The sequence below is a fragment of the Lissotriton vulgaris genome, chromosome 11, assembly GCF_964263255.1.
Source record: "Lissotriton vulgaris chromosome 11, aLisVul1.2, whole genome shotgun sequence".
In the NCBI taxonomy this organism is placed as follows: domain Eukaryota; kingdom Metazoa; phylum Chordata; class Amphibia; order Caudata; family Salamandridae; genus Lissotriton; species Lissotriton vulgaris.
Window position 1 is genome coordinate 110,898,166 of NC_141699.1, and position 144,179 is coordinate 111,042,344.

At 46.4% G+C, this 144,179-nt stretch overlaps 1 protein-coding gene across 3 annotated transcripts; it reads left to right on the forward strand.

Moving 5' to 3' along the window:
- The first annotated feature begins 11,081 nt into the window (after positions 1 to 11,081).
- Positions 11,082 to 114,631, forward strand: EIF4ENIF1 (eukaryotic translation initiation factor 4E nuclear import factor 1). Of its 3 annotated transcripts, none has more exons than XM_086942825.1 (19): positions 11,082 to 11,314; positions 14,351 to 14,466; positions 49,065 to 49,138; positions 49,682 to 49,812; positions 50,310 to 50,596; positions 50,942 to 51,143; positions 51,549 to 51,721; positions 57,190 to 57,325; positions 72,400 to 72,582; positions 94,926 to 95,158; positions 96,104 to 96,172; positions 96,599 to 96,779; positions 97,366 to 97,445; positions 97,849 to 97,991; positions 104,222 to 104,303; positions 104,663 to 104,777; positions 105,581 to 105,919; positions 106,201 to 106,368; positions 113,188 to 114,631. In XM_086942825.1, exons 2-19 carry the CDS (start codon positions 14,377 to 14,379, stop codon positions 113,376 to 113,378), a joined length of 2,877 nt encoding a protein of 958 aa, XP_086798951.1. In that variant the 5' UTR covers positions 11,082 to 11,314; positions 14,351 to 14,376; the 3' UTR covers positions 113,379 to 114,631. The 3 variants fall into 3 exon arrangements, with proteins under 3 accessions (XP_086798951.1, XP_086798953.1, XP_086798952.1); XM_086942826.1 differs by having other exon boundaries at positions 11,112 to 11,314; positions 14,356 to 14,466; XM_086942827.1 differs by lacking the exons at positions 57,190 to 57,325; positions 72,400 to 72,582; positions 94,926 to 95,158.
- Positions 114,632 to 144,179: the final 29,548 nt, after the last annotated feature.

The following is a 144,179-nucleotide window of genomic DNA, read 5'->3' on the forward strand; positions in this document are numbered from 1 at the left end:
CTTTAGCTGCTTCTGCGAGCTCCATAATCTTTGTTAGTGCTCAGGTTAGATATAAGAGCTTGTCCTGACAAGCTCACTTGGAATGGTCAATACCCCTCTTGGTATCTTTAATCAATTTCCCCTGGAAAGTAACCATGGTGGCATCCAGTTCAGGAGTGTGAGTCACTTTAACATCAATACTCAGCCTGGGGCATTCCATTTGTAAGCGGTTCCTCACCTCCTTATCCAAAGGTTGACTAAACCTTTGCTTTAAATAGAACGCCACTTTAGGAGAAGGCTCCCACTCCGAGGAATGGGATGATTAGTATCTTTAGGGTCAAACAAGTCTTTGTGTTGACCCTGGTCATCGGATGGATTGCTATGTTGTCTCTTTCTTTTATTATTAGCCCCTCCAGAAGGAAGGCACTACCTTAATCTCTTAGATCCCTAGTCAGAATCGTCTGAAATAAGGGAGTCCGTATGTCCCCTGTCTTCTGGCTGTTCACAGTCTGAGGTGGGAAAGAGATTTAGAAGTCGAGAAGAGTCAACTTGGACATGCAATCTCCCCAGAATCAAGATCCAACTAGGACATGTGGATCAGGTGACGCAATTTAGATAAGGGATCAACCTTGCCAATAAGACTTTCTGATCCCAGGCCCCCAATGGGGGCGTGGCATGCACCAGTGGAAAGCATCTGGAGTGGCCCCCTCTGCGAACCCTTGGGAAAATTAGCAGGAGTGCCTAGCAACTGTTTAAGGGATCTGGCCCATGCAGAATCAAAAGTGCGTGAAACCGCCTGATCAATCATATGGACCATCTATGGGTCCATTGCATGGGACTATAGGTCCATGTCATGGCGGACATACCCATGATCTTCATCAGACACAAACATAATGTCACACCAAATAGATCTTTGCATATTAAAGTAATAAGATGTAGTGATTATGTAATCTGTGTTGTTTGGAATGTTTATACACGTCATGCTTTGAATGTATTGCCTTGCTTAGAATGTATTGCTTTGATTGTAGGGAGCCTTCTGAAGTCAGGGGTTCGTTGGGCATGGTCAGTTGCTTGACGGACTCCGGGCTGATGAGGCGCTCCTCCTGTGGTTGAAACCTGCAGAATAAACGTACTTGTTTATCTACTCTGCATTCTTTGGATTATTAAGACCATTTGGTATTCTACATATTGGCGACGAGGATGGGATTTGTTTTCAACCACCGACCCACGTGACAGAAAGGATTTAATTTTTGGACTTTTATCATCGGATATGGTGATCGGCACATTTTTCTTGCGATGTCTACTTTGTTTCTTCCTGCAAAAAGGCTATAGTGGACTCGATTTGGATGTGCTTTAATTTTTAAACGTACGATTTTAACCAAAGACTGTTTAAACCTGAGCACCTTTGGATCTGTGCATAATCCCTGAAGTTGTTTGTGGTGTTTGCTACAACATGGTGTAAACGTCTGCACGTCTTGAAAGTGTTTTTGCTGAAACTGGGAACTCGCGGAGGTGATCTTTAACAGGTGTTGGATTTGCTTACCGTTTGTTTAGCAATCAGCTCGCACCTGCTTTTTCAGAAGTAAACAGCTCCGTGGGATTCGACTTCGGAACCTCGACTTCAGGAGTTCTCTTTGGCTTTGTCGGCGGTCTGAGGTGCATTGTGGGAGCGTCCAGCGTATGACATCAGACGCTGACACGTACTTCGGTAGCCATCTTGGTGTAACTGCGAAGTGTCTGTCAGTCAAGGAACTGTTTTGGGAAACCGTTTGGCGTATAACACCCGGCTCTTCGACGATCGCTTTGCTGTATCACAGGGACATATCTACAACTATGGTACTGTTGGTGCGATCCAATTACCGGTGATTTGCACACCTTTTACTTTATTTCTACTGCTAAGGTACTGTTGGTGCGATCCAATTACCGGTGACTCGCACACCTTTTACTTTATTTCTACTGTTATGGTACTGTTGGTGTGATCTAATTACCGGTGATTCGCATTAAGCATGGGCGGAAAATCCGTTTCACTCGCGGATTTTGCGGATTTTTGGTAAATTTGCAATCCGCGAGATTCGCGAATCTCCCGCAAAATCCGCAAATCCGCGAGCAGCGGATTTTATGGCTTGCTCGCACTGTTCGCGTGAGTTCGCGGCTTCCCAGTACAACTTCGCGCCCCGCGAATAAGCGCTAAATTGCAGAAATACGATCTTAGCAAAACTGAAACTACTTACCAGGTTCAAAAGTTCAGGCTCATCATTAGTAGCCATTTCCTGTAGTGCTTCCTGAGGGGCCCCGCCAGAGTTCAGTTGCCTACTTGCAACTATTATGTGACCCTGCTCTGAACCTCAGAATAGTTACACATATGCCACAAAGGTCCTGAATTACAGCTAAGGGAGACAAGCAGGAGCCAGGCTGGAAGTTCAAATCCATTAATCAGCCCCTAATTCATTATTGTCAGTTGGGGCAGGGCAGGTGTTGTAACTAATTTTGCAACAATGAAAGCACTTAGCAAGTGCAAAAGATCACTAATCAGGAAGCACTAAGGAAGCAGGTGCCAGCTAAAAAAATATTCTGTGACACATTAATCAGCCCCAAATTAATTCAGGTCACTTGAGGCAGGGGAGGTGTGCTTTGCTTTGCCACAATAATGTACACTGACTGGACAACCAGAGGGTGCTGTGATGAAACAGAGGGTGGCATGGGTGGGCCAGAGGGTGGCATGAGTAGTCAGAGAGTGGCAGTGATGACAGAGAGTGGCAGTGATGAAGAAGAGTGTCCCAAACAGGCTGGACACGTAGAAACAACAAGTTCGCAAAACTTGCGACCCGACAGGTAAGTTCGCGTTTGCGAAATTGTACAAAACCCTCGCGAACTGGCAGAAACCCGCGCGAACACAAAAAAAAAAAATCCGCAAATTTGCGAGAATTCACGGAATTTGCGAATTGCGAGTTCGCAAATCCGCAAAATTCGCGAACGCGAGATTCACAAAATTCGCCCATGCTTAATTCGCACACCTTTTACTTTATTTTTGAATTTTCCTTGGCAAAGGGAATATTCAATTATTTTGAGTATTTTTTGAATATTGTGTTATTTAAGTTAAAATGTCTGCGGTCAGAGAGGTCACCCAACCTCCTCCTTTTCTGGAGAAACCGGGAAAACCTACTTTATTATGGTCAGAGTGGTTTGGTTTATTTGAAAACCATATTATAGCTATTGATGCTACTGACTATTCTCCTCCTAGGAAGTTTGCTTTGTTATTTGGCAGTTTGGGTTTGGCTGCTCAACGTATTTTTAACAGTTTAGTACCTATTCCTCCTCCTTCAGGACAATCTGGGGATAGACAATGGAATGTATATGTGGAAGCAATTGCGAGACTTAAAAAACAGTTTGAGGAGTTACCTAATATTATGTTAGAGAGACATAAATTTTATAAAAGGAAACAAAAAGAAGATGAAAAAATTGATGAGTATATTTCTGCGTTGAGCGTTTTAGCAATTACTTGTGATTTCAGTCCCCTACTTGATAACTATATACTTGACCAATTTGTTTTTAATTGTGCTTCCCCTAAGGTTAAAGAGAGGATTCTCAGTTGTAAAAATCTGTCTTTGTCTGAAGTTGTAGATCTAAGTCTTAGTATTGAGAGATCTATAATTTCTACAAAGGCAATGATGGTGGATTCCTCTCCTAAAGTGAATTTCGTCTCTGAAGAAATGGGGGAGGAGGGTCTGTATGCTGTTGGTGGAAAGGAAAAATGGGTGAACAAGCCAAACCAAAATCAAACCAAACAAAACTACCGTTTTAGATGTGGATCTAAATTTCACATAGGGAATTTTAAAGGTTGTCCAGCCATTAATAAACGCTGCACCATTTGTAAGAAGGTCGGCCATTTTCAAAAGGTTTGTAGGTTTCAAAAGAAACCAGTTAAGGTTAACTATGTGGACATGGAAGATTGTTGTGAGAATTTCGACAATCTTTTATTAATGGTGGAAGCTGAGGAGGGTACAGTCTTGATTAAGGGTCCTTTATGCGATGCTTCTATTGATGACATTGATGTGCATGTAATGGCAGATTCTGGGTCGCCTATCACGATCCTTCGGGATACTACCTTTTATGAGAAGTGGGGAAGAAATGTAAAATTGACTCAAACGGATGTAAACCCAAAAGCATTCAGGGAGAAAGATATCGATATGTTGGGCTTTTTCATGGGAAATTTACAAGTTCTTGGAAGGTCAATTATTACTAAGATCTACGTGGCAATAAAAGGGAAAGATATTGTGGGGTGGAAGGACCTGGCAAAGATGGGCTTGAACCTTGTTCCAGGTGATGAGAAACCTATTAAGGTGCGTGAGTTTCCTGTTTGTTTTGTTGAAGGTGCGAAAATAGATCGTTTGGATCTGTTAAATGAATTTAAGAATGTTTTCAGCAATAGAATTGGTTTGATGAAAGGTGCTGAACACAAGATTAGACTAATTCCGGGGCCAACTCCAGTATTTCATAAGGTACGTCCAGTTCCTTTGAGTGTCAGGGCGGAACTAAAAAAATGTTTGAGGATTTATGTAAGGATAAAATTATCGAGCCCTCTGAGTCCTCCCAATGGGTCGCCCCCATCGTCGTAGCCTGAAAAAAGAATAATGAGATCAGATTATGTGCGGATCTCAGGGGTCTTAATAAAAATATAAAGGTGGACTGTCATCCCCTTCCCAAGATCCATGAGTTGTTGGCGAATCTAGGTGGGGCCAAATGGTTTTCACTTTTGGATTTAAAGGCCGCTTACCATCAGATCCCCTTGGCAAAGGAATCGCAAGAGCTGACTACCTTCGTTACCCCATTCGGCGCTTTTAAATGTTTGAGACTCCCGCTTGGGTTAGCGTCGGCTGCCAGCGTTTTTCAAAGATTGATGGACTCTTTGTTTAAAGATCTGGCAGGGGTTGCTAAAACAATGGATGAACATAACATTTTATTGAGGAAGGTTTTGTCCATTCTAGGAAGGAGAGGAATGACTGTGAGGGAGGACAAGTGTAAACTGGGGGTGTCAGAATTGGAGTACTTGGGCCATACGATTTCAGAGTCTGGTATCAAACCAAAATTCTCTGTAGTAAGAGCTCTTAAAGAAGCCAAACCTCCAGGGGATAAAGATTCTTTGCGCTCATTTTTAGGTCTAGCAGAGTACTATGCTAGGTTTGTGGGAAATTATGCTCAAGAGGTGGAACCTCTTCGTTTGTTGCTTAAAAAAGGTCAGAAATTCATTTGGACCAAAGATTTGGATGAGTCCTTTATTAAGGTTAAGGAGTTGATTGTTTCGGCACAGGCTCTTCATGCGTTTAGAGACGACTGTACTTGTATTATCTCGGTGGATGCGAGTATGAAAGGTTTGGGCGCAGTGTTAAGTCAGCAAGTAGATGGTAAAGAACAAACTGTGGCTTTTGCTTCAAGAACTTTGAAAGAATTTGAGAAGCACTATAGTACAATTGAGAGAGAGGCGTTGGCCTGCGTGTGGGCGGCTCAAAAATTTCAAATGTACATCTGGGGTCGTAGATTTGTAATGTTATCGGACCATAAACCTCTTTCTTTTATTTTTTGCAAGGTGACTGGGACCAATAGTCTGTCTCCTAGGTTGACTAGGCTAGTTTCTAAACTTCAGGAGTTTAATTTTGAATTAAGACATATTGCCGGTGGTACAAACTTCAGGGCAGATTGTTTATCCAGGATGTTGATGGATAAAGACGACAAAGATGATTTGGTGGAAGAGGATGTGGAATTTGTGTCTGTGGTGGATGCCATTGAGGAATGGAACTCTGCTATTTCAGAAGAGGACTGGAAGGAAGCTTGTTTGAAGGATGTCGTTTTGTCTCAAGCTTTGGAATATTCTTCTAAGGTATGGCCTGATATGAGGAATTTATCTGGTGATTTGAAGAATTTTTCTCAGGTAGCTGAGGAGCTTTCTGTGAAGGATGGCATTTTGTTAAGGGGAGATAAATTTGCTCCACTGAGCGGATTGAGGGACGTAATTGTAAAGCTAGCACACAAAGGTCACTTGGGTGTAACAAAAACGAGCATGAGAATTAAATCTCATTACTGGTGGCCTGGCGTTGATGCGCAGGTGAGGGCTTTAGTGAATAGCTGTGAGGAGTGTTTATTGTCAGATAAGCATTGGAAAACGAATGATTCTCTGTTGTAGCCTACTCAATTTCTGGGAGTTGCATGGGAGAAAGTAGGTCTGGATTTTTCAGGGAAGGGAAGAGATATCTTATTTTGGCCATAGACTACTTTTTGAAGTGGATGTATTACAGATTCGTGGAGGCTCCGAATTCAGATAATACTATTTCTATTTTGGAAAGGGTGTTTTTGCTGGAAGGGGCGCCTCAGGTTTTGGTAACGGATAATGGAACACATTTGTGTCGGACAAAATGCGCAAGTTTTTGCTAGTGCATGATATCAAACAGTTTAAAGTGGAGCTTTATTCCCTGTCTTCCAATGGTTTGGTGGAACGTGGGAACAAGATTTTGAAAGAAGGTATTCAAACTGCGATAGCTTCAGGTTTAGATGTGGGTAAGTTTCTAGAAAAGAAAATTTGGAATTATAATACCTCGCCAGATTGCACAACTCAGGTTTCTCTCTTTGAATTGTTAAGGGGCAGGAAGGTGCATTCTTCTTTATTTCCTTCTTGGCTGAGTAAGAAGGATTCTAATCTGAGTAAGGGGGGTCATGATGATCTGAAAGCTACAGTTAGGCAGAAGCAAATGATGATGAGGGATAATTTTGATAGAGTCAAAAATGTGAAGGATCTACAAATAGCTGTTGGGGACTGGGTTATGATTTAAAAACCCTTCAGGGTTGCTAAAGGAAATTCAATTTTTACAAGTCCTGTTCAGGTTCTTAAAGTTAGTAAAAATGCTGCCTTTTTGGGGGAGAAGGGTTGGTGGAATGTAAGGCAATTGGTAAAATTGTCTGAAGATCAAGCTGCTCTAATCTGTAAGAAGAAAAGTTTGTTAACTCAGGGAGGGTGTGATTGGATGCATTGGTTACAACAGGATGTTAGATTGGATTCTCACACTCCGGCTAATGGAGATTCTTCTTCTTCCTTGTGCAGTGCTGAGAGGGCTGCCATTCCTTCCAGCAGTCGTAGTGGCCGGATCAGGAAAGTTCCCACAAGATACAATGAATTTATTTCTTATTGAGTTTTATGTTTTCTTTGCTTGTTTTTGTAAAGGGGGAAGGTGATGTAGTGATTATGTAATCTGTGTTGTTTGGAATGTTTATACACGTCATGCTTTGAATGCATTGCCTTGCTTAGAATGTATTGCTTTGATTGTAGGGAGCCTTCTGAAGTCAGGGGTTCGTTGGGCATGGTCATTTGCTTGACGGACTCCGGGCTGATGAGGCGCTCCTCCTGTGGTTGAAACCTGCAGAATAAACTTACTTGTTTATCTACTCTGCATTCTTTGGATTATTAAGACCATTTGGTCTTCTACATAAGAATACATTAAGCTACCTATCACACCAAATACATGTTTGCATATTAAGTAATAAAAATACATTAAGATACCTATCTCAGCTGCAGTGAGCAGCAATGAACAAGCATTTACAATGCAATGGTTTCGCCTTTCAAAAAGTTAGAGCTATTGACATTGTAAATGACAAAATTTGTATTTATGTGTTGGTTTTGAAAACAGATAAATGGCATTTTCATTTACATTGCCATTAGCTTAATCTCTGCAGTCACTCTGCAGTCCCTAGCACTCCCTAGCACTCCATAGCACTCCCTAGTCACTCTGCACTCCCTAGCACTCCCTCGTCACTCTGCACTCCCTAGCACTCTGCACTCCCTAGTCACTCTGCACTCCTGCACTCCCTGGCACTCCCTAGCACTCCCTAGCACACCCTAGCACTCTGCAGTCACTCTGCAGTCCCTAGCACTCCCTAGTCACTCTGCACTCCCTAGCTCTCCCTAGTCACTCTGCACTCCCTAGCACTCCCTAGTCACTCTGCACTCCCTAGCACTCTGCACTCCCTAGCTCTCCCTAGCACTCTGAGCCGTTCATCCTTCAGAGGTCGAGATAATCAATACAGTTAAAATTGGTAAATATTAATGCACATGATTTACAGCGCAAGCGCCTAATTTGCGCCGGGATTAACACGTCCTTCGGTTGTTGCTGTCTTTTGCTACCGAGGACTGTCCGGGGGGTGGGTGTGGGGGGGGGGGACATTCCTGACCGATTCTCAACATGTATTTGGAGGCGCTAATTGGAAACGGTGAAACCGTAACTGTAAGCCAAAATCCACACAGCCCAGGCACCTCTGGTCACTAAACCGGACTCCTGTCCGACGCCAAGACATGTCCCCTCCGATCTCTCGCAGGCTTCCCAGACCAGCAGCGGTTGTCCCCAAGTTACATCGCCGCATACAGCTCACAAGAACATCTGAGCCGTTTATCCTTCAGAGGTGGAGATAATCAATACCGTTAAACTGGGTAAATATTAATGCCCATGGTTTACAGCACTTAGAAACTGACAAACTGTGATAACTGGTGCTGTTTGTATCATAGTGTGTGCATTGGTTTTGAAACCAGAGTATGTGAAATCACGTGTCTAACCTCCACACCCTACTTACGGTATAAAAAAAACTGCTTCCTGTCAGTCACGCAGTTTCTACGCGCTGCGGTCGCTACTAATACTAATTTCAGGTCTTACTATGTTTATTTCAACTGGGCCTGACTGGCAGGGGTTCGAGCCCTGAGTGTCCGTTATCTCTCACTGGATTGTCCCTCCTCCCCTCCCATCCAGACACATGAATTTGTGTCTCTTTTCTCTTCGTGCGTCATTTAAGTGTATTGTACAGTGCCGAGTTAACCGGTCTCCAGGCGCTGGTCACGATATAGTGAAAAACAAACAATCAAAAAAGATGTCCGGTCTCCATTTGCAGTTCATGCCAGATTAAAAACCATACAGCGCCCAGACAACCGGTCTCCAGGCACAGTTTGTGCTGTAAACAAAAATAAGTGTTCACCATGCGCAGTTCATGCTCGAAAAAATAAAATCATGCAGCGCCCGGAAGGCCGATGACCTGGCGCAGTTCACACTAGAGTAAAAAGCAGTGATGAGTACATCTTGTTCAGTGTGTGTCAGAGGGGCGCGTCCCGAGGGGTACCAAGTCCAGTGGTGGGTGAAAGTCCATGCTGCTGATGGTCCTGTCCCAGGAAGGGCTGCGTCCCTTTACTAATCCAGGGCTGAAGGCAGGTTTGTGAGTGCTGAGGGAAGGTGAGACCTGTTTTATCACAGGTTAATGAGGGGGAGGAGCGACCCGCCGCCTAGTCCCAATCTACTCGCCCTCAATGCCCCCGGCCTTTTGATGTCTGCACAGGACAAAGGCCCATTCAGGGCTGGGATGAGGCGCATTAAAAAAATTAACACAGCATTGTCACACAGGAAACTCCACGGGGGCAGGGTGCCGCGGCCTAGCCAGCAGACACTTTCAAATTCACAGAGGCCGGGCACAGCCGGGCATGGGCAAGAGGAGCTCGGGCGCAGCCTGGCACGCAGTGTAAATGGGCAAGTGGTACACCAGAGCTACCCGGGCACAGCAGAGGGCACATCCAATATTGGCAAGTGAAGCACTACACTAACACGTATTAGTATAACGTAAATATTGCACGAAATCTCTGTGAAAGAGAGTTAAATCTCTAAAATGAAAACACTGAAGCTGTCTCCTGAGAACTGCTACAAACACGCCCTTCCGCCCCGACATCAGTGTGACCGCATCAACGCTCAGCAAAGTGTTTTTTTCAATCCGTACTCCTCCTGAAAGGGATGTAATGTAGCGCTGGAAGGAACCACAGCGCTACATAACACAAGCGCTCGCTAGCCTATGCAATGCAAAGACGTCTACAGTAACGTGCGACTTTCTCAGCAGACTGTGGTATTTGCCCGGCACTATCACTCTCAGCAGCTGAGAGCCCCATCTTCACTGCGGGAGTGCTGGAGGGTATCGTAGCAGCGGGGATTTGTGTTAGAGGGCTGAACGCATGCAGGGAGAGACGGGCTGGGGGCTGCTTCTGAGGTTACCTCATAAATAAGTGGAAGCACACAATATGTAGGCAGACCTATTTGGTGACGCATGTTCTGATTCCTACAGTTGCATCTTGCAAGCACGCTTTTATCTAACTTCCAACAACTCGGAACGGCCACACGGACAGCGGGAGGGTGGGCGGGAACGGGAACAAGAAGGCAAGAAAAATAAAACAGCACTCACCTGGACATCTTCTGGCGGCAAATGATCAAAACATGGCGTCCAAAAAAAAAAAATAACATCCGCCCACCGCTGCATGACGTGGGCAAAAGCCTAAAATTCTCGGGAGCGCTCACGAATCTGCTCCGGCATTGACAGACAGATCTCTGTTCCAATGACTAGCCTCCATTTATGGAGCTAGCCAATGGAACAGAGGGGCGGGACAACACACACACATACTGTACACATAAGATTTCGCCTGTGCCGAAAAGCTGCGCGGTGCGCAGCTTTCGACAGGTGAAACCTAAAAAAAGGACGCGAGAGTTTGACAGGATCATTTATATATATAAATGATCCTGTCAAACTCTGTGATAGGACATTCGGTATCACATGTTTTTAGTAATTTGTTATACATACCTACTGGGTATTGTACTTCATGTATAAATAGGCTGCTATTAATAAACAGTGAAGAAAGTTAAGCAGGATCTGAGCCTGGTCCTGCCATAGAATTGCTAGTGTGCACTCACTTTCCAGCATCAAGTAAGAGGGAATGGTGGACTTGGACTCTATTAAACATCATGATGATGACTTAGGTGTTAACTACACTTGTAGCCCAGCCCCCAGGGCGCGCTGGGTGTTGTAGTTTCATTGTTCTTTACAATTCTTATATTTTCTTTTACTTTACTATTTAGCTGCTATACAATCAAACAGCGAGAAATACGGCATAATACTTGCCCCTGTATCTTTCATAAAATGTGATTTTTCCTGAAATATCTCTTAGAAAAACTACGTTATCCGCTTTCGGAGTACGTGTTGTTAGTCTGTTTTTCATGCCTTTCCTTACGCAGACATTTAAGGTATTCGTGCGTCATCTCGTTCTCCGTACGTGCGTGGAAAAAGAGGGGGTTATTAGGGGAGGTGGAGGAAGAAAGCCCCGGTTACGGTGGCCGAGAGGAGACCTGAAGCAGGAATAAAGAAAGAATACGCCGAGTGTGGCGGAGCGCGCGACTGTTTGTGAGCTTACGGATAGCGTGAGAGGACACCTAGCAAGCGCGTGGCGGGGCGCGGGCCTTCCCGGTGCGGGGAAGCCGGGGCTCCCGGGCTGGTACCGGTACGTGGGAGGAAGGCAGTGTATTTAAGCCGGTGCGAAACTTCGGCAGGGCCCGTGAGGCGGTGACTGTAAGCGGTGGCTGTGTGTTACTGAACTTCTGTGTCCCAGGGTTTGTTATTCTGGTCTTTTATCTCTGTCCCATGCCCACTAGCGTCTCCTTACCCCTAGGACACCTGTGTCTGTCCACCTGCCCTGTTCGCTTCCTGTGCTTCCTCCCTTGGACATGTTCTAAGAAGGATCACTTATTAACTTCTCCTTACAACTTTTCTTGTGTCGACCTTTCTACTAATTATTTGCTCAGTCTCGGTGAACCAAGACTACAGTTCCCATAATGCACTAGTGTATTTGGTGAAGTCACATGAAATTAACATGGCTGCTCGGTAGACACCGAATCATCTAGTCGCTCACGACCCTCTTTTGGTGTTCCCAATACAGTGGTTTTCTCTAATTTATACGTATCTTGATGTATTCGCTTAGTAGCGCAGCAGGCTCTCCATCCGGATCTGTCACTTCGTCCATGTTTCCAAGGCGACTCTGCTGCTTGATAACTTTTGCTGCCAGTGCCTCGTTGCCAATTTCTTAACGCTTGTATATTTGTGTCTACTGGAAGTTTTTTCTTTTTGTTGTCTTGGACTAGTGGTACGTTTAACCACAGGCTTAATTCTCAGCTGCTTGATTATCTCCCCACGGTATCTTTTAGACCTTTAGTTTCACTTTTAAGGAAAACGACTGTTTAAATTCACCGCCGACATTACTGTTAACACCAGTATTTTTTTTGTTGCTTTGCTTCGTAGTGCTAGATATGCCATAACTTGTGTTTGTTAAAGATCTGCGAGTGCTTGTGCTTAAAGTGTATCTGAGTTGTTTCTTTCTGTCACTTGGTATTCTTTCACTACCACTTGACAGTACCTAATCTACAGACCCTTATTTCCTCGCTGAGTGCTCCCTTCTGCTAACCTCTGAAAGACTTAAGCTGCTACCCCACGTGACAGCTTCCGGGCCTCCGAGGTGCGTTTAACTGCTTTCACGACTTGAGCCTTACACCCATGACTCGTCTAGCTGCTTGTTTATGAGGAGTATTTTGGCGATGCAAATACTTGACTACGATAACTTATTTTGCCTCGCATGGCTTCCCCTAACAAAGCCGCGATGATGCTTCATGCTTCCTCCAGGTTGGACTCTCGCGTATCTGTTTTAAAACCTCTTAGCAGTTGGGCCCATTACCTCCCTGACCCAGTGTTTCTCAACTCATTTGTGAATAATGGTTGTGCTCTTTGACACATCCAGTAAAATTCCCCTGTAACTCCTGTCCAATTTGCAAAGCTGTGTGTAGAATAGCAATTTGCCGCCTGAGGTTAAAGGTACACATGCAGTTTCATGCTTCATCCCAGTTTTTGACACACTTTACTGAAAATTCTGCTTGGCAACTCCTGCTGGAATAGTTGCTCCCTCCTATTTTGTTTTAGAGTCGCACCCTTGGATAAAGCATCATACGTTAACGCATTATGCTGATTATACACACACACATCCATCTCGACCTTGTGGTGGCATTTGGAGAATGTAATATGGTAGCGTTTACTCGTTCTAAATTTAAGAAGAAATAGTTCTGCTTGAGCAGCCGAAAGAGACATTCTACTCCTCCGCGGCGTTGTACTTCGCTATAGTTTCTCTTACCCATTAAGTGAATTCAGCCTTTAGAGCACATTCGGTTTCCTCAGTACTGATACAAGGCCCCACACGGTTCTCATACTGCAAGTTGCTCCCTGCTACCTGCATGATCAGTTTGCCCCCTCCTTATGAGCTCTCCACTAGCTAACTAGTTTGAATATAACAAGATAATGCTCAGTGCTTTTAAACTGCCCCATGCTGCCTAACCATGGCCTCTAAGCCATCTGGGCAAATGAGGATAGATTCCTCTTGCTAGCCTGTCAAGTTCCTTATTTGGTGGCAGGTGTGTAAACATGTACTCTTTTGAATACATTTTATTTGCCAGAGACGGGAAGAAAGAAAATCCTCAAAAGTGCCTGTGCCCTGAAGAAGCATTGCCATTGTTCTTGCAGCCTTTGGCCATCTCGCACCAGGCTAAGCACTGATGATCCCGAAATCGGTTTGCTCTCATGTATCTGTGGGCACCTCTCGCCTACCGGCAAGTGAGATGCCGAAGTCTGATGTCATATCCGGAACGAGACTTCATCATATTTCGATTCCAAGGAATTGGCTAATGCTCCTGTGTGCGTTTCCCGAAAGACACTGCCAATGCTGGATGGGGCCTCCAAATTATGTATTCCTTGGACTGCAAGACACCGAAGCTATCCCAAGCATATATAAAAAATCATAACAGAACCTTCGAAGTAAAGGAAGCCACATCAATTCGGTTGAACGTGCTCCAGTTAAACAACCTAACTAGAAGCTACTGGAAACATGTTAACAGTCTCGGAACGCATGTATTGCGCCATGTTAGCCTTTTGAATCTGTTTACAATTACATTTTTCGGCCTCATCCCAGGGTTGCCAGTCTCCTTATGTGATGTAAGCTTGCCTGTTATGGTATTGCTGCATTCTAGAATGCACCATCGGCTTACCTTCTAAAACAGCATTACTTTCACTGGGTTTTGACTGCCATTGTTAACCTTTAAAAGCCTCACTTAGCCCAGGAGTATAGTCTGTAAGCCTGTACACCTGACTGCCTGCACCTTTTTGGTAAATGTGTTTTAACCAATGTCCTAGAAGGAGCTTATGGATAATGTAGCACAATATCCATGCTTTTAATGTGGTGGCATCCCACGAGTTCTGTCCTTAAGTTCTTATAAACTTGCTTGATTGGTTGGGCTGTATTTTGAACACAGCCTGGCAAAACTTGTGCAGTATTTGTTTACTAAATGAATATTTTACTTTAAATATTTAACTAAATTAACCTGGAACTCTTGTAATCTTGCTGCCCCTCCCAAACCGTTTGAATGCTAGTTGTATAGCATGGCGTTTACTCTACCTCTTTCTATCCCTTAAGTGTTTTGACTCATACTTTACTTACCTGCAGGGTAGGATTTCATAGGCCTTTTCATCATGGATGGCACCCAGGAGGAAGGGGAGAGTGGGACAAACCTTTCAGATGGCAAAGTTGCAGGCACTTCAGGTCCTCATCGCTACTCCAAGGTAAGCTCAGTTTGTGTGAACATAATCCCCTGCAAAGTTGCAGTATCAGTGGGCATCCAGATTTTCTCCATTGCAGTCCTGTTTCTCGTTGGTGTGTTTTACATGCTTGTACAAGTTGATGGATGGGATATAGTCTCCACGTTTTTATCTTGCTATGACTATCAGTAGTGCAATGCCTTGTAATGATGGCATCCAACTATTACATCCGTGTCAGGGTTTAAGCATGTATCAAGAGCAAGCCTTAGACTGTGGTGTTCATTAAAGAATATTGCATTTGTTTGAAATGTCACTTTCCAAACTTACATGCCTTGAAAAATCAAAATGTTACTAGATCTGCTGGTCAATGGGTTTAAATCTAGTCGACCTATCTGTTATTCTCTTGACCCATAAACTGGTTTCAAATGATGTGATCATAGGAATTTAATTTGAGCCGCCGTTTCATTTATCACATATGAGATCACCTTCAAAGGTGCGGTTCAGCATGTCTGCTGTACAAAAATCTTTTGTTTGATTTAATAGACTAAACTTTTTTTCCATATATAATTCAAATCTAGCCACATATAGGATGGGATGCACATGACCCCTGACTTGCCTCTTAGTTCATTAAGACCATTTTCATGAGGGCGGGGGCAGGAGTGTTTCTGAAATGGTTAAAAACTAACTTTTAATAAATACATACCTAGAGCACGAAGTGGTAGCACAGCCATTTGTAATTGGCAAATTTGACATTGAAATGGCCACACACTTTCTCACTGACATTCAGCTTTACTGATAAAACTATATAGTGTACCAACAATGTTTGGGAATGGTTTCTGCAAATGTCTCATTTGCACATCACCAAGTAAAGTTTTCGGCTTTGTTTTGTTCCTATTTAACTCTTTGTTTGCATCACACTTCTTAATTACAAAAAAGTGCTTCTGTAATTCCTGATATATTTTGGAATATTTGTAACTTAATTTACAGACTGTTTATTTAAATGTTATGTTAGAGAAAATTAACTGACCTCTTCAGACAACCCTCTTGGCAAAAACCTCTAGTAAGGGAGAAAAATAAACCTTATTCTCCAAACAGCAATTAGTTAAAAGAAACTGACATTTGACCTTTCCTTGAACAGACAGCAAATGTGCCCAGATAAAAACAAGATTTTAGGCATCTTTAATGCTCATTTACTTTCTGAATGAACAGCACACCTGTCTCTTTCCTGCCTAAATTTACTCGTCCGGTGTGACTAGAAGGTGCTAAAAATAGCTTGACTGGATAATATTTTACTCACAATTACGAGTGGGTAGTAGGTTTTTCGACGCCTGACTTAATTATGTGTACCTCCTCATACAAAGTGAGGCACACCAATCGGGGGTTGAATTTATTTCTCCTGATGCCCACAACACATTATTTGGGGTTTGGGCAGTTTACACTCGGTGTGCTTTTGATAAAGAGGAATGACTTGCGAAGGCAAGATTTGGATCCCAAGGCAATAGCTGTTGAACTGTATTTGATTAATTAAAAGCCTTTAATATTAGATTAAGTGCTTTAAAGTAATGGTGGTCTGTAAGCTCAACTTGCTTTACTGACTATGGTTTCAGTATAAAGGTTTACGTATGTTTGCAAAATTTACTTATTTGTGGTGACTGTTTATAGAGCTCCCAGAATTCTTATATGCAAATACACAGTCCAATCAAAAGATTATTTATATCCTTAGAGCAAACTATGTACTCATAATATTTGCATGCTGAAGAAAAGTTGCTGACCGTTCTGCTGAATTGTGCAATTTGAGTTCAAACTCCAATGTACCCCAGAAATATTTGCAAGTTGGAAAAAAATGGACAGGTTATAGGTAGTTTTACTATACTACTGTGCAGCCGCATAAAACCATAAGCATTATGTAAAAAACATTTTGGGGAAAGCAGGTGTCTTTAAAAACAAAAAAGCACTAGTGCACCTGCAGTTTTACTGCCTATTATGGATCCAGGTTCATGAATTCTGGGACCTAGTAGTTAACAGAAGTAGGACTGGAAACCGGGGAGGTGCAGGTTTACATATAGCAAATGTTTGAAAATTCAACTTTACATGTGCAAATATATGCATATATTTGCTAAAGGAAAACAATCCAGAGCACATGCCAGTTCATTTGGTAACTTGTAGTTCTATTTTCTCAATGTGAGAATCTTCTTCTCATATGTCTGCCTTGTGTTCGCGTTTATTTTTTAAATTGTTTTTTCAAATTTCTTTTGGGGGTGATCGGGGGGGGGGGGGTCTCCTGCTCCCCATCCCATACTGGAAAAAGCTCTGTACATGTCCAGATTAAAATCGATTATATCCAGTATGGGAATGGTTTGGAGAAGTTGCTGGAGACCCCTGAGAATGTCTGTTTGTTTTGGTGGGTGTGCACAAATTCAGTGGCGATTTCAGCTCTTGAATGAGTTTCGGGTGACTTCCAGGGCATTGTCTTGACTGTTTAGTTTTAACCCCTTCCATGCGGCCGCGATTCCCCTGGTGTGCTGTAAACAGCACGAACAGGGGCGTGCCGTGACGAACCCCAGCCGTCATCAGCACACGAGCACCGTAGTGCATGACGGCTGGGGTTCGTCATCAGCATGGAAGGGGTTAAAGTAGTGCTGTATATTCTATTGACTTTAACCCATTTTAGAGTCTACTGTTGGCGATTTGTGAATGCTCATTCCAGTGAGGTCCTCATTTCCCCTCTACCACACTCTCCCATTTTGAGGTAGTCCACCTACATTCAAATCGGTTTGTGTAGAAGAATATGGTGTGGTGATGTGATGTCCTTGATCTGGTGACCTTACCATCAAGGCATTGTTGTGTAGGATATCTGCTAAGCTATTTAAATCGGGAAAGGGGTGCATCGGTTTGTGCTGACCAACCTGTGAAATAGTAAACTTTTAGTTGCATCTACATCAGTATCTTGCCAGTCTGCTTGGGCTCTCGATTTGTCATAATATTTGGACTTAACATTGTGCTGAGAAGCGTTTTGGTTTAGGCAATGACCTGGTCACACACACAGCTGTTAGTATTAATGTTCAACACTGCAATGCTTGGAAAAGCATCAACATTTTGTTTCATGGAGGAGTGAATTGTATTTTAGTACAGCCACTAACCTGTAAACCTTTAACCAAAGATAGCATTCAAATTACACGTTTTAGCGGTGGACTGTTCAGTTTCCCAGCAGTGTCGGAAAGGACTGGTTTACTGTGCATGGATTTGGAACCAGAATGCTGTACAAACAGTAGCATCGGTCACACGTTCAATATCTGGTGATATAGTTTTGATAAAATCTATGTTCTCGAATGTTTGATCCCTACCCCCACCTTGATATAATCACAAGTTTCTTGTCCTGGGTTGCAATTGTAAAGCACCAACTGGTCCAGCGGTATATACATGAATGGACATGCTGCAAGCAACCATGCATGAGACAAAATTTCCCTTTTGGGTTGTAAACTCTTCTCACCAGCCGAGGTTTGAGAACTAACAGTCTTGCCTTGGCAACACCAATAAAGTGTCAAGTGTGAATTTAACTTCAGGTGCCAGCCAACGGATCTGTGTGATGCAAACCAGGTGATCTCTTGACCTCCTCGGAAGAAAGCTATTTCGCAGAATTTCAACTTGCGATGGCAAAAGAAATTAGAACAATGGCAGACCAGGAGTACAATAAGTGAGGCTCTGCTAGATTGCAGTAAACACAGCCACCACTTTTTATGCAAAGCTCACGACTGGAGGTACCCTGGACAGACTGATGTGAATAGTTAATAAACGACAGTCTGTGGCATCTCAGAAGTAAGATGGTGTTGGTTTTGTACCTTGGGGGCTCATTCCAATTACTGTAGGAGGCTATGGAGGACAACATTGTCAAAAGAGAATGTATTTCGAGGCATTGATGTCTCTAGAAGAATATGTTCATCTTGAATGAATGGTCACTTCTGAGAACTTGCAGTGCAAACCACCAGTTTGTGATGATGCTGAGAAGGCTGGCTTGTAAATTCGAAGAAATTAGTGGGGTTTATTATCTCAGTTAATTGTGCACGATCATATTAGAAATAAAGGACTTACTGTGGTTGATGGTGAACAGGACCTAAACCGTGGTGGCTTGCTCCAGATTTCTTGTGCATGAATAGAGTATCGAGAGAAAATAATATAACATTTGCTAGCATTCGCAGCAAGATTTTAATTCTATTGACACAGGCGAGGATTATGCTTCTTTCTTTTACTGCTAAATCACAGCAGTCACATTTTAACAATAAACACAAGCTACATATCCCATGAAACTCTGCTCACACCCACCAAGTCAGTAGTTCATATAACATTAGGCACCACTATTTTAAGAGCCTCTTTCTTTGCTCTGAGCAGTATGTCAATTGAAACTAACACACAACCGATGGCTTCCGCAGGACCGTTTCAGTGGTCAACCCTCATAGAAGAGCTTGCTCATCAACAAACCGGAGCACAAAATGCCAACACGAATGTTGTCAAAAGGTCACTGATTTCTGATCCGCATCTGGGAAGAAGACCAATCCGTAATATCCAAATATCAACTACTATATACGGGTGGGCACACTAAGAGAAAATCTAGTGACATGATGATTAATGGCTAATACACTCGGCCTAATCCTCTCCTCATGTCCTTATTAGGCCTGGGTGTAGTTCGCGGAGTTCCGCTAAGCGACAACTCGCCAGGGGTTTATTTTCTGCGCTCGCCAACTAGACGTTTAAGAGCGTGAGCGAGTTAAAAAAAAAAAAAAAACATTTTGGGGGAGCTTCGCGGTGTGTGGAAAATTCTGCAAGCAGAGTTCACTGCCCAGGCCTTAACAGAATTAAATTCCAGGCTCCAGTTATACTAGTTTAACGCTTATCGAAAACCACAGAAGTAATATCGCCTTCAGGTTTATGGCAAAATTGTTTAAAAGTAGACTTAGGCAAACCGTCAACTGACCTCTTAATATCCTGAATGGTTGAATTTATCATAACCGATTTAGAAGCCATAGCTCCTCTAACAGAATGAGTCCCAAAAACTAAGTTTAATACTTTTCATTCATCTCTTAATAGTGGCAGAGGATGCTGGTTTTAATGGCTTTTGCAAAGCAATTAACAAATGTGTAATACTAACAAGTCACAATGTAGGAGTACTCTTAAGCTTTCAAACATTGAACCACACAATTTGTTGTTAGGAAAAGCATTTATATTCTGTACAGAAAACGTTTTTGTTCTACCAGTCATGGTAAATGAAACCCCTTCCGGAGTAAACTCTACCTGCTAAATCCAGAACTCTCTCTCATCCGAAGTTCTTAAAGTGGATAATTGTTAGAGCATTTTTTAAAAAAACTTTATTCGTGGCTGTGACCATTATTACAAGGTGCATTTAATCATTTCACATTCTACATTCTATCAGTCTTTTCCATTTTCTGTAACTCAACTTTGGCATATCAATCCTCGTATCCATCTGTTCGTCACATCTTATAATTCTTCCAAGTAACCTTTATTATTTGCATTTAAATTACAATATCGCCTGTATATGAACTGTCCCTCAACCCCTTTCCCTCCCCCTCCCTGTCTCCTGGCTATTTCTGTGTACATGTTCTGTAAGTTGGATATATTAGCTTTAAGTCTTTGCTAGAGTGATTCAATCGCTAGGCATAGTTACCGGTGAATCCATTCTAGGTAGCCGTGCGTGCTGGCATTCCACATAGCATATGTACGGTCAGATGGTATTTCCTTGTGGCATTTCTGGGTCTATATCTTCCAACTCTATTAACATTCGTTCCCAGTCCTGCGCAATAGGGTATTTACGTAGTCCTTTCTCTTCCTCCCTACGCAGCGCCGCAGTTTCCGCTTTGCCCCATTTCACCATGTCGGATTGCCATACTTCTACATTAGGGGGTCTCGGCGACTTCCATCTCATAGTGAGAGCTCTGACTGCCAACAAGAGGGCCAAATCTACAAATTTCAGTTGTGCCTTACAGGTCTTGGATCTCTTCCTGTGACCTATCGGGCAGGGTAGTGCACCCTCAGGGATCTGCAGGGCTGTTACAGTGTATAGTGTGTTTCTGATCGTCACCCAGTAGTTGCGTAATCTCGGGCATGTCCACAACATGTGGAGGATATTTGCGTCATCCTCTTGACATCTAGGGCAGTTGTGGGGGGTGGCAGGAAACATCCTGTGGAGCCTTTGGGGGGTGAGATATGCTCTATGCAAAACCATGGCCTGTATAAATTTGAATTTAACGTTCCTGGACACCCTCCTATGGTGACCCAGGATGATCTTCCATTCCCCGTCTGTTATGGCCTCCCCTGTGTCTGTAGCCCAAGCCTCCCTGAGTGTGGTGAGGGGCAAAGCTGCATGTTCTCTAATGCCCACATAAAGCCACTTTACGAGGTGTCCACCCGTCCCATATAGTGGATGAGATGAACCAATTCGTGTTGGTCTGGCTTGGTGCATTGTGGAGCCCAGGTGCGTCTTATATAGTGGGTCAATGAGGCGTGCAGGAAGTATATTCGCTGCGGGGCACCTGTGGATTGTGCGAAGGTGGCATGATCTAGTAGGGTGTCGTCCCCAAACAAGTCTTCCACTCTGTCCACCCAGGCATCCGTCCAGGGTTGTAATCTGCGTCGTGTCAGGTTCCCCTGTGGAGTTGGGAGTCCAAGTAGGGGGATGTTGTCTGCGCAAGGAGTGGTTCCTGCAGTGTACGTCAGTGCTTTCCGCCAACATCTCAGAGCTACGTGTAGTAGGGGGTTGCAGTCTCTGGGAATCTTGGCAGCGGGCAGTGAAAGGGAATGAAGGTCTCCGCGTGCCAGTTTGTCTGCTGTGAAAGCAATCTCGTGGAGGTTTCTACCCGCCACCCAGCGTGTCAGCCATTGGAGTTGGCTAGCATAATAGTAGCTTCGTAGGTCTGGTACACCTAGGCCTCCCTGTCTGGTGTTCAGCATTAACTTCTTGAGGCTTATTCGCCGTCTCCCCGACCCAAAGATGAGATTGATTATTAACGTGTTTAGTGTGGTAAATATTTGTTGTGGAAGTAGGACTGGCAAGTTTACAAAGTAGTACAGTATCCGGGGAAGGAGGACCATCTTCGAGATCACCACCCGGCCCATTACAGATAGGGGCAGGGACGTCCAAAAGGTCACGCTACTTCGAAGGCCGTTAATTGCTCTCCGTACATTACCCTCAATCTGGTCTTCTGGACTCTGGTATACGTTAATACCGAGGTATTTAAATGTAGTTGGAGCTACCTGGATCTGGTATGTAACAAACTGTATATGGGTAGGCCGCTGTCCGTCCCGGAAAAAGCCCAGTGATTTTCCGGGGTTTATGGCCAAGCCAGAGATTTTTTCAAATCGTGTAAAGATGGTCGCTAGGTGTCTATGGTCATCCTGCAGATTTCGGAGGAACACCATTATATCGTCGGCATATATGGAGATCAAATTATGGGTATCTCCTACTAAAATGCCTGCCTCCGCTGCCCTAGTTCGGAGTTCAATCGGTAGGGGTTCTAGGGTGAGTACGAACAGTAACCGCGACAGCGGGCACCCCTGTCGGGTGCCCCTGTGGACGTCATAACTGTCCGAAGTGTGCCTGCTTGTGCGTGCTCTAGCCGTTGGATTGTAGTATAGTAGACAAATCCATTTTATCAGGGCGTTTGGAAAGCCGAAGCGTCTCAGGGCTTCAAACATAAAGTGCCATGTCAGGGAATCTAATGCTTGTCGGAGGTTCAGGGCTATGCAGCCAACGTGCGGTAGTTCCTGTGGGGTGGTCGTCATGAGGGCGTGGAGTCGTCTCGTATTCTGAGAAGTACTCCTCTTCAGGAGGAAGCCACATTGATCAGTGTGGATCAGACCAGGGAGATTAGCTTGTATTCATAAGGCGATAGCTTTGCTAAGGATTTTATACTCCGAGGAGAGCATGGATAGGGGTCTATAGTTGCTCATGTCAAGGGCGTCTCTGCGTGCTTCGGAATGGAAATGACTAAGGCCTGCATATCCAAGACTGGTGCCAATGTGTCAGAGTAAGTTTAGTAAAACTCCCCAGGCAGTCCATCCATACCCGGAGTCTTACCCCGGTTCAGTGTGTGAATGGCTATTTTAATTTCTTGTTGCGTTATGGGTTTGGCTAGGACCATCTGAATCTCCTGGGTCAAGGTTGGAATTGTCAATTCGTCTAGGAAGTCTATCATGGCATCCCTAGTATCTGCAGGGGGAGGAGCGTAGAGTCTCTCTAGGTGGGTCTTGAATACAGTGATCTCTAGCTGGGTGTTTACCTGCCTGTTTCATCCCGGACGCTTGTAATTACTGGGGTATCTCGGATCAGACGAGCTAGCAGTGCCCCAGACCTATCCGCCTCCGCCTGCTGTCGTCTCAAATAGTCATAAGTGTTAGAGCATAACCATTTAGCCAAAAACTTTTTAAGGTCTCGCGTGGCATACTGCGCAGTAGAGCTGGTGAGATTTTGTTTTTAGGAGAACTTCACTAGCGAGGGTTAAGCCCCACCCCTCTTCTTCATTGGCTGGCCTCCTAAACGGTGGCCAGTCATTGGAGAAGAGGTCCTAGTGACGTTCTCCTTTTTTTAGGTTTCGCAGCAGTGTTCGCGCAGGCGAAATCTTTTGAGTTTCAGTATGGGGCTTTAACCCGCCTTTCTGTTCCATTGGCTAGCTCCATAAATGGAGGCTAGCCATTGGAACAGAGATGCATCAGTCATTGTCCAAGCAGATTCATGGGCGTTCCGGCGAATTTTTTTTTTGTTATTTTTGTTATTTTTAAATTTTTTTCTCTCGGCCCCTTTAACAACTTCATTGCGGCGGTGGGCGGATGTATTTTTTTTTGGGGGGGGGGCGGCATGTTGTGTTCAGTTCATCATGGCTTTTGCGGGAGTGGGCTGCACGGTTTGTTGCCGGGATGTCTGCGAGTAGGTAAGCAGCCTTTTCTTCTGTACGTCTTTCCGTTTTTGTCTGTGTATTGTTGTCCGTGGATTCTTTGTCTTGTCGTTTCCATGTACCGTACTGCTTGTCTGTCTTTTGTCTTGTACCGTTGTGCGTGGCTGCTGTCTCGTCTGTGTATTGTCCATGGCTTCGTTCATGATGATTTTGGCTGCCACTTTTTCAGGGGGCGGGCGGGTCGCGAGTTCCTGGCGTTGCTTGTTCAGTGTGTGTGAATGTGCCTATTTTTCTCTGGTGACCTTCGAAATAGGATTTCAGCTAAAGTGATTAAAAGAATACATTTGCAGTCGTGTATCTAAAAGGGTCCTAGTACAGTTCACTAGTGAGTGAATGTAGTGTGGATGACGTTGGATTAGGAAGTATAAAACTGTCTGCCCTGGCGCGATTCCTGCCAGCAATATTCACATCCTGTTTTTCCAACACTTTCCCCGCAGCAGCTAATTCTGTAGTTTAGAATTTAAAATGGCCCCCTCTGTTGTAAACAAAACACCCCGAATCGGCATTCCTGCTTTTCACTGTCACTCGTTTCTTCCGCCCACGCTTATTTCCGGTAGTTACCGCAATGTTGCACTGTTTGTCTCCTCGATATGGAAACTGGTGATTTGGACTTATTTTCTTTCATATTATTTTGGGCGGAGGGGGGTGTATTTGGAATTTTAAACTGTGCTGTCTGTAACTTTTCAGTTACTTCAGAGCGCAACATGGCTGCAGCCATTGGGAATGCAGGAGAACGGCAGAGCAGCTGCCCCTCAGAATCTGATTGTTTTAGCCACTCTGCCCTTTTTAGAGCTTCCAAAGTAGATGTGGCCATTATGAGACCCAACTCCCTGTAGTAACTTTTAAAGTGAAGTGTAGCAAGCCTTCGTGTCCGACCGTTGCTGATTGCTTGTGCAGGATATCATTATCTTGGTCTCAGGTTTTCCCCAAAAATTAAATCTTAATAAATAAAAAATATATAAACATATGTTCAAGTGTGAGTCACATTTTGTTCCTACTCACCACAGCACACAGCATGGTTCAGTGGGTCAGCCCACTTCATTCATAAACGGTCTTGCACCGTGGGTGAAACCAGTTGTCCTGATCACGTGTGCACAGCTTCCTGAAACAACATGCACGTGAGTACCAGAGATATAACGTTGCTGGGCTCATGAGCCATTCCTTTATTTTATCTTTACTATACCTTCACCATTATTTTTACATACTGAAAATGTTTGCAAAAACAATGTATTGCACACCAGACGAGGCTAGAACTCAGTGAGTGAGATTTCAGAAATCTGAACAACCCAACTTCACCCTACATATCTTGGCAGAACGCCTTATTGCCCCTGCCCTCCCAGGATAAACTTGATGGTGCACACTTCCCTAAGCCTCGCAAGGACAAAGGTAAAAATTCCAGGGGAATTTACACATGTTGGCAAGAATGTATAGACACGCCATTGTGACAGTGATGCATTCACCACACTCGCCTCGCTGCTAAACATGGCACTGACACACCACAGAGAGAGAGAGGGAGAGAGAGAAAAACCAGACCTTACGAGGGCACTATTCGCACATTACTCAGGCGCCGTGACACACGGGCACACCCCAACATGATGCCATCTGCATGAAACGCCAGCATGGCGGGGGAGATCGTGGCCTTACTGCTGGCCCTGTTGGGCAGGGTGCTGGCCTGCTCCATGCTGCCCACCACCTACTGGAAGTGTGTGGCTCTGTGTGTGTGGCTTTGCGTGTGGCTCTGTAGGTATGTATGTGTGTGGGACTCTGTGTGTGTGTGTGTGTGTCATTTGCGAGAGATTAAGCTATTGGCATTGTAAATGACAGTGCCATTTATTTATATATTTTCAAAACCAACACCTAAATAAAAATGTAATTTACAATGCCAATAGCTCTACCTTTTTCTAAGGCGAACCGTTGCATTGTAAATGCTTGTTTCTCTTAGCCCCATCCTTTTCAGATTGGGTTCCTTGACTTACTGGTGGCGTAAAAGGTTTCTTATCTTTATGGGGCCATCTGTTTTGACCCATAAAAGTAAGAAACCTTTTACACCACCAGTAAGTCATGCCGAGCCAGTCTGAAAAGGATGGGGCTAAGAGTGCCCACCCCGCCAGCACACTTTCCCCAGCATCGAGCATTTGAATGCAAAGTGCCCACGCATTTAATCCATGTAATGCCCTCCTGCACGCCTGGGAAGATCTATTGGAATCAAAGGGGCTTCGAAAGCCCCCGCCAGGCTTTCAGTTATTGTCTCCTGCAGCCAAAAAAGCTGTGCGAGATTCTCAAAGCGTCATAGCCTTCCTCTTGCGCGTCACATATGCCACGCTCTCAGCGTTCCAAGAGGTTCGAATCAAATCTACTGTTGCCTGTCATTTTTAATGCTATTTACATACGCGTCACTTCTTAAGAAATCGATCAGTCTGTGCTTTATCACTCTTCAAACGAAAGACTCTCTTAAGATATGTAAAAACTTTGCATCTCTACCACAACCGCAATTGACACAACGTTTACAGTATTACCCTGGCATTGGGAGAAAATGGGCGGGAGGAAATGGCTGGCTTTGTTAATGCTCCGCAGAGCTCATCTGCCACGTCGAAACAAAAAGTAGACTAAGTTATAAACAGTTCACCGTACTAACAAAACCGGAAGCATTGTTTGATCCCTCTAGTTAAAAGTTAGTGGGCTTGTAAGTAAACCCTGAAGCACAAAGCAAAGACCTCATGACAAAACAAATTTTAAGTTCATTGCATAATTTCGAATACATGGTTTTGCACACTAATAGCCAACTTGCATTACAATTTAAAGTATAGAAAGTCTTTCTAGACTTTGCCCCTCTGAGTAAATGCATCGAAAATGCAAGCTACTTTCAAAGTATTTGGCTTTTATCAAATGTTGTTGATATTCTGAAAGATAAGTGCATCTATTTCAAGATGGCCACATTATTAATTGGCGCTGGCCAGCTGACGTAGCGGCAGCTCGCCAAGCCCTGTCACTGAGCTTTCACCCTCAGAACAGTCTGTGGGGGTGAAATTGAAAACCTACTTTGCAGCAGCCAATGGAATGTCGGTATGTTAGTAAGGCAGGAGGCAGTTGCTTGTTTCTGCCGGTAGGGGCACAACAATGCACTTTGAGGTAGGCACAGGGTAGTGCTGAGGGAAGAGGCGCTGACTCGGTCTACTCTGCTGCCTCCTCCGGGTCGTATCATCCATTCAGTGCACCTGAGGAGCCGGTGGAGTGCAGAGACCCGATGCGGAGCATGACTAGAGGAGCTGACAGCGGAGCAAGCCATGGGGAGGTAAGTCCTGATCTGTGCGTTTGACTGATGCACAACTCTGATGGATACATTGTGCATCAAAGAGCTGCGAGGAAAGGCATCAGGAACTTGAAAGCGATCGAGGATGTAAGGCTACAAGGAGAGCCTTTGTGCTCGCTTACCTCTGAGGAGGCGGTGTGCACCAAATTGCAGTAAGGTGGATGTGTGAATTCAAGGCTGTGAGCAGACTTGTGCACCCAGGGCTGCGAGGAGACTGTGCACCCAGGACTGGGAGGCGAATACGTGCATCCATGGCTCTGAGGAGATAGAGTGGTGAGGAGGCTATGTTTTTCCAAAGCTGTGAACTGTATGCCTCCACAGCTGCGAAGGGACTGTTTGCACCCATGCCTGTGAGGGAGCGGTTTGCACCCATGCCTGTGAGGAAGCAGTATGCACCCAAGTCTCTGAGGGAACTGTATGCATCCATGTCTCTGAGGGGACTGTGTGCACCTATGACTATGATGGGACTCTGTGTGCACTCGTGGGACTGTGTGCAACCGTTTCTCTTAGAGGACTGTGTGCACCCATGGCTGTGAGGGGACAGTGTGCACCCACAATAGTTCTGAGGAGCCTTTGTGCACCCATACCTCTCAGGAGCTTGTGTGCACCCATATCTCTCCGGAGCTTTTGTGCACCTGTGGCTGTGAAGATATTGTGTGCACCCATAACAGTGACGAGGCTGAGTATCCCCATGGTAATTAGGAGGCGAACCAAGGCTGTGAGGGGGACTGTGTACATCCAAGGTTTTCAAAAGACTGTGCAACCCCAAGTTTTTGAAGAAATTGTATGCACCGAAACCTGGAGACCCATTGTATGAGCTCAAGGCCGAGGAGAGACTTCGCAGCCATGATTAAGTCTTTTAACCCCTTCGAGGCTAATGACGAGCTGGGCTCGTCATGGCGCTTACCTGCCGTGCGCTGATGACAAGGCCAGCTCGTCATAAAACAATGAAAATCAATCATCTGCAGCGCAGGACGGGAAAACGCCTAGCAGCCATGGGGTTAAGCAGACTCACCCAAGCCAGGGAGAAGGCTAATTGCCGAGTGCAGATACCTTTTTGCATTTATCGCACTTTGCCTTTCCTTGGCTGTAATTAAATTGGTGCAAGAACGCAAAGGGATTGTTTTCACTTTCATTACTACACGGACACCGCTCCAGCATTGACCCCCTCCTGATATAGGGTGGTGTGGGTGCATTGACTCTCACGTGTTTGGTTGTGCGAGGAAGCAGTGTGTGCACAATTTGGCCGGCAGTCTGAGCATGCTTTTATGTCGCCTGCTTAAGGCCGCGAGAACACCGCATTCACCGAGTGAAGGTGCACATTTAGCAGCCGCTGTGTAGGATTCTAAGGTCACATTGTGCATGTATTGATATAGGGTCTGGTAAGGGCACACTGTGCAAAAGGATACCTGGGTTTTTATGGTAGCTTTGTTTGCATCTACTTATTATAGAATGCAAGAACTAAGGATGACAAGAGGGTGACACATGTATTAAAATATCTATAAATGTGTGGAGAATATGTACCACAATGTTCAGTGACTTTTTGCTGCCACATAGTTAATGCATGCTAGGATAGCAACGAGTAAAAAAAAAGCATGTTGGAGGCCAACGTCTGCATTCAACAGAACTTAAGTTACTGGTGTGATGTGACATGGCACGGATGCACTCCGGTTGGAGAGAATGGTACGAAGAGCTTTGCAAGTGCATGTATGCCGAACCCCACTCTACGCCGGTATGTCTTGTCCTAATAAATCCACGCCGCCGTGGGCGATCCCTGGGCTGCGTTACTCCTCCCTGGTCGCACCGCAAGGAATGCAGCCCGGGCCACCAATCACTGCAAGGACCTGACTGGAGAAAGGGAGATCTCCAGACAGACAACGCCAAGAGGGCAGAAGTGTGTGTGGCTCTGTGTGCAAATGCAATAGGTCTCGCATTTGCGAGAGATTAAGCTATTGGCATTGTAAATGACAATGCCATTTATTTATCTGTTTTCAAAACCAACACTTAATAAACATTTTATCATTTACAATGCCAAAAGCCCTAACTTCTGCAAAGGAGAGACCGTTTCATTGTAAATGCTTCTAGCTAGATGAGCCTTATCTGGCCTTTTATCAGTCTGCACTAGTGAACATCCCAAAGGAATGAGTATTTAGCCTTAGAAGGGTTAGCCACTCAAATAGATTTGAAAAGTTTACAAATGATGGGGTGCATTCCTACCGGCTTACCATCAACTTACTTGTGACCTGCTGAAATAGCCGAACGAAAATGTACAGACCTGGAAGATAAACCATCCGAAGCCTTTTGACACGAGAAATTTACAATGTGCCAATTCTGCTTCCACGGGATCCACGTGCTGTTCCAGGCACCAACCAGTCCAGCTTTACCATCCTGAGTAATACCTCTTCCTATTGGAGGGTGCCCACGCATGTTTGAATTCTGTAGCTGCCTCAAAGGCCTGGCAGACTCCACTGTTGCCTGAAAGCCTCCAGACCATTGGGGACAACTGCCCTGACGTTACCAGCGGGTGCAGTTCTCCCAGCGAGCCCTGGAGCATTGTCTACGACCAAGGCATGAGAGGTTAATATCACGTCTTCTCCAAAAGAATCTGAAACCAAGGCTGTGCCTTTCACTGCGGTGTGACCAGCACCGTACTTGCTGTTTGGCGGGTGATCAGTCACTACTCTATGTAGCAGTGCGAATGGAGGGCGGGAAAGACCTAATTAAGCATCCCTGACCAATCCTGAGAGCACACATCCGTGTCCTTCGCCAACAGATATGGCCTCCAGCTGCAGAAAGTCTCCAATTGCTGGTTCAGTCTGGAGGCAAAAAGATCTATTGTGCAGGTACCCCAAATTGATTGTATCACCTGAAACTGATGTGCATGGAGCTGCCAATGTTGTAATCTGTCAGCTACCTGGAGTTTCAATCTGCTACCGCATTGGACTGACTTGAAATGTACTCTTATCACTGTAATTTGGTGACTCTGGCAATAATGTAAAAAGTCCTTAGTTATCTCCAGTAAGTGACCTCCCTCCCAATTTCTTGATGTACCTCACTGACCATATGTTGTCCATCCTGAGATAGATGCAACCAATCTATTTTCTTGGGAGAAAATGTCCTGATTGCAGACTGACTTGTCAATTCCAGACAGTTGGGGTAACTCTTGGGGAGATCACATGCCACCCCTGCAGACATCTCCGAAACACACTCCCCAGCCCAACGGCTGAATCAGACTGTTATTGCCTCTGGTTGGGACCCAAAGATGGCTCTGCCTCCACGTTTCCCTATCACCAGTGGAGTTATTCTCTAAATTCCTCCGTAAGGGGAATCTGATCTGTGTAAGACAACTTTTTGCAGGTGGTGGCTTTTCAATCTTTAGAGTGCCCAGTAATGAATGGGTCCTGGGAAAATGGCCTGAATTGAGGACGCCAGTAGGCCAACCAGGCCAGCAATCGTTCAGAGAAGCTACTTGTCATGAAAGGACAGATTTCAATTCCTTTTTCACTTGGCACAACTTACCTTTGGGGAGCTTCAGTTGTGCAGACTGGGAATCGCAAACCCCAGAAAATGTATTGTCTGAGACGGGCAAAGACTCTACTTGGTTTTGTTTATGACAAACAACACATCCTGCAAAAGAGGCATTGTCGTCTACAAGTGAAGGATGGCCACTGACTGGGACTGCACCATGACGAGTGTCCAAGTATACTATCATGCAGAGTCCTTGCTCCATAAGGTGGGCTGTCTGCTTCATCACCTTGGTGAAAACAAGGTGCAGATGAGAGCCCGAAATAAAGGACAAAATATTCCAGCCACCCGTCCCTCCATCGGAACTAAAGAAATTGTTGGTGAGGAGGAAAGATTAGAATGGTCAGATATGCATCCTTGAGGTCCAGACCGACTATCCAATCCCCCTTTCGTACAAGTCTGTTAGAAGATGGATTCACTCCATCTTGAAATATTGAAGTGATGTAACTGAACTCTTGTAGATTCAAAACCAACCGGTGTTCACCCCCCTCCCCGTTCCCCCCCCCCATCCCCCTTCATTTTCTGAGGCGTTGCTGCAGAACACCAGGGCACTGTCGCAGTACACCACCGCACACGTCTGCAGCAGGTCTTTTATCTGTGTTTATAAAAGTTGACTTTTGTAGTGGAAACATTTAGCTGCTAGGGTATTGACATTGACAAGGGGCTTGATAGAACTCTAGGTGAAAACCTTTAACTATTTGCAACACCCATGCATCTTGAGTAATGGCTCTCCAATTGTGAAGAAAGAATTGAACGTGACCCAATGGTATTTCAGAGGTCTCCGACTTCCCTGAAGAATTTTGGGATTGGAATCCTGCTTGTGGGGTGCCCCTGTTGCTATGCCATTGTGAATATCTGTCTGCTAGGGTAGAATATGCCACCTTTGGTAGTGTCTTGCCACTTTCTGACAAACTGTATGCACCTCTGGAAAGGCATTGATAATGGAAGTGGCCTCTGCCTCGTTTAATTAGCCGAGATTGAAAACCCATTTTTATATTTGATTGGGCTTTAACCAGCGATGTGAAAGTGACTTATTTAGAAACCTCTTATACAAATCTGATGCCAAAGACGTGCCCCTCTGTCAATGGACTTGCTTCTGCTGAAGTGAGTTCAGTGAACTTGGAGTCCATGCTCATTAATAGTGTCTTGCGCCTTTCTGTTGACACATCGCAATTTGCATTGCTCAGCAAGTATATAGCTTGCTAGGTCCAACCCGCTAATATATCTGGATCCACTGGTGAACCAGTTCCTTTTGCCACAAAGGCCATTTCTAGTACTTTTGCTAAGGGCCCAGTAAGGTCTAACATTTTGTCTCTGCAACCCCTCCAAGCACGGTCTATGCCCTTCTTTGGATCCTTGGAGATTTTCTTTAAAGTCAGCATTCTCTGGTCTAGGTCCGGGTCTCAGCAAACTTGTTGGATGTCGGGCCTGGGGCATTCAGCCTGAAGATGGTTGCATACCTCCCTTGTCCAAGCCCTTACGTAGGTTTTCGTGCATGTAATCCGATCCTGCTGTAGTGGGTCCCAATCAGATGATCTTGGGTATTAAGTGGAGAAAGTTTCCACTAAAGGCCGTGACCTGGCATAGGTGGTTTTTTAGCCTTCTTGCGCTTAGTGAGTTGTGATCAGATGAGTCTGTGTCGGTATCTGTGTAATTATCACCCTTTTGCTTTGATTGCGCACCTGAGGAGGTTGTGGTGATAGAGTACCAGGGTGTTGCTCTGACGTCCACTTGCCTGACATGGAGCGCCTCCACTTAAAGACCAACCTGAACGCCACCTTTCGTGGTACTCTAGTATGCAGACCTCCTAAACCCCTTCGGTGAAGCCATAACAGACTTAATCACTTGCCACACTTTTACCTCAACGGACTAAATCCTCCTCGGCGACATCTATTTCCTTCTAGACACCCTTGAAGACAACACCTCACCACCATTGGACTCAAACAACTGGGGACAACACCTGCCCACTTGGCAGGACAAACGCTCCACCCCATCTTCTCTGAAAGCAACATCTGCCTCAGCAACACCTCAAAGCCACTCTGGACCGACCACCACTGAATCCACTTCTTCACCAAACCCACTGTACGCCACCACGCCCACTGCAATCCTTGCAGAAGCTGGAACAAGGTCACTGAAGACCTGCTTTCCACCTCCCTCAGCCAGAAACCACCACCAAGTCATAGCGAGTCCTCCTGAGGCGGAAGCCGGGAGCGGACCTCTTGAAATTTTAATGATTACTATTTGAAACTGCTTGTTTGAGTCTGTGTATTTGTTTTTTAAAACTTCTCACTTACCAGCTGACTTCGGTTCCCCGCGCAGCCGACTTAACGCTGCGACGGGAGGTTACTGATCACTTCCACTCCTTCATGCCACTTTGGCGAGCGCAGAGGCCATGCCCCCTCGCAGAGGCCACGCCCCTTTCCCCCCGCCCCCTATAAATCATGTGCCACCACCGAACGCGCAGCGGATGAGCGCGGCGTGACGATTGCGCGCCAAAGGCGCGCTTAAGGCAAGCCCGTCCGCGACCAAACGCGGGCCACCCCACTATCCCTGATCACTACAATATTCATCGGCGCAACTACTCTTTTCATGGCCTTTGGCCCATCGAAGCCTCTCTGACCACCCACATTAATAACCTGGGACTCACAGCCGCTGCCACTCCTCCCACTCCTCACGCCCGATCCACCCACCTCCTCTTTCCCCCTTCCCCAGTCCCGACCCTCCTGCCGGGCCTAGACAGGCCCCTCTTTCCATCTACTACCTTAATACGCACTCCGCAGTCAAACACTGCCACGAACTTTCTGTCTTACTCGATCTCCATAAACTAGATCTCTTATTCCTTACGGAGACCTGGTTCCGTGACAGTTCCCTCCCCACTCTCTTAGCTTTTCTCCCCGCTACCTACTACGCTCTCCGAGCTGACCGGCCAACCGGTAAATCCGGCGGGGGTGTCTCCCTGATTGCCCGAAAGGATCTTCCATTTCAACCTCTCAGCTTTCCCCCGATAGGCACATCCGACTTCTTAGTCGCTCATTCACTATTCTATAATGTATCTCTCACTTGCCTACTTATGTACCGTTCCCCCCCCAACCCTCCCAAACCTTTCTTGACTGGTTTCAAGAACTTGTGGCCACCCTAGCAGTCAACAATTCATCCGTCTTGGTGCTAGGCGACTTCAACTTTTGGTCCTCCGACCCAGCTGAATGCTCCACTTCCAAAGAATTTTCCGAAACTTTACGTTCCCTTAACTTCACCTCGCATGTCAACTCCTCTACTCACACTCAAGGCCATATCCTTGACAAGATCTGGTCTCTGAACTGCCCCCTTGTCAATTTCGCCTTGTCCCTGGTCTGATCACTCATTTATCTAATTTTTCTCAACTTGGACCGCCCACCAAGCCCTCGCACCCCAAAAACATCTGGGTCCGCTCTTGGGGTCTGGTAGATGTGGCCTCTCTAGCCTCCTCTCTCTCATCCTCCAGCCCTGACCTTTCCGGTCTGCCCTCTTCAGAACAAGCCAAATCCATCAATTCCTGGCTACATTCAGCCTGCGATTCCATCGCCCCACTTAAGCGGGTCTCTTCTAGACGGACGAACGACTCCAACCACTGGTTCAATGACTAACTGAAGGCACTAAAACTCTCAGTCCGCCACGCAGAACGAGCTTGGAGACTTACTGCCCCATCCTCAAAACGCAGTACACCTCCTGTGAAGTTGGCCTGATATTCAGTGTTCACTATTCTAGTGATCACTATGTATCAGTCCAAACAACCCTTATGGTGATTGGTAGTAAGTCAACCAAAAGACTAGCTATCCTAGTAGCATGGACAAGAGCAGTCTTCGGGCTCGGGCGTGTTAAGCCAGCTGTTATACCATCACATATACCCCTTGAACACCAAGTGAAAGGACACCACACAAGTGTTATGAAAATAAACAGTGTATTTAGATCACAACAGCCCTGTACTCTTTATGAGGACAGGGTACTAAGCACACAACAAAACTCTTACGAAAATACTTTAAGTTGCACAATTTACACAAATGCCCGAGGGGCACGAAAAACCATATACTATGAAAGTGGAATGCGAAATTACTAGCAGGTAAGTACTGGACTAATAGGCTTTGGAATCGCTAGGACTACGTTACTGAACCTTCAGATTACTAGTAGGAGGCCTAGGGGACTCTGGTGCAGAGTGTGCACTCTCTCTCTCTCTCTCTCGCGATGCGGGACAAAGTCTATGGAGGCTAGTAAAAGCAAAGTTAGTGTTCTCGGGCGAACCCGATAAGGTAGGTTGAAAACAAAAGTGGATCCGGACCCTTGGATAGTGAGGCTATGCTGGGGCACCGAAATGCCGAAGTTACCTAGCCCAGAGGCTGCGGCTGCATAGGTCTGAAAAGACGTCGGGAATCCTCGTTGACGAACCAGGATACAAGGGAGAATTCTTAAGAAGTAGAGTTCCTTTCGTAGAAAGTAGTTTCTTGATTCAAAGATCTAATCTGGAAGGGTCCCCGCTCCTGCCTTTATCCTAAAGAAAGGGGTGGGTACGCGACTAGGTCCTGCCCTAGGGGTGGGACCAGGAAGGGGGTGGTTACACCCCTCTCCCATGCCGGACTTTCCCCAGGCCAGGGGCTGGTGTGCCCCTGGAACTGGTTCTAGCCGGCAGATGCGTAGTGAGCACCGGGGTGCCACTTGCAGTCACCTTCCTGTAAAGCCCTGCCTACCCAGGATACACAAAACCCTGTCTGGGATGGTGCTAGCACCGCCCCTGACAGAAAACCCTTTGTCCAAGCTCCCCTCGCTGGAAGGACTCCCAGCTGCAGGGGGTCAGACTCGTGTCTGTGGTGGCAGCATCCATTTCTTGATGCTGAGGCTTGAGTTAACTTTAACCGGGGTTTACAGTTACGTACATGTCGTGTCCCTCTAGAAGGGTGGAATGCTAACCCCGTTGCCAGAATTGGCGAGGGGTTAGTATTCCAATTCGTATGACACCTTACTCGACATGTTTTGATAAAGCGATACCAAAGATAGCATTTAACCGCGAGGATTATAATGCGCTTAAGAGTATATGGTATGCGTTATCATGCAACAGCTATTAGGACTTGGTTCCGCAAGCTGCAGACGGGCTCAGCTCATGCCAGAGCACCATCTCACACGATTCCAAGCACTCTGCCTTCAGGATTGTCAAGGCCTGCCATAGGAGTGACTGATAGGAATCTGTGTGTCCATTTTAGGGTTAGATATAGGTATACTATATCTAAAGCAAAAGGTGATTACACCACTGTAGTCGGTGACGTGGGGAGGGTACAGACAGTGAGGGTTAAACGCGGGGTAATGAATACAAGAGGAGGGGGGGTTACGAGGGAACACAGACGGGGTTTGCTATACACTATTTACACGCACGCCGTCTCCCCACCCACACCGCCATATGGTCCTGTACCTGGGATAGCCACGCTCCTCCCCCGGGAGAGTGGCACGGCGGCTCACAGGGTCGTTGGCCTCCTGGCTCTCCGTGGGGTTCGTCTCTTTCGGCCTGCTCTTCGGAATTCCTTCGGTGTCCTTCTTTCCCGACTTCTCTGCTTCTCTTCAACCGCTCTCCGACGCCGCTCCTCGCCTTCTCCTCTTCCGGGGTGATGTCACACGCTTCTGTCCGTACTTCCTGCTCTTTATCCAATCTGGCCTCACAGACGAATACAGGAGGAGGGGCCACCTCCTCCTCAGAGTACGCCCAATTAAAGGCGCCGCGCTCTTCTTCCACGTCGTCCAGTCCTGTATCCCAGGGATCAGTCTGTAAGGAAGGAGGTATGACAGGATCAGTAATGGGAGACCACCATTCCTCGGTAGCGCTCCGCCTCGCACCTTTACATTCCTCCCCCCCCTGGCTTCTCCCGATCGGGGAGAACCGGCATGCGAGACGGAGTCAGCGTTCCCATTGTCCTTCCCCTTCCGATGCACCACCGTAAAGGCAAAGGGCTGAAGAAAGAGGAACCACCGAAGAACCCGCGCATTCTGAGTCCTGTTCCTCTGCATCCACTGCAGTGGCGCATGATCGGAATACAATGTGAATGCCCTCCCCTCCAGATAATAACGAAGTTTGTCCACGGCCCAGCGAATAGCTAAACACTCCTTTTCGACCGTGGGATACTTCCTTTCCCTGGGGTGGAGTTTGCGGCTGACGTACAACACTGGATGTTCGTCATTGTCCTCCCCAATCTGTGACAGTACAGCCCCGATTCCTGTCTCTGAGGCATCAGTGGCAAGGAGAAAGGGACGCCTGAAATCGGGAGGAATAAGCACAGGGCTGGTGGTAATGGCTCTTTTCAAGTGAAGAAAGGCGTTCCAGGCATCCAGGGGAGGGGGTTGCGGCAGAGCATTTCTGACATTTTTCTGTAACAAATTGGTCAGGGGGGAGGCGATGTCAGCGAAGTTCTGAATGAACCTTCGATAGTAGCCCATGAGGCCCAGGAATGCCCTTAGTTCCCGTTTCGTGGACGGAAATGGGGTCTCGGTTATGGCTTTGATCTTTTCTTCTTGGGGAGCGATTACCCCATCCCCCAACATAGCCGAGATATTTCACTTTTGGGAAGGCTGCCCGGGCATTAACGTGGAGATGGGCCTTTTCTAGAGAGGACAGTACGTTAATTAGATGTTCTAAGTGTTCTTTCCATGTTTGGCTAAAGATGACAATGTCATCAAGGTATACCGAACTGTAAGCGGTATGAGGTGCCAAAACAGTGTTCATAAGCCGCTGGAACGTGGCAGGAGCCCCGTGGAGTCCGAAAGGGAGGACGTTGAATTCATACAGACCGTCCTCGGTGGAAAAGGCAGTTTTGTGACGGTCCTCCCTCAGGGGCACCTGCCAGTAGCCTTTTGTCAGATCCAGCGTGGTTATGTATTTGGCATCTCCTATCCGCTCAATGAGTTCGTCCACCCTGGGTATAGGGAACGCATCAAAGGTGGACACTGCATTCAATGCCCTGAAGTCCATGCAAAAACGCGTGGACCCATCGGGCTTGGGCACCATGACTATGGGTGACGACCAGTTGCTTTTTGACGGTCTAATAACCCCCAGTTCCAACATACTCGCAACCTCCTTTCTTACGTCTGCCCGTTTAGCAGCAGGAATGCGATAGGGCCTCTGTTTTACTAAGCACCCTTTAGCCGTATGTATCTCGTGCTCTGCCAAGAGGGTGCACTCAGGGGTGTCCGAGAATAACTGAGAAAAAGGGCGGAGTCTTTCGAGCAATGCCTGTTTCTCCGCGTCTGAGGTCTGGATTGATAGGCAAATGGCACAAGGTTGTCCCAGTATTGTTTTCGGGCAGCACAAAGTTAGATGATTGGGGGACAGATCCTAGCCATTTTTTTAGGAGATTGATATGGTACGTTTGATTACGTGTGGGTGACAGCTGTACCTTATACGTCGTATTGCCATATTTCTCTAGGACTTGGTATGGTCCCTTCCACTCGCTCTTGAATTTTTGCGTGGAAGAAGGGAGCAGTACCAGCGCCCAGTCTCCTTTGTTAAGTGACCTCCACTTTTTCCCTTTATCATAACATCGCTTTTGGTGATGTTGGGCCGTCTTTAGGTTAGAATAAGCAAGGTCTCTCAATTTGCCTAGTCTGGACCGCAACTGCTGGGTATAGTCCAGTAGAGACCGTTGTTCCTGAGCCTCCTCTCTTTTCCCAGACGTCTCTAGTTATTTCAAGGAGTGACCTTGGTTGCCGGCCATACAATAGTTCAAACGGGGAGTATCCCATGCTGCTCTGAACTTGGGCCCTTACTACGTACAAGGCCAATGGGAGCATTTTGTCCCAGTCTTTATGTTCGGCACTCAGGAGTTTCCTAAGAGTGGATTTTAGGGTCCTATTGTATCGCTCCACTAAACCATCCGTTTGTGGGTGGTAAGCGGAAGTGCAGATATGTTGGAGGTCCAGAGTCTTGCAAACCTCCTTCATCATCCGTGAGACAAAAGGAGTCCCCTGGTCTGTTAGGATTTCCCGGGGAAATCCGACTCTTGAGAACAATTCCACCAGCTTCTCTGCCACGTTCTTGGTGGTCGGGGTGTGTAGAGGAAACGCCTCAGGGAAGCGGGTGGCATAGTCCACTATCACTAAAGCATAAGTGTGGCCCCGAGAAGTGCGGGGCAAGGGTCCTATGAGGTCCATCCCCACACGTTCCCAGGGATTACCTATCACGGGTAAGGGCTGCAGAGGCACCGCTGATGGTTTAGTCAGGTTTCTCCTCTGACACACCTCGCATTGTTGGCAGTAGGCTTCGGTTTCTTTGTAGATTCCGGGCCAAAAGAACTATCTCAGTATGTTTTGCGTGGTCTTTTCAGCCCCACTGTGTCCCGCGGTCAAATGCGTATGTGCATAGAACAGTATTTGTTCACGGAACTCTTTTGGTACTACCAGTTGCCCTTGGTCTCCCTCTTTCCCTTCTCGATAGAGTAGCTCGTTTACGATCTTGAACCTGGGGAATCTCTGAACAGAGTTGGTGGTTTGTTCCACGTGGGCTGCTTCCCATGCATTCAAAAGGGTCGGATCGTTGGCTTGTGCGAATTTGAACCCTTTGTCTATGACCCAGGGTTCAACTGACAAGAGGGCCTCCACCGGTCGACTGGCTAATTCCAGTTTAAATAAGGCCAGGAATTGGGGGTTATCCACCCCGAGGATCAATTCCTCGGGAAGTGACGCAACCACTCCTACTCTCACGGAGCATGGTTCCCTTCCTATCGGGCTTATCGTGATGCGTGCAAGGGGATACGTCTTCACGTCCCCATGGACACACCGGATGTGTACTACGCCCTCCCGCCCTATTTGGGAAGGTGCCAACAGTTTCTCCCGTATGACGGATTGTCTGCACCCCGAGTCGAGGCGCCTTTACGGGGGCTTGGTTCACTAGTACCCTTACATAATAGGAAGGTCTCATTTCGGCGGAGTACATCACGGCTTTGGGTATGTACCCAACTTCCATGGGTTCATCTGCTGGTTTCTTCCTGGGGCACAATCTTGCAATATGGCCCCACTCCCCACATTCAAAACACTGGGGACCCCTCATTGGTGTAACATCCGGACGGTATGGCCTTGGTTTGAGAGGTTCATAGAGGGGTTTCTTTTTTTCCGATTTAGGGGGCGGTACCGGAGTCTTTGAAGGTTTTTCGGTCTCCCATGGAGCGGGTCTAGGAGCTGCTCTGGTATAATTCGCCGCCATTTCAATAGCCTGAGCTGGGGTCAATCCGGGGTGCTGTCTTAACCAGCGCTGTGTTCCATATGGTAGAGCTTCCATGAATTGTTCGAGTATGATACTCGTCATAACATCCTCCTTGCTCCTGTTTTCGGGACGCAGCCATTTTTCTGCCGCCATTTTCAGGCGTAAGTACAGTGTCTTGGGGTTTTCCCCAGTGACCCCCTTCTCCTTCCGAAACCTGAGTCTGTATGCTTCGGGGTCCATCCCGAGATGGTCTAGTATCACCTCCTTGATGGCAGCATATGTGGAGGTACCGGCATGATTTGCGACCTGGTAGGCCGTCTGTGCTTCACCCGTCAGCAAGGGCGCCAGAAAAAAGGGCCATTTTTCCTCTGGCCACCCACACGCCCTTGCAGCCCGCTCGAAATTGACCAGGAAGGCATCCTGGCTTCCTGGAAAGACGAGTGAAAACGCTTTGGACCGGACAAAAGAAGAATTTAAAGCAGCCAAAGCAATGGTTCTGCGAACTATGCAAGGAGGAGCTCCGCCTTAAATCGCCTGAACGCTCTGCAGCCAGAGATCGGGTTTTAAGAGATACGCGTCAGACCTATAAATAAGACATATATCGATCTCTAGTACAACAACTCAGCGGTTATTCACGTTCTTAAACACGAGGAGTGTGATTCTATGTTCCAAGTCCCAGTCATTGTAACATTTAGTTTAACACCGGATCCATAATTAACAAGCCTTTGCACCAACAATTAGAAGGAAACAATATCTGATAAAATAGGAAGTACTACTTAAATATATCCTGAAGTCAATACTTGCAACTTGACAGGAATTTCTTCCCAGAATAACAGATATTCAACTATGCAGGGGCCATAAAAACTATTGTTTGTGTTTGAGTATTCTGCAAGACAGGTCCTGAGGAAGGCGGTCCACACTGCCGAAACGCGTCGACCTTGCGTATTAATTTGCATTTCCACCTGCGATCCCTCAGACGCAGAATCAAGAATGAATGTAGTATGTATGTTAAGTAAGGGATGTATGTACTTGTGAGAGTGTTGATTGTTTTGTATACCGTTTCCCCTGCAGTAAATAGTTTTTTTACTGATGATACTAGTAAATGATGTGTTTTATACTATGTGTTTTTTGATAAAATATATTAACTGATGTGATAAAACGACAAATGAAAAAAATCTCTACTAAGAAATATAACTAAAAAAGAAAAAATAATAAAATGAAGTTTTAAAAAAAACCCTTCCTTGTTGTTTGCCCTTATGTATGAAAATAATAGAATTAAAGTATTGGATATATACCGCTAAAGTTTTAGAGGTCAAGGGGGAATATATTCTGTTAGGGCATCCGGGTCCTCTCCTACTACATACTTCTGTAAGGAGACTCCGGCTGGATGAGGTCCGGCCGGTCTTCGATCCACCGAGACAGCAGTTCCCGGTGTCTGCACCACTTTCTGCAAACTATCCAGCTGTTGCGTCATGGTGCTACGGAACAGGGCTCGGTCTGCGTCTGCTGTGCTGATTTGTTGGCTGACCGCCCATTCCAATTTCTGCTGACCATCGACTAGAGTCTGTATGATTTGTTCCATGGTCGGTTCTTCGGAGGGAGTAGATCCCACTTCTGACACCACTGCGACCGGGTGTAGGGGTGAGGGGTTAACCGTAGGACCGAGAATAGGCTCTGGGACAGGACTGACAGGCAAACCCGCTATTGAAGCAGAAACTGAATGGACAACAGGTCTTGGGAGTAAGGAGGGTTTTATTGGTATAGTACGTTTAGGGTTTGGTTGCAAAGTTCTCCTGGTCCTAAACGTTAGTCTCTCCCTAGCAAATTGGCTGGGATCCGTCTTTGAACCGTGGTGTTCTCCTTCTCGGGGGTCTTTGGTCTTCCGGTCTTGTCCTCAAGGTCTGGTCAATCAGGTGTCTCGGTGTTCCGGAGCCCATGTAAAGGAAGACCAACAGAGAGGGAGCCGTTAGTTCCACAGTCTTTAGGGGGCTTGCACCTTGGGGCCGTGTGCAGTGAGGAGGGTCACCAGTGTTGAACTTATTACTATGTAGTCGGTGACGTGGGGAGGGTACAGACAGTGAGGGTTAAACGCGGGGTAATGGAATACAAGAGGAGGGGGGTTACGAGGAAACACAGACGGGGTTTGCTATACACTATTTACACGCACGCCGTCTCCCCACCCACACCGCCATACGGTCCCGGACCTGGGATAGCCACGCTCCTCCCCCGGGAGAGTGGCACGGCGGCTCACAGGGTCGTTGGCCTCCTGGCTCTCCGTGGGGTTCGTCTCTTTCGGCCTGCTCTTCGGAATTCCTTCGGTGTCCTCCTTTCCCGACTTCTCCGCTTCTCTTCAACCGCTCTCCGACGCCGCTCCTCGCCTTCTTCTCCTCCGGGGTGAAGTCACACGCTTCTGTCCGTACTTCCTGCTCTTTATCCAATCTGGCCTCGCAGACGAATACAGGAGGAGGGGCCACCTCCTCCTCAGAGTACGCCCAATTAAAGGCGCCGTGCTCTTCTTCCACGTCGTCCAGTCCTGTATCCCAGGGATCAGTCTGTAAGGAAGGAGGTATGACAGGATCAGTAATGGGAGACCACAATTCCTCGGTAGCGCTCCGCCTCGCACCTTTACAACCACCTTGCCCCAGCTGTCGTGCAGCCAGTTGTGTCAAATTTAGATGGCCAGCCAGGGGTGTCATAATACATGCTTCAGCCCCTGGTGGGCCCTGGGTACACCTATGCCCTGAGTTACAGGGTCTGATAAGGTGGCCCAGTACCAATTGGAAATGTACCTAAGGTACATGGAATCCATTTTAGAGAGAGAGCAGTAGGCCTGGGGGTCTTGATTGGCAGGGTCCCAGGCCAACTAAGTCGGAAAACCAGCAAAACACCAGGCAAAAAGTTGGGGGCAACCATAGTCTGGTATCCACCTTCCTACACCTCCCTCTTGCAGCAATACAAAAAATCTATTCTGTCCACCAAAAAGGACTACTTTTCCTCTAAAATTCTAGTCGCGGAGAATAAACTCAGAAATTTTCTCTATTAATAAACTTGCTTAGTCCGACAGAACCACTCTCAAACCCTCAACCTCTTTGCGACTCCCTGAACTCTTATTTTTTTTAGATAAAATTGCAACAATCAGAGCTAACATCCTCCCCCCCCCCCCCCCCCTCTTCCTCCTTCCTCAACCCTCCCTGCCCCCCCATAGAGGCTTGTCTCGACTCATTCCCTCTCCTAACAGAAGAATCCTTTCTCGCCCTTCTCCCTCTAGTTAAATCTGGGTCCCCATTTGACCCATGCCCTGCCCATATTCTGTCACATTTTCACGAACTGTCCGCTACCCCCGCTCACTTTTCTCAACTGCTCCCTGTCCCAGGGTGTGGTTACCCCTGCTCTCAAATCCGCTATAATCCTCCCCATTCTAAAAGAAACCAGGCACAGATCTCTGTCCCCGCCAACTACCGCCCCATCTCTTTGCTCCCCTTTCCTAGGGAAAGTCCTGGAGCGACATGTCACCAAAGTACTCACCACCTACGTGGAAGCAAACGGAGTCCTGGCTCCCCGCCAAGCCGGCTTTCGCCCGGCTCATTCCACCGAGTCGGTTGTGCTTGAATGGACACTAACATCCCCCAGGCCTTGGTGCTACTCTATCTCTCCGCCGCCTTTGACACGGACCATTCCATCTTACTCTCCCGTGTCGGGGCGGCAGGGATCGGCGGCACTGCCTTGGTCTGGCTGTCCTCCTTTTTAAGCGATCGCACCCAAGCGGTTACCTGGGCGCTTTCTCGGCTGAACCGCGGAAGGTGGTATGTGGGGTCTCTCAAGGCTCCTCTCTCTCCCCTCTACTATTCAACCTGTACATAGCCCCCCTTATCTTTGCTCTTCAACAAATGGAGGTCTCCGTATATAACTATGCGGATGACCTCCAGCTCATATTTTCTCTTTCTCACTCCCCTGACTCTAACTCTAATTTCAAATCTACAATGCTCTTCATCCGGACTGGATGAATCACAACCACCTGAAACTAAACCCAGATAAAACCGAGCTGGTTTTGACAGGTGGTTGCTCCAGTCCCTGGTCCCCCCTCTTCTGGCCTTCTTCCCTTGGACCCTCCCCACCCCCTTCTGTTAAAGCCCTCGGCATCAAAATTAATGACCAACTCACTCTGCACTCCCAGGTGAGTTCGGTGGTTTCCTCCTCTTTTCTATCCCTCCGCACTATCCACAAGGTTTCCCGCTTCTTCTCCTTCACGGCCCTGAAACTTATCGTACTTGCCATGGTCGTCTTCCGCTTGGATTATGCCAATGCCCTTTACCACGGCATGCGGGCTTACAAAGTACGACTACTTCAGCTGGTCCAGAACCAAGCGGCTCGTTTGGTTTACAACCTTACGAAATCCCATCATGTCACTCCCCTCTTAAAATCCTTGCACTGGCTCCCCATTCGCGAACGCTCCCAATTCAAGGTGGGCTGCCTCACCTTCCAGGCCCAGCTAGGCTCATCTCCCGCTTTTATCTCCTCGGAGATCAAACCTTATGCCCCCTCCAGGGAACTTCGCTCCTCTTCTCAACATCTACTGACTGTTCCCCGTTTTCGCCGAAAAAAATGGGGAGGCTTGAAATTCTCTACTCTTGCCCCATTTTTTTGGAACTCCCTTCCTATCCAACTTAGATGCTCTACCCAATACTCTTTTCAGAAAGGCTTTAAAAACCTTTCTGAATGAATTCAGATTCTCAAAGGCCTTACCCCTATAATTTTCCTCCAGCCCCCCCCCCCCCCGGTGATTCTCACTTCTCAGGGACTCTGCATACTGTAGCGCCATGGAACCGTCGAGTGTACGTGCGCTTTATAAAGAATTTAAAACTCAAACTAGCATCCACTGACACAAACACCTTAACATGTAACCTCCAACCTTCAAGAGCCCAGGCGCATCTGTAAACTGATCAAAGATGGTGTAGCAGCGCAAGATCACAGCTAATTGAGTCACTGCACACCACTGTCATCAGAACAAATCGGTCATCGAGGAACGCATCAGCGCACACAACAGCAAAGAACTCTTCGCCGTGGTAAAAAAATTCGCTAAACCCAGCAAATAGATAGCAGACACTTCCCCAGTCTCAAGACCTCTGCGACAACTTTGTCACCTTCTTCCAGCGCAAGATCAATGAGATCTATGACCGCTTCGCAACCAAAGAACCACACGCACCTGGTCGCTCCAAACTCAGCAGACCATGACTGCATACCATGACTACCCTCACCTTACGACACCCTCCGGATCATGAAGAGCATACTCTGCAGCCCCCTCGGATCCCTGCCCTCCCTACATCAACAGAGCCTGCACCTCAATCTCATCCAAACTCTGCTACACTTTCAACTGCTGCATTGAGTCTGCAACCTTCACGAAGACTGGAAGCATGCAGAAATCAACCCCTTGCTGAAGAAACAGTCTGCCGGCCTGACAGACCTCAAAAACTACAGACATCCCTCTGCTCCCCTTCCCAGCCAAAGTTATGGAGAAAGCCATAAATGCCTGACTCTGAGTTCATCGAGACTAACATCCTGGACCTCTCCCAATCATGCGTCCGAGGCAACCACAGCACTGAGACCGCTCTCCTCACTGCGACCGACATCTGCACCCTCCTCGACTAAGTGAAGTCTGCTTCCCTCATCCTCCTGGACCTCTCTGCCACATTCAGCACATCTCCCACCGCACCCTCTGCACAAGACTCCACAACACCAGCATCTGTGACCAAGCCCTAGAATAGATCCACTCCTTCCACACTGGCCAAACGCAGCGAGTCCGACTTCCACCATTCAGCTCAGAACATTTATAGATAAGTGTTGAGGTGCCTCAGATCCTCCCTGAACCCCAAACACCAACATCTACATGGCCCCGCTTGCAGCCATCGTCTGAAGCCACAGACTCAACATAGTGGCCTATGCTGATGACACCCAGCTGGTTCTCTCCCTCAGACGAACCCACAGCAGACAAGATCAACTTCCACAACTGGATAAAGGCAGTCGCCAGTGGGATAAGTGACAGCTGCCTCTAGCTGAACTTGTAAAAGACTGACCTGCTCCTTACCCTTCTTCCTGGGATGACTTCTAGTGACCCACAGCGCTCAACTCCCACCAGACATCTTCCTCCCCCCCCCCCCCACCCCCCTTCTCTCTCTCTGGCCACCGTCCCACGGATCAACAAAACCACAGCTGGAGAAATTCTTCTATTTCGCTGCAAAGACCTGGTACCTGTGCACCTCAGGCAATTGTCGTCGCTGCTGCAATTCAGGAAGCACCCCCCTCCCATTAGTGCTTTGAGACCCTCACGGGTGAGTAGTTGTGCTTTATAAGATTACTGATTGAGTAGCCATGATCACTCAAGGGAGCTTAAGGATGCTTGGCCAGTGCACCTGCATGAGGCCTCTCGCAGGACTTGGCTTTTGCCTTTTGGGGTACATCTAATGAACCGGCCTTAGGGTCTATAGTCGTAGGATTATGAAAGCCATGTTTAGCAAAAATCTTTAGCTGCGTAGTAATGGGTTTAAGCACCGCTGCCAGGGCCTGGTTAACAGTAATAGGGACCACCGTCTCGCTTGCCCTATTGACTGACTGCCGGATACAGGCGTCCAGAGCGTCAAACTGTGAATCTTCTAAATATGGCCCCTGAGGTCATTCCTCATAATAAGATTCCTCTTGTTCCTCAAAGGGGGCCCCATTGCGCCATTGTTAAAGGTTAGACTCACTGAATTTGTTTAAAATTGCACCAAATAAATCCCTAGAGATCAGTCTGGGTGAGCCAACCCCACGTGAACTCACAAAAATATGGAAGCTCCTCCGCAACGCTGTAATCCATTTCAGCCCCAGATAAAGCGGGCATATACAGCCTAATTTTTTCTGAGCGTGCACACTGCTCACCAGGGCAACTCTATTTTGTCAGCTGGAGCCGGATTCACCTTCCCGCTGTGATTGACTACAAAAAAACTCAAGGCAAGCGTTAAAAGAACGCTGCGGCGGGGAGAACGTGCATGGAAGAGTGACTGTGCGTAGCTGAAAATTAGCGAAGTTGATATCCCAGTTGGGCATTGCATGTCCCCAGGCACAGACGTTCCATCTGGCCTGATTAGAGAATGTGCTGGCTGTGTGGGTGGATGGACTTGGGCGCGACTGGCTGTGTGTGTGTGTGTGTGTGTGTGGTTGGACTTGGGCGAGGCTGGCTGTGTGTGGACCCTCTGGCGTTTTATTACCCAGCATCTCCTGCTAACCTCAAATTTAGCTAAAGTTGCTTTCCTCATTTGTGTGGGAAAGTTGTGATATCACTGTCTGCACGAATTTCCCACATCCAGCGTTTCCCCTTGGTCTCCTGATAAAAATGATACCGCACATGTGTGTGCGCCCAAAGCAGTAGGCTTTAAATAAAAAAAAAACTGAGGGGGAACCAAAGTGGGTCCAAAAGGGCATTTTCTTTTCTAATACAAGTTTTTAGGCTGACTCTTCTTTTGGCTGAATCTGCTTTTGGCAACCTACAAGTGAGGCATAATTTTTATCGTGACAATGGGGGGCGCGCTGGGAAATTTGTATGGGCGCAGTGATCTTGCGACTTTCCCAAACACATGTGACTTTTTTAGGTTGGCAGGATATTCTGGGTAAGAAAATGTTGGCGGAACCATGCAAGCTACACCTTCCTGGACTCCCCCGATCAAAGAAGTTCAAATCAATGTATCTGATGACCGGAATAGGTAGATTTACAAATATTACATGCAATGTTAGAGGACCTAGAACACCCATAGTGTGCCATGTCCCCTATTTTTTTTCTTCACTTTTTTGCCCATGCAGTCGGCACGAGTTTGGGGCTGGGTCCTATAGGATGCATAATATATGCGGCAGCTTTCAGGGGGCCCTCTTTAGTACCTACGCCCTAGGTACCAGGGGTAACACTCACTAGGGACTTGGAGGCCAGGAGACCTGGTCGGGTGGGGCTCAATTGACCAGTGGACCTGTTTTGGGGAAAGAACATTGGCACTGGGGACCTGGTTAGTAGGGACCCCGGGCACTGCAGTCAAAGTTACATCAAAAACCAGGCAAAAAAGTGGGAGGACTGCAACAAAATCCCAGTTTCCTACACAGTGCACTTGCAGGCCTGACAACTTTGCATAGGTGAAAATGTTTGAGTACAATTCACTTGAGTTTACAGTGGAAGGAGTGGACATTGGTGCAGGTATCGCGGTGTACTCCCAACAAGTTTGTGAATTCCATTTTTGCATTGGCAAATTTGTCAATGTTCAGTGACGATTCAGAGCAAGTGCACATTCACTTAACTTTTGTTTCTCGTTTGTCCCACGGAGGAACTCCTTTCCCTACACTGCGACTTTCCGCACCCATCCCCTTGTTCTGGGTAGATGGAGGAAGGGTAAATTTCCCACTCTGTTAAGATCTACTCCTACCCTTGTAAAGACTATATTTATGGTGTTTTTCAACGGTCTCAAGATGTGCGAAGGAGTCTAATACCCTTGAATGTAAGTTCATGGGTATACACAAAGTTAATGACAGTCCAACCCATGTGAGGCAATTTTGCTCCACTTGTCATGCAACTAAATCCGATTGCAAAAAAAACTTTTGCGCTTGTTGGCTAACCTTGCATATATGAATGGCCCATAGCATTTTCACTCTGATCAGTGACTGCCAGTTGTGAAATCTAAAACACACATGTCTGGTCAAGCACTTAATATATGCTCCCAGTTATGGCAAACGTGGAAACTGCAGCACAGTGATGGTGTTTTCCCCATAGAATAGCAAAATGTCAAACTGAGAATGTCCGACGCTGGGTTATCGGTTATCCCTGCACTGAGAACTCACAAACTGTGTACTTACACTAACATTTAAAAAAATAGAGCCATTAAAAAGTAAATTGACAAAGCAAATCACGAAACTTGCTTAAAGTAAAGAGCAATGACACAAGGAGTGCCATGCTGAAACCTAACCAGCTTTATAATCCGATCTATCTACTGCTTCATAAAGCAAGCCTGTGAATATGTATTGTGTAAATAGAATCCTTGTTTATTCAGAGGTCCTGTATAAAGTCAGAAATGTGTAATAATGAAAGCCTTTCTAAAAATCTGAACCCTGAACTAATATACCTTGTAAAGTCATAGATTCTATAATCTGAGCTCTGAATGCTGCCATAACTTGTCACCACATTGAAAGTCACAAAATGGGACAGCTGAAGCAGAAATATTTTCTTCCCGGTGTATTCTGTGGTTGCTGGTCAACTACAATCTACTCTGTTAATTAACCTATTGAAATATATGGCAAATTGCTGGTCTTTAACTTTTTGTTTTAATAGATCTGTTGAACAGCTTAGTTGCTGACCTTGGGATCTGGAGTAACTTTAGCAAGAATTGTTATTTTGAGATAATCCTGTCTGCCCATTTGCAAAAATTTGAAATGTGACTATTAATGCACAGCACTATTTGTAGACCACCTTGACTGGTCTTGTGGCCCACAGTGATGTACAGCACCCACATTTTATGCACACGAATGCTTTGTTTAGAGACCGTGGCTCCTCTGGCCATGTTAGTAGACAGCTACAGCTCTTGCATCACTAACCACTTTTTTTTTGTTGCAGGAGGAGTTGTTAGATATTAAAGAACGTCCTCACTCTAGGCAAAGACCCTCCTGTCTTTTAGATAAATATGACAGGTATGCCTTTTTTTAACTGCTACTGAATGTTCCACAAAGTGCGTCACTCTTGCACCATAGCAAATATACAGCAATTGATTTATGATCAACTTCAGTCACTGATTTTTTTTTTTTTTTTTTTTTTTTTTTTAGTCAAATGAGTGTAGTATCTGTAAGGTATATCCATTTCGAATCAGATGCAGGTTGCAATAGCTGTTTTTTGGATGTCTACCAATAATCAATGGAGTTTTAACCAAACTGGCCTGTTCTATAAGTTGGCTCACTCCAGCTAATGAAAAGGTGTCTTGGCTAAATCAATGTTAATGGTTGAGCCAAGACTACATTTAATAAGGAATGTGTTTCACTCCACCTACCTGATCACATAGTTGCTGCCCCCCGAAGGTGCCTTGGTGCTTTCCACTTGGCCATGGAGTTCCTTGTTCTGATGTCTTAATTTTTTTTGGTATTGGCATGGGGTATGTAGGTGAAAAACCTGGAATGCTAAAGTGCAAGTGAAGTGTACAACTTTATTTTGAATCCTAAAGATTCTTGTTTGATTTGCAGTGATGGTGTGTGGGACCCTGAGAAGTGGCATGCTTCTCTGTACCCGAACTCTGGACGAAGTTCACCAGTTGTTGACCCTTTAAAAAAAGATTTGGAGTCTGATCGTACATCGCTAAAGCGCAGAATAACTGGTAAGTAATTGCATTACTGTTCTACTGTGCAACAAGCGTTGTGGCGAGTGGCAAAAAGGAGGCTTGTTGATGCCCGGTCATAAGACTGGTGTAGGTGCCATTCTTGTTTTAACACTAGTTATATATACTTTTCAAATTACTTTTATCCCAAGTCTAATTTAGTGCAGTTCCAAAGCAAAAGAATTTTTGGTTGACTTCATTTTCAGCTTGTGATCAATCAGTACTGCAGACAAATGTCCTGATTAAGTCAGTTTAGGCTTTTTCCTGGTTGATAAATTGAGAATTCAAAGTATAACATGGGTGTGGTAGAGGACACAGTATGTAGCACTGGGCCGGATTTGACTTGCCTTATTACGTTGAATGGAAGTGAGAGGTTTCAGATACTAAATGACTAAAGCCAGAGCTGGTTTACATATAGCTGCCGTTTCAATCTAAATGATATATTTTGCAGCAGATATTGGCTGTTTTACCAAGAAGTGTTATTACTGTCCCTATAGATCCAAGAGAGCGGCTGAAGGAGGAAGAGTTGGATGTGGTCCTGAGTCCCCAGCGGCGAAGTTTTGGTGGGGGCTGCCATGTTACAGCAGTGGTTGGCTCCCGGAGAGCTGGGAGTCCCCTAGAGAACAAGGAGAACGAGAATCTTCGCATTTTGGGTGGACGTAGGATCGGCAGTGGCAGAATAGTCTCTGTGAGAGGCTTTGATCGTGATCCCCGAAGTGTAGAGAAAGACGTGAGGGATTCAAGAGAGGGTCGGGAAAGGGATTACAAGGACAAGCGTTTCAGGGTAAGTTTGGCAATGTGGACTTCTACCTCTCTCCTGTTGGTACTGTGGTGAGGCATTCAACTTGTGTGGCTAACAGAGTAAGTTTTAGCCTTGGTGACAGAAGCTGTGGATGAGAATTATTTATTTTTTTGATCTGTTTCACATCTGACATCTGGTTAATTTGTTAGAATTGTGCTTGATTTAGTTAATTTTTTAGCACTTATCTTGAAGGCTTATAGTTTTGTGAGGAGTGAGGGTGTTTGGAAGGGGGGTGGGGGGAGATCATGGTTAGCAAAACATCACTCCATGAGCCACTGTATATACTGTCCCAAGTTTGTGTTCACTTAACTCAAATTTTCTTTCTAGCGTGAGTATGGAGATAGTAAGCGCGTTTTTGGTGAACGAAGGCGAAATGATTCTTACACAGAGGAGGAGCCTGAATGGTATTCTGCTGGCCCAACAAGCCAATCTGAAACAATTGAGCTGATTGGCTTTGATGACAAGGTTCTGGAAGAGGATCCAAAGGGACGTAAGCGTACTCGTCGACGGACCACTTCATTGAAGGAAGGTGAGGAAGCAAGTTAAGTAAATAGGGTTCTGCACACAGTTTAAAGCAAGGTTGCTTTAGCTGTTTTCAGTTCAGTATTTGTGCTAAGTATTGCCTCCATCTTCTAGCTACAAGTAATATTTGAAATGTAATTTTACAGTACCCTGGGATCTCGGGTTGATCAGAACATCTACAAAACACTTAATCTTTGTTCCCATCACTTATGTAGTAGACCATATTCCTATTCAGTGCTTTTGCAGTTGGGTTGTGATTTCTGATAAAGGGTGGAATTATTAATTTTGGTTAAATTAGGAGTACAGGTTTGTAGCATAATAGTCGGGTTTGTTGTAGTTGTATGGTTTAGAGGTTCTTGGTGGGGGAGTGTATATCCTAGTCTGTACTAAGCTTTAATTTTTTTTTTTTAAGGGTTTGAGTGCAATGGTTTGGCAGAAGTGGATGAAGTGGAGCCATGTGTTCCTCAAGAGCCAACAGCTGACCAAGAAGTTCCACATGAAGTGGTGTTACCAGAACCAGCTCCTGGGGAGTTCGACTTCAACGAGTTCTTTAATCTTGATAAAAGTGTGCCCGGACTGGCTTCGGTAAGTGAGGTGGGCAGATCAGCACCAGGAGCTTAGGGAAGCACCAATTTTTCCTTGACTTGTATAAAAGTGCTCTTTGTATATTCCATTAATCTCAACATTTTGGGGATTTAGAGTTTTTGCTGGCTTACAGCTGTTTGCTACTTCAAAAAGTTGTTGCTTCCCTGCTCCCATTTGGGTTTGTTGGTTCTCACTTTCTGCTGCTTTGCTTTAAAACCACCATGGGACACTTCACTAGGGATGCTGTGTTCACTCCTCTTTTACAGAGCGCACGTTGCACGATCTTGCATGATTAATTTTACAGTTCCTTACCAAGCCTTTTTGCTGGAGGGCTCAGGTCTTTATACTTTTGCATTTATATGGGGTTACACAACTTTTGCCACTTGATTAGGCCAATATGGTTTCTGCTCTGTATTTGAGGAAGTTTGTGAACTAGAAGCAAAGGCAACGAAGGTGCAGTAGCTTTAATCGTACATAAGATGCTGATGTGTGTTGCAGATAAGTGTTTACTGGACAGTGTAGTTGTTGGAACAGAAAGTGCCTGCATCTCTTGCTGTAAAGTTTTATGATGGCTATCAGATCTCCATTTATTCTGTAGTTCATAACTGGAAATTCGAACTTGCCTCTGACCTGACTGGGGTAAGAGGAATCTAAAGGTTTTTTTTCACCCATGTCTGAAAGGCATAAATGTGTGCATTCTTGGGTTGCTTCTGATCTTTTTTTTCCTAACTGTCCAGCAGGAAGTTTCCTCTAGTCTTCCAAAGTAATTGAAAAAATAACACCCACTGAGATGTACATCGAAAAAGTGGTATTTACATTTTTAGGTCTTACCTATGCAGCGCGAAAGCGAGGCTTTGGAGTGCCCTTGGAATCACTCCAGGCTTCTGTGGAAACTCATGCATGTTCTGCACTGTTTCCAATGGGCCCTTGTGCATGTACAGCGGTTACCATGCGGGAGCGAGCGGCGGCACCATCTGTTTGCAATTATCACGCTTGTGCTTTCGAAACATATGGCGCCGCTGCTCCCTCCCGAAAGGTAAATGCTGTGCGAGTCTCGTCCCCATCTGAAACCATGTCCACAACTCTGATCTAGAGAAGACCAAATCCTCACATGCACTGAAACTAAAACTGTTTATGCAAGGCGAGACCTAATAATTAAAAAGAGTGGAGGGCCTGAGGGACAATTTCAAGACTCGCACAGATTAAATCCCCCTTCTCCTATTTATCAACAACTAAATCTGTGGTCTATTGGATTCTTGAGTGCTAAAGAAAAGTGTAAAAAGACTGGATCAAGATATAGAAGAGAAAGTAATCTTGAAGAGTGACTTAAAGAGTAAGAAATCCACTTCAGGATAATTGGTATCCCATCATTACATAGTGTAATACCAGAGGCATATATAGACCTGTTCTACCCTTTGGTATTGTATAACACGCTTTTACAGAAATTTAAATGCCATGCACAGCTGCACACTACGGCATTCAGTGGCAGCTGGTGTTCTTTGAGTGGCGGAGTGTTATATCTACGAGGAGTGCACCCCATTTTTTCCCCCTCAAACTTTCCTCCCTTACATTTACTCTACCCCTCATGCTCTCTAACTTGCATGCTCGTTCATACTCACTCGCTCTTACTAAACACTAACCTACTCGTACTTGCTAGTCACTTAGATTAGACAATATTACCCTTTCACACTCTGTGCCCTGGTGCAGCTGCTCCTGTTGCACCATTGATAGCTACACCTTTGACTAAGTTCCGCTCTGTCTCGTAACCCCTCACTCCTTCATACTCACTGACTTGTAATCTCAAACTCTGATTCTCACTCACTTTCAGTCTTTGACACACACACGTTCACTCAGTTACCTTCACTGTCAGTCACTCACTAATGCACACATGAACAGAGAAATACCCCCTACCACCCCTTACCTTGCTTCCCTCGCAGTAGAGCAGAAATCTGGCGCTGAACATTGGAACCAGCAAGCCATGGATCCCAAAGAGGAGCAGCAACAATGGTGTTTTTGAAAAAAAGACCCACCTTGTCCCTCTCCCAGCTTCTTGATAGGGCCATGCTTTCAGTTATTAGAAGTTGGGACATTGCTGGGATCCTGCCCCTGTGGCTCCTCAGTGACATCCGATGCACTATGCTTTCACAGCCCTTTTTTTAGTAGATATACTGTGCTGCCTACAGCATGCGCATTATGTCCGCTAATGGATTAGGTCTTTCAGGGGATTATTGCTGAACTGTCCCTCAGAACTGCACAATTCAGACATCCACTTAATGTGTTTCAACAGCACTGTGTAGCTGGATTGTACCGAGCCCCCTCCTCCTGTCGCCAGGAGCCAGAGATGTGGCTGCCCTACACTCGGCCAGTGATCATAAACTCAAAATTAGTTTTTATGTTCACTGTTGCATAAATGTGCAGTGCTAGGACTTGGGAGAGGCAAGGTGGAGAATGTGGGGCCTCACAAGAGGTAGGGAGCAGTAGGGAGCTGTGCTCTGGAGCCCCTGACAAGGAGCTGTCACAGATGGCAATACGTCTGCCTTTTAAAACCACGTTCAAGAAATAGGACACGGTAAACAGTTTAAACACTAGTGTCATGCTTCAAAGGTTTAACATTACCACTTGGTTGAATGTAATTCCACTACAAGAGCAGGAAGATTACTTGGTCACATCGAACCTCATGGATGCGCCCCTCCCGAGCATTGAAGAGTTCTCCAGCTTGTAGTGGCAGGAGAGAATAGTTTTTGTTGCTTCTATTTGGTGCAAACAGGTATATAATGCCTAACGCTGGCAGTGGCTCGTTTAAGTCGCCAAAGCGTTCCCGTGTATTCATAGCCAGATTATCTGGTAAAGGAGAATTTATTTATGCAGTTCTTTACCTGTCTGGTCCAGTTTAACAGGTGGTTATATCTGTTGTAATTAGCAGTAAATGAATCTCCTATTCTATCCCAAAGAAAAACGTAATGAAAGTTGGATTCTAGCAGAAATGTGGGCATACCATCAAGTGCTAGCATTTCAATATCTGATCTGCCTGATTCAGAATTGTACATGAATATCGAAGTTGCTGAGTGATTGAAATTGTGCGTTCACAAGATTTTACACTTGCTTGCCTGTGTTACTGAAATGTTAATAAACCAGTTGCCACAACCTTTGGGAATGTAATACCCTTACTACCAGTCCCCTTGTGACATGTTCCACTTACGGGGTTGGGTGCATTTGAACAAACTTTTAGGTTATCTGCAAATGAAACCTTGAAAGGTAAAACTCTGGAACTAAGTATATTTGGCTTTGAAGGCCTTTCTAAACCAGTGTGAATCGTGGTACAGTACAAACTATCTCTCAAACTAGAGGTGGATGGGAGCTGCTTGCTGTCCAAGACAGCCCAAGTGCATAACCATCTTGTATCAAAATAACATGACTGATGCAGTCGGACCAATAAGCTGTATAATAGATTTTTACAAGTTGGTCACACCTATCCTAGAATGGGCATTTTGCGTGAATTCTTGGTGCAAAACTGTTTACTTCCAGGAAGCAGTAGAAAAGGGTACAAACATTGCTTGGTATAAAACATATCGGGGGATACATTTCTGTAAAATACCCTGTGCATTCGTTAGGTTGCAAGCTCAGTTGTACATCACTTGAGGTACAGTATTCAGCATACATGAAGGGTCATAAAGCAGTTTTTAAAAAATTGTAAAACCACAAATGACTTTTTTGGGGGGAGGGGAGTGCAAAAGCTGTGTCCCATAATACCTGAACCGAATTAAAAACTGAACGTTTTAAATGAATGACTAAATTGAGTGTGTACAAAGCAACACTAAAGCATTTAACTCAAGTTCTGTTGCATTTTTGTGAACTTGTAGGGGAGTAATTTATACTTAAACTGATTGTACTGTAAGCACATAAGGTTAAGTTGGTATTGTGAACACTACCAGACTTTTTTAAAAATGTTGTTTCTGATCTTGCTTTAAAAAAACCCAAACATTTTTTAACCATTTGACAATAGCAGAAAGGTCATTGGACCCTCATGACGCTGAAAGGGTGGTTATGTATTGCATTGCACAGAAAATTTAAGCTACCCAAACTTTTAGTTCTTACACATCCAAGGTAATGGATGCAGCGATTGCTGAATGGATTGACTTTACAATACGGTTTCCTTTTTGGTTTGGTTAACTTGAATGGTGAGACACTGCTTGTTGAAAAATGAAACTCTGTATGTAAAATGTTTAGCTCACTTACACTTGTGCTGCAGCATCTCGTAATCTGAGTATAAATTTGAAACCCTGGCGTATAGATGTCTTTCACTTAATCCTCAAGTGTGGTGGACCGTGTTTCATTCGTTTTTGTGCTAAACCATCTCAATCTAAGGGAAAGGATGCTGCTGTAAACAGCTTCTTTGACAGGGTAGGCTCATAAGCTGTACAGCGATTAGTTACGGGCTTGTAACGCTTTGCAGTTGAATGATTACAAATTCATAAATTAGCCTCTGCATTCAAATGGATTTGAGCATGTATATACATTATTTTTTTGAGCTTGTCTACATTTTTGGTGCATGACCTACTCGTACACAACAGGATAAAATAATCTAAAGATGGCCATGTACCGGTGTCGCTGTGCTTCATGTCACTGGGGATACTGCTGACTTTGCCTAGTGCAGTTCATAAATAACCGTTCATTTATTTACACAACTAAACCGAAAGGCTGACCTTTTGTATGAAGCAAAACGGGGGTGGGTTGGGGGAGAGGGGGACAGTTTCCACTTTAAATTACCCTTTTAACATCTGAACTATCCCTTTGTCTTTACTTTACAGCCATTTTTAAATTGCACTAGTAGTTTAGTGATAAAGTAGTCTTGTTATAACTGTCTTAAATGCTGAGTATAAGCAATGTGGGTTATCCAACTAGATAAACCCTGCTACTTTGTCAGTTTATTTTTGGGGTGTCACTGGGGGGCTCTTAAATTTTACTAGTCAAGCAGAGTGTAAAACACATGGGCCTTACAAGAATTATTTTGATGTATTCTGTCCATTATCCCTGAAATGTACTTAAGTTGAAGACGCCCATTATTTGGTGCTAACTTAGTATGCTTAAGTAACATGCCCTGATAAAACTGTCTATTCTAAGACTCTGGATTAGTGATGAAACTCAGTGATTCTCAACAGTTAATCCCTTGCATGCACATGGTTGTAGGTGTTTAGTCTTCCGTTGCATCTCATGACTTGCTGCTTGCGCTCTGGGTGCTTCAGTTCAATCTGCTTCTGGTGGAAATAAGTAACGAATTGTGAGACAGAAGTGTCTGAACCTGAGCTCAGTGTTGATATTCAAACCTGCACCGTCCCTGGATTATTTTTGGAAGTTACTAAACAAGTAAGTTTCCTGCCTATTTATATCCATCCGACTTGTTGCTTCTGGCTGGGTGTTTAAAACCTGTACACTCCACACATACGCTTCTCTCTTTCTCCAAACTATAGATGATAGAAGATGTTCTAGGTGAAGGCTCCGTCTCTTCCAGTAGGTTTAGCAGATGGTTCTCCAATCCTAGCCGGTCTGGAAGCCGCTCCAGCAGCCAGAGATCCACACCACATGAAGAGCTGGAGAGGCTGGCAGGTATGAATAACCTTCCATTAGTTGAATATATTTGTCCCAACGTTCCACTACCACTTCTGGCTGTCTCCTGCTTATTTGATATTGACTTTACGTGGTAGGCTTGATGCTGTTTGTTTTTGTAGCATGGATGCTCATGACATGGTCTGCGTTTATTATAAGCTTGACCATGATGCTCACACTGGAACAAATAGCCCCAGAAATTATTTACTGAATGTAGTAGCTAGCTACCACAAACCATTTGTTGGTGCAAACCTACTACAAACTTGAATTTTGGCTGCTTAGGGTCGAACTCACTGGCAAATGGAAGGACTGGAGTGTTCCTTCGTACACAAACAGCATGTTTCTTGTTCTCAGTTTGGCTAGAGTTATCAAACCATGTTTGAAAAAAATTTACTTTCTGTAACTGCTCTTAGTACACCTCAACATTATGGACTGGAAACTCTACCAGTTTACTTGTTATTTTTGGCTAAACCTTTTTGCCTGCAGATCTACCTCTTAACATGAATAGCTGCTTGTGTGCAGTACTAACCTTCATAGCATATGTGTTGTAGTTACTACAAAGTAGCAGTTTGTAGATCAGGTAGGAGATATATTAACATTTAGTCACCTCATTCGCTGAAACTGCTTAAACTGGCATAACGGAACAACTAATTGGAGTAGAGTTTTCATAGTCCCAAGGGGAAGGAGAGTATGGACCAGGACCACGTGGCACATTAGAAACATAAATACATTCTAAATTGAGGATGTGGCCTAACCACTAGAGCGGTTGACCTAGAACCTGGGGAACTGGGTTCGAGTCTCGGCAGGGAAGATAAACGTCCTGCAATTCTGGACAAATCACTTAATCTCACCGTGCCTAACAAAGCTAATGTTTCCGTCGAACGCAATTGGTGCTCATGAAAAATGCTCTTCTACCTTAGAGTAGAGTTTGCACTATTTAAACCTCCCAATTTGTTTTTAAACTTTATTTACATAATGTTACTTGATATTGACCTCATATTTACAAGTGCAGGAATAAGGCACAACTTACAAATAACCATGGATAACCACAACACACTACCTTCCTAGAAATGATTTTTGGAAAACTATCTTTCTACCACCCAGGTGGATGGTATTGCCAAGACCTGTGGACCAACTCTGACTGATCCTGATGAGTTGACTAGGAAACTTCAGGCACGGAATCACTTTCTATAGTGGAACTATTACTTTGGAAATTTTCCACACTTCCATCCTCTAGCATCACCACAGTGGTACGGACTTTAGTCGCCCTCAGGGATTTAGATAACTTATTGACCCCATTTTTCCTCACATCGGGGGCTCTTACCACAACCCTATCTCCCACCTTCATTTTTCCACTCGGTGTTTGCTGTCCTAGCTCCTTTTAATCATTTTGATGACACTTGCTGAACCAATCTCTTTTCCACTTCTCCCATCCAATTAGGAAACCAGTGCCAGGAAGTCTACCATTAAGCATTAAAAAAAAAGGGGAGAACCTCTTAACCCCTTCGCTGCGATGTTAATTTTACTGCGGTGCAGGGTCTGGATGCAGCGCCGTGGTTCTCATGACTGCTCCTGGCCGTCATGAGTCACAGGTGTGTGCTCATAACGGTCAGCCATCTGAACTCTGCCCGCACAGGCTGGGAATTAATTGTGTGGGCAGAGCGGCAATGTTCGGACAGCTCCTGGCCGTCATGAGCACACAACCACCTTGACTCATGACGCCGGGAGCGGTCATGAGCACGGAACCAGTTAACAGAATTTGGGGCTGTATGATCAGACTACAGCAGCTTCTTTACAGCAATATCTGCAGTTACCCCAGAGACTTGTGCTGACCGAATACATTCTTTTAACATTCATTTACCCTGTTCACAAGCTTTGGGGCAATAAAAGGTGGTTTTAAGTTCTACAATGGATACATTCTTTAAATCTTTCATGTTTTCCAAAGTGAACTGGACCGTTATCTGTTAAAATGGAATGTGTTATCCCCTCTGTTATAAAGGCATCCGATAAATCGATTGTCTGGAGTTGTAATGCGATTTACCACTTGAACAACACTCCAGTACGAGTAAAAAAACAAACTTGCCTGACCACATGGAACTGTTAAAGGGACCCATATGTCTGTCCTCGGCTTGTCCCACAGTGTAGATGGTACACTTATCAGAGACCGATGCTTTTCTTAGGTGTTTACATTTATTAAGCAAATACCACAATGTTTCTATTGCAGAAAGCAACAGGGGGCTGGCTCTAATCAGTAAGGCTGAGCCAAGAAGTTAACCAACGAAAAAGGAATGCCAGTACTGATATATGTGATTTAGCAAGACCAAATCCCCACCAGAAACCCGAGCAATAAATCCGGAATGGGAATTACTACTTAATAGTATTTTTATTCACATTCTTTGCGACATTAAACTCAACATTTAATTCATAGTACAAAAAAGGTAAAATTTACAGTGGACACAGGGGAAAATGAGATATTAACCAACCATTCACGAATTCAATCAAAATACAGGCATATCACAAACAACCATTTCATATATACGTGTAGGAGGGAAACAAAAAAGTTAGAAAAACAATGCAATAGAGAAACAAATACCACGGTCTACAGGTTTTTTCAAAAGCATTTAAACTAAATGTTTTCGAAGTACATTCCTATATATCTACAAAGTCAAAAAATGATTAGAATCACTATTCAGTGGTAATGTACAACATTCAGCACTGGGTTTGGCTAATTCAATCCCCAGATGCTATAGTAGACCAGTAGGATGGGGCCTACGTGTTTCGAATCCCGCTTGGATCGTAGGGGATTCTCTTCAGGGCCATTGGGTTCCTATGAAACAATCAAATGGGAAAAGGGAGAGAAAAACCAAAGGAAAAAAGAAGCGCAAGTGGCAAATTTTGGACCAGTTATATACTATCCATTTCTTCAGTTGATAACATACAGAATGCTGCTGAGTGACACTAACCAGTCAACTGCTTACCACGGTGTAAAACAATGGACTACAAATTCATTCATACATTTAAAGGCGTACCCTGAAGAATGGCTATCCTCACTATAATAAGGTGGATTGTCCCAAGGGAAAGTACATTCGGCTTATATAGAATCTATTTTTGTCGAATGACTGCAAACGCTTGCGGCTCCATGTTTGCTCACCTATACTTGGAACACAGACATGTGTCCCAATGACAGTTGGCTGCAGGTGCAATGTTTACTCACCTCTGTTTAGGAGACGGGCGTGTGTCCTAGTAACAATAATCCCTGTGTCTGAACGCTGGAGCATAGTCGGCTGCCTACAACGTAATAAGAAAGTTCAAACTCCTTGATTAAGCGACGCCTTTATCTAGACACTAAAGAAAAGGATGACATACCCTTAACTTCTATATCAGATGAATAGAGAAGCTTTAAATGTCGCAAATGTGAATAAAAATACTGTTAAGTAGTAATTCCCATTCCTGATTTATTGCTCTGGTTTCTGGTGGGGATTTGGTCTTGCTAAATCACATATATCCGTACTGGCATTCCTTTTTCGTTGGTTAACAATGTTTTTATTGGCCTTCCCCCATTTGCACCAAGGTATCTCCTAATCCCTTTAGCTTTAGCATCTGTGTATAGCATTGTTTTACGCATGCTGTTAATTTTCTAATGTCGTGCTTCAACTGTGGCTTGTTTAATATCTTCAAAAACTACCTTGCATGCACCACCCTACTCGGTGAGTCCACTCTTTTATAAGGGCCTCAAGGGTGCGGTGTAATCTGTAAAATTCTCCACAAAATTAGGCTTACATTCCACGAGACCCGTGAATGATGTTAGTTCACTTTTGGAAGTGGGAGGAAACTCCTTTGACCGCCACCTCGAAGTTTAGGTTTTATACCATCCTCCGACATATGTTGTCCCAAGTAATTTACAGGATCCACACATAACATGCACTTGTCAAGATTGATGTTTAGGCCAGCCTCTTTAAGAGGTATGAGCGTTCTTCAGTGTAGCATTGTGATCATGCAAAGAGTCACCATATTTCAACAAATTATCCTGGAAGTAAAGCACATTTTTTGTATCCTTCAATGGTTGGTGCATCACACTCTAAAATAAGTCTGCATCAGATGCCGGACCGGAGGCTCTCTGCATAACCTGAGCACCAAAAGGTGTGATGAATGAAGTTGGAGATTTCGATTCTGGGTGAAGTTCTTTGATATGCTGAAGAGCGGCCAGTCACATTGAAATGCATTCCCAATCATACTGATCTTATCTTTGATAGGAGAAACCGGTCTACCCTAATGTTGTAGTTCAGATCCCTTGGGTCCACACAAGCATACCCCTCTACCACCTGACCTCTGGGCAACCACAATATGAGCTAACCAAAGTGCGCTTTCAATTCGGTCAATAACCCGGACTCCTTAACTTGTCTTACTTATTTTATTTAATTGTTTGCGTTTCAAATTAGGAATAGCCCAGATTTTATGCACCTGCGGTACACCAGTACCGTAGTCTCCTTTAAGCTTGTGTTGAATTTTATTTTTTATGGAGCCTAATTTTTCAGTGAATGCCTCTGAATTCTGCCACTCTGATCCTCTTGTTCTATTACCATGACTGGTTGACTAGTATTGGGGTCTAGCTTGATGCCCGAATCCTTTGTTTCCAACCCAGCAAGTTAGAACCCCTCTCAATGTAAATCTTGCCTGATTTTAAATATATTTAAAGGTAACACACATATTGGATATTCCTAGCAAGAGTATAGGATCTGGATTACACCCCGCCCCCAGTTTTATATTTACAAAAAGTGTGTAACCCTTTCACAATTTTACATGAAACATTTTATGATCCATAGTAGTACAAGTATATGGTGATAACAAACTAACCATGGGGGACCAAGTGAATCAGGTGACTTCAGCATGTTTCATGGTCCTCAGAATAATTAAAAAGAAAGTTCTTCCTGTGAGCGAGCAACCTAAGGATGGTGGTCACTGCACTAATTATGTCCCGCCTGGACTATTGCAACAGTCTCTATCTCAATGTTCAGAAACCGCATATGAACAAGCTGTAATTGGTCCAGAACGCGGCAGCAAAAATGTTGACGGGAACACCCAGGTTTGCCTCGCTCAAAGGAGAACTTAAACTACATTGGCTGCCAGTTCCACCTAGATCACGCTTCAAGGCACTGTGTATTCAAGGCGGTTAATGGGATTGTCCCAGAGTTTCTTAAAACCAGACTTGCATGGTACATCCCAAGCAGAACCCTGCGTTCCTCTGGCTCCCAATTAGTCCAAACCTCCACCTTTAAGAAAACTAATTGGGGAGGCAGAAGCTTTTTCCACTGTGCCTCCAAAGCATGGAATGAACTCCCGTTCCATCTCAGAAATGCTCCAGACCTCACTTCTTTTCGCAAGGGTTTAAAAACCTGGGCCTTCTCTCACTAAACAGCTCGATGCTTCCCAGTTTACCAGTACTCTCCGCCAGGACACTCCAGGGTAGCAGTGCGCTTTATAAGTACAAATAACGTGCAAGGCGGACACAAGCCTGTAAATGGCGTCAATCCATCCAAAAGCATCTCATAGGTTGACTAGCCATTTCCTGCTTCCACATAATCTGACTTGGCCTGAGAATTTCCACAAATAATTGACTTTGCAGGACATAAGGGTTTATTTGCTAAATGATTGTAATTACCACTGGTAATACTCCTTTCCCCCTTTGGCTCCATTTTTTTTTTTTTATTGCGCACCTTGACTTTTCTCGGGTAAATTAGCCTACTTATTACTTTCTTCACTACTACTGTGATTCTTAACCACATGTATAGTTGCAGACACTGCATTGCTTCATTTCAGTTCAAGAAGTCTTTATTCGATTAATTCATCATAAAAGACATAAATACAAAAAACACAGTAACATATGTAAAATCAGTATTAAATCATTGGCATCGAATAACTTCTTGCAGAAGTATACAAAAGTTAAAAAGATACAGATATTGGTTACCACAGTAATATAGGATAAAACAGTCTCAGCTAATTTAAATTAATAAACCTACTTCTAATAATCCAGGCCCAGCCTAGGAACTTTGCTACCCCCACCACAATGATCGGATCCAGATTAGTTTTTAACAGTCTCAGGGCCTCAGCAGACGAGCGTGTGCCTAGTTGACTACAGACTGGTTTGAGCCACTTAGATCTGGGGGCAGAGTATTGGGGGCACACAAACAAAATGTGAAACTTTCCCCAGACCCTTGACATTTTGCACAAAACCCCTGTCTAGCTTTTCCCCACTTAGTGGTGAAATCCCCAATAGGGAGTGTGCCACATCTGAATTGGAAAAAAAGTTTTCGGTCCAGGGGTTTGGTAATGATCTCCCAATAGTTTTCTAACCTGGGAAGATCTTTGTGCACCAAAAATAAACCTGTAAGACTTCTTGGGCTTGTTTTTATAAAGGTATTGAGCATCACCCAGGCCCAATAACACTCTTTGAGCTTATTTTTAGATGGAAATGTGGCTGTCTCAGGCGACAACCACCGCTCAGAGAGGCCCAAAGATAGAAGAGTAGCCTTAAGATCTCTAAACTATCCTATTTTTAGGGCTCCCGGAGAGTTTTTTAACTCAAGGCAGGCTTCAGCATAGTGGTGTAGGTCAGGGGTTGTCCACAGACGCCGCCAGAATGAAATCGGTCGAAATCGTGCACAATCGACCACCGAGTGACACCCCAGATCGTATAGCAGGGGGATTAAAGGTGTCGATTGTGGCAGACCAATTGCCATCCTTAGAAATTTGTTTTGAGAATGTTTCAAGGAGTCCAGGTTGCTACCTCCCCATAACTCAGCACCATATAGCACTGCTGACAAAACCTTCCCACCATAGATCTTCATCAGCGGGGACATGGGTTTGGTAAAGGAGCTTTTATGTTCCTTGATCAAAGCTCCACCCAACTGTTGATGTTTCAGGGTCAGGAGCTCGATCTGATGAGACCAATTAAGTGTGTCGCTAAATGAAACACCCAAATAGGTAAAGTGCTTGGTCTGCTCTAAGGGGGTATTCCCCATAAGTACCCTAGCCTTGACCTGCTTGTGACCCCTCATGACCATGAATTTGGTCTTGGCAACGTTCACCTCCAGCTCATGCTCGCTACAGAAACTCTCAAACCTCGACAGTGCAAGCTGTAGTCCCTGCCTGGTTCTTGAAATCAGGAGTGTCGTCAGCGAACATGAGCAGAGGGATTTTCATGCCAGCCAAACTTGGCGCGTCTGTGGGGCAGCCCTCAAAGTACTTGGTGACTCTGTTTATATATAGGGAGAACAGAGTTGGAGCCAGAACACATCCCTGTCTGACACCTTTCAGCACAGGAAATTTTTTGGTCACCTCACCAGGTTTTCCCCATCGTACATAGGCGTAAGTCTCAGCATGAAGGTTAACAATGATGCGAACTAGAGAGGGAGGCATACCCATTTCCAGAAGACTGTTCCAAAGCCCAACCCTTGGTACAAGATCAAACGCAGACCTAAGGTCTACGAAGGCCGCATAGAGGTTACCTTTGCCCAGAGTGACCGTCTTCCAGTGTAGTAGCATAAACCGAAAGGCCTGATCCAGGGTACTAACATGGGGTCTAAACCCTGCTTGGAGAGGGGTAAGAATATTAAATTCCTCAATCCAGGCCTGAACCCGGGATAGGACAAGACGTGACACTATCTTTTGAACCGCGTCAATAAGGCTGATCGGCCGGTAATTAGAAGGAACCGACCGATCACCCTTCTTGAAGATGGGCAAAATCTCAGCACCCGCCCAAGAAACAGGCACCTTTGCTCCACTGGCCAGCGTGTTTGCCAGGAACAGTAAATAGGGTACCCATAGGTCTTGATCCTGTTGGAACATATCCGCAGGAATACAATCCGGGCCGGGAGCTTTGCCCCTGGGAATGGAGTTCAGAACTTTTTCAACCTTTTTGGCTGAGAACACAAGGTTGTCAAAGGACAGCGGCCAACCAATGGGAGTTTCCCATTCACTGAGGCACCTGAACTGATCCTCGAAATGGGACACCCATTTTTCTTGGTCGACAAAAGCAGGGCTAGGTCTATCATCCAAGGACTTACCCCATTTAAGGAGGTGCCAAAAGTGCGTAAGATTCCTAGAGCCGCATGCCTCAACTAGGAGAGCCCAGCGTTCTTCATCCCAGGCGGCTTTGGCCCGCCTCTTGGCTATATTGTAGGCCTTCCTGGAGGATTTAATAAGAGCTGTGTTTCTAGATTTTAGAGCTTTGAACAGGTTTGAATGAGATGTACCACACTCGTCATTAAACCAGTTCGCTAGCTTCCTCGGTTTCCCAATGCCCTTTTTAGCAACTATTTTAATGAATAAGGTCTTAAGAGATGTGAATAAGCTGGCATGAATATCAGAGATTTTAAGAGATATTTGGTTCAGGTCATCACATTGCTCTATTAATCTTAGGGAATCTGAGACCAGGGATCTTATTTTAGTGCGAGCATCCATGTCTACAGCAACCTTTGGCCACCGGACCCTCCTCAAGTCATTAGTTAATACCATGGCCTCTTGTACAACATTAGGGAGGTGCACAGAGGGCTTGGAAAAACTAAGATCCTTGAGTTCCGCAAGGAGATGTTCGTGGTCACTTTCAGGCCGAGGTCTAATTTCCATATCCGAAACTAGGGGCCACATAGATACATCAACTAAGATGTAGTCGATGCGACTACTAAATCTTCCATTAAAGAATGTTGGGTTGCCCAATCTGTCCGATCTAGTGCGACCGTTTAGGGCACGCAGTCCCCAATTCAGGCATAGGCCTTTAATAAAAGTGGCACTTTGAGACCATTTAGTGATCGGAGATAGCTCTAGTTGTGGAATACCCCAAGTCGAGTCCTCAGCCACCGTTAACATCCCATCATCCACACTTAGTGGTTCGAAACAGGTATTAAAATCACCCGTAACCACCACATGACCCTTTTGTTGTGCGGAGCCAAGGAATTCATCTAAGAGTATTAGGGTAGTTGAAACACGACCACCCGGAGTTCCTCTGGCATACACATTAAACAACAGTATAACCAGTCCACTATTAAGCTTCAGGCTAACAATGAGGATATCAGGGCAGTCAATGTGGATTTCTTTAACAGACTCCTGGTGATTGGCGCACCCAAACAGTAAGACCCCCCATAGCCCTGCCTCTTTGCCCTCTAACTGCAGGTTTGTTAAAGCTCAGATAGCCTGGGAAATATACCGGATGAGTTGACCAAGTCTCCTGGAAGGACCAGACATCACCTTGACTGATGAAGTCAGCCCAATCAGGTATACATATACAGGAATCTATACCCGCAACATTCCAGCAACCCAGTGAGGTACCCTTAAGGCGGGCTTGTGCACCCGAAGCAGTAACATCAGCGGGGGAGGATCTGCAGGATTGTTGGGAACCTACAGTGGAAACAGCGACCTCAGCAGGAACCCCAACATTAGGCATCCTACAAACCCCATCACGCAGTGCCTGTGCTGGGAGTGGGCCTGTAGCTGAAGCCACACAGGAGGGCAGAATGTCATGAGACGGGGGGGGAGGTAACCCGCCCAGTTGGTAGGGCAGGGACACCTTCCTCACAACCAACAACAGGAACTTTAACACTTACAGTCATACATGGGAGGATACACGAAACCAATCCTACCGGAGATATAAGCTGGGCGTCTGTGCTGTTCCCCCTAGTTTGTCAATCGTTCGACGACAGCCCAGAAAGTGGATCATATAAGTTTCTTAGTGGAATATTCCACAAATCCTTGGGATGGGGGGGCCTGTTGAGATTGGAAAAAGCTGGAAATAAGCTGGAAGGCTGCAGAGCCTGTCTAAAAACTGGTGTGGGGGGGATCAAGGGATACGGAGGATTATTAAGAAAAGGCATTCCCATGGGTACAGAAGGACCAGAAGGCTGAATATATGGCTTAGCCCAGCCCGGTGTTTGGGGAGGGCAGTTGTAGGTGGATTCGATGTATGAGCGATATAAAGCTTCCGGGTTGAAGTGGGGAACATGGAAGCTTGACGTAAAGTTGGCCCATTTGGGTGGGTTTTTGGCTTTACTAGCTCCACCTAGCTGACTTTTGTGAGGATTAGTCAGGGTTTCGGGGTAAAAGTATCCTAAATTCCTTGTGGAAATCCCACCCTCATTGTTCCCCACATACCAGTCAGTGAGGTGGGATACTACCCTATGGTCTCTAAAGTTGATAATAATAATATCCCCTTCAATGTCCTTAGGGCGCACCCCAACCCACTGACATCTTCTAACCGTGACAATGTCCCCGTTAAGGTTCGGAGGGAGGGGTCTATTTGTTTTTAACCAGAAGATGACTTTATTTTTTAAACTATCGTCATTTTCCCTGTCCCCTTCCTGTAAAGGTGGCACACCTGTCATAACAATAACAAAGTTTAGGGAATCAGGCGGCAGGTCAACAAATCTTTTCGAGGGTAAAGATTTCTTCTGTTTACAATTTGTGTCAGCAGGTTTGCCCAACCCGTTCTTTTTTGCTGGTACTACCCTCTTGGCCAATGGTTTGGTAATTACAACACTGGGGGTAGCTGCCGCAGGAAGTTGTGATGATGTAGAGTTTGCAACCACTAACGGTGCTTTGCTAGATATGGAAACAGATTTAGAAGAGTTAGAGGTGAGTGTTTTGGTGGAAGTGGACGAAGACAGACTTGTGGCTTTGGATGATACACCTGCAGTATGGGATAAGCTTGCAGGGATACTGGGGGGGTTTTTGATCTTAACCAAGCCTGAGGTATGAGACGATTCAAAGGACGCCACAAGGCGGTCCAATTTTTCCCCCATAACCCTTACACGTTCCAACAGGGGAAGCATGTATGATTTGATGAGTTTCCCCATAATGTCAACAGTCGCTTCATTCACCCCTGTAGACACTGACGCAGAAGGAACTACGACAGGGGCTGCATGCTCATCGGTAATAGTGGGGTGGGACTCTGCTGTGGGGGGAGGACCCAGCACACTATTTGTGGTAGGTTTCGGTGGAGGCGGGATGTGGTGACTACGTCCTTTCCTTTTAACCCCCCCTTTACGCCTCTTCTTCCTTGGAGGGGAGTGAACCACCCCTAAAACTATGTTGGGCGATCGACCTGGTAATAGGCCATTCGCCTCCGGCACAGTCTCTCCTGGGACTAAATTACCCAGAGTCAAGGTGGACCGCATAGGGGAAGGATCTACATCCTTACTATGTGACTCAGGGATATTTATTTCTATTATGCTGGAGTGGTTTATAGGAGGGCAGATCAACTGGTCTCCACTGGTAGCGCCACTACACGGCGGAGAAATATCGGGGAACCTAAATATGCTAGGGGTAAGATTGAGATCAGTCGTGTCAGCGTCAATAACGCTCAGACCATGGGCTGGGAGATCCTTGATAGAATTAAGGACAGGCAGTAGAATACTCTTTAACTGCTCAATTGAGCGTCTACGCTCAGCTCTCCTTTCCGCCAGTATCAGGTCCATATCGACCTCCTTGGCGGATTTCTTGAATTTATCAAGGGGGCCCAAGACAGAGACACTTACACCTGGTAGAGCGGAATGGCTCATGTTAACAGTGGAATAACAGAGTTAGGGGATTAAAAAACAACACAGATACAGAGCTAACAATCCCGAAAAACAAGAGCAGAGACGCTGCTTACTGCAAGTAATATAGAAATGTCCTGGCCCAGCCCGGCCTCCTGCGGCCCCGGACGGCCACAGACGGTCCCGCCCTTCTCCCGGGCTTCTCCCGGCGCCCTCCCGCGCTGCGGGGATGACACACCTCTTTTGTTGCTGGCTGATAGGACTCTAGGGGCGGAGCCGGCAGGGAGAGCAGCCCAGGTGACCACGGGCGCGCGGGGGCTCCTGGAACTTGGAGTCCCCCGCTGTGGCTCGCAGCCCTGCCGGACAGAAAGATAGCACACCTGAATGCCTTACAGGCCGCTCCTTGCCGCGAAGCGGGTCCGGCGAGGGGTAGCGGCGGGAGCAGGCAACAGGCAACGCAGGCAGCAACGACCGCCCTCAGCTCCCTCCTGGACAATGGAGCAGTAGGTCTGTTGTGTGCTCTATGCTCCTAGCTAACTCAATAGTCTTCAAATCAGGATTGTGCGCTAGTAACTTTTCCTGCATCTGAGAATTGTTGGGGCACCTCACCAACTGTTCCCTAATAAGGGAGTATATCAAAGAACCAAACTCAGACTTGCCAACCCTCTCAAACATGCTACGTAACTCATGATTTCTCTTCTTGCCCCTAATTTTACAAAATGTTTTTCCTGTATGCTTTTAGTTAACAGAAATCCAAATTAAAATACTGTAGCTTATCAGGAATTCTTCCAGCTAATAGTGTAGTTATTGACTGAAAGAATAGTTTTTAATTTGGATTTTGTGCAGCACAGGCTGCAAGTGTTTTGTAGATCATTGATTGCCAGTTTGCGATTGGGGGTGTACAACTTGATGTTGTACATGTTAATGTGACTACAGTATAGAAGAATGAACGGTTCTGTATTTCTTTTTTAAATTACCATGCTGATAATATAGAATCCTGCAAATCAGCATTTCTAAACTTAAGTTTTCCATTAGCTAAATGTTTCTAGGTAGGTCTGCTGATTCAAGTGAAGGTGTGTTGTACACGTTTTTCAAATTCGAAAAGCTACATGTTCCTACCCAAGTTAATGTGCAACCTTGCCAATCAAATGACCTAATTAAACCTATAAAAAGTTGGCCATGTTGGCTAGATCGGTCTTTTTTTTAAAAATAAATGTTGTAGATTATTAGACCAGGCGTCACCAACCAGTAGCTCTGGAGCTACTGGTAGCTCACCAGCACCCTCAAAGTAGCTCAGAGGTGAAGCCAAACCAATGTGATCTCAGGGATTCTGTGCATATTCAAGAAGGCAGCACTGCTCGTTTCATTACCTGTAAGAGTTGCAGACAGCCAAACCAATGACAGGGCCTCTTGATAACACTCTCACACACTCTGTTGGCCTATCAATCAGGGATTAATAGAGTGCACTACTCACCCTTGAGGGTCTCAAAGCACGGGGGCATTTGAGCTCCGGTCATTCGAAAAGCCAGGTCTGAGGCTCCTCCTGAATGCTTTCAGTGTGGGGCTCTGGTCAGCAGAGCTGAGGTTTCTCTTGGCGGCGTAGATTCTTTTGTTGAGGTATTGGGGCCTGGTGTTGTGGAGGGCTTTGAAGGTGTGTGAGCAGCTTGAAGGTCACACTTTTTTTGAAGGGGAGCCAGTGGAGGTCCGGTAGGTGCTGGGTGATGTGGTCTTGTCGTGGGATGCGGAGGACGAGCCTGGCTGCGGCGTGCTGGACGGTCTGAAGTTTGTGGAGCAGAGATTTGTTGATTCCGGCATAGACGGCATTCCTCTAGTCCAGCCTGCTTGTGATGAGTGCATGGGCGACTGTCTTCCTGGATTCATGTGGGATACATTTAAAGGTCTTGCAAAGTATGTGGAGGGTGTTAATGCAGGAGTAGGCTACGGTGTTGGCCTTTGTGTCTGTCAAATGAACATTCTTTATCTACTTTAAATCTACCTAATGAGATTGGCCATGTTATATGCCCTGCTCTATCAGTCACACCGTGTGTGACATCAAAGAATAGTGGGAGCAGTAACCAGGGCTGACCGCCCAAAGTATGTGACAGCAATGTGACAGCAAGAACTAGACTGAAAATGTTAGTTGGGAGCATGATCAACCAAAGAGCTGAGGAAAGAGGATGCATCCAGGGCAGAGAAAATTAGAAGCATCATATTTTTTGTTTGGGTGTGACATTGTGTCCTTCCCTAATAAACGGTGTTGGTTCCATAAAGCTACTCCTAGTGTCAAAGGCTGCCAAATATGTATGCTGGTCCCTCTGACGCAATTGTGTTCGTTCATGGTATAATTGTGCCATTGCCATAATATTACATACTTAACTATTTTGGGCATACAAGTCTAGTATTTACATACTTGTTGCCATCACTGACCTATTAAGAGCATGACTATTGATAAACGTTTTCCTAGCATTCTGCTTATAACTTCATCTGGAATGTTTGGGTGGTGACTCCTGATAAATCTCTTAGGGTGGTCCTAGGGTGGTCCTAGTGTAATGTTAATACATATCCGCATTTTACAGTGATAAAATATGCTAGTAGCTCGGCAGGACTTTCCTTGTGCAGAATTAGCTCACTACAGAAAAGGTTGGAGACCCCTGGATTAGACCAACTTCTTATTACGTGGAAGGCTTCTGTATCCTGCTGGTAGTCGAAGTAATCCTGTTCTCTGATCTTACTTCACAGGCCACTAGCTGGGGAAAGGCTAGAACGCCAGCTCAGCTAATTTCTCTAGCATTAACAGTCGGAAAAAGCTTCTTTTTTTCCTCTTTGGGCCCTTGAAAGCATTGTAAAACCCAATTACTCCTGGTGGATAAAGTTAAACTTGAACTACCTAAAATCCGTTAATGGTCTCAAGTATTTACTTCACCCATATATGGTACTTTGGTTAGCCTAAAAGATCAGTGCAGTATGTAACCAGAGCTACTTCCATATAGTAGTTTAGGTAATGTTGCGTGGAACACCCTGCACTCTTGCTGGGCTTTAATATTGCAGACATATGCTGGTTTCCCTAGCGTAACATGCTGTGTGAGTAGAATGCTACAGTTTGGGAAGGAAAATCTAATTGGAAGCTTTAAGCACCATGATATATTGTTCCTGAAGATGGTAAGGGGGAATAGGATGGGTGTGTTTGTTGGTGAGGGGCTCTAGTACTAGGAGGAGAAGGGGTTTGTTCCATGATCTGGGTGAATCAAAACACTATGTAGTAACTTAAAAAAATGTTTAGGATTGCATTTAATTAATAATTTATAGTTTGCAATGAAAGAAGCCTGTTTAAAGAATTGCTTTACTGTTCACGAGCTGCCCTGTAAAGCCAGCTATACTTTTGCAGCTAGAGGATATCTGTGCAGATGTTTCTTGTACCTTTTCTAGTCTGTCACTCCTCGCCACCTAATAAGATTTTAACATGCAGCAAGTGATCTCTGGGTGTAGTGATTTTTTTTTTTGAACTTTGGTTTTAAAGTATAATCTAGATTTCCCTTTCTCCTCTTCTAGGCTTGGAGAACCTGATCCCATCACCAGGGCAGCATCCAGGCAACTACTTTGCCCCTATTCAGTTTGAAGACCACTGTGAAAACAGCAAAGTTGACATCCTGGAGATGCTCCAGAAAGCCAAAGTTGACCTGAAACCCCTTCTTTCAAGCCTCACAGCCAACAAGGAAAAGCTAAAGGAGAGCAGTAAGTAATGTTCACCATTTAATAGGCTGTAATATTGTATGGGTGGAAGTGGGAATTATATTGCATTTTCGAAATGAGGAAATGGGGAGATGGTGGTAAAAGCGGTGTACTACAATGAGATTTTTTTATCTATATCTGCATAGATACAAGCCCAATCCTCGACCTACTCTGCTCTTGAATAGACTTAATAGTTTGCATATTTAGAATTCATTTTACTTTGTCCTATGTGTACAGTACACCAAACCTAGAGTCTGTGATTAGAAAGCAGTGGGTGATTAAGAGATCAGAGTGGGAATCCAACACAACTCCACTTTCCTTGCTCTATCCATGGGTCTCCTACATAATTTATAGGTCTAACCTGGACAGCGCAGATCTGCGAAGCATGCTGTATTGGGTATGAATTTGAAGCTCTACCTTCTCGCCGCCCATATTTTTTATTGGCTTGTCATTATCCTTTGTAAATGCTGGCTTCTAATTCCTCAATAGGCTTGTTAGTCCCTTCTTAGTGCTGCCTTGTCTTCATTTATAGCTTCCCTTGAGGACGGACCCTTTTTATTTGGTCTGTAAGCATTCTTTTCTTTAATTAGTTTTTCATACTGAAGGCAATGCTTTCCCTAAACATTCAGTGCTCCATGCGTGCTTTCACTTTCCAGCTAGACGGAGATAAGCGGCCGCTTCTTTGAAATTAAATGGGTCTCGCATTTACAAGATTTTGCGCTATAGGCATTGTGACTGACTATGCCTTTTTTAGGTCTCGCACCTGGCGACGCAGCGGGAAGCTCTGTTGCCAGCGAGACATATAGTCATCGATTATGCTTTAAAGGGCTTGCAAGGGAGACAAAAGATGGGCACGCGCAGCCTGCAGGCCGGATCGGATCTGTGGACGCGAGTGTTCACCGCGTACAGTTTCGCGCTGTGCCCATCTCCTGTCTCCCTTGCAACTTTTCCCGGGCAGAGAAAAACCATCTCCATCTATAACAATGGGATCATCCTATTCCAATCCACAGATAGGAACCTTGACCTACTCGACAATCTGTTCCCTACCTTCTTAAATCATATCTCCAACAGGCGGTCTGCCACGCCTAACACCTCGGGCTACACAACACCCTTTAATGCCAAGCGTCAGTCCTTCATGCCTAAACTATCACAGCAGAGGAGCATCACACACCTCTCCCCTCCCCCAGCGCAGTAATCAGTCACCCACCCGATCATATTTCCCCAAACCCCCCATGCACTGGCGAAGATCACCCCCCTTCGCACATTTCCCATACCCCCAACCTCCTTACCCCCACCTCACGACTCCTGCGAGTGTTTCAGAACCCTCTGTAATCAGTCACCCATTTGATCTCACTTCCCCACACCCCTCATGCACTGGCGAATATCACTCCCCTTCACACATCCCCTATGCCCCACCCTCCTTACCCCCACCTCACAAGTCATGCAGAACCCACCTCCACCGCCCTGAGCAGATCTCCCACGCCCGGCGACATGACCAACTCTCACCCTTGCTCCCCCCATTCTCACTCCCCACTACCGGCCAGACTCACGGAACACACCACCTCCCTCATCCTAACCCCTTATCCTCTACCCCCCCCCCATCCTTAGCCCCCACCATCCTACTGTCACTCCCTCCTTCTCCAGCCTACACTCATCCCTCAACTCCCCTGCGCCGTCTTCCACCAGCGCCATCACCTACGCTACCAACCTCCCCCTTCCTCATCCATGCCCCTTGCTCACAATCTCTCCTATCCATCGAATGCCACCCCACCTACCACGGCCGCAGAGCCCTGCACCATCGCGTGCACATCCCGCCCCAATCGATCCAGTGCCCGCCCCACTCAATCACTCATCCACTGCTCTCAGTCCCAATACCATCCCCAATCCAACCCTGGACATGATCATATCCACCCTCCTTCAAGTCAAAAAAGATCTTCACACCATCAAAGAACTTCTTTTCGCACACCCCAGACACCCCCTACCCACCACTTCTGCGCCCAACAAGTACACCACTCGCCCCTCAAACCATTCTACTCATTACTCCCCGCGCTGGCCCTCTATCCCCGAACGCAAGGTCACCGGCCGCCCCCGTCGCACCCTAAACCTCCTCACACCCTACTCCGCTCATATGGCCCAGGTCCCACAAAACACCCACCCACCACACACCTTCCCATACCCACGATTCTCACAAATCCCCTCAGGCCCCCCACACTGAGCAACAGAAGCTCCGTCCCCAGGAATCTCAGAAAAGTCCCACTCTTTCATAGAACACTCGTCCACTCTCCTCACCCCCAGACTAAAGTGTATCCTGCTCATCTGCAGATCGGCCCCGAGACACTCCTCCGGCATCGCGGATCTCATCTTATCAATGGACCTTGATCTAGCCATTCTGACTGAAACCTGGCTAACTGAAGCCTCCACACCTATAATGGACATACTAGTCCCCCTCCCCCACCCCGAACTATCACATTATTAGACTCAACAGAAATGGCAAGACGGGCGGGGGAATCGCATGCATCTATAGGAGCAACCTCGATGTCACTAAAGGTCCCTCCCCCTCCCTCACCTCCTGCGAACTCATCTGCCTCGATATTGCTAGCGAGGGCAAACCTGTATGCTCCCTTCATGTCCTCTACCACCCACCCAGGGACAACCTCACCTTCTCCCAAAAACTCATGGACACGATAACCACCAACGCCGGTCGTCAGATCACTCAAATCTACTTAGGAGACTTCAACCTCCACTGGAACGACCAGAAAGACGCTGTGGTGAATAGCCTTAACTTTCCTCAACGCGCTTGACCTCACCCAAATCTGCAACCGTCCAACACATGAAAGGCTCTATCCTTGACCTTATCATCGCCAAAGAAGACTCTACCCAGCTGGAGGCAATCAAACCCTGTGACTGGTCAGACCACCACATTATCACCTTCTTCATCAACGAAAAGGTCAAACTTAACCCGGCTCAACCTGCCAAAACCAAGATCTGGAAGAGGGACATGAAGAATCTTAACCCAAACTCCTTGCCTGCCCACACAGGCAGTCTCCTACTTCCCCCGACGGGTGTCTCTGATGTTCATTCTCTGACCGATCTCTACCTAGACACTATGACTGCAATAATCAATGAAGCCGCCCCCCTGCAACTGAAGTCTCCACCAAGAACTCGAACCCATGGTATGATGGTAGACTCAATGAAGACAGACGTGCTATGCGCATGGCAGAGCGCACGTGGAGATCTGACCCCTCAGCACTGCACTTTAGAACGCTTAAGAATAAGAAACGCCTACTTCAGAAAAATCAAACGCTCAATCAGTCTTCTTTAGCCAACAGTTGGATCAAGCAAAAAACCGACCAAGAAAACTGTTCGAGTTAGTCAAAACCCAAACCTAGACGCAACCTCTACAACCTAACAGCTCAACAAATGATATTCCAAGTTGTGAAGACTTTTCTGCCTTCTTCAAGTAAAAGACGACAATATAAGAAGTGATCTCCTCAAGGATGTAAGTCGATACTCCTGTTCCATATGCATAACTAACACTCAACCTAAAAACAACGCTTCATGGACGTCCTTCGACACCTATTCTGAAGAATCAAGTCACAAGCTGCTTGGCACCTTGAAGCCCGCCAATCACTTCAGACAGGCCCCTACTTGCCAATGCTGTTAAAGCCCTCACCCCCCTGCTCCTCCCACTCTGGACTAAAATCATCAACTGTTCCCTTCAACAAGGACTCATCCCAGACTCCCTCAAGATAGGGCAAGTCACGCCTATACTCAAACCCACAGCTGACCCGGCCGACCTAAACCATTACCGACCTATCACCAATATCCCCACTCTGGCCAAATTGCTAGAAAAATGCGTACAACTCCAACTGACAAAACACATTGATCAGTTTGACCTCCTCAACCCTCACCAATCAGGATTCAGAGCAAAACATAGCACAGAAACGGCTATGACACACATAATTGACGCCCTCCAAATCCTTGACTATGAGTCCTGCCTCCTCATCCTTCTTGATCTCTCCTCAGCATTTGATACGGTCAAACACGAGAATCTACTGGAGCTGTTAAATACCAGAATGGGCATATCCGGGACTTTTCTCAAATGGTTCACGTCCTTTCTACACAACCGGTCTCAGAAGTTCAAGATCAACAACGCATTGTCCGCACCTGTGCCCGTAACACTAGGCGTCCCTCAAGGTTCCTCCCTATCCCCCACATTGTTCAACCTAGTCATGGAACCACTCACTACCTTGCTTCAAGCATCAAATGTACACTTCCATATGTATGCTGATGACACTCCACTCTACCTCAAGCTACAATCCCCTGAAGACATCAAGCTTTTGAATGCCACACTAAAACACCCAAGCATGGCTGGCCGATAATCACCTCAAACTAAATGCTCTGAAAACTGAGTTCCTTCTGATCTCACCTCCTGCGAAAAAGGCCATTACCCAAACCTGGCTCAATCAGCTAACCGCACTCAATGTCCAGCCCACCATCGTGGACTCTGCGGAATCCCTTGGCATCACACTTGACTACAATCTCGACATGCAGCAGCATATTATCAAAGCAACTAAGGGTGCCAACTTCCAAATCAACACGTTGAGAACTCAAACCCTTCCTACCACCCAAGGACTTCCAAACTGTTGTACAAGCCCTAGTCATTCCTCGCATAGACTACGGAATTGTGGCGCTCAGCGGGCTCCCCCTAACAACGGCACTACTAAGGGCCTCTCTGAACGTGGCCGCGAGACTCATCACTGGCTCAAGAAAACACTCTCATATATCCCCTGACTTAAAAGCCCTGAACTGGCTGCCTTTTGAAGCCAGAGTTCAGCTGAAAATTGCCTGTATAACCCACTCGGCCGTACACCACAAATCACCCAACTACCTCACTCACAAGCTGACTATATCAGGAGGCTCAAGATCCGACAAGCACAAAAAATCTCCTCCTGAAACCCCGTAGATTCCGGAAGGAAAAAACATACAAACGCTCCTTCTCAGGAATGGCACCTAGGATCTGGAATGCACTCCCGCCAGAAACTAGGCTTATCCCCTCCACTGTACTCTTCAAGAAAGAGGTAAAAGCCATCCTTATGGCTAAGTTCACCTGAACCCTACTGTTACTGGAACAATGACGTTACACTGCTCCTACATTATCGGCTACGTGAAGGTTTATCTGTTAGACTCGGTTTTTTTGATTGCTACTGTATCAAAATCATTACACGGATGTTATATTAGTGGTTTCCAGATTGCTTATTAGGGTTTATACTATGATTTGATTGCTCTACTAACTTGCAATTCACTTACTACTGACTACTATACTGTTTTCAATAGTGTGTTTACTCACCCTCTGGGGTGCTATAATCTTATTCGATTCGACATTGCACAGCTTCTATATTATTGTTTCCTTATTGTTATTAGTATGTATACTCTTTTGTGATTGCTACCTTACCGTGCAACTCATTCACTACCGAATATTGTACTGTTCCAAGAGTTTGTCTACCCTACCTCCTGTTTCTGTAAAGCGCTCTGATATCTGCAAAGATCTTGTCCGCGCTATATAAAACCTTAAAAATAAATAAATGCACTTACTTTCACTTTCCCTCCTCTCTCCAACGGCCCGTCAAAGTGCACCGAAGTCTATTTATCTTGCCCCACCAGCAGCTGGTAGAAGCAGCTGCAGACTGTTATTACTACTTGCATCAGCACAGTAACAGATAAAACAGCAACATTTTCCCAATAAACATGGGAGCGAGATGAACAAATAACCACACGTCCTTGATGCAGCGATCACTCGTCGGGCAAATCCTCTTCTAATAGCAGCACTATGCTATTAATTAAGGACACCATACCCGTCACGTCTCCTGGCGCTGGATCTGTTTCCCCTCCTCACAACACTTCCTCTTTCACGCAATTTCCCCTTCTAGACTCTACATCTCTGGCCACTCTTGCTACACGCATTAAGTCGGGATCTCCAGATGACTGTTGCCCTCCCCCCATACTTCGGGACATCTGCCATTCTCTACCTGACTGCATTCTCCCCCTGTTAAACTCCTCTCTTTCTTCCGGTATGGTGCCGGGCCCCTTCAAGGAGGCCGTGCTGGTGCCCCTCCTGAAGAAGCCGGGGGCTGACCCCGCCGTCCCGGCAAACTACCGCCCTATCTCTCTTACCTTTCTTCTCAAAGATCCTGGAAGCCCACGTCACCACAATTCTCTCACAGTTTATAGAGTTCCAACTTTCTCGAGGCCAACCAGGCAGGCTTCAGACCCGGCCACTCTACGGAGAGTGATCTTGGCCGTGCTGGACGCCCTGAGAGACGGTGTTGACAAGGCTGTTCCCCAGGCCCTGGTATTACTAGATCTGTCAGCCGCCTTCGACACGGTGGACCACAACATCCTTCTCCACCGTGTCGAACAGGCTGGCATCCAGGGCCTGGCGCTGGCCTGGGTCAGATCTTTTCTGACCGGCAGGTCCCAGACCCTCAGCCTGGGCGCCTTCAGGGCTCCCAGAGAGCTCTCGCTCTGCGGGGTCCCCCAGGGTTCCTCTTTGTCCCCTCCTTTTCAATCTCTATCTTCGCCCCCTTCTTTTTTCTTTAAGGCAGTGGGACGTCACCGTGTTTAATTACGCAGACGACCTGCAACTCATCTTTTCTCTTAACTCCCCCTCCGCTATCCCCAACTTTCAAGCAGTTATGTCCCACATTCTCCAGTGGATGGGCCATAATCAGTTAAAGCTGAACCCCGGAAAGACTGAGCTCCTCCTTCCCGGTAGGAGCGCCACCTTCTGGGGGCCTCAATTCTGGCCGGCGGATCTGGGCCCCTCTCCCACTCCCGTAGCCTCGGTGAAGAGCCTGGGGGTCACTATCGATTCCGCCTTATCCCTAGGGCCGCAGGTAGGGACCGTGGTCTCGTCCTGCATCTACCAACTGCGCAGGATCAGGAAAGTGGCATACCTCTTTACACCCGATGCCCTCCTGCAGGTTATCATGGCCCTCGTCCTCTCCCGCCTAGATTTTTCTAACTCGATCTACCACGGTCTGCCCAAAACATCGACGGCTAGACTGCAAGTGGTCCAAAATCAGGCGGCGAGACTGGCCTTAGGGATTCCGAAGTGGCACTAAACACCTCAGGGGGTGGTACCAGACGCTGCACTTCCGAAACGTCTGATCAATGGTAGCACCCAAACGGCTCCAGTATCGTGACGTACTCTGTGAACTAAAGGAATGGAGGAAGTTCCATGTCATGAGGGAGCTTTATTTTATGCGTCTCTGCTATGTAACCATTGGAGCACCATTGTTTACAGGTTTTGATGCTCAGATAGTGATCACGGGAATGCGAATATCCGTCTAATTCTTTAACGTCCCTTAATTTGGGCGATGTCAAAATGGCGCTACCGCCATCTTGCAAGTATTTGTTGCCATGGGCGTGCACCTTTTAGAGGACTGCATGGATATCCATGTCTCACAAAGGTATCACAGTAAGGGGAGGCCACTGTGAAATGTCTTCCTCAGTTCCGTATCCATCAAGGTTGCAAGGTGAATGTTTGAGCCACACGGCAGCATTGTAAGCAGACCTACTGTTCCCAAGAAATAAAGTCATGTTTCTGCTATTGTTTCTTTCTCCACTATTACGTTGCAAATATATCTGAGATTGTGGCTTCCCCATGACCCACTGTCTAATGCCATGTGAGGAATCTGCAGTCCAGAGTATCCACCGGAAAAAGCTCTAATTTAGTAACTTACACGACATCTGCATGTGACATTTTGGATCTGGTATTAATGAAAAGGGCCTGCCACTCAAGTCACCTACTGCACCAGACAGTCATCATGATGCCAGTAGTTTTTGGCCAAGGCATGGAGGGAAATGCAAAAGCATAATGCTTCTCCACAGAAGTCACTTTTTCCTTTTATTTTTATTTCTTTATTACACACACACAACCCCACACGCGCACACAACCCCCACACTCCCACACCATCAGACCCCCACACACAACCCCACTTAATATAATCTTCACAAAAGTTATTTACTAAAGTTTAAGCTATTGCCATTATAAATTACAATAACTTTTATTGAAGTATTTAAAAAAAATTAAAGCAATTATTTGTGATCAATACATCTAAGTAACGTAAATACAACACATATTGCATTACAAATGCTATATGTCACATTTGCGAAAGTTAAAAGTATTGGCATTGTAAATGACAAAGCTATTAATTTCGTTATTTTCAAAACCTACACATTAACATTTTTGGCATTTACAATACCAATAGCTCAAACTTTTCTAATGCGAGACCTATTGCATTGCAAATGCTTATTTGGTAATTATCAAAACAGATCAATAAAAGCCAGTCATTTACAATGCCAATAAACTCTCCCAAATGCAAGACCTATTCCATTGCAAATGCTTTTTACTCAATAGTGTGATCTTCAAACACCAGTGTTACACAACATTGGCCTGATGGATAACATTATTTGGTTCTTGCCAGTCTGGGTCCCCCAAACCCAATCAACCTTGCTACTTTAAGAACTTGATGACCCATGATGAAAATGGAAACCTGAATCACCTTGTTAGTGCAGCTAGGCAAATATGTTTAAGGCAAGGCCGGGCCTTTAGGTTTGGGAGAGCAAAAAAGGAGAAAAGGTTTAATAGCCACTTAGTCATAAATTGCCCCATTAAGTGGGAAGCCCAGGACTGTTATTAGTTTTCAATTGATTGTCTTGTTCTCTGCCAGTAACTTGGCAATGGTTTCACTTAAACTACTCGCTAGTACTAAATCGTAAATTTAAAATTAGAAACTGGCCCCCTTTGCTCCATGCGCTCTAAACTGTTCCAATAACATTGGCTTCTGTCCTGCCCCTATTTAGCTTTTTCCCCCAGGCTAGTCAGTAGATTTTCTCAACTTCATCCATGTTTACTGCCTGGCCCAGAGATGCCATGACATCCTTTTGGCAATTTACCAACCCCTCAGAAGCCATGCCACTTTTATTGGTGTTGGGAAGTAACCACGGTTATGTGCGTTACCAGTGTTAAAAAGTGCATGTGTTGCTTTTAGACTACAACCATCCAGCATCAATAAACTTCAACAACTGAATTCACCTACTGAATTCAGCAATGCCAACTGTGCAGTAGGGTAAAGAGTACAAAGATACTACAGCAACAAATGACACTCCGAAATTGCTCCTCACCTTTATCCAGAAGACTCCCACCCCTGTCCAGGTTGATCGAGCATTGCCCCCTAACCGTTCATGAAGATGTTACCAGACTACAGCCCCTCAGTTGCCTAGTTGCCCCACCCCAAAGGACTTTTCTTAGCTAGTTGGGAGGATGGAAATCCGGGCCGGAGTGACGGGTCCCATTCTTTCCACTCATTTTATTGTATTGCACATATCTGAATGTTGTCATTGTTCCCCAGAAATGTGGATTGCTAAAGGCACTATCCCTAGCTACTACAGTCCAATGAAGCTCTGGGGAGAATGTGTACCTTATTACTGATTGAATTTCATTTTCAGCACAGTGTCCCCACCTTGGTCTCCGCTTTATTTAGGGATTCCAAATGGTCTGAGTAGTGCCACGACCTCGATGTACCTGCACTCACGTTTTCAAACCTAGTCAGTCTTATTTTTGCACCCAGCCTGCCTTAATTTGCACAGGATGTCATAGATCAGCTGTTTGTATAGCATGGCCAGACTTCTCCTTTCCTAGACTTTACAGGTAATTCGATCTGTGCAGTGTTGCATAGCTCCTGTTCATCTAATCTATTATGAAAGATCGAAGTGTTCCCCTCCCCCATCCCCCCCCCGTTGCTCTTCATTAATCAAATTCATTTGGAGACCACTAGAATGGTAAACAGACAAAGTAAAGTAGGGTTATTTCTCTCCTTGTTACACCCCCCCACCCCCTTGTAGAGGCTCATGCTTGTTTTCTATGAAACTTTCCTCCCTGAATGTTCTAAATAGAGGTACAGCAGTTGAGGTCTCGCCACCAAATATTTTTATTCTTGGCCCTGCACACCTGATTAATTCTGTGCTTAGTGTCAGGACTGTAATCACCCTGGCAGCCATTGAAGACTGTCGGACCACTGCTGTCCAGCCCATATCTTGCTCTGAGCACTTCTTCCTGCTGAGGTATTAGTTAAGCTGTAGTACTATTTGTACATGGGTGCCTTGGCCCCAGCCCTTCACTCAATACCTGTACTTTCCAGGTGACCACCCCCACTCTTTCTGAGAGTGTGCACCCTGCAGTGCTGCCACCACCAGCAGTGTTCTGTGTGCAATCAGCACCATTGCTGTTCGGCCTCGGGGAATGGAATGGCTAACACTTGCTTCAGATTCCACTTCATTGAGTATTGTGGTTTCCGAACGGCTGAACCATTCTGAAAGTCTTAGTGTTATTTGAACATCGTAGTGTGCTGTAGGAGCTTTTAATCTGCTCCACTTCCTGAGCTACGGCTGGAACCAGGACCACCACTCAATGGACATTAATACTCCGTCACACACTCCCATTCGAACATCCCATATGGGTTTATTGCTCATTCTCCAGAGGTGTTGCTGCTGTCCCCACGATCCTATCTATAGAAGATGGGACCTCTTTAACTGAGGTATATAATCTGCGATGCCGTTTGTCAGGCTGACCCTTTTTATTGTGGTTAAATCAGCTTTGTTCTCTTGACGCGTGGGCCTTGTACCCAGTGCCACATTTAACAGCCCACTTTAAGTTGCAGATAACTTTTTAGGTCTAGCCTAGGCAGCACTTGCAACTGTCTCTTCCAGATGTGGTGTTCTGAATATGGGGTTTAAGCTCTGCCCATGTGTTTTTTTTTAATTGGCTCCTTTGACTGTCTTTTGGAAATGCTTTTTTCCTTTGGCTAATTTCTTTTGTAGGTCCTCCTTTTCTCTAATTGTAACCTCCCATAAGGACTGCCTCTATTACATGTGACCTTACTGATTTTGTAGTCGTAGCTGGTTTTCCAGGCACGACAGCTACGCAATTCCCCAACAGCACTTACCCCGACACGTTCATATAATTTTAAGTTGTTGCATTTGTTTCTGTTCCTTAGCATGTGCTGAGTATTAAAAGTGACACAAAACATTATTATTTTATTTTATGCAGCGCCAATTTGCGCTTTTACATAATGGTGATTGTGTGAATTTGTTTTGTTCTGCACAGCTCACTGTATTCAACTTATAAAAGATTATGTGCCTTTCTAATCACCAGCTCTCCATCCCTTTACTGGTGTGGTATCTTCTCTGCTTGCTCCTCCCATTGGCCAGTGACTGCACCATTAAATTTGGACATTAACACTCCAGGGTTCTGACGTAACATCCCCTTTCACCACAAAGTCCTATCTCGCAGCGCAAAAGTAAATTGTTAAACTAGAGCCCTTAAAAAAAGCATATTTTTTTAAGGTAACAGCATGAACTATTGTACATTGTTAAAGTGTGAAGTAGGTATAAAGGAGCGGTTTACTTTATCACCACTGGCCATAAAGGGCTTGTTTTTAGGTCTAGCCTGGGCAGTACATGTGCTCTTCATTGCTGTAATCTTCCTTCACTACTGCTTTACTTTATATTTGTTACCATGGTATCCACAGATGAATTTTGCATACATGCTTAACCTTTGCGTAAATGGAAACAGCCAGGTTGGTCTCAAAGTACAACACAACAAATATTCAAAGCCAGCTCTGCAAAAGCATCATTCTATTACAGCCCCAGTAAATCCTTGCACCGTTCCATCTCTGCCTGCCAGCGGAAGCCATCTGCCACAAACCCAGCATCCAAACACTGTATTCAAAATAATTATTCTTAATCTGCAACCAGCCTTTCATACAAGTTGCTCCTGCAGAACATTTCATTAACACCTTGGCTGCTGTGACGTTTCCCCTCCTGTGCTGAAATTCCTTGGATACTATAGTTTCATGACGAGCTCAGCATGTCATAAGCACAGCTCAACTGTGCCTCATGACGAGCTGAGCTCGTCATGAGCATCAAAAGGGTTAAAGGAATAATCTACTTACCAGTATGCATCTGTTCTTGGCATAGAGGGCTGCAGAGTGGTACATTATGAATAGATCGCCATCTGGTGTTGGGCTCGGATGATTGCACTTGTTTTTCTCTTGGGGAAGTCTATGTAGTCACGAGGCTGGTGGCTCCTCCCTTGGGTGATAGTGCGCATGGGCATCTGCTCCATCCTTAGATTGTTTTGCCATAGTAGGGTTAGATGGAGTAGTATGATGGAATACAGAAAGAGATGCCCATGTAAGTGTATCTAAATAAGATGATTTTGGAACAGACACAGGTTTCCAGGGAGGCCATGTACCACTCTGCAGCCCTCTATGCCAAGAACAGATGCATACTGGTAATTAGCATGTTCTATTCGAGGCATATGGGCTGAAGATTGTACATTATGAATAGATTACACAGCAGTTACCTCCCTAGCAGTGGTCACCAGTGTCTGTTGCACAGTTCGAAATAAAGCTTTTAATACAGCCTGGCCCACATTTGCTTGTTGTCTTGCCTGCACGTCAACACAGTAGTGTTTCGTGAAGGTATGTGGTGTAGACCAAGTTGTTGCTTTGCATATGTCATCTAGGGGAATGTTTCCTAAGAATGCCATAGATGCCCCTAGTTTGCGTGTAGAATGAGCTCTCGGGGGAACAGTTAGTGTTCTCTTTGCCTTTATGTAACATATCTGTATACATTTTACAATCCACCTGGCAATACCTGCTTTAGAGATAGGGTTGCCTTTATGTGTTGGGGAAAACGCTACAAATAGTAGTTTGGTTTTTCTGAAAGTTTGTCTTCTTTCAATGTAATATAATATTGCCCTTTTGACATCTAGTGTATGTAGGGCCCTCTGCTACCGTCTGTGGCTTTGGAAAAAAGACTGGTAGTTCCACTGGCTGATGTGGAATTCTGAAATTACTTTAGGCAAGAACTTTGGGTTTGTTCGAAGAACCACTTTATTCTGGTGTAACTGTAGAAATGGTTCTTGTATTGTTAATGCCTGTAACTCACTCTCCTGAGGGAGGTAATGGCTATAAGGAAGGCCACCTTCCATGTAAGAAATTGTATTTCACACCTATGCATAGGTTTAAAAGGTGGCCCCATTAGTCTGGGGAGCACTATGTTGAGGTTCCAGACTGGAGAAGGTGGTAGTCTTGGTGGAATAACTCTTTTGAGGCCTTCCATGAAAGCCTTAATTGTGGGTACCCTAAACAGGGATAGATGTTGGGCTGTTTTGCAGGTATGCTGCTATAGCTGCAAGATGTACTCTAATGGAGGTGTAAGCAAGGTTACATTGCTGTAAGTGTAGTAAGTAGCAAATAATATTTTGTGTAGATGCGTCCAGAGGGTTGATGCTGTTACTGTTACAGTATACAGCAAACCTTTTCCACTTTGCTGCATAGCAGGCTCTGGTGGTGGGACGTCTTGCTTGCTTAATAATTTCCATACAGTTTGGAGGTAAATTTAAGTATTCAAATTCTAAGTCCTCAGGAGCCAGATCGCTCTGTTCAGTTGTTTGGGATCTGGGTGCATTATTTCTCCATGGTTCTGTGTAAGGTGCATGGGTGAGATTCTTAGCTTTTGGTGTGGCACCTGTGAGTTGTAGGAACGTGGGTGCAACCAGTATCATGGTCATTGAATGCTGTTGCAGTTTTCGAACCACTAATGGAATTAGTGAGAGAAAGAAAGCGTATGCAAATTTGTTGGACCAATTTATCCATAATGCATTACCCTGCGACAGGTGGTGTGGGTACCTGGATGCGAAGCTTTGGCATTTTGCGTTCTGATGAGTGGCAAAGATCTATCTCTGGTTGTCCCCATCTTTGGAAGAATGGCTGCAGTATTTGGTTGTGCAGTTCCCATTCGTGTATTTGTTCTGACACTCTGCTTAAGATGTCTGCTATCTGATTTTGAACTCCTGGAAGGTGTTCGGCTAACAGATGTTTTGCGGAATAGCCCATCTCCAAATTTCCTGTGCTAGTCTGGGTAGTTGGAGTGTACCCCCCCCTGTTTTTGAATATAATACATCGCTGTCATGTCTGTTCTGACCAGGACTGCTTTGTTAAAAATATGCATTTGGAAAGCTTTTAATGCTAGAAACGCTGCTAGTAGTTCTAGATGGTTTATGTGCAGTAGTTTGTGCTGTACAGTCCGTCTCCCTTGTACTGTGTTTCTCCATATGAGCTCCCCATCCGGTGAGCGATGCATCCGCTGTTAGTACTACTTGTGGAATTGGTTCTAGGAACGACCGCCCTTTAGAAACGTTTGTTGTATTCCACCACTTCAGAGCGATGCGTGCGGTCGTCTACCAACACCAGATCTGTAATCTGACATTGAGCTTGATTCCACTGTGTTGCTAGACATTCTTGAAGCGGACGCATTTGTAGTCTGACATATGGGATTAACAGTATGCAAGAGGACATCATCCGTAAACTGCATGAACACTCGAGCTGTTAATGAGTGTTGCGGTTGAAATCTTTGAATTAGGGTGAGCATTATTTGAATCCTGACTGGATTGGGGTATACTATGGCTTTTTCTGTATTTATAGTAGCCCCTAGATATTGTTGAACCTTGTTTGGTTGCAGGTGGGATTTTGTGTAGATCACCGTAAACCCTAGCTGGTGCAGCAGTTGAATTGTCTTGTGTTTTGGCGTGGCCTTTATTAGCCAGTCGTCCAAGTAAGGGAAGACATGTATTTGCTGTCTTGGGTGAGCTGCAACCACTGCTAGGCATTTTGTGAACACCCAAACGGAAGGACCTTTAACTGATAATGTCGTCCTATTACAAACCTGAGGTATTTTCTGTGAGCTTTGTGAATTGGGATATGAAAGTAGGCGTCTTTTAGATCCAGTGTAGAAAGAAAGTCCCCTTTCTTCAGTAAAGTACCTGTTGGAGTGTGACCATATGGAAATGTTCCGAATTTATGTATGCATTGAGCGGTCTGAGGTCTAGTATAGGCCTTAGAGATCCGTCTTTTTTGGAATTAAAGTATAGAGTATACTACTGTTCCTTGTTGATGTTGTGGAACTTCCTCTATTGCATGCTTTTGTAGCAGTGATATTACCTCCTGTTTTAATAATGTCAGATCTTGACTCATTGGACGCTGTCTGGGGGGGATGTTTGGTGGGGTAGCAGTGAGTTCTAGGCAATAACTATGTTGGATAATTGTCTCACCCACCTGTCTGAAGTGATGTTTTCCCAGACAGGTAGGAACTGTGATAGGCATCCCCGACTGGTGTTGCATGGTCTGGGGGGGAACTGTATGAAGTCAATGTTTTGGGGTAGGAGAGTTGCGGTTGTTCCCGCGACCTCTACCCTTGTTGTTACCTCTGTAACTGCCTCTAGAATTACCTTTAGGTGATGTTGGTGTAAAAGAGGTTGATTGCTGGCTTGTGCCTGTATTCTTTGATCCGTCTCTATAGGTGGACCTACGAAAGGAACCTCTCTGAGATTGCTGTTGCAATGCTCCCCTTGACTTATCCGTTTCTGTGTCCTTTTTCATTTGTGCTTGAGCCGAAGAGTGTTTTCCCATCAAAAGGCTGGTTCAATAAAGAAGTTTGTACCTCCTGTTTGAACCCTGAGCCATGCATGTCAAACATGATACTGGTGTTACTGGTGTTTATAGATCTTGCCGCAGTGTCTGCTACATCTAAAGCACACTTAATGGAAGTGTTGGTTATTATCTTCCCTTGTGTCAGCTGATCTGCCTTTTTTTGATGTTCCTTAGGGAGATGTGTAACGAGTTTCTTTAACTCCTCATAATGAGCTCTATCATAACGTGCAAGTAGCGCTTGAGTATTTGCTATGCGCCAGCTGTTTGCTGCTTGGGATGCTACACTCTTGCCAGAGGCATCTATTAACTTGTCACCTTGTCAGGAGGAGGAGCTTCTCCTGTTAGTGAGTTCGCCCTCTTACGAGCATTTGTGACTACTAACGAGTCCAGAGGTATATGGCCCTTAATAAATACTGGGTCTTTTGGGGCTGCCTTACACTTTTTGTCAATTCTTGGGTTGAACACCCTAGCCCTCACAGGATCTTTAAATATGTCTGTGAGTGAGGAGACCCTTAAGCATTGGTAGTGTCCCTGAAGATTTTTGTGCACAGGTAGTGTTCCTAAAAGGACATTTTCTATCTGAGGTTCCGCATGCAAATCTACCTTGTGGTATTTTGCTGCCCTGTTAATCAATTGGGCAAAACCTGAATTATAGTCAGGGGGAAGAGGGTTTTGAGGGATACAGGTCAGGGTCATTATCATTCACTGCATCATAATCTTCCCATGGGTCTGTGTCTTCTGGGATAGTATTGTTATCATCCTCGGGAAGGTCCCCATCCCCTGTCACTTTCTACATCTATTTGAGGTGTAGATGGGCGTGGTGTAAAAGGTCGAGGGATAGGTGGCTGAGTATGGGGAAGAGGGTGTGTCCATAGGCTGGTGAAAGGGGCGGAGTTGTATTTGTCCCCATTGTTCTCTTAGGAGTTTTCCCCTCCAACGGTTAAGTCTTCCTCTTTTTAGATGGTTTTGTCCCCACCTTGCCAGTCTGTGGATCAATGAACAAAGTCTTTTGTTTTGGATCTCTTGTTCCTGTGTCGGTACCGAAGCCTTTGGGTCCGATAGGTGCTTTTGCTTATGTGTCTCAGTGTTGTGTTTTCGGCACCGATAGTTTGCTCAAGTCAGATTTTTTTTTTCTCTGTATCAGGAGTCTTCGACATCGAAGCATGTTTCGGTTTCGACTTCAAACTCTTTGGTATGGAGCTTCGATGTCGACCGTTTATCGGATCTGACATGATGGGAGACCGAGTGTTTCGGGTTTATTGCCGAGCCAGAATGCGGGGCGTCAAACCTTTTTCGGTTGTGTGTTCGGGCTCGAATCTGGGTCGGTTTTTTGCTAAAGGGACGTCGTCCCTCACTGTTTGATGAACGTTGGCTTCTTCGACATCCAGACTCGTCCACTTCTGACCCCGACCGGTCTTCATCTTCCTCCTCCTCGGAGTGTTCGACCTCTAACAGTTCCGGGATTGCATCTGACTCCATCCTCGACATCTTGTGTCTTCGAGCTCTACTGTTTCTAATCGTCTACTTGGAGGAGAAAGCCGCGCAGGCTTCACAATCCCTGGATTCGTGGTCGGGTGACAGAGGTTGCACACCTCGTGTAGGTCCTTGTGTGGGGAATTTAGCACCACACGTTGGACATTTCTTGAATGGAGTCCTTTCCATGGACTCCGGGCTGGACTACGTCGAAATAGGCCTCTCGGTCCCTTGGACGTAGAGTTGGAAATCTTCGGTGTTGACGTGGAATTGCGTCGAAATGGGAATGAACTCGCGCTCGATAAACAAACAATACTGCCGAATTGGAAAGGGAATACGCGCCAAAATAACTTTTTCTCGAGTCGATCCGGAGCGCTTCGATCCTCATCCGAACCCGATGGCGGAAAAAACACTATCGAAGGATGGAGCCGATGCCCATGTGCACGATCACCCAAGGGAGGAGTCACCAGCCTCGTGACTTCAACAAGTGCAATCATCCAAGCCCAACACCAGATGGCTATCTATTCATAATGTGCAGCCCATATGCCTCGAACACCAAATTACTAGTGCGCTAGAATACATTTAATTACAATTGATTATAATGCACATGTTCGGAAGTGCTGCACTACCAGCCCTGGGCTTCACTGGCCTATGGTCGACAGTTAACATGGCCTCCCTAGTTTTTCCCACAGGCGCTGGCTGGAAACCAGTTATAGTACAACTTCAACAGGCAGCGCAGCTCTTCTACCGGCACTGAAAAATGGAGTTTATAAACTGAAATTAAGTACTTTGTAAATAAGGCAAAATACAATGGTGTATTTTTAAAACTCAATCTAACCATCTCACTTCCAATTAAAAACAAACGAAAGTGCATGCTTATCTGCAATGTCTTTCTTTATATTTGCATTAAGGGTGCAGTACCTTATTTGGATAATAGAGGTCCCTTTAGAACTTCACTGGGATACCTAGTATCCTGTGGTACTGCAGCCTTTCCTTGCTTAGTCGATTTTCTTTTCTTGCTTATGCTACTGATGGGATATTTTTTCCAAATAAAAAACTGACAAACATTTACAGCACCAATAGCTCCCTTTCACAAATGCAAGACCTAGTGCATTGCAGAATCTTTTTTCGTTTTGTTTTCTCAAAAACTAGTTTATTAGACTGTCAAATTCAGTTGAGTAACACCAAAGTGACTGCAGTGTTAGACTTCACACAATTGGATTAAAAAAAGTTTTATTCAATTTACCCGTAGTAAAACTGATTTTAGTGTGCAGCAAGTGTATATGGCCTGTCTTTATTGCCATAATCCATAGACAAGTGCTCTCTCTCTGAAAAGTGCTGTGAGTCTTGACTTATGTATCTGATTTGTATCTGGAACATTGTCTTGACTGTTCCCTCAGCGTCTCAACTGTTGCCAAGAATGTTTTGCATTTGATACAACTCTAGCGGATTTTTCCATCCCTAATCCTATTCCCATTGAATCCAATACGTGTTGATAATTCTGATTGTTTTGGGAATTTTATGTATTTGGATCTTCCCCAAAAAACATTTAAATTGCCTACAAAATCCTGTCTGGCTTACCTGCAACCCATAGAAATGCTGACTGTTTACTCACCAGGAACCACTACATTGGTTACCAGACTGTTTACTCACCAGGAACCACTACATTGGATACCAGTTAAACGCATAAAAAAATTAAGGTTGCATGCCTTCGTAATCGATTGTGTTTAGCAAAGTACCTTCCTTCTGGATTAAGGTATTCTGCTACGGTCACTTTCACTGTCCCAGGGGCTACATGGGGAGGGCAAGCACCTTGTGTTCTTGAAGTCTTTTTTTAAATTCACCCCTTTTCCACCTTAATATTTGTCGCTCCAGATCATCTTGTTTAAAAAAAATAGTGTAACCCTTGTTTAAGCTTAAAAAAGTGTTCTGTTTGTGAAAGGAGTAGCAAGAAAAATACCTCTTAACCATGCTGAACCATGTTCCAAATAGCTCTGAGCAAATAGGCGACTTGAAAAAAATATGGCGGTCGCTCCGGAGATGGCTTCCCCGGAGAGAATATGAAATTTGTATTTAATTTTGCTCCAACCGCAAGTCAGTATTTTGTCTTTCGTTATCTGTATTTTCCATCATGCTTTCCTGCCTGTTTTAAGCTTTCTGTGTTTTTTCCACCAGATGTTTGTCTTTTCCTTCCCATCTTTTATTCATTTTTACCAATTTCTTCTCCATTCTCTTTATCCACCCAACTTGATTTTCTCTTTAACCTCCTTCCCATTCGCTGATCCATCTTTGCATTCATCCTTTCTCTATTAATCCACTATCCACCCATTTCTTTCTGATACTCTATCCTCCTTACATCCATCTCTGAATCCATAGTCTTTCCATTATTCTCTTCATGCTTCTACCCCTTCCTTCACCCCATTCCTTAACTGCAAGGGTTTTTGAGTTTATTGGAGACAAGTCTTCAAAGTAAAGTGAGCCATAAATAAAAATGTAAGTGTTCCATGTTGCAGTTTTGCACATAGACTCCCCACCCCAGCTCAAGCTGCGGGGGCTAGAGGGGCGGTTTAAGTTAATGAAGCCATTGCTGTTAGTAGGCTTTACTGAGTAGGTTGTAGTTCTCATTAGCATAAAGTGTAAATGCGCGTTATTAGTTTCCTTAAATAACATCTTGCGCTCTTGGGAGTATCAGTCCAGCTTATCAGAGGGTAGTGGTGAGCATTTGTTGTACACACAGGCGAGAAATGTCACACACTCAGACTGAACCCAGACCAGTTGTTTGTATAAAGTTATTTTGTTTTATTTCTAGAACCAAGATTTCCTTAGTAGCGGGTAAGTTAAACTCTTAATGCAATGTTACGTTTCAAAATACAGTGAACACTGGTTTTGTTGAAACTTTCAGATTATTTTTGCAGTTGAGGAAACTATGTAAACTCTTAAACACTTTAAGTTGCTTTCAGATTACTTGTGTATTTGTGATTACTTTTCTAGTTTGGCATGAAACCGTTTAAGCAACACAGGGCATCAGTGAACAGGTTAACTCTTGTAGCACTAAGTTACTTTGTTGCAGTAAAAGACAGTTCAACACTTTGAGTTTTCAGAGAGAGCCTGCCATACAGTTCTAGGGAAAAACAGTGTTAAGTTTACAGGTAAGTAATATGTTTTAGCATTGGCATTTCGGGGGTGAGGGAGTGATGTTGGGTAGAACCAAGGTTTAAGTTGGCATTCAAGGGGCACCACCAGCAACTCTAGGGTGGCAGGGTGCCAGTGCTGGCCAATGGGGCTAGGGTGCACCTGTGTTAGGGGCTGCTCACTGGCAGGCCACTCTACCTTAACCCCCGGAGCTTGGCTCCCAAGGCAAAGGTTTTCCAGGTTGGCACAAATTCCAGACTACCAACGGCACAGGGGCGGCCAGGTGCAGGGTGCTCAGGTGTTAGGAGCCCAGTCCTGGTCGAGGGAATGGGCTGAATCCAGAAGACTAAACTAAGGGAACAAACGCCTGGAGGAGTAAGTTGAAGAGTTGCTGGATAAAGTAGGTCGGGCACCTCAGGACTCTGGGTCTGCAGGTCCAGGGGGTGTCCTTTCGTGTCTGGTTCTTCTTACCGGTTCCAGTCGCAATTTGGGGGGAGGCTGGTTGCTGTTGGACAAATCTGGTTTACTCAGCCGATCCGAGTTCTTTAGGATGGCAGGGCCGGCCCCCAGGGTTCCTGGAGGTTGCTTGCTGCAGGACATGCTGGTTTCAACTTACAAAGCAGGAGACAGGCCTGTAGGGCTAGGTCAAAAGCAGCTGTCTATTTCCTTATGAAGCATGGCTCCACGGTTCTTGTTGCTTTGAATCCGACTATCTGACGAAGCAAGGTTCAGGGGTGTCCCTAAATACTGGATTTAGCAGTGTTAAAGGGATGTGCAGGTTGGGACCAATGGGTGTCTACACACCCCTAGGCCACCCTCTGGTGGTAGGGGGCATAAGCTTTTTCCTGACTGGAGAATTCCCCCCCCACTTCAAGTTGGCAGGACAGATGTGGCATTTACTTTTCCAACCCCACCCCTCTGGTGGGGGAGGTGAAGGTGGGCACACATCCCTTCCTGGCTAGGTTTTCACAGCCGTTATTTCACCCAAAATGGGGTCCGAACCGGTGGGAGCCAGTTGCTGATGGCAGCAAAAGGCTGTGGCCAGCTAACCAAAGCAGCAGGCCTTTGAAGCTCCCTCTTTGGGGACCCTTCACATCCTGGGGGAGAAGGCATGACGCCTGCCCAGGATGTGCTTTTTTCCAGACTCTTGATAGCGGAAGCTCTCTACCCAGGGTCCAGAAACCAGTCTAGTGGTGGCAGATTGGGAGCCTGTCAGGAACCACACCACGGTTAGTTTTTTTTTTTTTTTTACTCCCAGGGAGCATCTCTAAGATGCCCTCAGTGTGGGATTTTAAGAGAAAACACACTCTGACATCAATGTGGGTTTAGTGTGCTAAAGTGTTTGATACCAAACTTCCCAGATTTCAGTAGACCCATCATGGAATTGTGGAGCTCTTATTGACCAACTCCCATCCCACACACACAAAATGGCTCCACTACACTTAGTGTCTATGAATGGCGCACACTGTAGGGGCATTTTGCTCCTGATCTATATGCCCTCACCTGTGTATGATGCGCCCTGCCTTTATGGCTGTGAGGCCTGCTAGAGTTATTTACCCATGCCACGGGCAGTGTTGGAGGGCCCTGGCACTTGGGGATGTGTGCCATGTCAATCCTTCAGTTTTGTCTGCACCAGAACACGCAGAAATGGCCGGGGCGGGGTTTGTTTTGGTTAGGTGGGGGAGGGGAGTCTCTGGTGGCACAATACATGCTGCAGCTCTGAGGCCTTCTCTGGTCACAAGGCAAGGGACTTGCATGTGGCCCAGAGTTGTGCCAATTGTGGGTACAAATTTACAATTTTGGAAAAAGACCGGTGCTGGGGCCTGGTTAGCAGGATCCTAGTACACACACTGTCCAGTTGACATCTGGTATCTGGCAAAAAGTTGGAGCGCGTGGTAAAAGGGGCTGTTTCCAACAGGCTCTCTTGAATTTCTCTAACCTTAGTCTTACACAACTTGGTTCCATAACATTGCGTAAAAGTTGGTATGAAATACAGAATTATTCACTTTTCTTGGTGCTTTTAAATGACTGACTAGCATTGTGTGGTGCATGTTGGTATGCAATTGTTTTGTTTTAATGGATTAAGAAATAATGGGTGTACATTTCTCAGTAAATGTGGGTCCGCAATATGTTTTATGAAACCCATCCTGTTTTTTTTCTTAATCTAAAATCCACTTGCAGCACACTCTGGTGTTGTCCTTTCTGTGGAGGAGGTTGAGGCTGGACTGAAGGGACTTAAAGTAGAACAGGAGGGCAAGATTGCCACCCCATTCATGGCAGAGCAACTGGAAGAAGCCTTGACTGCCATGACTGGTCCGAGGCCACGCAAGAAGGATGGGGACATGTCTGCATTCAACAAGCTGGTCAGCAGCATGAAGGCAAGTGGGACTCTGCCTTCCCAGCCAAAGGTCAATGTAAGTATTAAAGCCTTTGCACAACCCAGAGTCTGCAGATTCCTGGCAAGGTACGTGGCCACATACCAATGTGTCCCCCAATGTTCTTCTCTTATGGTGAACAAAGCTAAGTGGTTTAGGTCAACTAACATTGGAGTAATTCACGAATTACTGACAACAGCAGAGTTCATGTGATTGCAGATGAAGCCTGATTTTTACAGAAAACTGCCCCATCACCTATTAAGGATGTGCGTCTGATGTTCCTGGTGAGAATTGACTAGGAAGTAAGCAAATCATTGGGTGGGTTGATGTGTACTGCTGCAATTCAAGTGGTAAATACTGTAACCTTGTTGTCACCGAAAGACTTTCAGCAAATAAGTTCACACCGGGTAGCAGAATAAAAAGTCATCATTCCTATACATTCATATGGGGTTTGTCCCCAAAGTGGGTTTAGGGTTCTCGTATACCTCACCGGTCTGTCTAATGCAGTAACTTGTGTTTATTCAAATCAACGATTGTGTGAATTGGCAACTATTTAGTCCAATGCAGCAGGTCCTAGGCTAGAAGTAGTTCAAAATGTGAACAAAAGCATACCTGATTCTCGTCTTACAATTATCAAGAATCCCGGATAACATTTTTCTGTGCAGTAGCTATTGAATACTGTGACTTGTTTCAATAAGTTGCTGTCATTGAATGTGGTCTTTGCTTGCTTTTTAGAGTGGTGTCGCTGTTTCTGTTTTGGATTTTGCAGACACAGGCAGTCCTAGTCAGATGAAGTAGCTATACAAATGTAGAATCCTATAGCGAGACAAGGAAATGAGATTTAACTGTTACTGAGGATCCACTTCTTTACACCCTTCTGCGGTGGCACTTGGGGTTTTGGTGTGGTCTCTTCACTCATTTGCTCCTTCATTGTAAAGTGTTTTTGCGTTGGTTCTTATTGTCCGTTTTTATTCCTTTTTGTAGCGAAGCCAGGAGAACCATTTGTCTCATGGTGATATTCCCAACAATCACCTGCACAGAAACATTTTGCAGGTACATTTCCCTGTTATGCTTTGGGAGGTGGGCACACACGACTGTTAAAGGGCACGATTAAGAACAGGTGTATCCTGATTAAGATTTTCCTTGATTGTAATATCTAGTAGCCTAAGCTAAAATGTACCTTTCGGCCTGTATGCATAGCTTCAAAGCTTTGTTACTGTTCACAGAAAACTCATCTTTAAAAGTTGGCTTTGGTTGTATTTAATCCTACTCTTAGCAGACCTTAACTTAATGTTCTCCACAGGGATGGAGTTAGCCATTTAAATGACAGAGTACAAGCCCTATAACGTTGACATGTGCCCATGCTCTGCTTCTTTGTGATGCCTGAATTGCAGGCAGCTGATAATTTGCTAACCTGTAGATGTTTTAGTGTGCTTTGTAACAGTGGTCATTCATGGTCTAACCTTCTTCCTGATCTAGGAGCTATTGGGGCCCCCACTGACTCGACCCATCTCTTCAAATGTACTTACAGGCCTGATGGGGGCCTTGGATCCTGCTGCCTCTTTGTTGGCTCAGAGGTCACAACCTCATGTGTCCCAGGCATTCCCAGGTCGTGCCTCTTCTGCCGAATACATGCGTCCTCGGGTATCCCCACCGATTGGTAATGTATCAGATTGAGCTGTATTCTGCTTTTTGCTGTCTAAGCTTGGGACATGGGCTGAACCAATCTAGTCACCAGGTTCAAAGGTTGCTCCGTAAATTTTTCCCCCCAATAATTAAGAGGTGGGGGGGGGGGGTCTAATGGAATTTGCTTGGTCACCAGTGGCTTCCGGGAAGAACTGCTTCGGAGCAGTCTAGTTTGAAGACTAATGGATCATGACTTGCAAATGATATGGAGTTGCTTGTATGCTGCTATAAAGCACAACCTTCTAAGGTCATGAGGGTGTTCAGTTTTTGATTTTTTTCATTGACACCTGTGTTTGACATTTCTGGTGTTTACTTATACAAAGTTTAGAAGCGGCCTAATTGTTTTGCTTCTGATTACGCCTAGTGTGGTTTGAAGCACCTAATGCAATTTACTTTAGGAGTAGTTTATTTGGACTTTCAGTAAAATGCACCCAAACTTCAGCTGGTTATTCAATTTTGTTCACTCTAGGACCAGAGAGCAACCTTTGGTGCACTGATTATGTTATGGCCCAGATTGTGTGTGTATACATATATTTTTTCTTTTTCTTCCTTTTGTGTAGGTTATCCTTCTGGTCCTCAACAGCTGATTGGTGATCACTATCAAAACATGCGAAAACCAATGAGTCCAGTTAATGCACAGGTGTGGTTATGCTTGTTCTGCAATGGTTTTTCATGTAGAGTTTCCATCCGGTGTGGTGAAGGCTCAAGTTCACAGCCTTTTACTCTGTGCTTTCAGGAGTATGGTATCACACTGATTATCATATTTTTGAGTGCGTGTTTAGATTAGTCTTAACACGTGGTCTTTTCAACGAGACACTGGTCCTCAGGGGGTGAAGAAAAGTTTTTTTTAATTTTTTTAAACTTGGATATCCACGTAAATAGAGCTACTTAAAACTGGTCATGTTCTATAGACTTAACAATGATTGTTAATTATTAAAGGACTACTAAACACCCTTGCAAACTGACAGTTGATGAAGATTCTGAGTGGTTTTCTTTAAATGACTATTTGCTTGCTTTTCTTTCTACCAATTTGTATTCCACAGGTCACTAATTTAGAGTTCCAGCAAGCTGCATTAGATGGGCTCCTTTTGTCACATGATATGTCAGTTAATGCAGGAAACTTCTACCAGTCTGGCTTTGGCAAAATGCAAATAGACCAAGGAAGAGATGGCTATCGAAGCAACAGGCAAGTTGGTCTTGTAGGTCTGAACTTGACTGAGGTTTCTTGGTGTGCTGTGCAGAGTCTGAGAGCATAACAGCTTAACGAAAAATGAAGTTCAGGTAGGCCTATGTTTCCAGGTGGTTTGCATGGTCTCGCAAAGCCAGAGTCTAATTCAGGGTCTGCTTCATGGTCTACAGCAGGGATGTGGAACCCCTATAGACCGAGGCCCAAGACCTATTGTTTGGGGTCAAGGGTATCCAGTTATAACGTGTACTTTGTCCTTGGGGCAAGTAGGTACAACCCCCTATAGCACTAACTCTTTAGATGCCTGTTTACAGTAACACATTATGGATCAGGGAAGAGCATTGTCTGCAGTGAAGGTCATTTTTGTATCAAGTCCTGGGCACACGTTATGGTAAAGATAGGTGAGTAAAATGAAAGGAGGCTGTGGAAAACCACGGCCTACGTAGAGCACAGCTCAGGACAATGTCTTCAAATGTTTACATCCATATTAGTGTGCAAATATATATTTTTGAACAAATGTTAATAGCTAATGTTTTCATCAAAAAATCATAATATTTTATACAAAACATTCCATTGTAACAGAAGTATGGATATAACAATTCATAATATAGACAGAGTAAATAATTCAAGCAAGTTTTTCAAAATAACTCACCAGAACATTCGAAAAGGACATTCAAAATAAGCATTCCCAATGCACTTCGGGTTCACTCTGAACCCTTCTTCAGGGGTTAAATTTTCGGAATATAATAATTGTATCAAATCATGTGAATCCTCCTTCGGAATCTACAACACAATAAATATGAAAGCTTCTTACTAAAGTTCTTGAAGCCAATCATTTTCATAATGCAGAATTTACAATGAGGTGAAGAGGATTTGCACTCTGAGTAAAGGTACTCAAGAAAACCAAATAGTGTGCCCAAAAGAGAACCTCGTCAAAAATAGTGTTTTGAGAAACCCAAATTTATTTATTTTAAGAATTTGTAAAGCGCGACTATCACCATTGCATGCATCCTGGCGCTAACAAATTTAACATATGTAGTTACTGTACAAAAAGCAGAGATGTGAAAGATGTTAAATACAACAGAGCACCCTTGACATGTGTAATGAAATCTCGGAAAACAATGTGACAACCAAAGTAACACCAAAAGAACCTAAAGGTGCTCTTACCCTCGGGTTTGTACAAATGAGCTGTCGCTAAAAAGCAGAGGTATATATTGTTCAAACTAACCCGAATGGATAAAACCAGAGGACATCAAAATAAGGACAAAAGGATATCATAAAAGCGGGTCTTAACCGTCTCTGTGAGAAAACGGAAGCGCAATGTTTTCGATATATGGATCCTTGCGAGGAGATCCCTACATGTTGAGCTGTGCGGACAATGCAACTTTCAAAGTCTGTGAACAGAAATGAGACGGACATTAATCTTCACGGTACTGAACCGTACCCAGAATGCCCCGCGTTTTTAAAGATGTACGAACGTAAACTTGAAGAGGTGTTAAAGAGATACATTCCGAACTAAAGATGTAGATAGATAACCAACTTTATTATACCAGTATATGAGTCACAAGCACTACCTCTGCCTGCTACTATATAATGAATTGATACCAGCAAAAATCGGCTCAAAAGAACATCAACCCTATTGTGTGATGATTACATACCGTTGAAACGGAGAGTGCCCGAGGAAACCGTGTGAGGAAAGATTGAGTCTTCTAGTTTTAATGTTAGTTTTCAATCTGACCAACCGTAGGTAATATTCAAATGTAGATCAATGTCTGACAAATGTCCGCAGTACTTAAGAGCATGAGAAAAGTGTAAATCTCAAAATCAGGTTGTGATGAAGTTATTCAACAAATGGAGCTAGTTATGTAGGCTCCTGAAAAATGTACTAAGGTGGGCAAATATGCTACATGCGCAGGATTAAAAGAGAAAAGGATAAAGAGCAAATCCTTTACAAAGGATTCAAAGTTAAGCAAACAATGCACCTTTAAAGAAAACACTAACTCTTAATGGTCATTGAGCCCCCCTGGAATCACTGTACCCAGTTATTTTATCTAGTGTCTCTCTGCGTGCTCATGCAGTATTGATATCTGTGCCTGTATTCACTACTACCCGTTCTAGGATGGTAAATCTCAATTGTGGAATGGTTTGGGGAGCTTGTACCCAATGAGCCACAAGTGAAGAATTAGTGTTTTATTTCAAATCCTACTCTTATGCTCTACCATGCGAGTCTTGACCTTACGACTAGTTCTTCCCACATAAACCAGTCCACATGGACACTTAATGACATATATTACCTTCTCCGTATTGCAATCTGCTGTGACACGTAATTTAATATGTTTAACTGTTCTTGGATGTGTAAAAACATCCCCTGTAATTACGTTACCACACTGTCCACAAATGTAGCATTTCCTCATTCCCCTTTGCACTGGTTTATCAACTGTAACAGTGGGTTTCAATAATTCTCGTAAATTCTTTGGTCTGTTGTGAGCAAATATGGGAGAACCCTGGAACACAGTAAAAGTCGGGTTCATGTTCTATAATTTGCCAACGTTTTCGAATGATGGATTTAATTGAAGGTGCTTGTGTTAAGTGTTTCAAAACGAAGAGTTTTGGATCGTTTTTCTACCGGCATTAATAGATCCTCTCGATTTTAATGCTACCTTCGGACTAGCCTCTACCAAAATCTGCTCAGGATAGCCTCTGGTTTTATATCTTGTCAATTGCTCACACATCAATCCGGTGCACATTTCTGTATCTGATGTAATCCTCTTAATATTAGTCAGTTGAGAAACTGGCAAATGACGTTTCAGGGAATAAGGATGTGCACTAGAAAAATGGATTGCATCTGTAGGCTTTCTTTATAGATATCTGCAAACAAGAACTTGTCTTACAGATTTCTATGTCCAAAAAATGATTTTTTTTCTTGTATTTCATGTGTAAATTGAATTCTAGGGTTGAAACCATTGAGCTCCATAATACATTCTTCCAACTGTGTCTTTGATCCTTTCCAGATGACGAGTATGTTGTCTATATATCGCACAAAGTACTGCATTGTTCATCCATTTAGAGTTTGTCAGGATGTTTGTGTTCAAAATGAGCCATAAACGGATTTGCATATGATGGGGCCCCAGGCAGTTTCCGCGTGACTCTTCAGGGCTGAAGTTGAAACTTAAGTAAAGAGTTTGCGAGGCCGGTGATAATTCCAACCTGGCCAGATCGGAATCTAGGTTAAACGTAGGGCCAGTAGTGGCTTGCTCAATCAGGGACAACACTGGCTGACAGGTGGGTTCGACAGTCAGCCAAGTAATCATAGTTTCTCTGTTGATGAGGGGAGTCCTTCACCGGAAGTTTGAGGTCATCTGGCCGGGTTGGAATTATCACCGGCCTCACAAACTCTTTACTTATGTTTCAACTTCAGCCCTGAGGAGTCACGGATAAACTGCCTGCTGAAACGCGTGTCGGCTGGTTTTTCTTTGTCATCCTTCAGTGGAGAGGTGTGGCTCACTGGTTAGAGGCGGCAGACCCGAGTGCAGAGAACGGCCCGGGACCAGGGTTCGATTCCCGACGCGGCAGGGTCTTGGACCAGGGTCAGCGGACTGATAATTCTCGCATCGGTGCCTACTCCGACCGGGGAGCACACTCGGCAACTCTGGGCATTAGCTTGCCTCATCTCTACAACGGCCCCCCACAGACGCCAGGGATGCCTGGTTTCACCCTGGAGATACCCAGAAAAGGGACCATCTCACAGGGAAAACCAGGACGGGTTCCCCAGCGGTCTACAGCGCCGGGACACTCGGGTAGAGTAACTGTGCGCTATACAAGTATCCCACATTTACATTTACAAGGTTCAAATTAAGTTCACCTTCAAGAAAACATCTACTTGTGTCTACCTTGTTTCCTTCGCCACTGTCACATTGTGTTTCTTGAAACAGACACCGCCTATCTTTACCATAACGTGTGCACAGGACTTTTGTTGCATTTACTGAGTGGGCCCGTGCCACTCCCATCAGGGGTTATTGGGGTTTCCTCTGACCCTGTTGCCGTGTTATCCTTTGTTGCATATTGTTTGTTTACCGCTACCAGGTAGTGCGCCATTCTTCCTGTATACTCTAAACCCTACACAGAACCCAAGGAAATATTTGTGTTCATGCTGTTCAAACTTGTATTAATTGTTCATTAATGCATAGCCTTTATTAGGGTTAGCGCTGTAAGTAAATGTTGTAAGCTCTGACTACACTGACAGTGGTTCCAGTATAAAACTGGGTTTACACGTTTTCAAAGTTTAGCAATATGCGGCTATGTATAATGCTCCCAGAATGGTCTGATTAGATGCAAATATTTGTGGATGCTTAAAAGCAAGCTGGAGGAGTCTTTTTGCTTTAAAAATAAAATACTCACAAAAATGCAAGTAGGAAAAAACATTAGGCTAAACTCCTTAAAGTTTTATGGACCATTTCTTTGCAACAGCATTTAGTAATGTGTAGATGTATGCTAGCATTTCTGAAAGATTCATAATTGAAAATCAGTGTAGCCAGTTTCAATAAGATTATGGGCAACATAAAAATAAGCATTGGCAAAGCCAGTAGGTCTGAAATTGATCTGCGTTTTGTTTTTTGTCAATGTGACATTGTTTTGGCATGGTTTTTGTAAAACCTTAGTGTGGGAGCTGCCGGGCTCTCAACATTATAACCAACATTGGCATAGCTAAAAATGTTTTTGGCCTCAGCGCACACACCACAGTAGTTTCTGGCACTGAACAAAACTACTTTGTGTGCTGATATGCTACTTGTGAATGAGCAGAATGCTGTCACTCAGTGAAGCCAGCCGATAGAATTTGCATGCACACAAGGCCATGAATAACACCAGACCTAATTAGGGGTACAATTAAGTCTCCAGTGCACCCATTGTATGTCCTTGCATTAAGTGCAGATATAAAACTTTCTTGAATTCCCAAAAATATACATAAGTAGGCCAAGAAATATTTGGGAACTACATTTTTGTATAAGCAAATATGCATGTGTAGATTTGCTCATGCAAACATCAGTGTTTGCAAGTTCACTTACCCTCCATTTTTTTCCCAACCCTGGAAGAAATTTCACATCTGCCATTGTCCGGAGTAAAGTTCCAACCTTTCTCAGTATGGGGAAAGATTAGAAAAGAGTTGGTGAAAATCCTTAAAATGCAAGTTATTGGGTTTGCAAAGACTCAAAAGGGCATTCCAACCCTGGAACTATTGCTTACCACCTTCAGCCCCAGTATGTAGATCTGCGGAAACATGGCATCATAAGGAAATAGCTAGTATTCAAATCCTTCCATAAGAGCCTGGCATAATCAGGAAGGCTATATCCGAGCTCTTATATAATGAGATTGCTACCATAATTTGTTGCTGGATTATATGGCACAAAAAGGGCAAGTGGATTTTCTTACAGGACTATAGGATTTATGAAGCAACCTGCCCCATGGACAAGTGGTTATTTGATTAAATTCCACATCCCTGAAACATAATACCCACTGTTTTATGATTGCCTTCTGTTATATTTGTACTTTATTTTTTATTTATTAAGTCTTAAATAGCGCTGGCCGGACCAGAGGGTATCAGAGTGCTTTACAACAGATTTAAGCAGATATCACAAAGGCATAGGCCAACATGAATGTTAAGAGAACCCAGTGTTCTGAGAGTCATTGAGGGGGGGGGGGGGAAGTCCTGAGAGCCTCGATAAGTGCAGTGTCTTGGGCTCAACCTCATTCCGGGAGGAGGGGAGGGTGGAAGAGGTAGGCAGAGCATTGTCAAGGGGCTGTAAGGTGCCTGAGGAGGGAGGTTGAGTTGGAGCATTATCTAGTGGCTGCAGAGTGTAGGAAGAGGTAGGTTGTAGTGGATCATAATCCAAGGGCTGCGGAGTGTACTTGTTGTTGTTGTTTGCTTTCAAATATATCTGCGTGTTTGTCTTTCTTACTGTTCTCTACAGCACTCTGGTGCTAGGTTCAGTTTTTAATTAGCACACCATCAAATTAAAGACTTGGAGTGCTGTAACACAGCTGGATTTTCAGGGGGGTTAGAGGGTGTTGGAAAACAGTGCAACTTCAGTTGCATGCTTTCCACGGTTAACAGTTTAAAAAAAAGTACTACAACATGAGAAATTCGTAGTTGTTTTGGAGCGAATACTTGTTCTTCCAAGACCATAATTTACTCGTATGGGACCCACAATAACCTGTGTTTCTGCTTTCCACAGGCCCCAGCGAATGAATAAGTCTCCTGTGATGAATCACAGAGGTAGTTCATCTCCTGCCTCTTCTGTCTGCATTACTAGTATGGTAAGTCTCTCACTTTCTTGTGTGTTGGTGGAAGGCATGGGCATTGTAGCATTTCTTGTGGCTTAATTGGAGCTTAAAATTGTAAGTTTGCAGTAGTGCACTCTTCTGACCTTTTTAAATTAGTGAGACATCCGTATTCTAGGGGTGGTGGCAGAATAAGTAGCTAAAGTAAGACCTGCATTATCCAAGGGTGTTCACTCTTTATCTACAGTCCCTGAACTATGGTTGCCATGGGGAAACGTGGCAGGTGTGCAATCTGTTTTCTTTGACCGCTTTTCTTTAGTGCTCTTAAGGTTTAAGAGTTGAAAGCCACAACTTGTGCAGATACTCTATTCATTTGGTGTACTGTTATTTTGTAGCTTTCTCCGTCGTTCACCCCTACCTCAGTTATCCGCAAAATGTATGAGAGTAGAGAGAAGACCAAGGATGAGTCCTCCACCAGCAGATCCATGACCACGGATGCCAAAGATGAAGGTAACTTTTGCTTCCTGTCTTAGTTTTGAAGCTTTTTTTCCCTTTGCGGATACAAAAGGTTGTCTTATACAGGCAAGCACCTATTTTGCCCTTAACAGCCTTTTATTGGTTTTGCGCCAGGTGAGCTGGTAAGATCCGACTCTTTAAATAGTTTTTTGCATTGGAGTAACACAAAACTGACATCGGTGACATTATTGGCAAATGTGCTGTATGAGAAATTTCTTCATAAGACTGCACAGCATTATAATTTGTCATGGCTGCTGGGATTCAAGCAAAGTGTATTATTGGATTTAAATTTTAAACTGTATACAGTCGTGCTTTTTGCCAAGACCCTACTACAAATTAGGTGTGTGCAAAAGTAGAATCACAAATACAAAAGCCAACTTCATGACTTTTGCACATTGTTAGAAACCAGACCACAGTTTATTTTGTGTGAGGGGGGTAACTGCTCTCCTGTAATGTCTGGCTGTTCTACAGCAGACTCTAGAAACGATCAGCTAAAGAATCTTAACTCACCCTATGTATTTCTCCGAAACCATACTACAGCATATGCCCAACCTTTTAACCTCTGATTTGTGGACCTGTGCATGTGTTGTAACCTTCATTACTTAACAGCAGAGATTATGATTTGAGATTCTTTCCTGCTTTGACCAAAAGGGTTTGAGACTGTTCACCACTCACCTGAGGCTCTGAAAAAAGTGCATGGAGGAGTATGGGATTATCAAACCAGGAAACTTGCTAAAGTGATTAAAGGCGGATTTACTATTTATATATATTTTTTCTTCCTCTTCCCCCCTCTTCAGATGGCATTGTTTCGGGTTCCATTACAAATTCTGGTCGAAGTTCATCTCCAGCTTTAGGAAACAAGTACTCTGCTCCACAAGGGTCTGTTTGTTCTACACCTCTTGCCCAGAACAATCGCTATGCCAAAGATCAAGATTTTCGACCCAAATCCACTGGCAGAAAGACTCCTACTATGGGCTCTCCTGTGCCAGGAGCACCTTTCCTGCGCCCAGTTCACCAGGTGCCTGTGGCTACTCATGTTCCCATGGTGCGGCCTCATCAACTTCACCCTGGACTTGTCCAAAGGATGTTAGCGCAAGGAGTTCACCCACAACAACTTCCACCACTTCTGCAAACTGGTAGGGCTCTTACTGGTCTTTCCATAAGTGGTGATGCGTTCTTTAAATTTCTAGGTTAACAGGAGTGTTGGAAGAATGCTATGTTAACACATTTCCCTACCCTTACCAGTGCTTGACATGTGTCACAATGTATTGGAATGAATGGACACCATGAAAGAAATTTGATAAGAGTTCAGTGCTGAAATTGAAAACTGCTTATGTGAAGAGCTAGGGCTAAATTTTGATTAGAAGAGAAATGTAAGACCAACAAAATGAATTTAAACTGCCTCTTTTGCCCTCAGGTATGCTTCCTCCAGGTTTAGATTTGTCTCATTTGCAGGGGCTATCGGCCCCCATCATTGGCCAACCTTTTTACCAGTTGCCTACCCCTGGCCACCCCCTCATGAACCCACGTTCTGCGACATCCTTACAACTAGCTGTAATGCAGCAGCATCATCTTCAGCGTGCAGGTGAGGTTATCTTTTATCTGGTGAATTTGTAATGCTGTTAAGGGGCAGGCTTAAGCTTTTAAATTCCATATGTAATGGGGGGGGATGGGATGCATTTTGTTAGTCTGGACAACAAGCTGGAGTATGTAGTGGTTCACAGTAAGCTTGATTCACTGCAGTGGCACCAGGTAGGCTGGCAAACAATTGCTAATCATCAACTTAACCAGTGCAACGATTGAACCGCTGCTCATCAAATGTCTTTAGATTGGTAGATGTTGATTCAGCGCTTAGACCCCTGTGGTTATTACGCGCCATATAAATTAAATAAATAAATAAATAGTAAACCAAGGTTTATTGTGGGGAGGGTATGGCTTCTACAGTGCAGAATTGTAGTGTCCAAAGGTTGTTCTCTCCTTTTTCGTTTCTTGCATTTGTGGCTAGAGCGCACACCTTTTGAAGGATACCCCTGCATGGAAAATCTTGAAAGCAGGAATATGGCTACTTGAGGTTGACTACATTGATTCAGTATATGTATAGTACATATGTGTAGCGCTCTCCTGGTGAGTTGGATAGACCTAATTTGCAATGTGACTGCCAGGCTGCAGCATGGAAAAGTGCGTTCGAGGCATGAGGGCTGCTGAAATCATATCTGTGCATAGATCGTCGCCTAGTGTTGGGTCCGGATGATTGCACATTGTTGTCCTGGAAGAGTCTTTGAAGTATCACAAGATAGGTGCTCCTCCCCTGGACTACAGTGCGCATGGGCATCCTCTCCATCCTCAGATGTTTTTTTCCGCCATTGGGTTCGGATGTCCTTATCTCGATTCCAGTTTCCAAAACTTGTACTCTTACTCCTAAGGCCAAAAGGCCTTCACAGCGTCTGTATTGTATCGTTCGGTGCCTGTCCCTTTCGAGTTCTACAATCGACGTCGAAAGACTAGATTTATTTCGACTACACAGGCCCAGACTACATCGACGATGGAACGGACCCCGTTCAAGCAGTGTCCCGTTTGTAATTCGAAATACTCCAACTTAGATGTGCACCCAGTGTGCAATACATGTTTGTCCCCCGACGTGTCAAAATGTTTCGCCTGCTTGAAGTTCCGCTCGAAGAAAACTATCAAACTTCGACGCGAGGCAGTCTGCCCCTGCACCTGCGAACATCTTCGATGCCGGAGACGAAGAGGTCCTCCCTGGAGAGGAGGAGGACTAAAGACTTTCCCGAGGAAATGTCGGAACCGGCGTCGGAGCAGGACTCCAACTTCGAGGTGGACGACCAAGCTGAAGAATACGTCCACGACCAAGACGTCATCGAGGTAGGGGACGACTATGAGGCCCTTGGGGCCGTCTGACGACTCCAATGGAGAGCCGAGCCCACCCGCAGTTACGGGGCCTATCATTACCATACCGCCCCCTCCGGCTCCGGCCGAGGCATCGCCGAAAGGCCTTAGCCAAGATCTTTCTGCACGGTCTACAGCCCCGCGCCAAAGCCAGGCTAAGACCCTTTCCAAGGAGCCATCGGTCGATTCCACAAAACCAAAACAGTTGGAGCCTAAATCGAAACAAAAACTACTCAAGATGGTGGTCGGTTCGACGTCGACGCACGTCCAAACAAAGGCTGTCGACGATCCTTCGGCGTCTAAGATGGCCGTCAGCTCCAAGACTGGGTCATCGAAACAGGCCTCGTCCAGCAAGCATGTCGCCTCGAAGGGGTCGGCGCCGACGACCAAACATGGCGAAGACCAAAGACCTTCCGTCGGAACAGTCTCGAGACAAACCTGCCTGGCCTCAAGACTATGCTTGGAAAACGCGCAGAATCGACAACCAAGGAGGCCCCGAAGGTGTCGGCGACGCCCAAAGATGGGGGCCCAACGCGCCAGGAGCTCGACGCGAGCAGCCTACACAGGTGTCTAAGAGGCCCGAATCAGCCGCTTTAGGCTCGAAACCTACGGGCTCGGCGCAAATAAAGTTTGGACTTCCGCCTACGGCCCGCCCAAAGCATCTAGAACGCCATGAAGCCGCAGAGGCTTCCGAGACGTCGAAGGTGTCCAAGTCCAGGCACTAACAGGTGGTCTATCATGAGCCTTCATGACAACCAGGCTAAACTCTTGACTGACTCGGAGACAGGCAGGCTTACTGTCCACAAGCGGAAGGTCACGCCAGAACATCTGTTGGAGGGTTACAGGATTCCCCTCCAAAAGAAGAGGGTCTCATCTACCTCTCCTGTTCTTTTTGAGCCTGTTCAGGACTATTCGCAACATGTGCCTCATTCTCCAGCTCAGAGTGACGAGGACTTACATACAGACTATGGCCAAATGGCATACTCTTACCACATAGACCCTGATCAGGATGACTCATCAATGGTCAGGGACAGGCGATCAAGGCGTTGACCCTGATGACCCCCATACTGCTCCAGACTCAGTCCTACAATGTCAAACCATCTCAAACTGAGGACACCGCAGCATTTAATGCATTAATTGAACGTGCTGCCCTTAACCATGACGTCGACATGCATGCCGAGCCAGTGGAGGAGGATTTCTTATTTGACACCAACATCTGAACACTCCACTAAAACACTACCCATGCTTAAAGGGGTCCTCAAGCATGCACCGGACATTTTCAAGGAGCCAACCAAAGCCAGGGTTATTAACCCCCGGATCGACGACAAATACAGGCCTGCCCCAGTGGACCCCACCTATATCAAAGGATAGCTCCCCTTGGACTCCCTCGTGGTGGCTAATGCATGCAAGAGGGCTAACTCTCAAACCAGTGGTGACGCTCCCCCTCCGGACAGTCAAAGATCTTTGAAGCGTCTGGAAAGCGTGTGGCAGCGCAAGCCGCTAATATTTGGAGAATAGCAAATACACAGGCCCTGTTGGCTAGATACGACAGGGCGCACTACGATACACTAGAACAGTTAGTGCAGCACATGCCTGATGTGTACAGAGAAGGTGCAGAAATGGTTATACAAGAGGGAAAATTAGTCTCCAATGCATCAGCAAATGCGCTCTGGACGCAGCGGACACAGCGGCAAGGGCAATAAATACTAGCGTGATGCTGCGACGCCATGCATGGCTGCGCATCTCGGGCTTTAAATCCGAGATCCAAACTACTCTTCTCAATCAGCCGGTTAACCCGGACTTCCTGTTTGGACCAGAGGTTGACACAACACTTGAAAAAAATGAAGAAAGACACAGATGGTGAAATCCATGGGGGCTCTGCAGTCCCAGCAGTTTCGGGGCACTTCCTTTCGTCGCTCCGGTAGCAGGGGAGCCACAAGAGGACAGGCTCTACAGCACTCCCAATATGCCAAGGGCAACACGCAGTCTACCTACACGAAAAACACCAGGGGTGTACTCTTTGTACTTCTTGATTCCAAAAAGGACGGGTCCCTGCGGCCCATTCTAGACCTCAGACCCCTCAACCAATACATACTTTCAGAGCACTTTCACATGCTAACCTTACAACAGGTCCTGCCGCTGCTCCGTCAGGGCGACTTCCTTAGCCACCCTGGACCTCAAGGATGCATATTTCCACATTCCCATTCATCCAAGTCACAAAAAATATCTCTGGTTCACTATCAACAATCCGCATTACCAGTTCATGGTTCTGCCGTTCGGGGTCACTACGGCTCCCAGAGTCTTCACCAAGTGCTTAGCGACTGGCAGCGCACCTTCGCAGGCACGGTGTTCACGTGTATCCCTACCTGGACGACTGACTCGTTCAGGCCGGCCGAGCAGTGCAACCGCAATATGTCGCGGACCATTCACCTCCTTCAGTCTGGGGTTCTCCCTCAACTACGCGAAGTCTCATCTGCAGCCAGCCCATGTGCAACAGTACCTAGGCGCGACACTAAACACCCAGTCGGCCACAGCGCAGCCGAACCCTGCCAGGGTCAACAGCATGCAGCTGCTCATTCGGAGGGTCCAACCTCAGCGATCCCTCCCAGCGCAGGTGTTTATGCAACTGATCGGTATGATGGTATCCTGCATATTCATAGTCCCGCACGCGAGACTGCACATGCGTCCCCTTCAAGATTGCTTAGCCCGACAGTGGAACCAGGCTCATGGCCATTTGAAAGACCTAGTGTTGGTGACCAGTCGTGCTTACAACTCTCTGCATTGGTGGAATCTACAAAACCATTGCAGGGGACGACCGTTCCAGGAGCCTGTCCCACAAATAGTTTTAACTACGGATGCATCTCTCCAGGGTTGGGGAGCGCATGGCCTCCACTACACGGTGCAGGGACTATGGACAACACAACAGCAGAAAATGCATATCAATGTGTTGGAGCTGATGGCAATCTTCATGGCACTGAAGGCATTCAAGTTGCACCTGTGCAACAAGGTCGTGTTAGTCCGGATGGACAACATGACCGCCATGTATTACATCCAGAAGCAGGGAGGCACGCACTCCCCGCAGCTGTCTCACCTAGCCCAGAGCATGTGGAAGTGGGCCATTCAGAGGAACATCTTCCTCATGGCGCATCTCCCGGGTGTCGACAACCAAATGGCGGACCTGCTCAGCAGCCACAGTCATCAGATGCACGAGTGGGAGATCCACCCGTCAGTACTCCATCCATACTTCCAACGGTGGGGTCATCCAGACATCGACCTCTTCGCCACAAGCGAACGCAAAATGCCCAAACTTCGCCGCCAGGTTCCCACACCCGCAGTCTCAGGGCAATGCGATATGGATGAACTGGTCAGGCAGATTTGCGTACGCTTTTCCATCAGCCCCCCTCATACCTCTGGTGGCGCGCAAACTGCGACAGCACTCTATGACACTCATCCTGGTTGCTCCAACGTGGGCACGGCAAGCTTGGTACACCACGTTCCTGGAACTTTCAGTGGTGCCTCACCAGCGGCTGCGCCTCACTCCCAGCCTCCTCAAGCAGAGCCATGGCGACATTCAGCACCCAGATCCCCAACAGTTGTACCTTGCGATTTGGCTCCTGAGGTCACAGAAGTTTGGATACCTGAACTTGCCTCCTGAGTGCATGAACATCATCAAGGAGGCAAGACGACCGACTACCAGGGCCTGCTATGCAGCCAAATGGAAGCGGTTTGTTATTTACTGCTCCAACAATGACATGAATCCGTTGGAAGCATCTACGCAAAACATCATATGTTACTTGTTGCATCTGTACCAATGCAACCTGGCCTACAGTTCAATCAGGATCCATTTGGCGGCCATAGCCGCTTACCTTCAAAACGGGCAGCACCTTTCCGTTTTCAGGGTGCCTGCCATTAAAGCCTTTTTGGAAGGACTTAAGAGAGTAATCCCTCCCAGACACCCCCCTTCACCAGTCTGGAACCAAAATATCCTTCTTACCAGACTCATGGGGCCACCCTTTGAGCCACTCCATTCCTGTGAAATACAGTTTCTTACCTGGAAGGTGGCCTTCCTAATAGCTATTACATCGCTGCGGAGGGTCAGTGAGCTGCAAGCCCTCACGATTCAGGAACCCTACCTGCAAATTCATGCAGATAGGGTGGTGCTTCGCACCAACCCTAAATTCATGCCAAAGTTTGTTTCGCAGTTCCACCTTAACCAGAACATAGAACTGCCAGTTTTCTTTCCTAACCCTGACTCAGTGGCAGACAGAGCACTGCACACCTTGGATGTCAAAAGGGCTCTCCTGTATTACATTGACAGGACAAAAGCCTTTCGGAAGACTAAACAGCTGTTCGTTGCCTTCTCTCCACAACATGAAGGCAACCCCATCTCCAAGTCCGGTATAGCCAGGTGGATTGTTAAGTGCATCCAGATCTGTAATCAAAAGGCTAAGCGCACGTTAACAGTCCCCCCCACACCCCCCCCCCCCGTCCCCCCGCCCAGAGCGCATTCCACACGCAAGTTAGGGGCTTCCATGGCTTTCCTGGGTAACATTCCTCTAGAGGATATATGTAGAGCAGCCACATGGACCACCATACATACATTTACCAAACACTACTGCGTAGATGTACACTCCAAACAGCAAGCTGCTGTAGGACAGGCTGTTCTCAGAACTCTTTCGGACTGCTGCAGCTGGCACGGGCACCCGCCGGTAAGGAGGTAACTGCTATTTATTCTATGCACAGATATGAATTCAGCAGCCCTCATGCCTCGAACGGAATATGCTACTTACCAGTATGCATCTGTTCTTGGCATGAAGGGCTGCTGACATTCATATCGCCCACCCTCCTCCCCGGTGCCTTTCGCAGCTGTAGCTCTCAGAATCATTCCCAGGCATGGTCATCACTTTCAGTATTACACTCCATCTCTGCCACAATGGCGAAAAACAATCGGAGGATGGAGAGGATGCCCATGCGCACTGTAGTCCAGGGGAGGAGCATCCTATCTCGTGATACTTCGAAGACTCTTCCAGGACAACAATGTGCAATCATCCGGACCCAACACTAGGCGGCGATCTATGCACAGATATGAATGTCAGCAGCCCTTCATGCCAAGAACAGATGCATACTGGTAAGTAGCATATTCCTTATAGTGTAACTCAATGGAGTCTAGAACTGCATTAACGTTACTTGGCTTCCCAACGTATTTGCATCCAATGCCGTTAAGGTCATGTTGGTTTAAGACCACCTGTTCAATGCTTTAATGTCCCAGGAGGGATTAAAGCCTGGTACATTTTCACCAGGCAATACCCCGCTATAATTTTATCAGCCCCTGTCACCCAGGTGGTTTCCTGAAGTTACTCCATAGAGTAGCTCTACTTCAAACTGTGGTTGCTCTTACACTTGTATCAACTTATACACTGCTTTGGAAACTTAAATACACTGATGGTTTCTGCTGTGGTATGTGCTTTCCATTGTTTAAAAACATTTCTTGTTCTTTCAGGTTCTGGATCTCATAGTTCCCACCCGAGCCGGTCAGGGCTTCCCTTGATGCAGTCGCAGATGGATCCACGCCACAGAAGCACGTCCCCTGTTGGCCTGTCTAAATGGTTTGGTTCAGATGTCTTGCAGCAGCCCCTACCATCCATGCCAGCCAAAGTAATTACTGTGGATGAACTGGAATATCGACAGTAAAACTGGACTTGGCAATGCCCAGGCTGTCTCCAAAGGGAGCAGAGTCTGCAGCGTTTCTCTGCATTGGGTCTACAAACCATGGCATAGAACAATAGTCTGCATCATGATCTTTGCTCCTCAGCTAAGTGTCTGCGGCTGGCCTCTTTCTACGAATTTTGTTTTCTCCCTGTGGGAGGTCTGTTCGGACTCATTTATGAAGCAGAAAAAGCAGCAGCCAATCACCTAGCTGTGTCAAGAATGAACACTATCCACAAGTCTGCCAGAGGCGGCAGGCAAGACTAGGTTGAGGCTGAATCCATAGCATTTTTTGTTTTTTTGTATGATATGAAAGGATGGCTTCATGAAGTGACTTCATTGCACAGAGGTGGCCACCAAGGGCTCTCGCACAAACCATGAAATGGTTAGACCCTTGTGTACAGATTGTATAAAGGAACTTTTTTTTTGTATATACCTTCAAGATGGCGGCTTTGTTTTCCTTTGGAACCCATACAGCTGTACATAAGAGTAATTGGCATCTTTAGTTTATCTTCAGATTGGAAATTCTCCCTTTATTCTTAATGCAGGCCCTTCCCTTTTATTTTGTTAACTTAAAGTTGCAGACACCAAGTGAGTGACGGCAAATGATAATGTTGCTGCCTGTCCTTTCTGCTGCCTGTTTCTCTCAAATGAGACTCCTGACATTATCTGGCCCTGTTGATGTTCCGTGGATTATACATGGCTTTGGTGAGTGACAGACTGCCTGTGGAGGGAGGGGATGATGGCTTCTTTGTGATGTCTGCTGATGTCTAGAAAAAACAAATTGTGGCTGTAGAGCTTGTATAGCGGATTTGTGCACCAAGCTCATTCTTTACCCGGGCAGTGGATGGCAGGGCTGAGGTTCTGATGGAGTGATTTGGTTTTCATTGACTTGGCTGGAATAACCTCTGCCTCACCCAAGCTGTGCGTTGGGATATCCCTATCACATGATGCACTAACTGCGCTTCTTTGTAGAGTTCTGTGCTTCCCCACACATTTTTATTTAATTTAAAGGTACGTTATGACTTGGCCCTAGTGAATAAATTTCCTGACCTTTCGTAACCCTGTTAATGTTTCATTTCTTCCCCCCCACCTGTCACTGCCCTTTTTTCCTTCATTGAGGTGAATTGCTGTCCTTTCCTTTTTTTTTTTTGGTTGAACTTAAATTGTGTACTTTATGTATGGGGAAAGAAGCACAACCAGCAAAATAAAGAATCCCGTATTGGGACCGACTCCTATTCCTGTGTGATAATTTTTGCTTTGCTTGGTGTGTTCATTTAGACTTTCATCCAAACCTAGTCCCCCCCCCCCCTTATTGAGATTCTAGTCCTGGTTTTCTCAATTTCCTAAATTGGCAGCAGAGTTTTATATACTTTTCATATTGTTAAAAAAGAATAAAAAATTAGCTAGCTCATTGCGTCAAGAATTTTCAATTCTATTAAGGACACAAAGGCGAGGATTATGCTTTCTTTCATTTTATTGCTACACACAGCAGCCAATGAAATTTAGTATTGTATATCAAAAAACTACATTTCCCATGATGCCCACATTACATCACATCCTGTCATAGCCCATAAGAGCCAGTCTATACCGGATATCCTTCTTTGCTACGAACAGTGTAAGTCCATGAAATAACTAAAGTCCAACAATAACATCATCCAACTGGAAAGAAACCTTAACAGGAAGCATATTTAGTCCATCTTCTCAGAACCGGTAAGAAGAATGAGAGCGAAAGAGAACCCATAATTTCTGCGTAAACAGACCATGAATACACGGGTGGGCAAGATCATTACTATACTTGTAATATAACCGGATGGGATAATCCTCGCCTCCATGTCCTTAATAGAATTGAAAATGCTTGGCGCGGTAGCTAGCTAATTTTTTATTCTATTACAGGAGGCTTCGTATTATGCTAGTTTAACGCTGATAAAACGCTACAGAGGAAAGATCACCCACCGGTTTATAATAAAACTGTTTAAAAGTACATTCTGAAAACAAATCAGGAGAATGAATAATGTCCTGAACAGTAGAGCCTAACATCTCTTTTAGAGGCCATGGCGCCACGTACAGAATGCGCCCCAAATACTTGGGTATCAATACCCACCTCTTGCGTAAGACATTTCAACCACCTGGCAATTGTAGCCGTAGTAACAGGCATGAAAGGTTTCTGCAAAGCAATCAATAATTGCACTATACCAGCAGGCCGAATGGACCTGTTACATTCCTCGTAGGCCTTAAGACATTGCACCTCACAAAGCTTAGCATTACTAGGAAAAGCATGATAAGCTACACCTCGAGACATTATCTTAGTTCTAGAAGTAATGTTAAAGGAAACTCCTTCCGGAGTAAATACACTCCCTGTAATGTCCAATGCCTTGACATCAGATGAACGTCTACATGCCTCAAGACATAAAAGCATGGCTAATTTGTCTGAAAGTTGTTTCCTGGTTAACATGTCATTCTTAGGCCATTGATTAAAATGGGAAAGAACTGGACATACCATAAGAAGTATACTTTTGTTTAGGCGGATTCTCTACTCTAGTACCTTTCAAAAGCTTACATATTAACTGATGCATACCTACAGGTTTGACCTCCATTTGGGAATGACCCGCCGATATAGCGGAACGGAAATTATTACTGGAACGATATGCGAATCCCTCGAAAGCTTTCTGAGAGCTCACAATGCAGGGTAATCCTGCCCCACGGGATCCACGTGTTCCACGCACCAACGAACCTAGCTCTTCCAGGCTGAAGTATATCGCTTCCTGGTGGATGGAGCCCAAGCTTGGTTGATAAAGGCCAAAGCTTGCTCTGAAAATCCGGGTATTTGCCAACGTTGCCGGAAAGTCTTTAGGCCATAAGGGACAACTTCCCCGACACTACCATCAGGTGCATCTCTCCATGAGGGCCCTGGAGCATCATCGGGGACTCCGGAATCTACCTGGGGAAGTCTCAGCTCACCTCCAGGAGACTCTGGAACCAAGGTTGTGACTTCCACAGGGGAGTCACTAAAATCACTTCCGCCATCTGTCGCATTATGTGTACACCCGAGGGATCAATATGAACTGGGGAAAGGCATAATTCGGAGACTAGGACCAGTCTAGAGTGATGGTGTCTGTCGCCAGAGCACATGGATCCGGTCTCCAACTGAAGAACTTGGGATTTGCCGATTCAATCTGGATGTAAACGGGTTGATCTGGGATGACCCCGAGATCGCCTGCAACCAATGAACTACCTGAGGTTGGAGTTGCCAATTGCTGTAGTCCTTGAGTTGATGGGAGTGCCAATCCGTCACCACGTTCGACTGGCCCGGAAGATATTCGGCTATGACCGATATCTGGTGACTTAGGCAATAGTGCCAAGGTCCTTCGCTATATCTACTAACATGGAGATCTTGTGCCTCCCAGTTTGCTGTAGCGAACTGCCGATATGTTGTCCATCCTTAAGAGGATGCAACACGACTTTTTTGGCCGACATTCCTGATTGCGAATGAACCGGCGAGCAGCTCTAGGCAATTGATGTGGAGATCTAACTCTTGAAGGGACCACCGTCCTGTGGAGATTTCTGCAGCGCGATCCCCAGCCTCAGCGGCTGGTGTCAGACTCTGACAACCTCTGGAAGGGAGCCGAAGATGGCTTGGCTGTTCCATGCCTCCACCTCAGCTAGCCACTACTGTTCTTGAACCTCTGACCAAGGAACAAGGTCTGTGTACGAGAGACCCTTCTGCAGATGTTGGCTCTTTAATCTCTGAAGGGCTCGATAGTGAAGGGGACCTGGGAAGATCGCCTGAATGGATGACGCTAGGAGACCCACTATCCTGGCAATGACTCTCGATGAGACTGTTTGTTTAGACAACAGAGCGTAGCTCTTTCAGTTTGTCCCAAAGTTTGGAACGAGGGAGGCTTAACTGAGCAGTTTGAGAATTTATAACCAAGCCTAGAAAGTCTATTTGCTGCGAAGGGCACAGTACTGATTTGGCTTCGTTGACCACAAACCTGAGATTTTGCAGCATAGCAATGGTCATGCGCAGGTGTTTCACTGCCATCTCTGGCGTCTGCGCCATGATCGGTAGATAGTCTAAGTACACTATCATGCGAACCCCTTGCTCTCTGAGGTAGGCATCACTGGCTTCAACTCCTTGGTGAAGCACCCTGGTGCCGAGGAATATCCGAAAGGAAGGACCAAATATTCGTACCATCTGTCTCCACTGGAATTGCAGAAATCTCCAATTTGGAGGAAAAATCGGAATGGATAGATAGGCCTCCTTCAGGTCCAGATGGACCATCCAGTCTCCCTGTTTCAGATCCGCCAAGAGATGGATACCCTCAATCTTGAAATGTTTGTAGACCAAGTAATCAATCTTTTAAATTGAGTACCAATCTGTAACCTCCGCCTTTCTTCTGGACCAGAAAAATATTGCTGCAGACGCTTAGAGGGCCCTTGTTGCAAGGCGCCATCTTGTTTCTGCAGCAATTCTCAGATTTCTGAATCTATAAAATCTCATTCTGTAGTAGGGGATCTCTGTGTATAGTCATAATCTAGTGAATATTCCCGCCCATGTGCGTGGACCCTGGAGCAATCATAAATCTCTAAAGTGTCGAAAAAATGCAGAACTGCGCAGACACTTAAGAGAGAATTTAAAGACATATAATGCAGCCTATAAAAGGCTACACTGTCCAGTACTTCAGCTAGAAATTCCACCAAAAATCCACAAAAAAACAGCAAAGCCTGTCCAGATTTCCTTTGCCTTCAGCACAAACCCCTCTGGAAGATAGAGAGGAAGACATGGACAGACAAGCCCCATAGGCTGCCATTATGTGGCTCAGAATAGGATACTGTGCCTTTAAGAACTTTCCAGAACTTCACAGTATCCCAGAATGCCTTGCAGGTCTCTCTTACTTTCAGTTCTTTTTTCCGGCTCCTGCAAGCAGGACCCTGGAGCATTGAGCTCTCCCTTTTCAAGGGTTTTGTTGGTGTTTTTTCACTAAATTCGATTTTGTGTACTTTTAAAGTACTTTGGTTTCTTCTTCTTGGCTGTTTGCACCCTTTTGTTGTCTATGATGCCTGCCTTATTTGACAAATGCCCGGAGTGCTCCAGGAAGAAGGCCAAGTCAGACCCCCATGAGGTCTGTATCCTCAGCCTTCCCTCTTCCCACATCCCTGTAGTGTGAGATCTGCCAGGGCTTCTCTGGCAGGACCCTGAAAGACAGACTGAAGATCAGGCTTCAGGGTCTGGAAGAAAGAAGATTGAAGGAGCAAGGTGGGTCTGGAGGGGCTTCATCTGCCCATGCTGAGGCCTCTGGGGGGCTCCCCAGAGGCAGGAAGTCCAGCACACGTACCCCCTCTCCGTCTGGGTTGGTGGCACCCACCACGACGTAGAGGGAGGTCCAAGGCTGGGTCGAGAGAGCGTCTACGTTGAGGGACCTGCATAGGCCGCCGTCGACCCCAAGGAAATTATCTTCATCGGTGTCTTCGACGTCTAGCTTTCGGTGTCGACGGGTCCGGCGTCTACGCTCGCCGTCAGGGCGACACTGTCGATCGCCGTCGAGGGACAAGACATCGTCGTCGAGGGGATCCTCGTCATCGAGACAGACGTCGAAGCGGAAGCGTTCGCCGTCGAGGCGGAAGTGTTCGCCGTCGAGGAGGAAGAGGTCGCCGCTGAGGCAGAAGATGGACGTCGAGGCGGACGAAGTCGACGTCGAGTCATTCTAAGGCGATGTCGAGGCAGTCTCCGTCGAGGCAGTCGCCGTCGAGGCGCAAGAGATCGCCGTCTAGGCACAGAGGATAGTCGTCCAGATGGTCCGGGTCGACGTCGAGACATGGCAGACGTTCGACACCGAGGCAGAGGAGACGGACGCCGAAGTGACGTTCAACGTCGAGGGACCGACGTTCGAGGTCTGATCACCGCTCGTCGGCGCCGAAGGATTGTACTGCGAGGCCTAGGGCTGTGGGGGGGCTCCCCTCAGTCCGGGAAGGATGGTGGGTCACCGGGATCGGTGCACTCAGAGGTCTATACTCCGAAGTCTTTTACACCTCCTCCTCCATTCCCTAGAGGTCCACGTCCGAGGGCTCCTACCCCTCCTCCGTTGCCTCCGCTGCCTGCTCTTCCGACCGGGCCACGGGCCCCTGTGCTGGACAAGCCTCCACCGGTTCCGCCGAGGTCTGTCTCGTTGCCCAGGCTGCCGACCCCTCCCAAGAAGACTCCTAAGTCTAAGGAACCGCGTAAGCCCAAGGCGGCCACCCCGGAGATTCTGGCTGACCGTCCGAGGCCCAGGAGATCGATGTCACGCTCCAGACGGAGAGAACTATCGAGGAGCAGATACAGGTCCTCCACCCGTTTTAGACGGCGGCATAGGTCCAAGTCCAGTATGACTTCTAGGACCCGCTCCTATTCACCTACTCTGTCCGATTCCCCGGAGACTAGGGTGTCTCCGATCGACGACATTGTTACATTTCAGGAAGTTCTCCTGAGGGGGGCTGCGAAGTTGGGTATCACGGTGACTGCTCCTACACCTACGACGTCCGTGAAATTCGAAACTTTGCACAAGAAGCACCTGTCTCGCCCTCTGGTGCCAGGACTGGTTGAACCGGCGCAAGAGCTGTTTCTTACACCTGCGGTGGTGAAAGCTGGCCCGTCCAGACTGTTGAAGAAATACAGGGCGCCGGACTCGGATCCTGCCTTCTTGAGGATGGACCCAGTACCCGACTCAGTAATAGTGACGGCGGCCAGGAAACATTCTACCTCCCCGCCCTCCACCGTGTCTCCGGATAAGGAGAGCCGCTGGATTGATTCAGCGGGAAGGAAGGCATGTGGGACTTCCTCCACCACGATGAAGGCTTCCAGCGACTCTGCATTATTGGGACGTTATGACCGTGCGCTTTGGGATTCCATGGAGCAGTTCGCGGAACTTGTGCCGCGTGTCAGGAAGGAGGACTTCATGGAAATCGTGAAGGAGGGGATGCTGGTCTCGAACCAGGCCATCAGTGCCGTGGCGGATATCTTTGTTGGCCGCACATGGCTACTGCCACGGTATCAACCAGCGCCGCCATGTGTGGCTCAGGCTTACGTCACTCAAGCCTGAGGCGCAACAGCGAGTGGCCAATCTGCCGTTTTCCGGAGACACGCTCTTCGGTAAACACGCGGATGACGAAATGGCCCGAATGAAGGCCGAGGCGGAAACCCTGACGGCTGTGGGCTTGGAAAAGCCAAAGGACAAACCCTACCGCCAGTTCCAACGGCGGTTCGGCTCGCAAGGAAGAGGACAGTCTTCGGGACAACAGCAGCAGTTCCGAAGAACCTTTCAGAAACGCCAGAGGGGTAGAGGTGGCCTGCAGTCCTCTACTGCGAACAAGGGCCTGGCCGGGTCTTGACCCTGAGCGGTTACTTCCCCGTCATCCGTTACCCGCTCCGGTGGGGGGGAAGCGTTCAATTTTTTCTGGCAGAGTGTATCCATTGCAAACAATATTCAGCACCCACTTGTCCTGAGTAATTTTTCTCCAGTCTTAGATTCATCAGTCCTCCTCCAGCGATCCCTCCAGTCAGCTCGCTGTATCAACTGCGCAAGCTGCAGGCGGAGGCCGATATCCTGTTAAGGAAAAGGGCGATAGAAGACGTACCTCTGTCTCAAAGAGGAAGAGGTCTGTATTCCCGGTTCTTTCTGGTTCGCAAGAAGGACAAGAACGAGTTCAGGCCCATTCTGGACTTGCGGCAGGCAAACAAGTGGATTCGCAGAGAAGTTTCGCATGCTGTCGTTGCATCAGATTTATCCTCAGTTGCAACAGGGGGACTGGCTTTGTGCCATAGACCTACAGGATGCGTACTTCCACGTGCCCATTGCACACAAGCACAGGAAGTTTCTGCGATTTCAAGTCTGCACCAACCATTACCAATACACGGTGCTGCCTTTCGGGCTGAAATCTGCACCCAGGACATTCTCGAAGTGCATGGCAGTGGTAGCGGCACACATAAGGAAAGACAAGGTGTTTGTCTACCCGTACCTGGACGATTGGTTGATCAAGGCCTCCTCCTCCTTCTCAGAAGCTCAAGCAGACTTCCAGAAGACGTGCTTTCTCTTGCACAAGTTGGGGTTGCACATCAACATGTCCAAGTCTGTCCCGGTCCAATGTATTCAATACTTGGGAGCCACCATCAATACGCTGTCAGCAAGCGTGTCTCCTTCGGAGGAGCGAAGGAGATCGATCCTTCGGAAGGCTCAGGCTCTTATGACCGTTACATCTACAACAGTGAGGACGGTGTCTTCTCTACTGGGGTCGATGGCCTCTTGTATCTTCCTCACTTCTCATGCACGACTACACATGAGGCCTCTGCAGGAGTGCTTGGAGGACCAATGGGACCAGAGGAGAGGATCTTTGGACGACAAGATACGACTGTCTCTGCATGCTCTTCAGTCTCTGAAGTGGTGGTGTTCAGCGGAGAATCTCCTCAGAGGGGTTCCCTTCCACAAGGACATTCCTACTCAGACTATCGTGACGGATGCTTCTCTCCAGGGCTGGGGAGCGCATTCGGGAGACTTACAGATCCAAGGCACGTGGTCTCAGACGGAGTCCACGTATCACATCAATTTCCTGGAACTCAGAGCTGTTCACTTGGCGCTGAAGGCTTTTCATCCATCCTTCCGGACCAACTCTCTGCTTGTACAGACGGACAATACGACCACGATGTATTACCTCAACAAGCAGGGGGGGTCGAGATCGCGCACCCTGTCTCGGGAGGCGCAGACTATCTGGCACTGGCTTCTGGCAAGAGGATTGACGATAAAGGCTACCCCATCTGCCAGGTGTGCAGAATGTTCAGGCGGACGCACTGAGCAGACTGATTCAGGAAAACCACGAGTGGGTCATAAACGACGACTTACTAGGAGAAGTCTTCGCAAGGTGGGGACTCCAGACGTAGATCTGTTCGCCACCGCCGAAAATAGCAAATGCCGAAACTTCGCCTCCAGGTACTACCAGCAAGGGACGCTGGGGAATGCACTCTGGATCAACTGGTCGAACAGCTTTGTTTACGCTTTTCCGCCCATCCCACTGATTCCGGCGGTGCTCAAGCTGTCCTGGTCCAGGGCACGAATGATCCTGATTGCCCCGGAATGGCCCAGACAGTGGTGGTTCATGGACCTTCTACACCGGTCCCTCCTTCCACACATACGGTTGCCGTGCAGGCCAGACCTTCTCACAAAGTTCGGGGGGGCAGATGGTGCACCCCAACCTCTCGTCCTTGAGTTTGGCAGCATGGCTCCTGAGGTAGTGCAATATGGCCATTTGAATCTACCAGAAGATTGCATGGACATACTGAAGGAGTCTAAGAGGCCTTCCACTCGGACGTCCTACGCTTACAAGGGGGAAGAGGTTTTGTATCTGGTGTGTGTCCAGGAACTTTGACCCTACGACGTGCAAGGAAGATGTCATCCTTCCCTACCTTCTACATTTGGCGCAGTCTGGCCTTAATGTTCATTCCATTAGGGTTCATCTCGCTGCATTAACTGCCTACAGGAAAAGCCCTTCACAGACTTCCTTCTTTCAGATCCCTGTGATCAAAGACTTTTTGGAAGGCTTGAAGAAAGTGTTCCCTCCTGTCAGGCTTCCTTCGCCTTCATGGGAATTGAATGTGGTGCTGTCCAGTTTGATGAAGGAGCCTTTTGAACCCATTCATAAGGCTTCGTTGCAGCACCTGTCCTGGAAGGCGGCGTTCCTCGTGGCCATTTCATCGGCCCGCAGGGTGAGTGAAATTCAGGCGTTGTGTTGTAATGAACCTTATACTGTATTTCATGCTGCTAAGGTTATGCGTACTCACCCTAAATTTCTTCCCAAGGTTATTTCTGACTCATGTCAACCAAACTATAACTTTGCCTACGTTTTTTCAGAATCCTTCATCTCCAGCGGAAAGGTCCTTACATTCCCTGGATGTTAGGAGGGTGTTGAAATTTTATCTGGATAAATCCAAAGATATTCGTAGGTCAGACCAATTTATCAATTACGGATCGGTTAGGACAGGTCTTGCGACCTCTAAGCAATCGTTTTCTAGGTGGATTGTGTCCTGCATACAACTATGTTACCAGAAAGCTAATAAGACCTTAGGGGGTAAGCCTAAGGCTCATTCCACCAGGGGCAAAGCTGCCACGACAGCCTTGCTCCATAATGTGCCGATTGCAGAAATTTGCAAGGCCGCCACTTGGAAGTCAGTTCATACCTTTGCTAAGCATTACTGTCTGGACGCTTATGCCAGGGCTGATGCTCAGGTTGGACAGGCTTCGCTGCGGAATTTGTTCGCACAATAGTGGTGTTGGTTTCTTTTCTCCACCGCAGCTTTGGTGTGGGGATGGGCTTGCCATTCTATTCACTAGATAATGACTATACACAGAGATACCCTACTACAGAAGGAGTAGTTTCTTTTCTGTAACTCCAGTTCTGTAGTAGGGGTATCTCTGTTATAGTCATAAGCGCCCGCCCTCCTCCCCGATGGAGAGATGTTCATGTAAAGAATGCTACAGGTCTGGCGTGTTATGCCTTCAAAAAGAACTGAAAGTAAGAGACCTGCAAGGCATTCTGGGATACTGTGAAGTTCTGGAAAGTTCTCTTAAAGGCACAGTAGCCTATTCTGAGCCACATAATGGCAGCCTATGGGGCTGGTCTGTCCATGTCTTCCTCTCTATCTTCCAGAGGGGTTTGTGCTGAAGGCAAAGGAAATCTGGACAGGCTTTGCTGTTTTTGTGGATTTTTGGTGGAATTTCTAGCTCAAGTACTGGACAGTGTAGCCTTTTATAGGCTGCATTATGTCTTTAAATTCTCTCTTAAGTGTCTGTGCAGTTCTGCATTTTTTCGACACTTTAGAGATTATTTTTGATTGCTCCAGGGTCCACGCACATGGGCGGGACTATTCACTAGATTATGACTATAACAGATACCCCTACTACAGAACTGGAGTTACAGAAAAGAATGAATGAATGAATTGAATGAATTCGGATTTCTAAAGCGCGGGTAGCTGCCCTGAGGCGTCCAAGCGCTAAGAATATTGCTGAGGTTTAAGTTGGAAGGAAGGCAGATTCAGCATCGATTATGCAGTAAACAGTAGCGTTTTCAGCTGTTTGCGGAAGGAGAGAATATCAGGGTTTGATCTGAGATGCGGAGGCAAGGCGTTCCACTTTTCTGCCACATTGTAGGAGAAGGAACGGCCTCCGGACCTTGATTTCTTTATTTGCGGCACAGTGGCTAGATTAGCAGAGGTGGAACGCAGCGGTCTAGTGGGTAGGTAGGGTGTGATGAGAGGGAGATTGATAGCCGGGCCTCGAGACCAGAAAGTCTGGTGTGCGATGCAGAGTGATTTGAAATTTACTCTTTCCTTTACGGGGAGCCAGTGCAGTATCCTTAGTCCTGGTTTTACTGAGGATCTGCGGGGGATTTGTAAAAGTGTTCTGGCTGCGCAGTTCTGTATTAATTGTAGTTTGCGTAAAGAAACTACTCCTTCTGTCTGGGGAAAAACACAGCAGTCTGGGTTGTCTATCCTGATAAGGAACCTGGAAGAAATCAAGAAACTCTGAATTATCTGTAATATCCAAGCATCCTGAGACCATTGAACCCAATTGTGAAAAAGTAAGACCACCCAAAGTAAGTGGGAAGGGCTCTGGAGCACTCAACTGAAGAATCTGGGGCCTGGAAGCCACCACGATAATCTCCCCTGTTGAAACATTGCCTGGTGGTGTGGAGTCCCAATCGCCTCTTGCTTGACCAACTTCACCTCTCTGGTGACCTTGGGAGGACTGACAGCCAAACTAGCGTCCGCCTCTGTTGAAAACACTCTTGATTCCTGACTGGGCCTCATCGAGAGTAGTTGTGAAGGTGCCCACGTACTTGGCCACGTCCTTTACAAAACGTTCACCGAACAAGTTGCCGTCCGCCATAGAACATGGTTCCGCCGCTGCCAACCCTGTGAGGTTGGAATCCTCCTCATAAGGAGAGACTTCTGGCATTCTGTGGATATGGCGCAATTCGCATTACCTAAGAGGCATATCTCCCTCTGTGTCCAACCTGCCAAGACATGCGGATCTATCGCAGGACCGGATTCCTGCGCTTCCAAAGCAATCTCCAATATCTTAACCAGGTGCCCCACTACATCCAGGAGCTTGTCCTGGCACCCCCGCCAGGCGCGATCAATCCCCTTCTTAGGGTCTTTGGCGAAAGTATTTAGGAAAGTCAGCAGGCTGGTGTCTATTTCTGGGGTTTCAGCGACCTTCTCAGATGTCTAGCTTAGGACAGTCTGAACGGAGCCTATTCCACGCCTCTATGTCAAAACTTTTACGGAAGTTGACGTGCAGATATGCGGCAACCTCAGGAGCTGGAAGCCAATCGGAAGATCTCAGATGAACAATGTCAGCAGGATTTAAGTTAATGGGGTAGATATAGGTTGCGAAGGCTCCACATTCTTGGACTTCTTGGTCCTCTTCTTAGGAGGATCTATCTGTAGCGTCAGATGTAGGGTCTATCAGTGTCCGGAGCCTTGGACTTACTGGCGTTGGGGGCAGGCAATGAGGACAAGGTATAGGGGTGAGGCCTGGACTTAGCTTGGGAGTCAGAGGCTGTGCCGTCCTTTGGAGGAACTGTTGGAGCAGTGAAACCATGACATTTAGCACATTTTTCTAACTGATTAGTGATAGGTTTTAATGCAGTAGCTAGCGCCTGTTGTACAATTCCCGGAACAGTCTTAAGCGCCTTGTTGACAGTCCTAGATCAAAGCATCCAGGGCCTCAATAATATCTTCTAAGGAAGGATTTTTCACTTCTTCCTCATAAAGGTTGTCATCCCAGTCTTAGGTAACCCAACCGTTCGAGGCATGTGGGCTGCTGAATTCATATCTGTGCATAGATCGCCGCCTAGTGTTGGGTCCGGATGATTGCACACTGTTGTCCTGGAAGAGTCTTCGAAGTATCACGAGATAGGTGGCTCCTCCCCTGGACTACAGTGCGCATGGGCATCGGCTCCATCCCCAGATTGTTTTTTTCCGCCATTGGGTTCGGATGTGTGTCGGTTCCCTCTGTCGGAACCGATAGTTGTTAACTCACTTAACTCGAGACCAAAAGGTCTTTAGGCTTGGCGCCGGTATCGTTTTCGTTCGGGTTTACTGTTTTCTCCAGCTCCGAACTCTCGCTGCCCTTCCGCGTGCTGTCGGCGCGGACGGGCCTACACGACGCTCCAGACATGGAACGGACTCCGTTTAAACGGTGCCCGGTTTGCAACGCGAAATACTCGCACCTCGACGTGCACCCAGTGTGCAACACTTGTCTGTCGCCGGACCACGACGAGGCCAGGTGCATGGCCTGCTCGAAGTTCCGGTGCAAGAAGACCCTCAAGATTCGTCGGGCTGCGAGACTCCAGGCCAAACTGTCTGCGCCCCCGCCGGACAACATCTTCGAGGAAGACGTCGGAGGCGACTATGTCCAGCAGGTTTCGGACTCTAGCCCTGCGTCCGAGGGGGAGGCCTACGACGCAGGGGACGAGGAGTTTGACGAAGCCGACGACTAGGTAGGGGACGACGATACGGCCATTGCCACCGTGGGGGATAGCTCTGAGGAGCACCCCCGGACTGACTCAGGGGTCGACCCCCTTCCTGCGGCCCAGGTCGAGGGATCGCCTTCGGGCCTTACCCAAGACCTTGTTATTAGTCCAGCAGCCCCGCCTACGAGCCCGGCCACGGACATTTTGGAGGTGCCACTCACATTTTCAAAAACGAAAGTGAAGCCTTCGGGTTCAACAGCTCCGGCTTCGAAACCGAAAGTGAAAGCCGTATAGAAGGCTCTGGAGGCGTCAAAACCTAAAAAATCCAAAATGGCCGACATGGACAGTCCCGCCAAGATGGCCGACCCGAAGGCATCAGGGTCGGTGCCGAAGGCAGTCGTCCGACACGGCTGCGTCGGCGCCGAAGATGGTCGCGGTCGACGACCCGAAGAAGGCTTCGAAGAAGCGTCAAGGCGATCCCAAAGCTCTGGCTTCCCCGGCCCCGGCCGTCGGAGCCAAGGACGGTACCGCGTCGACTCCGAAGACTGCCTCTCGCCGACACCACTCCCAAATCAGGGAAATCAGGGAAATCAAGCGAGGCGGTCACTCCCTCTCCAGCCCTTTCGAAGAAGGTCCAGTCCAGGAGTCCCTGCAACGGATTCGAAAGGCCGCGGAGCTTCCCGACCCTGAAGCTGGGGTGTCGAAGCCCGCGCTGAAGCCGTCCAAGGCACAAGCGCCTATCCGCTTCACCCTACCGCCGAAGTCGACGCCGAAGGCCTTCGCTTCGAAGCAGGTGGCTGGGGTGCCCTCGAAGGAGGTGTCGACGCCCAAAGCGTCTCCGGTGGTGCCTAAACCTCGGCTCCATCCACTCGCGGAGGAAGAACGTCGTGAAGTCATCATCGACGCCAATACTGGGAAACTGTCCCTCCTCAAGAGAAAAATCACCACGGAGCCGGTGCTGGAACACTTTCGCATTCCTCTAAAAAACAAAAGGGACTCTGCGGGTACTTCAGCGCCTCTGGCGCCGGCGTCCCCAAGTGACCTGCCGCGTTCCCCAACTCGCTCTACCGTGGGGGATGACGAGGAGGCGGTCGAGTACAACTATCGGGCGTACTCGGATCCGGAGGAGGAACATGAACCTTGGTCTGCCGGAGGCGACCCTGAGGACCCGCAGTCGGGTCAGGAACCGCATCTCTTTGCGGCAAAAACTTCGCCAACGGAGGACTCTGCTGCCTTCAACGCGCTAATCGAGAGAGCTGCAGCTAACCACGATGTCGAGCTGCACTCCGATCCTGTGGATGTGGACTTTTTATTTGACACTTTCTCTGTGGCCGAAAAGTCAATCAAAACTTTGCCAATGCTCAAGGGAGTGCTCAAGCACGCGCAGGAGGTCTTCAAGGAGCCCACTCGGGCACGTGTCATCAATCCACGCATTGATAAAAAATATAAGGCAGCGCCCTCGGATCCAACATAGATCAAGGGACACTTGCCACTAGACTCTTTGGTTGTTTCCAACGCTCGCAAGAGGGCGAACTCACAGACAACTGGTGACGCTCCTCCCCCAGACAGAGTCGAAAATATTTGAGGCCTCAGGGAAACGGATTGCTGCACAGGCAGCTAACATTTGGCGCATCTCAAACACGCAGGCCCTACTTGCACGCTACGATAGGGCTCATTATGACACCCTAGAAGCACTACTGCAGCACTTGCCTGGCCAGTACAAGGAGGCAGGGGAGATGTTAATTCAAGAGGGAAAGCTCATCACAAACGCTTCCATAAAATGTGCGCTAGATGTGGCTGATACGGCATCCAGGGCAATCAACACTAGTGTGTTGCTCAGAAGGCATGCATGGCTTAGGATTTCAGGGTTTAAACCTGATATACAAACGACCATCCTGAACCAGACGGTTAATCCTGACCATTTGTTTGGCCCTGAGGTGGATGCGACGCTGGAGAAAATGAAAAAAGATACAGACACTGCTAAGTCTATGGGGGCCCTTCAGTCTCAGCAGTTTCGGGGTGGCTCCTTTCGCCGCTCCAATACCAGAGGCACCTCAAGGGGTCAGGCATCGCAATCCACCCAGTACTACAAAGGCAATACCCAAACCTCATACACCAACAAGGGTAGAGGTGGCTACAGAGGCAACAACATCAAAGGCAGGGGACGCGGAAACAACAGCTCCAGGTCCACCGCCGCCAACAAGCAGTGACGCCTTGTCACTGCCCCCCAACCACACAACACCGGTCGGGGGGAGACTCCAGCAGTTCCTGCCCGCGTGGAAATCCATCACCACGGACAGGTGGGTCAAGTCTCTTATCCAGTACGGTTACTGTCTGGAACTTACCTCCACTCCACCGAACATACCTCCAAGAAGCCGTCCTATGTCCGGCGAGCACTTGCTCTTGTTGCAGCAGGAAGTTCAGGTCATGCTGCAAAAAGGCGCAATAGAGCTCGTCCCACTGCAGGAAAGGGGTACAGGAGTTTACTCTCTGTACTTTCTAATCCCCAAAAAGGACGGTTCCCTGCGGCCCATCCTGGACCTCAGGCCCCTCAACTGGTACATTCTCTCGGAACATTTCCATATGCTCACGTTGCAGCAGGTCCTCCCTCTGCTTCAACAGGGGGACTTCCTGGCTACGTTGGATCTAAAAGACGCATACTTTCATATCCCCATGCATCCTTCCCACAGGAAGTATCTCAGATTCACGATCCAAGACCAGCACTACCAGTTCAGGGTTCTGCCGTTCGGGGTCACCACAGCGCCAATGGTCTTTACGAAGTGCCTGGCGACTGTGGCGGCGCATCTGCGACGCCAGAACGTCCACGTCTACCCTTACCTGGACTGGCTCGCTCATTCAAGCAAAAACAGAACAGTGCGCCGACCACGTGTCCCGCACCATTCATCTCCTGCACAATCTGGGATTCTCTCTGAACTACCCGAAATCCCATCTCCAGCCCGCCCATGTACGACAGTATCTGGGCGCGACAATAAACACTCTGGCAGCCACTGCGCAGCCAAATTCAGTGAGAATCGCCAGTATCCAAACGCTGATCCAACGATTCAGACCTCAACACTCGCTTCCAGCGAAGGTGTTCATGCAGTTGATAGGCATGATGGCCTCCTGCATCGCCATTGTCCCGCACGCGAGGCTACATATGCGTCCGCTTCAGGAGTGCCTGGCACGTCAGTGGACTCAGGCTTATGGGCAACTGACAGACCTAGTGTTGGTGAGCGGTCGGGCATACAACTCTCTGCATTGGTGGAATCCACAAAACCTTTGCAAGGGCCGACCATTCCAAGAGCCTGTGCCGCAGATTATCCTGACAACGGACGCTTCTCTCCAGGGATGGGGAGCGCATGTACTCCACTACACGGTGCAGGGACTATGGACACCACAGCAAAGGAGGATGCACATCAATGTGTTGGAACTGATGGCAATCTTCATGGCCTTAAAGGCGTTCAAAGTACATCTGTGCAACAAGGTCGTGTTGATCCGGACGGACAACATGACAGCCATGTACTACATTCAGAAGCAGGGAGGCACACACTCTCCGCAGCTGTCTCATCTGGCTCAGAGCATGTGGAAGTGGGCCATTCAGAGGAACATCTTCCTCATGGCGGAGCATCTCCCGGGCAAGGACAACCAGATGGCGGACCTGCTCAGCAGGCACAGTCATCAAATGCACGATTGGGAGATACATCCATCCGTACTCCAACCGTACTTCCAAAGGTGGGGTCATCCAGAGATAGACCTGTTCGCCACAAAGGAGAACGCAAAATGCCAAAGCTTCGCCGCCAGGTTCCCACACCCGCAATCACAGGGCAATGCGATGTGGATGAACTGGTCAGGCAGATTTGCGTACGCTTTTCCCCCAGCACCTCTGATACCGCTGGTGGCACGCAAGCTCAGGCAGCACTCGATGACTCTCATCCTGGTTGCTCCAACGTGGGCTCGCCAACCGTGGTACACCACGTTTCTGGAACTCTCCGTGGTACCGCATCAAAGGCTTCATCTCACTCCCAGCCTTCTGACGCAGAGCCATGGCGACATTCAGCACCCAGATCCGCAACAGCTCAACCTGGCGATCTGGCTCCTGAAGTCCTAGAGTTTGGCTACCTCAATCTTCCTCCCGATTGCATGAATATCATTCGGGAGGCAAGAAAGCCCACTACTAGAGCTTGTTATGCGGCTAAATGGAAGAGGTTTGTCATTTACTGTGTTAACCACGATATTGACCCGCTAGATGCTTCCATTCAAAACATCATTGGTTACCTGTTCCACTTGTATCAATGCAATTTGGCGTACTCTTCCATCCGCATTCACCTGTCTGCTATGGCAGCATACCTCCAGAATAGGCAACACCTGTCACTTTTTAAGGTCCCTGCTATCAAGGCTTTTCTGGAAGGACTCAAGAGTCATTCCACCAAGGACCCCACCAGCTCCAGAATGGAACCTCAATGTGGTTCTTACAAGACTGATGGGTCCTCCCTTTGAGCCACTGCACTCTTGTGAGCTTCAGTTTCTGACTTGGAAGGTTGCTTTCTTAGTAGCAATTAAATCGCTACGGAGGGTTAGCGAGTTGCAGGCGCTCACCATCCAGGAACCTTTCTTCCAAGTACATGCTAACAGGGTTGTGCTCCGCACTAACCCTAAATTCTTACCCAAGGTTGTGTCTCAATTCCATATGAACCAGACAATTGAGTTGCCGGTGTTTTTCCAAAACCCAGAGACGCTGGCGGAGCGGATGCTCCACACCCTTGACGTTAAAAGAGCCTTGATGTACTATGTGGACAGGACAAAAGATTTCCGCAAAACCAAGCAGCTTTTCGTTGCTTTTGCCTCACACCACAAGGGAAACACTATCTCCAAAGCTGGGATCGCTAGGTGGATTGTGAAATGCATTCAGATCTGTTACGCTAAAGCTAAACGCACTCTCACTATCCCACCGAGAGCCCACTCCACCAGGAAGTTGGGGGCCTCTATGGCTTTCCTATGTAACATTCCCTTAGAAGATATTTGTAGAGCAGCCACATGGTCTACCACACATACTTTCACTAAACATTACTGTGTAGACGTGCACTCCAAACAGCAGGCAGCTGTTGGTCAGGCTGTTCTCAAGACGCTTTTTCAGACTGCTGCAGCTGGCACGGGCGGCCGCCGCTAATGGAGGGACTGCTATGTATTCTATGCACAGATATGAATTCAGCAGCCCACATGCCTCGAACTGCAAATGCTACTTACCAGTATGCATCTGTTCTTGGCATGTAGGGCTGCTGACATTCATATCACCCACCCTCCTCCCCGGCGCCTGTAGCAGCTGCAGTCTTCATATATATGCTCATAGCATGGTCATCACTCACATTCTTCACTCCATCTCTGCCAATGGCTAAAAACAATCTGGGGATGGAGCCGATGCCCATGCGCACTGTAGTCCAGGGGAGGAGCCACCTATCTCGTGATACTTCGAAGACTCTTCCAGGACAATAATGTGCAATCATCCGGACCCAACACTAGGCGGCGATCTATGCACAGATATGAATGTCAGCAGCCCTACATGCCAAGAACAGATGCATACTGGTAAGTAGCATTTGCATTCAATTGCGGGGCAAAATTTGTAAATGTATCTGATCAAGTGGGCAAAGCGCAATACACACAGCAAGCGCGATACACGCACCCTCAAAATACACAACTGTCGCGTGCCGATATTACAATTAGCATAATATTGTCAGACATAATATGAGAATAAAATTGCACTTAACTGACTGCTTGAGCAGCAAAGAAAGAGAAGGATATCCGGTATTGACTGGTTCTTATGGGCTATGACTGGATGTGTTGGGTGCATAATGGGAAATGTAGTTTTTTGATATACAATACTAAATTTCATTGACTGCTGTGTGTAGCAATAAATGAAAGAGCATAATATAAAGCCTTCGGTCCTGTAATTGAATTAGTCTATTGAACAAACTGGCAAAGGTGAAAACTCTGCCATTTATGCATACTCGTAACTTCTCTTTAATCTTTAAGTGTACGTGTACAAGAAATGACGATATAATTGTAAAATGCGCACACAACCCAAGCTACATGTTCCTTGCAATGTTTAATTGTACTAGCAAAGAAGTCTTCTTTCAGCCCCATTGACTGAACTTCATGATTCTTACCATAAAATGAATGAACAGTGGAATATCGCAAAGCTGTTCTGGTACCATGAAATTTTCCTAGAACGCCTCAACCTCAGGATGGGATTGGATGGCACTGTCCTTGAATGGTTTAGATCCTTCCTCTGAAACCGCTCAGTCCTCAACGGTGATCTATCCGCCCCCTCACCGGTTTCTGTTGGAGTCCCACAATGATCAACCCTCTCGCCCACCCTCTTCAACCTTTACCTTGAACCTCTCACCGAGGTGCTTTGTGCCTCTAACATCTCCTACCTTATGTATGCAGACGATACACAAGCCTACATAAAATCTCTTCGACTGAGGACATTCTCTCCCTTAACGAGGCCCTGAAGCTGACAGTCCATTGGCTCATTGCCAACCAGCTGAAACTCGACGCAAATAAAACAGACTTTCTTCTGATCTCCCCACCCAAACCCAATCCAGACATCCAGGAATGGATCAAGACCATCACGTCACTAAACTGCCCTCCTACCATTGTTGACTGCGAAATCCCTTAGAATAACCCTCGACAGCAGCTTGAATATGAAAAGCCATATTAATGGTTAAAAGTGCTAGATTCCACCTGAGCTACATAAGAAACCTAAAACCCTTCCTCGATGCGTCTGACCTTTAAACTGCAACCCAGGCCCTAGTCATTTCCAGACTTTAATATGGATGCTCTACTCTTGCAGTGCTACCCGAGAACTCTGGTCCCATTGAAAGCCTGCCTCAACACCGCCGCAAGACTCCTATCAGGCTCAAAACAATTTGACCACATCTCTCCCCACCTCAAAGCACTGAACTGGCTCCCCCTTGAGGCCAGAATACAATTTAAACTGGCCTGCATTACCCACAAAGCTCTGTACTCCAATTCCCCTTCATTTCTTGCACAAAAACTCGTGATATCCGGAGGAGCCAGAAACTCCCTGCTGCTGCAACCAGCATGCTTCTGGAAGAAAAAAACCTACAATCTGGCCTTCTCTAGGGTCGCACCAAGAATCTGAAACTCTCTCCTACCCTCCATTAGAAGACTTACGTCCTTGTCACACTTTAAAAAGGAGACCAAAACGTTCTTAATGGGAAAATACCTCATCTAATGAATAGCTTTCAATCACCTCATCAACATGTTCCACCCTCCCCCTCTGCATTATCCAAGGCCTCCACGAATGAAACTTTTTCCTGCACTCCGGGGCATCCCCTCAAGAGCTGAGACTGTATGTTCTACTGTAGTGTAGTTCCATTATTCCCAATAGGCTCTGCGCATTGGAATAGTGTATCCTGTAGTTTAGACATAGGACTGAAGTTGACTAGGTCACTACGGAATATACTAGACTTAATTGTGTGCCAGCTAGCTCGGAGGCCACTAGAAACTTTCTCGCATGAACAAGGATTAGTTTCTGACATCCGCATAAACATGACCACTTTGTTTCCCAAGAATAAGAAATATATCTCTAGCGTTGCGGAACAATAGATAGTGCATTCTTCGATTCACCAGAAGTGCAGAGAAATAGACTGGCGTTTTCAATTCAATATATTTGTAGTCTTCTTTCTCAAGCATAAGAAATGAACTGCTGCAATCGTAATACTTGCGGTAAAGTACGAAGAGTATTATAAGATTTTATAAAAGCATGATATGGTTTCTAAGCCATTAAATACCTAAAATACATACAGTAATAAATAGTGACTAAACTTACTCAACTGGTGCTCCTAAAATGCGCCTACCCCAGTGTACCTAACCTAGGTCAAGTACAAAGGAAGAAGTCAGGTGTAGCTTAGTTTTAGTATTTTTTGCCAAGAATCTAATCCAAGAATTCTCTTAGGGTCTAATCAACTCCATACCTTGGTTTTTAGAATGTAGGGGGTCTGGTATCGCTCTCCCAGGACTCTATTTCCCAGCAACCCGCAATGGTAGCCTGGAAACACTGGAGCTGGATTTCTCAGCTGGAGAAAGTACAGCGTCTCAGTGCGTCAGCTGGAGGGTCGGCTTCCTTCGGCACTTGCTGCTGCAGGGCCGTCGGGCAAGTAGATAGTCTAACTGCTCCAAACCACTGTATGTTTGGACAAGTGTGGGCATATTTATACCTTGAAGGTGCAGAGTTTGATGTAAGATTGGACATAACGTAATTAGAGACTTAATTCCCTGAAAACTCCATGAGTTCTTGGATAAATTAATATACGTTTCAGGGGGAAGTTCCTGACTGCTGAAGGCGGGTTTTTCCAATAAATCGTTGTAGATTTTCGGAACTAGTGGAAGTAGCCAAGCCGTATTAGGACTACTTGAGCTATGTCTTAATATGGTTGTGATTTCTATGCCTATATTGGGATATGATATTTTATACCTATGTAAGGGCATGAATCGGGAAAATTACACTAAGGTCCTACAACGCTATACAACACCCACTCCACATATGTCTAATATTACTAAAACTATAAGCAAAAAGAACATAACTAAAGCATGTGTTCATAAACTCACCCAAAATACATGAAATGCATTAAACATGGTTCATACACATGAGTATTTGTCTTGCATGCATTTTACAGGTAATAGTCATTCAAAAAATATTATCTAAATGAAACCTGAAATAAGTTATGAAATGGCTCCAAATTTACAGATGAGAAAAAAAAGGCTGAGACCTTGCCAAATATTTGTCTATAGGAAGTCTCAAATGAATTTCTTGTTCTCTAAGATTAGTTCTACTTTAAGCAGATTATTTTGTGCGAAGGAGAAAGTTCTATTTGGGAATGGAGAGGAAAAGTTTTACAAATGTAGATTGTAGAAATATAGAGTTCCCAAGTAGAGGGTTTGTTTTGAAAAACCGAAGGCCGAATTTCAGAGTTCATGGAACGCTGTGCGCTCTTTTAAAAGTTATTCTCGGTGCCTGGAGAAAACATCAAATCATCTAAGCTGGAAAAGAAACAGTCTATCACAGTTGGTAAAAGTGGAACTACTTCATTAAGTAGATCAAATGTGCATAGATGTGAAGCATCGCCATCGGCGTCATTCGCATTAGCAATGTTTGATGTAGATGGTACCTGTGTGCCTGGTGTTCCACATACTTCACCAATAGCTGTGTTCGCTGGTGAGATCTTAATGAATGCCGTCATCAGGATTGGCAGCCGTTAGGGGCAACACGATGGAGTTTTTACCCGACCTAGCAAGGCGTCCACTTCCGATGGCAGTACTGATAGAAGTATAAGACTGATGTCTAACACTCATTCTTCTACGCGAAGCAGGCATCGTAGAACGGGTAAGATGCAATCTTGTCAGACTGGTCTGAATGAAAGGAACAAAGTGGTATTCAGATCTCTCAAACGAGCCAAGCTAAAATTTGTGTAATCCTTTCACGATACCGCATGGCTAAGAGGGCTTGTTCCATGGTAGTCTGCATATCGTTGGTGACTGGACTTGCCATGTCGTAGCAGGAGAAACAAAAATAGAATTCCTGCTGAGTCCCAAAATGAGTCCGGCCGCTGAACACAGAGTGCACGAAATTTGGAAAAATGCAGAGGACTGCTTCGAATGGTATTAACAGTCCAGAAAAATACATGTGATGCCACTGGTATCAGACATGTTTAAGATTTGACCTAACATTTCTGCAAAATGTACTGGGCAGTTTGTTGATAATAATGCATGTGTCTCTGCAGACGTTCTTGCAACTTGCAAATCATATGTTTCTCTAGACGTGGCCAGTGGCAGTTTTTTGCAAAAGAATGGCTTTCATTCTGCTTAAAGTATCAATTTGTAATGAAGAGATATTCAGTGAAGCCATAACGCTGTCTCCCTGTCTGTATTACTTTTTGGATAAAATACTTGCATACAACAAGTGACCCTGGACGACACACTAACCAGATTGGCTTTTCCTGGCAACATGCCACAGCAGCTGTGATCATTGAGCAGAACGTAGCTCCCATTAGAAAGCTGCCTGAAAATCGGGAGCATCATGGCCGCTGGAGTACCGTGCATGTGGCAAAGGTTATTTAAAGAACCTTCGCAGGCTCCATGTAAATTAATATCTTCACATAAAAGTGCACAGCTTAGTGAATTTTTACAATTTTTTGTACTAATACCCCCTTTCCCCCACTCCAACATTTGTGTGTGTATGGTAAATTCCAGGTTGACTTAGTATCCTTTACCCAACCTTTCATACAGGCCTGCTGGTATATGCTGTAGACAATATTGAAATTGGAAAATCGTCACTGGTATTGTGATGGTGCCATGAATTATCCATTCAACGACAGGCTTCTCGGAAACAGTTAATGGTAATCTTTCCAGTTTTTCAATGCTCAGCACCGTATAGTCTGCTCCTCTTAGTGCCAGAGATATTTGTTTATCTGGAAGGTTAAAGACGGTAAACAATGACGTGGTATTGATTAGATGCCATGGCACGTAGCCTGAACGGAGATTTTGTAACGTCCAGCCTAGCCGCATATAGAGCGTATTTGAGACTGGCCATGTTGTAACATTAGTAAATCCTGCTCTATTATGTCAATGGCAGATGATACAATGCTGTCCAACGAATACATTCTGGAGGACAGAGTTGTGAACCCATTGTCCACTACAGACAGAGCTTTCTCTAAATGATTACGATCAATTTCTCGTATTTTTTTCTGCACTTTCCATTTGCGTGATTTTTCCATGCTTCATTATAAGCAGAATATATACCTGCGTATATGAAACATTTTTTTTCGTAAATCAACGCCTTCTTTAAATAAAGTCAAGTGTTTAATTTCTGGAAGTGTGGATTTTGTAGCCAATCAAGGCATAGTTTTCCTACACTGTATGTGGTGACTATCCCTGGATGGGGTCTCTGTGAGTATCTTGGGTCTGGCCTATTCATTTTTAACCCTTATGTTTTGTTCATGAATCTATCTTGACAGTTGTTCATGTCTATGGGCCAGATTAACCATTGTTTCCAATCAGGATTGGTTCTATTGTGTTTCAAAATTTGTTCCAAGTCTACCTCATCATCATCAGTGTCATTACTGGTAGGTGTGGATCTAGGTATGGATGGTTTGTTTAAATCTTATCTTATCTTATCTTAGCTAAGCCAAGACATAAGGTTTGTTGTAGTGTCATTTAAAAACATTATTTGTTCTGGGATAATGCAGGCTCTGAATAAGGCTTCTAAACCTTGCACCTGCCAGTCTTTTGTGCCCCAACTGTTTTTGTCTCAATGTTGTCTTTCCAAAAGTTAAAACCTAATGTAGGCAGCTGAGCATAAAAGTTTGCAGAATACATTTGTTTAGTATTGGTCAACATGTTTTTCATTCAGGTCTTATTCACATTTTTGAAATAAAACGTTTCTGGATTTGTGACATTAAAACCTGAGAAGTATGGAAACTTTTTAATAAATGTTTTTGAGCTGCCCTTTGGCGACGCTGGACAATGTTCCCATTGATTACAAGTTAAAACATTTCTAGGGTTTGCAGATTTGTGCAAGTAATGGTGACCATAATGATTATAACAATATAGTTCTTCATAACTTGTTGAACCTTCTAGATGTTCATGTTTTTGAAATTTTGCTGACATTTCTAATGACATCATATTATTAACAGTTTCAAAGTCCCAATCATCAGAAAATGTGCTGGGTGAGACAGTCACTGTTTATGTTTAGGCAATTTGTATAGCGCGCAATTACCCAGGGGTGTCTCGGCGCCTTAAACTGAAACCTTAAACTGGTGTGGAATCTTCAACAGTTCTACCGGCCATAGATGTCATAATCAGTTGTGTCCCATGCTATACTACCAGGTATTGGAACGGCTGTGATGTTCACTGATGACAGGTCTCTTCGCTCACGATGAGATGATTTGTAAGGTTGCAGGAGCAAGTTGATCTTAATTGCTGTGTCAGTTGTATTATATTTTCTATCTATCATTTTTCCCAAACTTATAACAAGAATGAGCCAGAGAAGGAGAACAAGCATTTACACACTGAGCCCAACACACACACACAGAGCCCAACACACACACACACAGAGCCCAACACACACACACAGAGCCCAACACACACACAGAGCCCAACACACACACACACAGAGCCCAACACACACACACACAGAGCCCAACACACACACACACACACACAGCCCAACACACACACACACACACAGAGCCCAACACACACACACACAGAGCCCAACACACACACACACAGCCCAACACACACACACAGCCCAACACACACACACACACACACACAGAGCCCAACACACACACACAGAGCCCAACACACACACACACAGAGCCCAACACACACACACACAGAGCCCAACACACACACACACACACAGAGCCCAACACACACACACAGCCCAACACACACACACACAGCCCAACACACACACACACACACACACAGCCCAACACACACACACACACACACAGAGCCCAACACACACACACAGAGCCCAACACACACACACAGAGCCCAACACACACAGAGCCCAACACACACACACACAGAGCCCAACACACACACACAGAGCCCAACACACACACACAGAGCCCAACACACACACACACAGAGCCCAACACACACACACACACAGAGCCCAACACACACACAGAGCCCAACACACACACAGAGCCCAACACACACACACACACAGAGCCCAACACACACACACACACAGAGCCCGACACACACAGAGCCCGACACACAGAGAGCCCGACACACACACAGAGAGCCCGACACACACACAGAGAGCCCGACACACACACAGAGAGCCCGACACACACACAGAGAGCCCGACACACACACACAGAGCCCGACACACACACACAGAGAGCCCGACACACACACAGAGAGCCCGACACACAGAGAGCCCGACACACACACAGAGAGCCCGACACACACACAGAGAGCCCGACACACACACAGAGAGCCCGACACACACACAGAGAGCCCGACACACACACACAGAGCCCGACACACACACAGAGAGCCCGACACACACCGAGCCCGACACACACACTCACACCCGACACACACACACACACCGAGCCCGACACACACACAGACACACACAGACACAGACACACACAGACACAGACAGACACAGACACACACAGACACAGACACACACAGACACACACAGACACAGACACACACACAGACACAGACACACACACACAGACACAGACACACACACACAGACACAGACACACACACACACAGACACACACACACACACACACACAGACACAGACACACACAGACACACACACACACACACACAATTAAGCACAACCAGGGAACAGAGGCAAGAAAACACAAGCACAGCAAGGGACCAGAGTGAAGTAAAGACTAGCACAGCAAGGGACCAGAGTCAAGTAAAGACTAGCACAGCCAGGGAAAATATGAGCACAGCCAGGTCTCTCTCGGGCAGTCACACCGGGTGCCTCCGCTGCACGTAGCAACAATTCTCACAGGGGAGTATGTACAGCAGTCTGGTTCACCTGGGTCCGATCTTGCCTGCAATAGTTTCTTCCCGGCAAGAAAACAGCCAGGGAACAGACGAGCACAGCCAGGAAACAGACTAGCACAGCCAGGGAACAGACTAGCACAGCCAGGTCTCTCACGGGCAGTCACACCGGGTGCCTCCGCTGCACGTAGCAACAATTCTCACAGCGCCGCACACTGGGGAGTATGTACAGCAGTCTGGTCCGCCTGGGTCCGATCTCACATTTTTTTCTGTTGCTCGCTTATTTTTTTCTGTCAATAGCTAATCAGGTTGTTTTAAACATGTATTCCTTTTTTTTTTTTTTTTTAATATATTTTTATTGCAGAGTTATAAACCACAGGATAAAATTAAACAGCCAGTGCACTTGTGGGCTCCCCCCGTCCAATGACAGTTCACAGTTGTACACAGCCATTTAGCCCGCATCCCGGAGGCCGGGCGGCATATCAAATCGCTCGAGAGGAACACAGCACAGTGTACGTCCCATTGGGACCCTGGCGGAAGGTCGTTTTACGTATCTGCTTTTACCCCCCCACCCGCAACAACATTCCCGTCAGCCATCTCCGTGGAAAGCAACGTAATTGCCCCTGTCGGGGCCTGCTCTAGGCTATTCGGGCCTTCATCCCAGGCCGTCCCACCCAATCAGTCCACCCACCACTCAATACCCCCTGTCCCAGTAGTTCCAAGGCCACTACCCGCAACCTTCCAATGGCTTCCGGCCCTCCCCAAACCCCCCTACAACTAACCCCCCCAAAGCCCCCCCCCTGGCAACTGCTAAGGTGTGTGCTTCGCCCTATTGAACTGGATGGTTCCACTACAGTGCGTAATTGCATACTTCTGTGTTCGCCCCGCGGCGTCCAGCGGCTTAGTCCTCGCCGTCCTCATCCTCAACCAAAGCATCACGCAGAGCCTGTACCACTAACTCCCATGCACGCGCCGCATCCAGAGCCTTCTCATTCCCCGACTTCACTGCTTGCTTCATCCGGAGCACGCTCTCGCAGTCAGACCATCGCAGCAACTCATTCTTCCATCTACGTAATGAGGGACCTCCCCTGGCCTTCCAGTGCCACGATATTTCCCTTTGAGCCAATATCAGACCCAGATCTATGAATTTACTTGTCACCTTGGTGTGCTTAGTATGCGGGAACCAGAGCAATAGACACGCCGCCATGTCGAATTCTACCTCCCTGTCAGTCACTTCATTCAGGAGTTCCCCTACCTCCGCTCAATAGGTTCCCAGTTGTGGACATCCCCAAAACAAGTGGTCCATGTCCGCCCCGGGGGACGAACACCGGGGGCAACAGGCATCCGGCACCCGAAAGTGCCGCTGTAGTTTCTCTGGAGTTAAATAGGCCCTATGGAGCACATAGAAATGGACCTGCTGAAAGCGCGCGTTCCTGGTGCCCTTCCACGTGCGTCGCAGGATATGGCCCCATGCCGTATCCGGTATGGGCCGGCCAACGCTCCCTTCCCATTTAGCTTTGAGCCCATGGAGTGGTTCCAGCCCTTCGTTCAGCATCCTATTATGGAGGCACGTCACAGCTTTGAATGTACCAGCCGCCATCACTACATATTGGCACGCCATAGTCGTCGCGGGTTCCAGGAGCCCCTCTTTCCAGTGCTTTTGCATGGCAGCCACTACAGCCGCGTGTAGGAGGAAGCCCCCCTCAGGTAGTCCGAACTGGTCCCGGAGCACGTCGAACGGCGCCAACGCCCCATCTACGTACAAGTCACCCACCACCTGCAACCCCGCTTCCTCCCAATCCAACAACGGGGACCAATCTCCTCCGTGCGGCAAAGCCGTCAACATCCCGATCGGGATCTCCGGGGCATCCGGGCCTCCGAAGGCTCCTCTGCCAGCACAGCCGGAGCGTCCGCTCCTCCATGGTGAGGGCCCGTAGCTCGAGCCGTTGCTGCATGATGATGTATGACAGCACGTGGCGCTGTATCCCCCGACCCCGGTCTTCCTCCGGCCCCCGGAACACCCTGGCTACGTTCTGCGTAAGGACCTGCAACTGCGCCGCTAAATAATACAGCTCAAGGTCGGGCACGGCCATGCCCCCCTCCAACTTGGGGCGAAGTAGCGTGCTCAGGGCTATTCTGCGACGGCCGTGCCCCCACAGAAAGCCAGTAATCATTGACCGCAGTTCCCTAAACACCCCCTGGGGAATCCAGACAGGTAGCGTTCGGAAATAATAAAGGAAGCGGGGGAGCGCCACCATTTTCAACAGTGCTATCCTGCCCAGGACTGTCAGCGGGAGGGTCGACCAGAAAGACAAGCTACCCCGCAGTGACCGGACACAACGGCCAATGTTGCCCTCCAAAAGGTCAGCAGCCGAGTGGTAAATGCGGACACCCAAGTAGGTGATGCAAGAGGGTTCCCATGTCACACCCAAATCGCCGCTAGGGGTTGGCGATCCCGCTCTCAGCGGAAACACGCAGGTCTTTGCCCAGTTGACCTTAAGGCCCGACAGCCGGCCGAACTCGGACAGCAGATCCATCGCTCCAACCAGTGCCCCCGAGGTGTCAGCTAGGTACAGGAGCAGGTCATCCGCATAGAGCGATATATAATGCCATTGCCCATCGCTCGCTATTCCCGCGTATCGGTCGCCTGACCTCGCATGGACCGCCAAGGGTTCCATCGCCAGGGCAAACAACAGAGGGGAGAGAGAGCATCCCTGTCGTGTTCCCCTGCCCACCGGGTACGCGGCAGATACCAAGCCGCCCAATCGAACTCTCGCCGTCGCCGAGTTATACAAGACTCTCGTCCACCTTCGAAACCCGTCGCCCATACCAAACCGCTCCAGCACTCCGTCCAAGAAAGGCCATTCCAAACTATCGAAGGCCTTCTCGATATCCACGGACAGAACCGCCGGCGCTCCCTCCCCATCCAAGATGGCGTCCATTATTCCCACCAGGCGACGGATATTCGTCGCCGTGCTCCTCGTGGGTATAAACCCGGCCTGATCCCTGTGCACTAGGCCCGTCATGTGCGGGGCCAGTCTAGAGGCTAGGATGCGACTCAGGATCTTATAGTCCACCGTCAGCATGGACAGCGGGCGATAAGACCTCACGTCCGCGGCATCCCGGCCAGGCTTGAGAAGTGGTACTATCAAGGCCTCCCGCATGGAGCCAGGCAATGCCCCCTTCTCGAAGGCCTCCGTATACACCACCAGCAGCCTGGGCGCCAGAGCGTCCACGTAGTGCTGATAGAACTCGATTGGCAGTCCGTCCACCCCGGGCGTCTTGTTACGGGCCATATGTTTAATAGCCACTCGAATTTCCGTAAGTGTGATCGGGCTGCCCAGGTCCTTCGCGTCGTCCTCATCCAGGACCGGAAGCGGCCTCTCCCCCAGGTACTCCACGATGTCCTGAACCCCCACTCCCAACTGACTCCGGTACAAGTCCTCATAATATCCCCTAAAGCGGTCCAATACAGCTGCCTGGGAGTACACCATCTCTCCCTGCGCATTAGTAATGCTGAGGATCGGGCAACCCCTAAGTTCCGGGCTAGCTAGTCTGGCTAAGAGGGTACCCACCTTGTCCCTTTCTGCGTGTGCCCTGACAATGTACTGCCTATAGTCATAACATCTCAAGCGTTCCGTCTCCGCGGCTACCACTTCCTTCGCCTCCAATAACCGGGCCTGTAGACCTGGCCTAGT

Coding starts and splice junctions, on each gene's coding strand:
- EIF4ENIF1 (XM_086942825.1), top strand. CDS start 14,377: ATGGATGGCACCCAGGAGGAAGGGGAGAGTGGGACAAACCTTTCAGAT. Junction 50,597..50,941: donor ACAAGGACAAGCGTTTCAGG/GTAAGTTTGGCA, acceptor TTTTCTTTCTAG/CGTGAGTATGGAGATAGTAA. Junction 97,446..97,848: donor TGAGTCCAGTTAATGCACAG/GTGTGGTTATGC, acceptor TGTATTCCACAG/GTCACTAATTTAGAGTTCCA.